We start from the raw sequence: 144,179 nt of genomic DNA on the forward strand, positions 1-144,179 counted from the left end.
TAAGAGTGTATGGTCAACACTCTAGCCAATGGAGCAAGACCCAGCATCCTAGGGCCTGCATTAGGGATGAAATCAGAATTTGCCCTCTGCTCACCTGCTTGCTGGCTGTATTTCTATAGCAGCTGCACGCCCTTCTGCAGAAGTTATTAAAGTTGCCTTGCCAAGGTATTTTGTCTCCATAAGTCTTGAATAATTTTATCTCTAACAGCTCCATTGTCAGATATTAACTGACCACATGGGCGTGAGTTTATTTCTGGGCGCTCTATTCTGTTTGCTAGGCTCTGTTTTTAAATGTGAGCTCACTTAGATACAAAGAACCTTCTTAGTAGTTATCTTAGTTCTTGGGGTTCACAATTTAGCTTAACTTTTAGGTGTATAATTTCTGAGTCATCTTTTTCTCTGGAAAACTCTAACAGTCTGAAACCCTGTGCTTTTGCCAAACAAATGAACAGGATCCAGCAGACGTGGTGGCCGTGGACAGCCAGCATGTGTCAGCCCCACTGGCTGGGCGCACTGTGTGAGCACGGAGGCTGCTGTCCCACGCTGCACAGTGATAATCAGCCCTGTCCCCAGGCTGGACCCCAGAGATGATCAGGGAGGTCAGTTCTCCAGGCCTTCCTGAGAATCTGGGCAAGACACGTGGGGCCAACCATTGTCCCCACACTTGAGAACTTTGGGGGCACTTCTGGAAGCTGCTGGTAACAGGACACACCACACCCCCAATGTCTGCGCTACTCTCCTGCAGGAGCTGGTGACTTCCTATCCCTCGGACTGAGACACTGCAGACACCGGAGACAGCACCGACTGGCCCAGGAACCTGATGGTCACGAGAGAGACACAGAGGAAGAGCAAGGACGGTCAGTGAGCAGGGACAGGCTCAGGGTTGTTTGTCCCTTTCCCGACCAGCTCTGCTCCTGGCCTACGGCCACCTGTGCAGTGAATGGAGTGCCGATCAGAGGCTCCCAGGTCAGGGTGGAGACTCCAACCCAGCTCTGTCCCAGACTCCTCAGCTGGATCTGGGCTCCCCATGTCCCTCTGGTTACTTTCTGCAGCTCACCTTAAAGGAGAGGCCATTCATGCAAACCAGCCCCTGCCTGTGGCTGTCCAAGGTCACCCTAGAGCTTGAATACTCCCCTGCTGCTTGGAAAGCTTATCCTGGGAGGTGGTGGAGCTGGGGCCGGGGACCTGGTCTGTGAGTCTTCAAGGACCTGTGAGAACACAGTTGCGGGATCCCTATGAGCACAGAAAAGAGGGGCCCCAGACTAGGGTCAGGTGTTGGCTTCCAGGTGATATCACAGCACAGACCTCTCGGGTACAGGCCACAGCACTCAGTGACACATGACACGCAGACACACCAGTAGGCTCCGTCTTCTCCACTGTCCACTTACCCTCCCCCAAAGCATCCAGGTGGACAGCGCCCATGTACCAGGCATTTCTCATTTCTTCTCCCAGCTCTACTCCACCATGACTTACCTGCTCTGCACACGGGTGTATAAGACAGTCCTGGGATCTGGGCTCCCTGATGGAGACGTCTGGGGGCAGCAGAGCAGGAACCGCAGTGGGGACTCAGCAGCCACCCTCCCCCTGGGCACCAGGATAAGCTCCCTCCAGCTCCTCCCCCGGACAGACCAGAGTCTCTCCCCAGATCCGGATCCTGCCCTCGAGCCTGGACTCTCTTCATCTGGGTTTCTTCTTTCCTCAGCCCTCCTACCTCTGCCTTCAGTAGATCCTGAGCTCCTGACACTTGGCTGATAATAGTAAAGGGAGCATGGTTTTATTTGTAAACCACATATTACACACCTGATTCAAGAGGAAATTCACAGAGGGCAGCATCAGTGTATAAACCGTGTGGTGGACGCATTTCCTCCGCAGAAACCTTCCCTCCTTGGGTTAAGAATTTTGCAGTTGGCAATTACTAAGAACCCAAGTGACAGACTGTCCAGGAGAAGCTCATGCCCTTTTTGCTCCTGTGTCTACACTTCCTTTTGGGGCCACTGAGTGTACTGCAGTCCCTTAGAGTCCCAGGAGAACACAGGACCTGCGCCCACAGCACACACGTGACCTGACCCTCAGAGTGCTCCTGTCTGTCCTCACACGTGGTCTCTAAAGGAAGCTCACACGGTCCCTGTTCTGGAATCGCTCTCTTGGTGAGAAGAAACCGAGGTGGTAGGAAAGCAGGGCTCTGCTGCTGGCTGTCACCTGGAAGGCCACCCTGACGGCGGGGTTCCCACAGGAATGAGACTGGAGGAGCAGTGACGGAGTGAGTTTCCGGGTAAAGGACTGCACCTGTCTTTCAGCAGCACTTTTGCTCCTTCTGGGTGGTGTGAGCTTATGTGCACAGGATGGGGTGTTTTTACAGGTGTGATTCTGAGTGTAGATATGTGTGTGTTTTCCTCTAGAATTGTGTCCCTTAAATGGCATATCTGCCAGTGTTGATCTCTAAATAATTTTTTTAAAAACCCTTATATTCATGATAACTATGTGTGTATTTTAAAATTTACCACATTTTACACTTCAGTGTGTATGATTTATTTTATGTGACTATAACTCAATACTTTACACAAAAAAAATCCATCACCACCTGGGGACATGCTCACAGGCTCTAAGTAGACAAGCTGTGTTTCAGAATCACCGCTCTATTAGGTGAGTAACAGGGACACTTACTCATGACCGTAGCGCCCTGCAGGCCTCTGTCCTTCCCACACCTCAGTCTGACCAATCACAATAGAGAAAAGCAGCATCACCGTCTCATTTCTCATGTGACAAAGATTGAAAGTTGGGTGAATCAAGCAGGGTTGCTCTTTCTGTGATAGGGAGCCAGACATGTGCAAGTACAAACTCTCATTTTCGAGAATAGCTGAGAAGACATTTTATAGCCAGGGGAACATTCTCTGAGTAATAAGAACAGGTAGGTTGTGCAATGGCGAACCATCCTCAGGGGGCTTGAAATCTCCAAAATATTTGGGGAGGTGGAAACCCTCAGTCAGGTCAGAGGCTCCCTCTGAACTGTGAGCCTGGCCAACGGGAAGGAGGTGGGGACAGGGCGGGTGAGTGGAGGTTTCTGCCTCACTTCTCCTCTGCCGGTGTCACTGTGGTTACACAAAGCTTCTCCCACTGATGTGCCTTGCTCCACAGAAGTAGTCAGCCTCATCCTCTGCCTGGATGTTCTGGATGGTCAGGTACCGATCCAAGCCAGAGCCTGAGCCTGAGAAGCGATCGGGACTCCATCTCCCTTGGATCCGGAGACTCCCCTGGTGCCCTCTCGCATCAGGAACCGGGTGCCCTTCCCTGGGCCCAGCTGGTACCAGTCCACATTGTAGCAGCTGTAGCCACTGCTCAGGGTGCAGGTGAGCTTGGCCGAGGCTTCCGGGGAGGCAGATGCAGACGGCAGCTGGGTCAGCACAGGCTGGGAGAGGGACCCTGAAACACAGACACCCATTATGATCTAGAGGAAGGACAATGGAGAAGGAAATTTCCAGCATGTGGTGGGAGGGGGTCCCAGAGAACTGGGGAGTCAGGACACTGAGGATGTCCTGACCTGTGCAGTGAAGGAGGGTGAGGAGGAGGAGTGGAGACGAGGCCATCACATAGACACCACAGAGCTCTGCTGAGGTGACATCCTGCAGGTCTCCTTTATCCCCTGTGACCCAGGAGAACTGGGCCTTCCATGCAAATTAGTTTATCTCTTCCAGCACAGAAAACATCTCCCTGCATCCTGTGGGTCTTCCCCAGTGATTGAATGTCAATACCTAAAGGGGTGGGCCTTACTGGGCCTGGCCTGTGGTTTCCCAGGGGCCCAGAGAGAACACAGCTGCTGGGCCCAGTGAGCACTGAGCAGAGACCAGGGAACAGCCTGGTGTTTCAGCTGAGAGCATTTCCCCACTCTGCCCTCAGCTCCCCCATCGTAACTGTTTGCATTGCTGTTGCCCAAATGATGAAATCATATAACCTAATATTGATAAACCATTTTGATACATTGTTTTTAACTAAAGTCCAAAATTTACCTAGAGTTGACTGCTTGAGTTGCACAAGACTATGGGTTTTGATCAATGTGTGTGTCATGTCAATGTCACAGTGACATAGACTAGTTTTATTGTTTATTGGCCTTTTGGTGAAGATCAAGTGTGAAGAATAGTGTTTTTTTCTTCTTTCTTTTTTGATAAAGGGAGGTAGTATAGTGGAATAACCCATTGCATGGCCTTGGATGGGAACACAGCCAACAAGAAAAGAATGTTTTGCCAAGAGAATTGTTTTGTGACTTGAAGGCAGGTCACTGAAACAGGTCTATGTGACTGAAGGCAGTTGCTGGGATTTTTTCTCAGTAAAACATTCTCATAAGATTTCTGTTCCTTTCAAGGTTATCCCTTGAGATAAAGAGAGGAATGTTGTGGGAACCATAGAAGCAATAGCAATTAATGCCTTTTGATATTATATTGTTATTAAGCTATCATGCAGGTGTACTCCATGTATCTTTAAGTAAAATTTATGTTTGATATTATGCCAATTTCTCAGTAAACAAGCTTTTTGAAGTCTTGTGAATAAAAATAGAACACAGCGCGAACTCGGAGCCATTTGCCTGAGCGAGCGGTGGTCCTTTGCTAGTCTGTGATGATTTCATCTGCTGATCTCTCTCTCTCTGTGCCCCTGACATACAACAACAAGATAGAGAGACAGGCTCCTGCATACACCTCGACTGGAATGTACCTATCAAACCTCATCTGGGGCCATTGCTCAGACTGACTGAGCTATCCTTAGTGACTGGGTTGACATTCAAACCAAATGAATTACTGGCTATGGGCAGGGAAGAAGGAGAGTACGGTGAGAAGGAGGGCGAGAGAAGCAAATGGTCGCTTCTCATGTGTGCCCTGAAAAAGAATCGAACCTGGGATGTCCATATGCCTGGCTGATGCTCTATTCAATGAGCCAATTGCCAGGGCTGAAAAATAGTTTTATTGCCCTAAATACCCCCATTTTCCATTATTCATAGCTCTTTTCATACATCTGACATCCTGGAAACCACTGATCTTTTTATTATTTGTATCATTTGCCTTTCCTAGAGAGTCATGTTGTTAGAGTTGTACAGCAAGTTTTTTTTTCTTCTTACAAATTGGCTACTATCACTTAGCAACATGATATTAAAGCCCCACCCATGCTATTTGTGGCCTGATAACATATTTTTCTTTATCACTGAATCTTACCATTATCACAGAATCAATTGTAGGATTTACCATAGCTTGTATCTCCATTTGGATATTACAGGGTATTTTCTTTGATTCCAAATATAACAATTATGAATAAAGCTACTAGAAACGTGTGTGCAGGTTCTGGAGTGGACACGTCTTTCCACCTCATTTGGATAAACACCTGCTATGATTGCTGCATCTTATGTTATGAGTGTGCTGAGCTTTTAAAGAGATCTCCAGGCTGTCCTCCAAAGGGGCCGACAGCATTTTGCATTCTTGTCAGCAGCAAATGATGGTCACTCACAGGCTCGTGTATCTCTACTGTTAGTTTATTCAGTGTGTTTAACAGAGGCTCTCTCTCCACTCTGGCAGGTTAGAACTCAGACGTCCTACAAATGCTTTACAGAATTCTTAAGGTCAAGTCTAGATCTAATCAGTCTAACCCACACAGCTCTGCTATTTTCTCAGCCTGGACGGTGGCTGTCTGACGGTGCAAACTTTTTTTAAATTTATTCATTTTTAGAGAGGAGAGAGAGAGGGCGAGAGAGACACACAAGAGAGATACAGAAAGAGAGAAGGGGGAGGAGCTGGAAGCGTAACTTCCATATGTGCCTTGACCAGGCAAGCCCAGGGTTTCCAACCGGCGACCTCAGCATTTTCAGGTCGACGCTTTATCCACTGCGCCACCACAGGTCAGGCGGTGCAAACTTTTTAATCAGGAAATTGCTACAGGCTGTATTTGCAGATATTCATACACTAACCTAAATATGTTCCCTCCAGATTTTTAGTCTAATTCAGATCTTGTGATATTAATGACTTTCTTGTTGTTTATAAAAGATGATCATTTAATTTGTAACTATAATTCTCTAATTGTAATATGTATATAAGATCATGTATGTTATAATTCTCAGCAGATAAATTATCTTATAATTCAAAAGTTAAATGCCTGGCACATTATTAAAAAAAAATTATTGATTGATTTAAAGAGACAGACAGAAACATTGACCTGTTCCTCTATGTGCCCTGATGGGGGATCGAACCCGCAACCTTTATGTATGGTATGACAATCTAACCCACTGTGCTGTCCAGCCAGGGCGCCTGGTGCATCATTTTGAAGACATATCACAGTCTACAATGAAAATCTGGTCTCTATTTCTGAACCTTAGTCTCTGGGGCAAGGAACATAAAGACACCACAAAGTTTATCCCATTCCTTATGATGTCCCTGGCTGATAAAAAGATCAGTGTTGTCTTCTTAACATAAGAAGTCATTCTTATGTTAACTCTACCTGCAGCCTTCAGTCCAGGACAAATGACTGTGTTAAAGGGAAGTTCCACTCCTGATGAGCACACTAACACCACCAGACTACACAGGACAATGTCCCATTATGGTGACTGCCCCTGTGAGGTGTTTGTGCTAAATGCATAAAAGGCCATTCTATGATGGCACCTGAGCCCTGCACCCCCAGCAAGTCCCTGAGCAGTTCAATGCATGATTACACTCTGCTCCTGCTATGAGGACAGCGGCCAGCATGAGAGGATTTTGTCACATCCTTTATAAATTTAGAACCCAAAGGAAGTTCAAAATTGTTAGAAGCTTCTAAGAGATGAAATCTGCACTTTAACCAGGGTTGCCCTGCATAACTAAGAGTCCAGGAATCGGTGATACTGGATTTAGGTGATTAATCACATCACCACGTGATCAGGGACAGTTGCTACCATACAAAGTGTCCCCAATAAAAGGGGTGTCTTCCTGCTACAGAAAGGCTCAGCTGTGGTGTCCCCCCATCTGGCTTTATTGTGGACATTTACAAACTTGTGCTCAGCAGATCCAGGACCCCTCTGCTCTCTCCTGAGAAGCAGACATGGGCGTGGCCAGGGGTCCTGGGATGGATTTGGGGTTTTCTCTTGGAGCTCTGGCCTGAAATGCTCTCACTGTAGTAAATGAAGTGGTGGGAGGTTGTGCAGGGAGACATGATAGAGGAGAGTCAGCAGCAGCTCAGGGGACGTGTGAGGCTGTGACTGACGTCTGTGTTCATGGCTCCTGGAGACTCGAGGGAGTTAGGTCAACAGGAGATGCAGACAGCGTTTCAGGCCAGTTCAGGTCAGACCAGGCTGATTGAGAGATTTGAGACACCTACAGACCATTGTTTCACGTATGTAATATTTGAAGCCAGTGCAATAACCAAACAAAAAAGAGAAACAGCAATGGTGTTCCTGCTGAGCCATCACCAGGAATCTCTCAGCCCCTCACCTGTGCAGAGAGAAGGGTGAAGAGAAGAGAACTCCAGGCCAAGGCTGGAGTGTCGGGAGAGTTGAGTTCCTGACACATTAGTGTGTGACATAACTCTCCCATGTATCCTTTGTCTTCAATCAAATGTATTAAGGATGCATCTTCTTCAACTGAGAGTCCCCACACTCTGAATGTCTACAGCCTCACTGACATCTCGGCATGACCTTAAATCACGTTAGGATGAAGAAGAAAGGTGTCTATTACAAATCCTGCCTTAGAGGTGAGGGAGCCTTTGCTGATATCCTGGTGCACACGGAGAGGTCACACTCAATTGTATGTCAGTGTGGAGAAGACTCTGTTTGCTCAGCATCCATGGAGTCACAGAGACTTGCTTCCTCTGAGTCTCAGGGGGAGAAAACAGTTCCCAGAAAGAGGCCACAATGGGCACGTGCAAAAGGAAAGTAAACTTATACCTGAGCGGTTTCCTGGGAGACGGGCTTGGGCATGTGGGACCCAGGGACCCACCAGGAGCACTGAGACCACCCACACCTCTGATTCAGGCTGAGCCCCTGGGCATCGTGGGTTCAACCACCTCCTTCCTTGTTTATCATCCCCCTGGACGGTTATGTAATCTTAAAACCTGTTTTATCCCTGTGTAGACATGATCAGGCTGTTAAGAATGGATAAAAATTTTAACTAAGGACAATAAGAAAAAGTTTGGACCTCCATGGGTCCTAAGAAAAGATTTACCAACTGAAGAAGTAACAATGTCACTCTGAGCTAGGCTTGGCCCCAGGCAGAGCAGGGGTGACAGCCCCAGGCAGGGAGAGGTTTTAGTCTCACTTCCCTGTGACCCTGGAGCACTGTGTAAGTATTACTGTTGCCGTGCCATGTGTAACAGTAATAGTCCGCCTCGTCCTCAGGCTGGAGCCCAGAGATGAGCAGGAGCCCCGCATTGGCCGAGGCGTCTTTGGATCCAGAGAAGCGGCTGGGGACCCCGGAGCCCTGGTACTTATCTGAGTCTGAGTAGAACCTCAGGAGAAACCGGGGAGGGCTCCCTGGCTTCTGCTGGTGCCAGACTATATGGTAACCCTGAACAACAAAGCCACTGCTCAGGGTGCAGGTGAGTCTGGCTGATGCTCCAGGAGATGCAGAGAGGGAGGGTGGCTGAGTCAGCACAGGCTGGGACAGGGAACCTGCAGAGAAAGGCACTTGTCAGTGATGGGGAGGGACCAGGGGAAGTTTCTCAGGAGAGTGAACATGAAGGGAATGAACTTGGGAAATGAGGCCTGGTTCTCAAGGCCTGTCCCCACCTGCGCAGTGAGAGAGGAGCAGGAGCAGGAGAGGCGTCCAGGCCATGGTGCTCACAGCCCTGCTGCAACCCCGGAGCTACAGTTCTGTTGCCCAGGCTTCTTTTATCTTCTTCAGGCCTCAGAGAGGAGGGGCTGCTCACACAAATTTGTTTTCCTTCCTGGATAGCCTGCACCACACTGACCACGCCCTGCAGTCTGAGCCTGGTTATTTACACAAACTCAATCTGAGGCTGAGTATCAGCTTCCCCCTGGGAGAGTTGGAAGGAAGCAGCTGTGGGACCTTTCACAGACCTGTGAGCCAGAGACACTACCCAGCCCAGGGGCACAGCCCCTTAATCCCCAACAGCAAATTGGCACCAATGCCTAAACAGTGTAGACAGAGTTCAGGGCATTGTAAGCAGGGGGCACCATGACCCTGGGGAAGACCCACTGCGCCCCCTGCTGCACACTGATCGAACTCCAGATATTTATTGAAATGATGGTAGAGATGCAGGCCTGAGAGCCAGGGTCTCAGTATTCCTCCAACATCCATGGGCCACAACCCCTGCTCTGTTAGAAGGTAACCGATATTAATAAACAGCGCTTTCCATTGAGGGAATTTTTTTTTAGAGAGATTTTTTTTAAATTTATTCATTTTAGAGAGGAGAGGGAGAGACAGAGAGAGAGGAGAGACAGAGAGAGAGAAGGGGGGAGGAACTGGAAGCATCAACTCCCATATGTGCCTTGACCAAGCAAGCCCAGGGTTTCGAACTGGCGACCTCAGCATTTCCAGGTCGATGCTTTATCTACTGCGCCACCACAGTTCAGGCATTTTGAGGGAATTCTTAAACTACTCTGAGCGAGAGGGGTGGAGAAGGTGAGCACTGCACTAGACAGGACTAAGGGGTGAGAATGCAGAGGGCTCTGGCATCAAAGGCCTGAGTGGACACAGGGAGGACGTGACTGGCCATCTGGGTCTGAATCGGGGGTGAGGATCCTGCTGGGGGACAAACGAAGCACCTGATATTCTGCGAAGATGTGAGGATTATTATAAGTTTAGCAGAGTTTGCAAATACTCAGGGACATGAAATAGAATCGGTTTCGGGGGTTGATGGTGGATCGTGCAGGTGTCCACTGCACTGGCCTGATGTCATTAAAGCCTCTGGGTGGATCACAGGAATTTTAGACAGACTGGTGACAACTTCTGTCCTCAGGAAAGGATTGAGATATATTTAAGACAACTTAGGTGTAATTTTCATATAATCAACCACCCTTAATTAAATGTGCAATGTAGTAAGTTAATAAATGTATCTGTAGCCGCAAAAGTGTTTATATGTCCCCTTCGAAGTTTTCCCTCCTGCCACCCAGTCCCCAAATTTGGGGCAATCCCTAATCTTCTTTTATCAATTAAAGATAGTTTACATTGCATAGAATTTTAAATACATTGAATCTCATTTTTCTTATTTTTTTCTGATTTTCTTAATTTAGCATATTTTCTGAGGTCTCGCCATGGTTTGCACTTACTGACTCTTCCTCACCAAACAGTGTCCCTCAGACCGCTATCCCACAGCGTGCGTACCACCCATCTGCTGACAGGCATTTGAATTGTGTCCACACTGGGACTACAGTATAAATACACACACTCATGCATATGTGTTGCTATATATCTATTAATAACATAAATGTTTAAAAGTTTATTAGTGAATATAAATCTTAATATATAAGTTCATATATACTATAAATAAGTAATGTTGCTATACATACTTGTGGACAAGTCTTTGCATGGACACGACTTTAAATTTTGTGGTTAAAAATATGGGCTGGCTCCTGGGGGCTGGCACTGATCTCTGATAAATATTACTCTTGTAGGAAAGATGTCAAAAGGCTGCTGTTTGTGGTTGACCTTCTCCTTGGGAGACATAGGAAGAACTTTGGGGCTGTGATTATCATCTGGTTACTCTTAGACAGACAGACAGACACACACACACACACACGCACACACACACGTGCAGGCTGGTACGAGCCTGATCTTCCCTAAAATATATCACGGCACCATGGATTTTCATATGGATGGATTTCACCTCCTGTTCCATTGGCTTTTTACTATTGGAGAGGTGTTCGCTTTTCTGCCTCTGACTGTCCTTGTTGTTACTATATTGGTGTAAGTTTTTGTTTGTTTTACCCTTTTAAGGTAGTGAATATTTTACATGAAAATCAGAAAGCGGTATACTGTGGCACCATTGAATCAGAAGCCCCTGGGCTCAGTTCTATTATTATCATTAAGTTCTTCCAACCTTAATAAATGTGTCAGAAGCTTGGACAAAACAAGGCCTCAGGGTTTTTTTTCAAACTTCCACATCTGTGTGTGTCACTGTGAGGACCATCACTGTACCCGATCTGACAGTAATAGTCCGCTTCGTCCTCAGGCTGCAGCCAGGAGATGAGCAAGTACGCTGTATTGGCTGACTTGTCCTTGGTTCCAGAGACTCGGTTGGGGACTCCGGGTCCCAGCTCCTTATCTGAGTCTGAGTAGTAGTACAATAAGAAATGGGGAGCTCTCCCTTGCTTCTGCTGGTACCAGACACAGGGTCACATACAGAGCACTCGGCCATGCCCAGAGAAGTCATGTCTGCCCAGCCATAAAAAAGAAAGAGCCCAGCCTTGTAGCCTCCAGTCACTGGAGTGCTGCCCAGCTGGAGCTCCTGTTTTGCAGAATCCCTCAGAGAGGGTCTTGAGGCGCCCTCTGCTGGTCCCCGGGCAAACTGCTGCTCTTTCAAGCTGCTTCAACATCTAGCCTTCACCTGTTTTCTTGATTCCTGTATTTTCAACACGTTAAGAATCATCATTACAGGGGACAATGCAAGTGCGGTCTTGGTGTGACCGTGATTGATTCTGGCACACGTAAATCCTGATCTAGGAGAGCCTGAGGACTTCCGTGGAGCTAAGGAACACAGCGAGGGGAGCAGAAAGCAAACAAAAACAATTGAGTCCCCATGGTGGGAGCTCAGAGGGGAGGCCTTTCTCTGGATGCTGAGTGTGAACAGAAGCTTATTAAGGAAAAGGGATTCTCACAGAAGAGGACATAGAAGGTGAGGAATGTTCACCCTTCCGGGGCAGAGAGGAGAGGAGACTGCACACCCATGAGGGTTCTGCAGAGCAGGGGACTGAGCATGGCCTGGACATCCAGAGGGACCACTGCGGCCATCCTGAGACTTTGTCTTGTGTGCAGGGACATTATTAACCTGGCTATGCCTGTCGCCAGTGATTCAAATTAAAGATTTAGGTTTGTAGATCGTTCTAGGATTTTGCAAGGGGACATCCTGGGGTAGCTCGACAAAAATGACAGCAGAGAAAACTGGGAAGGGCTAGCTAGAATGGCTCATGCCACGAGTTAGGACACAGGTAGGTGACTGATTGAACCCCAGGCTGGGAAAGTGGGAGAAATGGTCCAGAGTGTCAGGTAGATGAATAGTATCCCTGAGAGAGGTGGGGATGCCCAACCAACACCGGTGATTTCGGGTGGAAGGACAGGTGAGAGGGTCGTTTATTGGGTTTCTGGTCCATTTGTTACATTGAGTCCAGGCTCTGAAAGTGGAGATGTGTTAGGAAGATTCAGGGACAATCAGTGCTGCAGAGACTGGTGTCCTCCTCTGTTGGAAGACTAACGGTATAAGAAGTCATCAATTACTAGGGGACTTTGGATGTGTCATTCAGGCATTTATTCATTCATAAATTCATCCTTTAAACAGATAAGTAAGGAATGTCTCCCTTGAGTCAGGCTTGCGACATGGGAGGGGTCAGGCCAGAGCCTGGATCACTGGAACATGAGAACCCAGACACAGGCAGGGGTGCAGATGGCTCCGGAGGGTTGACCAGGCTGACATATTCCTGGCATTTCCCAGATAAGTCAACCAGTAAGACAGTGGGTGTCTTACAGAGCCTTCCTTCCAAGTCTGCATCTAGTGCAAGGAGGACAGTGTCTTTATGGATGTAGGGACAAATTAGAGGAGAAGGCAGAGAGGAAGAGACCCCTGCCCTTGTCCTGGGGGTGAAATGCAGCAACACAGGCCATCAAGGCAGCCCGGGAAGTGCACCACTCAGACTGACTTCCAGGAGACTCTGAATGGGGAGCAGAGGTGCCCTGTAGTCTCACAGCCTTGAGGCTGCTCCAAGCATGATTGGCACAGCAAGAGCCTAAAGTCCAGCCTTTCCTGCTATAGGCAGTGTCTTCATGGGCACCCCACACACAGGAGACTTTCAGTCTCCCCTGTCCACCTGAGACTTCCCATGACCTGCGCTATGCTCTGAGGCTCTTCCTACCCATCCTTCTCTCCCCCTTCCTGGGAGCAGCCGTTCTATGAAGGCTCCCTCCCTCTCCAGCTCCTTCCTGTCTGTCCGCGACCTGCATTCCCTCCTCCAAAATATGACCCTTATTTGTCATCTACATCGCATAGAACTTCCAGATTAGAAAGATAGACAATTCCAAAGAAAAACATGTGGCTAATTTTGTTAATTAAGAAGGTAAATCAATTTTAGAAGTATATCATTGATTTACTATGTTAATGTCTATATAATGTGTATCTTTACACATATATCATGGAGAAGTTAAAAGAGTCCCAGGAGGGGTGACTTCAGGAGTATGTACTGCTTTGAATTCTGTGTTTTGTGTCCTCTGAAGTTTATTTATTTATTTATTTATTTATTTATTTATTTATTTATTTTTCTTTTTGTATTTTTCTGAAGCTGGAAACGGGGAGAGACAGTCAGACAGACTCCCGCATGCGCCCGACCGCGATCCACCTGGCACGCCCACCAGGGGCGACGCTCTGCCCACCAGGGGGCGATGTTCTGCCCCTCCAGGGCGTCGGTCTGCCGCGACCAGAGCCACTCTAGCGCCTGGGGCAGAGGCCAAGGAGTCATCCCCAGCTCCCGGGTCATCCCCGCTCCAATGGAGCCCCAGCTGCGGGAGGGGAAGAGAGAGACAGAGAGGAAGGAGAGGGGGAGGGGTGGAGAAGCAAATGGGCGCTTCTCCTGTGTGCCCTGGCCGGGAATTGAACCCCGGGTCCCCCGCACACCAGGCCGACGCTCTACCGCTGAGCCAACCGGCCAGGGCTTATTTATTTATTTTTTACAGAGACAGAGAGTGAGTCAGAGAGAGGGATAGACAGGGACAGACAGGAATGGAGAGAGATCGGAAGCATCAATCATTAGTTTTTCATTGCTTGTTGCAACACCTTAGTTGTTCATTGATTGCTTCTCATATGTGCCTTGACCGTGGGCCTTCAGCAGACCGAGTAACCCTTGCTGGCACCAGCGACCTTGGGTTCAAGCTGGTGGGCTTTTGCTCAAACCAGATGAGCCCGCGCTCAAGCTGGCGACCTCGGGGTCTCGAACCTGGGTCCTCTGCATCCCAGTCCGACGCTCTATCCACTGCGCCACTGCCAGGTCAGGCTCCTTTGAAGTTTTAAGAAGTGCATTTGCCCCAGAGAAACACCATCTGATGAAATCTGTGAAAATGTCTCTCTGGATGTGTCCATCTCGGATGTCATGTTATAGGTGTGGTTTGATTTAAACTTACTAAAGATGCCTGTATCATTAATTAAGCTATGATGTCTCTTCAGAACGTGTAGCCTAGGGAACACTTCCAAAGAGGAGGGATTTGCATTGTCTTTCTTGATGACTAAGCGTATCCATGACATTTACAGAGTGGGAGAGGAGGGTAAATTTAAACAGATGCCTGTTCTTTTTGGACCCATAGAAAAATACAGACACCAAGAGTATAAGAACTATCATGTTTTTATTCATCCTTGTGTGTCATGTTTGAAAAATACTCCTTGATAGGATAGCTTGGGTGCTTAGAGTGTCGTCCCATTACTCCAATTTCATGTGTTTGATCCCTGGTCAGGGCACACACAGGAAAAGATCAATGTTTCTGTCTGTCTGTCTTTTCTTCTTTCTAAAATTGATATATACATTTTAAAAATTCTCTTAAAAGGATAAATACACCAAAAGATAATATATGAAGATAGATATGCTATATTTTCATGTGCATTGTATAAAATTTTAATATATGAACTGCACATGTAGTCTGGCCAAAAATTATACTCTGCTCTCTGGCTGCAGGAGATTCCATGTGACTGGGTCACACTCTCTGACCTCATGTGAGTGTGTGTAACTGTCCTGTCTAACAGACAGGAATGCGGAAGCACAGAGAGATGACACATCTAGTCTCCATCCAGCTGCATTCAGGAATAAATGTTGAAGGTGTCCTAAGGTTGAAAACATGTCTTTTTAACACAGTGATTTTCAGACTGTGGTGACTAGGATCCCTCAAGGGACATTTGGAAATGTCTGAAGGTGTGTTTATGGGTCATTACTTAGCAATGTAGGCATACAGCCCAAAGGATGTTTCTAAATATCCCATGTGTACCCCCTCCACAGGTGATGACCCTGTCTTCAATGTCAGATGCACAGAGACTCAGAAACCCGGTACTGAATAAAATCATCTCCATGAAATGATTGCAATGGAAATAGGCAATTATCATCAAGATATGGGGGAAATCTGGAAAAAGAAAAAACAGAAGGACTCAGAAACCGACAATCTCAACACAAACTTTCCAGCAGGAGACAGAAAGGAACTCCTCTTGCCTGACCTGTGGTGGCGCAGTGGATAAAGCATTGACCTGGAAATGCTGAGATCGCCAGTTCGAAACCCTAGGCTTGCCTGGTCAGGGCGCATATGGGAGTTGATGCTTCCAGCTGCTCCCCCCTGTCTCTCTCTTCTCTCTCTCTCTCTCTCTCTCTGTCTCTCTCCCTCTCTCTCTCCTCTCTAAAATGAATAAATAAAATTTTTTAAAAAAGATACTTTAAAAAAAAAAAAAGAAAGGAACTCCTCTCTGTGGTGTGGATGGTGAGGGCAGACCCAGGACAGGGAGGCTCTGGGGAGTTTTGTTTCACTTCCCCTGAGTCTGGAGCACTGTGTGATTATAGCTGCTATCACTAGACTGACAGTAGTAGTCGGCCTCGTCTTTGGGCTGCAGCTCAGAGATGGTCAGGGATGCGGTGTTGAATGAGCTATTTTTAAAAACCCAAGTTCCTTAGTTGAGAAGTGAAGTAAGTTACCATCTAATGGTGGTCGTTGAGACAAACTGTCATGAGACAGAAGTTTGCTAATGTCTCCATCTGCACAGGAGGATGCCTTGCTCCCTACTTATGACCCTGTGCAAGACCAGAGGATGGATTTTGGTACTTTATTTTTAACATTTGAAAAATTACTAAAGAATCAATTTACCTGATAGAAGCCTAGTCACCTACTTCCCAGGGAGCTCATGGCAAGCATGGATATAGTCAGGGTCTGTCCTTGAAACAGAAGAAAACATCTCACCATTTTTTTTTTTTTCTGAAGCTGGAAACGGGGAGAGACAGTCAGTCAGACTCCCGCATGCGCCCAACCGGGATCCACCCGGCACGCCCACCAGGGGTGAGACTCTGCCCACCAGGGGGTGATGCTCTGCCCCTCTGGGGTGTCGCTCTGCCACGACCAGAGCCACCCTAGTGCCTGGGGCAGAGGCCAAGGAGCCATCCCCAGCGCCCGGGCCATCTTTGCTCCAATGGAGCCTTGGCTGCGGGAGGGGAAGAGAGAGACAGAGAGGAAGGAGGGGGGGGGGTGGAGAAGCAGATGGGCACTTCTGAGACTCCACAGATATACTCAGCCTCGTCCTCAGACTGGAGGCTGGAGATGGTGAGGTAGTGGTGAGCCCCAGAGCTGGAGCCTGAGAAGCGATCGGGGATCCCGTCCCCCTTGCTCTGGCTTCCGTCACTCTTGAGCTGCATCACATACCGAGGGGCCTTCCCTGGTCTCTGCTGATACCATTCAATAGTGTAGGTGCTGTGCTCACTGCTCAGGGTGCAAGTGAGCTTGACCGAGCCTCCCAGGGAGGCAGATGCAGATGGAGGCTGGGTCAGCACAGGCTGGGATAGGGACCCTGAAACACAGACACCCATTATGTCCAGAAGGAAAGACAAGACGGAACGACATTGCTAGCATGTGGTGGGAGGGGGGCTCAGTGAGCTGGGGAGTCAGGACCCGGGGACGTCCTGACCTGTGCAGTGAAGGAGGGTGAGGAGGAGGACTGGAGTCCAGGCCATGACGCAGACGCCGCAGAGCTCTGCTAAGGTGACACACTGCAGGTCTCTCTTATCCCTTGAGACACAGTAGAAAGGGTTCTTTATGCAAATTTACTCCTTCTTCTGCACAACCAAAGCCCTCCTGAGGCCGTGAGTGCCACCTAATGCCCTGTGTCATATCTAGGAAGGGTGGATCTGGACTAGGCCCAGCCTGAGGATCCCCAGGGGCCCAGGCAAGCCTCGTCTGCAGAGCCCAATGAGCACTGAGTAGATGCAAAGGGACAGATGGCCGATTTCCCAGCTGAGGGCTAACACACCCCTCATCGCAGGCCAAGAGCACCTGCCACTAAGTCCTGGTTCATCAGGCTTGTGCCCAGAAGACAGGGGACTGGCAGAGGCTCCTGCCCCCACCACTGCCTTGACCACGCCCACTCCCTGCCCAAGTGCAGAGCGAGGCCCTCCTGGGCTCCTGCCTGCTTCCCCATTTCAGCCCGTGGTATTTCTCTGTTTGAGCCTCTTCAGTAGGAATAAACGAAATAATTCTTCCCGCTTTATAAGAAGTCCTGAGATGAAAGTGCCTTTCGCACAAGCTGTAAAAGACAGAAATGCATATTAAAACTGAGAATCGGGACAATTCATTCATGAATTCCCTGTCCCAGCTTCTCCAGAAGCAGGTTTCTCTGCTCCTGCCTGACTCTTCATAGATCTGCACAGAGAAAACACGCAGTGAGCGCTTGGGGAAGAAAGTGGCCTGTTGGTGATTCCCTGGGAATGAGGGGAACTCCGGGAAGTAGAGGAAAAGTCCTGTGGTTTAAAGAGAGAATTAAAAAAACCTGAGGCTTCTTGGGCATTAATGGGTTAGGGAAGCTGAGAAAAAGGAAGGGATGTGAGTGTCAACCTCCAAGGAAAGCTTTGGGACAAGTGTCCAGGCTTGTCTCTGTGTGCTGTCTGTGGAGCGGTGCTGGCAGAGCCCTGGGGGGAGGGGCGCTGCGGGGCACGCGTGGGGATCGGTTCCCGAGAGTGCGTGCCGGCAGGAGGGCAGCCTCATGCCCATGCCCACTGGGCAGCAGGTGTGCTGGGCCTCTCTGTCACATGAGAGAAGAGGCCTGGGCACCCTGCTGGGTGTGGGGTCCTGCAGGCCACACCTCCTTCAGGCCCCAGCTCTCCTGTGCCCTGGGCCTAAGAGCCTTCTGCCTCTGGACTCTAGTCTGAGGAGGCCCCAAAGAAGTGTTGCACTTCCTTCAAACTCAGGAGAAAAGGTGGGAACACCCACCTGCTTACTATCAAGAAAAAGAGGTCTGGTGGCCCTCAGAAGCAAAACCCTGAAGGAGATGGAGGGGTTAGGGATGCCTGGAGGGAGAGCCAGTTCTCAGCTGGACACTTGGGTTCTGGTCCCGGCTCCACCCCACACAGCAGGGAGCGCTCAGCAGGCCTCTGCCTCTTTCCAGGCCCTGTGCTCACTCATGCCCCAGGGCCTCATGCCACCCCTGGTCCCAGGATGCACCCACGGGGTCTGCCACTGGATGGCCCCTCTGTCCAGGCCCTGGTGTGGATCCCCCGGGGCTGCTCCTAACCATTGCCCTCCACCCTGCCCTCACCTGTGCCCCCTAAGGCCTTGGCACCCCCACACCGCACTACTGCAAATGGCCCCCCTCCAGCAGTGGGCGGAGGAGGAGCTGGTGTTGGAAAGAGCCTCTGGGCCACACAGCTTCCCCAGGGCTTCACCCTGCACCACAGGCTCAGCAAGCTCAGCAGCATCAACAAAGGGATTGTGGACGGGCCAATGTGGAGGTCAACCTCTGCCACCTGAGCTCCCTGCTGGGCCACGACCCCCAGCTGCTCTTCCCACACTGCTCCCAGGCCCACATCTTCCTACTGAGGCGCTTCCTGGAGAACTGCTTGCACACCGACCTGTGAAATTTCTACAGAGTGCTGTTTCCTGTTCACCGGGACACAGCAGAAGCTGCTGCCTTTATCCAGAGGGAGCCCGAGAAGGAGGACCACCAGTCAGCAAACATGTCAGGGCAAGTCATGCACGCACAGTTTTCACAGCGAGCTCATAGGATTAAGTGATTGCTAAAAATACTGGCTGTCATAGGCTTCACATTTACCAGTGGAGAGTGCAACATGCTTTCTCATTATATACTAAAAACTGACTTTTCATCTTAGTTGGTGGTGTTCTGCAGATCTGTGTCATGTGTTTCTTGTTAGGACACTGCTTTGGCATCCTAGAACTTGTTAATATTTTAAACAAAACTTTCTCTACTTACATTCTTTTACGTATGGTCTTATTTTAACAGCAAGAGAAATGTGAGATAGTGATGTGTTTTCAGACATGATGAATGCCTGGGCAGTTGAATGCAGAAATCATCACGTCCACACTGTACCCTGACTCTAATTCTGCATTAACTGTGCACATGGTCCAGTGGTCTCCACACTTCCAGACTCACAGGGCCTGTTAGGAAATGACATATGACCAGGAGCGCTTGATTACCTTGGGCACTCTCTCAGGGCACTCAGAGGGATCTTTGTCATTCAGCTCAGGCAGGGCACTCCCTGCTTAAATACTCAGTGACTCCTCACTGCTGTTTGCACAAAACCCCAACTCCTAGGCTCCCCTCAGGAGGCTTCCTGGTTGGCCCCGCCACCTCTCCCCACCATGCAGCACCTCCCTTTGGTCTAGACCTCCAGCTTTCTCACTCCCCTGTTTCTTTAAAACCCTCAATTCCTTTTCCTTTATGGTGTTCAGGACAACTCCTCGACTGCCTTTTGAGAATAGATGGAATGAAACCTGGAATCATGGTGACAACACACATTCTAGCACCCCTGAGTGGCTCTCAGTACCAGGACATGCACCATCAATGCAGACAGAAATAGGGAATTCAGGATGAAAATGTTGAAGTTATGCAAACTACAGAAAATAGTTCATAGAATCACCTGCACCCATTATAGCACTTCAACCATCATCTATAGTTCTCCTCTTCTTTAATCTTCCATCTTCTATCCCCTCATCCTATACCCTCACTGACTGTGAAACCACATTCACACACCATATCCCCTCATCAGTATGTGCTTTAGAATAAACATGCATTAATGTCCCTAAGCACTTGCCTGTGAAAGTAATGGATTTCCCCTACTGCCCCATAAATGTATGTGTCAGAATCTCCGGAATGGTTAGCTAATTGATTGTTGTGCTAATTGAAAGAGCGAAGGAGGAACAAAATATCCTGTGTTTGGAGTCATGAGGTTCGTGGATGACATGTTTGAGAAGAAAGCCCAGACCAGCACGCACGTCCTCGATCATTTTCGGCTGTCTTCACCGATGTCACAGCGCAGAATCCTGTTTTCTTCAGACAGAGTTCAAACCCGTCGATCTTCCTTCATGAGTTTTCTGACCAAAGTCTTTCATGGGACTTTTGGTTGAGGAGTTGAATATTAAATTTTACTTGTCACATGATGGATTTTCAGCTGTGTATTAGTATCATGTGACCATTGATGATCTTACAGAATCTTAGTAAAGTAAAATGTGAGCGGACAGTCAAGGAACTCCCTGCATTCAGCAGTGTGTTTGCTCATGGAGCTTGTCTTGCCTTCTGTCCCCAGAATTTGCTGCATATTCACCTGTTGTTCTTGTCCATTCTTTCGGACCCATAGAAAAATATGGATTCCAAAAGTACAACACCTTGTCATGTGTTTATTTATTCTTGTGTCTCATGCTTGAAAAATACTCCAGCCCTGGCTGGATAGTTCTGTTGGTTAGAGTGTTGTCCAGGTATGAAAAATCATGGTTTGATCCCTGGTCAAGGCACATTCAGGAAAAGATCAAGGTACCATCTGCCTCTCCTTCTTCCTTTCTCTCTCTAAAATTGATGAATAAATTCAAAAAATAATCTTAAAACTACACCAAAAGGTAATAAATGAAGATAGATATACAATATTTTCATGTGCATTGTATATAATTTCAAAGAAAGAGCGGCACCATAGTCTGGCCAAAAATTGTACTCTGTTCTCTGGCTATCAGGAGATTTCAAATGATTGGTCACAGGCTCTTTGACCTCATGTGAGTGTGTGTAATGGTCCTAACAGATGGGGATGCAGGAAGACAGAGTAATAACACATCTAGTCTCTGTCTAGCTGAATGGCCTAAACGGGACTGAGAGTCAAAGATGTCCTAATGGCTGAGACCATGGCCTTTTAACACAGTGATTCTCAGACTGAGGTGATTAGGCTCCCTCAGGGGATATTTGGAATGTCTGAAGGTGTGTTTATGAGTCGTAACTTAGAAAAGAGGGTGCTGCTAGCATCTTAGGTGTGAAGCACTGAGGATGTTTCTATGTCCCATGTGTACAGAAGACCCCTCTCCATACTTTATGACCTGATCTCCAATGTCAGACGTGCAGAGGCTCAGAAATCCTGTTCTGAACTAAATCATCTCCTTGAAGTGATTGCAATGGAAATCGATAATCATCTTCAAGACGTGGGGGAAATCTGGAAAAAAGAAAAAAACAGAAGGACTCAGAAACTGACAATCTCAACACAAACACTGCAGCAGGGACAGAAAGGAACTTCTCTCTGTGGTGTGGATGGTGAGGGCAGACCCAGGACGGGGAGGCTCTGGGGAGTTTTGTTTCACTTCCCCTTGAGTCTGGAGCACTGTGTGATTATAGCTGCTGCTATCACTAGACTGACAGAAGTAGTCGGCCTCATCCTCAGGCTGCAGCCCAGAGATGGTCAGAAAGGTGAGTTGGAGGACCTGTGGGTGGACTCGGAGAACCGATCTGGAACCCCAGAGGGTCTCTTGTCATCATCGTAAATAAGAGTGTTGGGGACACTGCCCAGGCATTGCTGGTACCAGGACACATAGGTGCTCCCAATGTTGCTGCTGATACGGGTGCAGGAGATGGTGACTTTCTGTCCAGGAGACCCTAACACAGAGCGGGGCTGAGTCAGCACAAACTGGGCCCAAGACCCTGCAAGGAGGGAGCAACACAGAGATCAGGGAGGACAGAACAGACCCCTTTCCCAGGGAGGGGGGAGAGGTCATCCTCCCAGGTGACAAACAGGTGCCCTCCCAGAATTCCCTCAGGCTCCACCTGTACAGTGAGCCAGGAGGGCGAGGAGGAGTGGAGCCCAATCCATGGTGCAGACGCCCCAGACTCTGCTTCCTGACCCACAGCCAGACCTGAGCCTTTACTCTTCTTATATGTCCCCCTGACACAGAGGGGGGAGTCTATGCAAATCTTCCTCTTTCTGGAGGCTGTGCAATCTTCCTTTTCCTTAGGCTCCTTTTACATACAGAGCTAGACTCCTGCTGAACTAGGGGAGGGGGACCACCAAGCCCAAGGATGACACAGGAAACCTGCAAGAGTCAGGGAGAGAACCCACAGCTGAAGACTAAGGGAACGTGTGTGCTCTCCAGTGAATGTAGGAGGCATGGTGACCTTGGGTGACAGCTGGGTCTCAGGGCTCCTGCCCCAATCCTGGCCCTGATTGGGCCCCCTCACGGTTTCAGTCTTCTCAGATTGGCTAATTTCACTTAATAATCTGCATGTTAGGTTCCTGTGTTTTTCTGTGCCCTTAAAAATTATTCTTTATATTTCCAGTCATATTTCATTGCATAAATGAACAAGCGTTTGCTAATTCATTCACCTGTTGAAGGACATAGCAGTTGCTTTTTAATGTATAACAAAAGTGGAAAAAGAAAGCTACAATTTTTGTGCTCATGCTTGTTTGGACATAACTAGTATAGGTAAACACCCAGCAATGTGATGTCTATATTGTATCAGGTAAAAGTGTGTTTAGCTTTGTAAGAAACTGACATAGGGCCTTGAAAAACAGGCATGCTATTTTGCACTCCCAGCAGCATGAGTTAGAGTTCCTGCTGCCCACATCCTTCATAACATTTACTGTGATTCGTGTACTGAGTGTTAGCCATTCTAATGAGACTAGCGGCATCTCTTGTTTAAACTTGTAATGCCCAATGACACTGTGTTGAGCACATTCTCAGGTGCTGACTCCCAGGTGTACATAGTCCTCAGTGATGAGGCTGCTCAGATCTGCTCAGTGGGCAGGCATTCCCTACTATCGGGGACTGGAGTTGTATTATAAAGATTATTTATATTTATTAAAATATAATATACTACCCCTCGATAATTGGTAAAAATACACAGAATCCAAAAGTCACTTCATATCAAATTAATAAATATAATCAAGACTCCTTTAAGTGGTGATAATTTAAAAATGTAATATTCACATTAAATTTTAATATTGTACACACTTGCTTCTATGGATGATATCAAAATGAAGTTTTCAAAACATGTTTTACCATTTAGTATCAATATGTATTTTATTCCATTTTCAGTTTAATTAGGTATTTAATGGAAAATTAAAGTGTTGTGTGATTTTCTATCTACATATTTTGAGCTGAAAATGAGGCCTGGACAATTGAATCCATGAGGCGTGGGGGCTGAGATATGAGGTAAGTGTATGAGCCAGAGCTGACTGCTCATGTGCCTTTCTGGGTACACAGGTGCAGGGAAGGCACACTTCAATACGGATACTGCCTGCCCAAGTGTGCAAGAGCCAGTCAAGAACTTTTCTAGCCTGCCTGGCCCAGAACCCTGAGCCTCCAGCACAGTCCACTAGCGCCCCCTGCTGGTCAAAGAACACATCCCATTTCTCACCACCCAGCTCTCCCGGAAGGGCACTGGTTTGTGAAATTGGGTTATTCTGATGCCACTACCCAGGGCAGTAGAATCAATAGATCCCCTCAGTGTAGTTTTGTGTTGAGACATTCATTTTTAAAGGTCACTAATGATGTCCAGGCATTAAAAAGAAGTGCAAGGTTACCAGATATTACAGGATTGTTTGAGTTTTAAGTTTACTTCTATCTTGCCCAGCGTTCATTTCTGGTAAGTGACTACCTTATAACAAGATCTCAGATTAAGGTTTTGCGAAGAACCTTATTGGTTCCTACCTGGCGATACTCTACTTGGTGAGCCTTGCCAGTGGATTGATTTGGTTGCTGTGGTTGTTGTCAGGGCTCCCGTCTACCTCCCCGTCCTCACTGCACATGTCCTGGGTCTTTATCTGTGTCTTTGCCATGAGAATATAAAGCTGTCAGAGAAGAAAGATCTTTTGTTGTTGATTAATTCAGTGTGTTCTCATTTACGCTTGAACTCAACCTGGAAGTGCATATACACAGGGGTGGGCAAAGGTACGTTTGCAGTTGTACTACAGATAAACAATACAATATTAATAAATAAGAATACAAGTCTAAACTCTATGTTTCATGTACTCACAAATGTTAAGTCACACTTGCCCACACTTGCACACAAACACACATACATATATATATATATTTGATAAATATATTTTTTGTCTAGTTTTGTAATTTTTCTCATCATTACCATAAAAGCACATCTCATCTCTTTTCAGAGCTTACTTCTTTATTTGTGACCTAAAACTGCTCCTTCCCTGCTGTGTCCTAATTCACATTAGCCCTGATGAAGTTCATTTTTTAAGAGTTTGGTGGTTTTCATGGAGGTTGGACTTATAAATTATAGGTCCAAACATAGATGTTTACTCATTATCACACCAAACAAAGAACCACAGAGGGAAAGGTATGAGATGTCATGTGGTTACAGTGGAGGAACTGAGCAGGTGACAGGTCTGAGAGCCATGTCCTCACAGGGAGGGTCCCCCAGAACCTGAACTTCAGGGGTCCTCAGAGGGCAACCTCTGGGAAACAGAGAAAGCAGCTTCCCTGAGTGGTGAGGGGGCAGGAGACGGGCATCAAGACCAGGCCGGGAGCAGGGCCACGCAGGGAGGCAGGAGAGGGCCCCCGAGTCTCCCAGGTCACAGATGCCAGACTTGTGCATTTCTTGTCACCTGCCCAGCAGCTCTGAGGGGTATTTTGTATCTCAGTACAAAGTGATTCTTTTTGAATGAAAGGCCAGTAATAAAAGTAAATCATTTACTGACCACTGAAGACAGACCAAGGCTAGAACATAAGGCCACCTAGTGTAATAGTCCTGGTGACAGCAGAAGCTGTCTCATGACCAGTGGGTGATGGTCACAATCAATGACATGGAAAACGATGGGTCTTTGGGGACCGGAGAACTATTATTACTTCAGTTTCCCTTGACACAGGTGTTCTTTGTGCATGGGGTGGTATTTATCTAAGTGACAGTGATAGCCTCCTCATCAGGCTAGAGGTCAAAGGAGGTCAGTGAGGCCATGTGCACAACCAGGAGCCAGACAAGAGGGCTGGACCCCTGACTGTCAGACACCTTTGTCCTAGGTCACAGGTACAGCCCTGTGCTGGCTGGGTGCTCACTGTGTTTGCTGCTCCATGCTCAGGATAAAGTGACCTCAGATCCTGGCTCATCAGGAGCTTCACAGGGAGAGTTACAGACACTGGGGGGTCCCTGTTCCTGGTGTCCAACAGCCCACCATCACCCCAGATTATTGGAAAGCTCCTGTGGGGTGAGAGAACAGGACACAGTCAAGGTCTCGGGGCTCAAGACAGTCCCTCTCAGGAGACCCCATGAACCTCAGTGCTGTCGGCTGTATGAGTGTCTCTTCTATGGACCGATCTCACCCCTTTCCCTGGAGCAGGCACCACATTTCCCCAGGAACAGTGGAGCATTTTCATCCCACCGAAACCCTAAAAATATTTCTTGGCCTCAGTTCACAAATTTCCCTCTTGGTAGCCCCCTCTCTCCAGATTGAACAGCAGGCTTAGTTGCCCAGCAAACGTTGCCCCAGCTCTGAGTTGGAGTCTTCCCGGGCTGGAGTCGCCACCCGGGACCTCACATCTTGGTGCCTCATCCACGGTACTCAGAGCTCTTCCACCGTCTGTGCACAGACAGGCGCTTGGGAGGAAGGGGCAGGTCACAGTGCCATCTCTTGCAGTGAAGAGTCCTGGTTGTGGAGGACGGCCCACCTGCAGGGATGCTTCCCCAGTTGTAAAATTTTTTTTCAAATGCTGTTTCCTTATTTCAAGAGAATCACAGCAGTCCCTCATGCTCTGGTTTTATTTCACAGCTCTAATAACGGGCAAAAATTCAGTGTCTTAATAAATAATTTGTCATTCATATTGATGCTGTTATACTGAGAATTCAGAAATATGGAAAAAAATTGGGAGTAGAATCCACATAAACCATGAGTTAGTTCTCAGTATAATTTCAATATAGAAATGATTTTGAAATGTTCATTTGTAATAAACTAAGTCTCTGGGGAGGGTGAGCTTTAAATCCCACTTCCCCATCTGTGTGTGTCACTGTGAAGAACACCACTGTATGAGATCTCACAGTAATAGTCCGCCTCGTCCTCAGGCTGGGGCCCAGAGATGAGCAGAAGCCCCACATTGGCCGAAGTGTCTTTAGATCTAGAGAAGCTGCTGGGGACCCCAGAACCCTGGTCCTTATCTGAGTCTGAACTGAACCACAGAAGGTAGCGGGGAGCACGCCCTGGCCACTGCTGGAGCCAGATTATACCATAGTCGCCAACACTGAAGCCACTACTCAGGTGAGTCTGGCTGATGCTGCAGGAGATGCAGAGAGGGAGGGCAGCTGAGTCAGCACAGGCTGGGACAGGGAACCTGCAAACACAGTCACCAGTGCGTGAGAGGTCTAGGGCCCAAGAAAATATACTCAGGATGCCCAGTGTCCCCTATACCTGTCCGTACCTGAGCTGTGAGAGAGGAGCACGAGGAGGAGAGGGGTCCAGGCCATGGTGCTCACAGCCCTGAGCCCACAGTGGGGCTGGGCTGCCCCAGGCCTCCTTTTCTTCTTCCCCCTCTGCCAGAGGAGGGGCTGTCCATGCAAATGTGTGTCCCTCAGTGACCGCAAGCCCTTCCCTGAGCTCTGGTGCTAAGCTGAGCACACATTAAGGAGGATAGCCACTGACTTCACCCCTCAGGAGAGCCCTGAAGGAACCACCTGCTGAGACCCCACAAAAGTCATTGCTCAGCAAACTCTCCCATACAGATTCCCAGCTATTGTGTCCCTTCAGGGAGCACAGAAAGCATCCCACAGACCCAGTGCCTGTGAGCAAATTGTTATCACTGAATCATTGGTGGCAATCTCAGTGCAGTCTCACAGCGCCCCCTGTGGGTGGCAGGTCACACAGCTCCCAATGGCCCAAAGCCCTGAGAGCCCAACTGGTTTCTGTATGGAACTCACCAGGTCCTGTGTCTACTCACACACTCAGGGGCTCTTTCCCAATTACTGTGACTCTGACACAAAGTAGTGATTACTGTAGAATTTGTCTCTTGAGGTTCTTAGTCTGTGGGAGTTAAAAACATGTACATAAATAATAAATTAAATTGGAGTCACTTCCAGCATAAATGTTGCAAAAGTAAATGCACAGGGAGCTTTCTGTTGAACATCACAGACGAGGGAGAGTGGATCAGCTTTGAGGGGCTTAATTCTTCTGCAGCTTTTCATTCTCCTTGATTGTGATACTGACAATTCTTCCTTTCTTCTGACTCTTCAGGTATTTAAGAGAGATTTGTCCAGATATGCAATCTGTCTCAGTACAAGGATTGATGTAAATATTATTATGAATGGAAATCTACAAATTTTAGAGCTGATACCTCAATTATGGGATTTATAAATTCTAATTTCTGTTCTCTAATCTTCATTATCCCTGTTCAAGTTTATTTGTTAAAAGTGTCATGGATTTAATAGAGAGTGAATTATACGGTCTAGGTTCAAATCAACTAATATTTATTCCTTACTTTCCCAACAAGAGAATCCATAAAGAAAGAAAGATGGGTCATGCAGTTAAACTAGAGGAAGTGACAGGAGACAGGACTCAGAGCCACACACTTTCTGGAGCAGAGCTCCTCCAAGTGTCATCTCAGAAGCAAAGTAAATCCTCAGCTTCCCTAAGGTGTCAGGGTTCATAGAATGAGCATCAGATCATAGGCCTGGAGCAAGGGCAGCTATGAGGTTGGTAGATGCTATCTGGTCTCCCAGGTCACATATTCCAGATTTCTGTTGTACTTGTTACCCCATCCAGAAGCTCAGATAAATATATGGTAACTGGTACAAGGTAATTCTCATTAAATTGAAAGCCAATAAGAAATGGAGATGTTGTCATTGACCTTTACATACAGGTCAAGGTAAGATCATGAGATATACTAGTATCAAAGCAAAGCTCCCAAAGGAAGCCAAAACCTGAACAAGGTTGATCACAATCAAGGACAGAGCTGTGATGGGTCACACGAGAAGAAGAGTAGATTTGCCCCTCACTTTACAAGGCAGAAAGTTCTCTGTGTCATCAGGCTGTGCTGAGTTGGTGGCAGTGAAGGTCAGCCTTGTCATCAGCTGGAGTCTGGGGGTCAGGGGGGCCGTGTGCACACATAGGAGCCAGACAAGAGGCGGAACCCCTGAGGGTCAGTCACCCCTGTCTGTGTCACAAGGTAAGAGATCTCTCCGGGAGCCCTTGGAGCCATTGCTGTTTTCCATGAACCCTCCGTGTAAGTGCCACACGCTGTGCAGGAGAGAAGGCTACCTCAGGTGCGGGCTTATCTAGAGCTTCACAGGGTCAGTGACACAGGCTCACATAGGGGTAGTTCCTGCTTCTGATCTCCCACAGCCCAGCACACACCCTGGATTGTTAGAAAGCTCTGCTGAGGTGAGAGGACAGGACATGGTCAGGGCCTGGAGGCTCAGGAAACCCCTTGGGAGGCCCCAAGGCTCTGAGAGCTGTCAGCTGTATGAACGTCTCATCCATGGACCCATCTCACCTCTTTCCCTGGAGCAGGCTCAGTATTTTCTGAGTATCTTTGTAGCACTCTCTGCACACACACACACACACACACACACACACACACACATGTGCATGTGGGTGACACACAGGTCCCCCCAAAATATTCTGATCTGAGGACTGAAATTACCTTTTGACGAACACCCCTCTCCCTAACTTCACAACTGAAGTCTCAGGAACCAGCAGGTCTTTCAGGCCAGCTCTGTGCCCAGAATTCCTGCAGGACCTGCGTCCTCACCCAGCACCTCACACCTCAGTGCCACATCTTTGGGACACAGAGCTCTGGACCTGGAAGGACAGGCAGGTCCCTGCTCTGACTACTTGAAGAGCAGCATCCACGCTGTGAGGACCGTCCACCTACAGAGACGATCCCTGAGCCCTGATAAAGACAGATGCTGGGAAAGCCTCATTTTCCTTATTTCAAGAGAAAAAGAGCAGATGCACAGGTTCTGGTTTATTACATGTGAGTAATCAGGGAACATTAGTGCATCATCGTGGCTCCCTCTGGGTGTGCTTGTCCTTAAGCTTCAGAAATTGTGAAAGGATAATCAGAGTTGGCCCATAATGAATCAGAATATACTTCCAAATATGGCTTATATATATGCTATTTATTTCAATTTGTTTAAATTGTCATGAAAGAAGAATCTGAACAGGTTGATATTTTTGTCCCACTTCCTCATCTGTGTGTGTCACTGTGGGAAGCACTATTGTACCAGATCGCACAGTAATAGTCCGCCTCGTCCTCAGGCTGCAGCCCAGAGATGAGCAGGAGCCCCGCATTGGCTGAAGTGTCTTTGGATCCAGAGAAGCGGTTGGGGACCCCGGAGCCCTGGTGCTTATTTGAGTCTGAGTAGTAGTACAGGAGATACCGAGGAGGGCTCCTTGGCTTCTGCTGGTACCAGTATATACCATAGCTGCCAACACTGATGTCACTCCTCAGGGTGCAGGTGAGTCTGGCTGATGCTCCAGGAGATGCAGAGAGGGAGGGTGGCTGAGTCACCAGAGACTGAGACAGGGAACCTGCAGACACAGGCACTCATGGGTGATGGTTCAAGGATCTACTTTCTCAAGTTTCTGAGTAAGACAGAAGTGATGTTGGGTGTTCCCCAATGTCCTAAATTCTTATACCTACCTGCACAGTGAGAGAGGAGCACGAGGAGGAGAGGGGTCCAGGCCATGGTGCTCACAACCCTGAGCCCACAGTGGGGCTGGGCTGCCCCAGGCCTACTTTTCTTCTCCCCCCTCTGCCAGAGGAGGGGTTGTCCATGCAAATGTGTGTTCCTCAGTGACCTCTCAGCCCCTCCCTGAGCCCTGGGGCTGAGCTCAGCTCACACCTTACAGTGAGGAGGATGGAGGGTGTCTTTGGCTCTAGGAAGCCCAGGGAGGAAACACCTGCTGATACAGCACAAAGGTTTTGCTCAGGGTCCTGCCAGGACAGAGAGGACACATCTAAGGTGTCCCATCAGGAAACTCAGTAACCAGACCACAGATCCAGTTCCTGTGAGCAAATTGTTTTTACTGAGCAGCTGTGTGGAGATCTCAGTGCAGTCTCACAGCGCCCCCTGTGGGTGGCAGGTCACATAGCCCACATGGCCCAGAGCCCTGAGAGCCCAGCTGCTTTCTGCAGCTCACCAGGTCCTCGTTCTACTCACACACCCAGGGGCTATTTCCCATATACTGTGACTGTGATACAATGCAGTGATTACTATACAATTTGTCTCTCAAAATTTCCCATCTATAGGAGGTGCTAACATATAGATAAATAATAAATTAATTTGATGTAACTGCAGTGAAAATGTTGCAAAAATAAATGCACAGTGAACTTCTTATCCAACTTCACCAATGAGAGGATTTTAATCCAGTCGAAGGGCTTGTGCAATGTTAAGGGAAATGACAGATAAAGAAGTTTCCTGGATCTCAATCATTGACAAACTCAAAGTGAGACCATCCAGCAAACATTTCAAGTCCTTTGATGCATTTACAGTTTCCAATAGAGTTCTGATTTCATTCAGGAATTGGTAAAAATACCAGCTTTGGTGAGCTTCACGTTTCCCTCTGGACAATGCTGCATGCGTTTTAAAAAATAAATACTGACTTTACGTCTGTAGTGTCCTCCTTGTCTGTGTTACATATTTTTGTTAGACTTTTGATTTAGGTGTCTTAGAATTTTTTTTTATATTTTAAACAAAGAAAATAAAGATTCCTACCTGTGTTTTTATTTTACTCATTATCTTAGTTTGCTAACAAGCTAAATGTGAGAGTATGATGTTTTTGCCAATGTGTGAATGTCTGGGCATCTGAATGCAGAAACCATCACATCCTCCCTGTGCCCCGTGTCCAACTCTGCTTTAACTGTGCAATGATCCAATGGTGTCCACACTTCTAGGCTCACGGGGCCTGTTAGTAAATGACTGGGACCAGCAAACCAGTTCCCTCAGACACGCTCCCCTCAGGGCACTCAGAGGGACCTTTCTCATTCAGCTCAGGCAGGTCTCTCCCTGCTGAAAACTCACCATGTGTCCTCAAGGATGTGAGCTTAGAGCCCTGGTTTCTTAGCTCCCCTCAGACCTTCCATGGTCTAGCCTCTCCCTTTCCACACCAACCACCCTATCCCTCTGTCCTCAGACCTTCAACTGTTCTCACTTTCCTGTTACTGCAACACCCTGACTCCTGCCCTTCATGGTGTAATTCCTTCTCTTTGTGTATGGAAGACACACGCCTAAGCTTGAGGTCACAGTGATTGTCTGACCTGTGGTGGAGCTGTGCATAAAACGTCGACCTGGAACACTCAGGTTGCCTTTTGAAACCCTGGGCTGCTTGGTCAACACATATATAAGAGTTAACGCTTCCTGCTCCTTCCCCTTCTCTTTCTCTCTCTCTTCTCTATGAAATGAATAAATAAATTCTTAAAAAATATTATTTAAAAACAAAAAGAGAGATGAAAGTGGTAAAATATTTTGGCAAATCTATGTGATTCTTAATAGCAGGACAAGCAAGCATCATCATAGGTAAGACTAGTGCATTAGCCAATACATGTTGTGGGTAATAGTGAAGTTACAAAATTATAGAGAATAGTTTAAGGTCTCACCTCCCCCATTATCTCCCATCAATCACCACCCCTAGGACTCCTCTTCTTCAACCTTCCACCCTCTGTCCCTTCCTTCTACTCCCTGGGCAACTAGGAAAACACATCCACACACCGTGTCCTGCCATTGCTACATGCCTTAATATCAGTGTACATTTATAATGTTCCTGAACCCTTGTTCATACAACCAATAAGTTCCAACTACCCTCACACAAATATATGTGTGTTGTAATCTCTGGAATGATTAATTAATGATTTTTGTAACTGAAGAGCTAAAAAGGACCCAGGAATCCTTTGTCTGGAGCCCTGACGTTGTGGGTGACAGATGAGTGGAAGAAAGTCCGGACTAGCACACACAGCCTCAGACAATCAGGTATCCGATTCCTTCACCCACGTTCCTAGTGTGAAACCCCATCATCTTTTACAGAGATTTCAAACCCATCATGCTTCCTCCATGAGTTTGTCCACCAGGGTCCTTTGTGGGAGATTGGGTTGAAGAGTTGTATAGTAAATTACATTGATCACAAGGTGAACTTTGAGCTGTCTCTTCAGTATCTGGCAATCATTGATGATCTTACGATACTTAGTTCAGTGATGATTGAACAGACGTTTAAACAATGACCTGGAACTCAGCAGTTTTTTTGCTCATGGAGATCATTTTCTGTCTTTAGAATTTGCTGCTTATTTACTGCTCCTGTCTGTTCTCTGGGCTCTATAAGAAAATGGAGATTCCAAGAATATAAAGCCTGGTTCTGTGTTTATTGATCTTTGTCTCTCATGTTTGAAAAAGACTCCCTATAGGAAGAAATGAAAATAGATCTGTTACATATTTGTGTGCATTGTATAAAACTTCAAAATATTAACTGTACTCATAGTCTAGCCAAAGCATCTACTGCAATCTCTGGTTGAGAAGAGATTCCATGTGATTGGGTCACAGGATCTCTGAGTCATGTGAGTCTATGTAACTGTTATTTTGTTTAACAGATCATGAGACAGAGGCACAGAGAGGTGACACATCAAGTCTCCATCAGCTGAGAGGCGTGCACAGGAATCAAAGACAAAGCCTGCACAATAGCTGAGAGCACATCCTTTTAACCCATGGTTCTCAAACTGGGGTGGTTTTGTTAGCACAGCTAACTAGATATTAATAAAGGAAGGGGCAGAGGGAGTCAGACATTGAGCAGATTCAAGTGAGGAGATAAAATGGACAATAAAGGCTTCACTAGGAATTACAGCTTTACACATACCCCAGGGTATCCTTTATCCTAGGGACCTAATTTTTACCCCCTAGAGTAAGCAGGAAAGGTCATTAATGGAAAAGAAATAAAAAGAGCTAAGAAATTCCTCTGTTGGGAGCATGCTCAGTAGAAGTGAAGACGACACATGTAGATGAGCTTCTACTATGAGGCATGTGCAGTAGGAACCAAGATGGCGACCAAAGAGCCCTGTCAGTCCTGCCTTGGAAAAGGGTTGGATTGGATAAAAGACATAGAAATCCAGAAGATCCGGGTAATAGATTGTTTAGAGGAAGGATCCAAAGCGTGCTTGCAAAAACAATTGAAAAGTTTATTGATTAGTTTAAATGGGCATATGGTTGTTCCCAAACTCGAGATAATATAACCCAAGCTTAACACAGAACTCTCTCTTTCTCTCTCTCCCTCTCTCTCTTTTCCTCCATCCCTGTAACATGTGCACACCCCGTTCCCTGGCTCATTTTACCTCCATAGCAGCCTGTGGTCATAGCAGCGGTGTGGGCTCCAAAGGCTGCCTGGACACTGTGCCAGCTGAAGTGCCCCTGAGGAAAGACTGCCCACCAGATGAGGCCAGGCACGGACTAAACTGTACTGACCATGGCACGGAAGGTTTAGACACTGACCTTTCTCCAGGGCCTTAGGAAGACCAGGGTGGACATTTGCAATGGTGGGATGGACAAAGATGAACCGTGGGGAACTGGGGCAGCCTTCTATTTCCACCATGTGAACCTCACCACAAGGCCTCCACCTCCCATACGTGAGTCTCTTACAATGCTTTCCCTGCGACACCATGAAAGGACTCCATTTCTACCAGCATCAGCTTTATTCATGGATATTACTTTCTTTTAAAATCAAATGTTTTTATTCCTCTGTCAAAGTTTCTCTTTAGTTTATGAATGCAATTGTCTTCCCTTCTCATTTCACACCAATCTCATGAGTTTGCTAGTATTGAAACATGTGTAGGTTACTTTGCAGAAGAAAGCTTTTAGCAATGGAGATTGACAGCCCCCCTCCCAACCCACTGAGTCACAATCCACATTCTACAAGGTCCCCAGAAGGTCCCTGTGCAGATTAAAGTTTGAGGATCCCTGGTTTCTCACAGGCAGCAAGTTCCCACTGGGGTTTTGTCGTGAAATGTTTCTCACCCTCCATCTGTTCACTTCCGGACCGCCCTGTCCATCACACTGGTTTCCTCTTTCCTCTTGTGAGCATCACACATCCAGAATGGTGTTCTCCAGGCTTCCCACTGAGAATGGCAGGCACCTCCCCTTTCCACATGGAATATGAATAAGTAACCAGAGCTGTTTTTTGATAATAACAAGACGATCCTCAGACACTGATATCGGTAAACAATTAAAATTGGCTAATATCTATAATTTGCATTAGCCTCCACAATCAAAAGCATATACAGCAATCATGTATATATATATATAAAGGCAGAGGAAAAATTTTAAATTAACCTTAAATATTTTTAATAGTGATAAATGGTACAAATATAAGCAGATATGTGACAATTACTTTGGGAAAATAATTGAGGACCAAGTTGAAGGAAATATGTGGAGATGTCTCTTTATACTTATGCTGATTATTTGATGTTTCAATTTCTCAGGGAGGCCATAGCAACATACAACACTGTGGGTAGATCACAATAATAGAAATGATAGAAGTGCATTGTCTCATTTTCCTGGACGATGCAAGTTTGCTAGTATTGAAACGTCTGTAGATTACTTTGCAGAAGAAAGCTTTTAACAATGAAGATTGACAGCCCCACTCCCCACCTACTGAGTCACAATCTACATTCTACAAGGTCCCCAGAAGGTCCCTGTGCAGATTAAAGTTTGAGGATCCCTGGTTTAATCTAAACGGCAGGGCTGTGATCCATCTGACACCTGCAGGGGAGCCCTTCTGTGTCCCTCCCAAGGTAATCGAGGTTTTCCTGAAATGTCCGGGGTTCCACAGTTTGAACCTGTGTAACTCTAATCTCTGCCCCCCTTCACACGTCAATCTAGGTGTGTTTCCCTGTCTCGACACAGCCATCTTCTCCTGTGCACAACAGTCACGTTAGATTAGGAGGCCACCCTACTGTAATGAGGCCACATCTTAGCTAAGACGATCCTTTCCAATGAAACCACACTCTGAGTCTTACATGTTAGGATCTCAATGTATCTTATCGGGAACACAGTTGAACAGTCAACATTTGAGGAGAATTCTTCTCAAAACTTTGTTTTAAAAAATATTTTATATGCAATACATATCTGTCTTCTGTGGCACTGACAGATAATAAAGTATTTCCTCATACCCTCACACCCTGTGGCCTCTGGTGCTCACGTGGGAGAGGTGGCCTTAGGGAAACAGGTCACAGACACTCGGCTCCTGCTTTCTTTGTCATTCTTACAAGCGTCTCTGAAGAATAATTTTAAAACTGGTTACACAGTGATTCTGTTCACATTAGGGAGGCCAGTAAGAAAGGAAGATATATTGTTGACCCTGTAAAGATTAAACCAAGGTGAGAACTATAGGTCTCTTGGTTTATAACAGAAGCAATAGCAGAAGTACAACCTGAGCTCCTGTTGGCCACAGTCAGGGACGGAGCAGTGATGGGTCACCGGGCAGAGCTCGGTAGGTGTTATCTCACTTCCACATATAATGGGAGTTCTTAGTAGCATTGGGCTGTATTTAAATATGTGACAGTGATAACTTGCCTCCTGATCGGGCAGGAATCCAGAGGTGGTCAAGGAGGCTGGGTGCACAAACCAGGAGCCAGAGAGCAAGGCAAGAGGACCCTTGAGGGGCAGTCCCCTCTGTTGGGGTCACAATGTATCGTTCTGCCTGGGATCTGTTAGCACCAATAGAACTGCTGCTCTCTGTGCAGGAGAAGGGGACCTTTGATTTGGACTAATCAAGAGCTTCACACAGGGCGTGGCCCAGGTACAGACTGGGGAGTTCCTGCTGGTGATGGCCCACAGCACAGCCCACACCTTGGAGAGATGTGAAGATTCTACTGGATATGACAGGAGACGGGGTCACAGTCAGTGCCTGTGGGCTCAGAAAATCTCCTCAATAGACTCCCCATGGTCCTGAGTGGTACCAGCGATAAGAACATCCCATCCATGGACCCAGTTTACCCACTTCCCCTGGAGAACCTCAGCATTTCCCTAGCAACAGTGGAGCATCCTCTGCCCCTTGTAACCGACCCTAAATGAGGTTTCTTGGCCACAGACCCAACATTTCCCATTTTGGTTCCTCCTCTCCCTGACTTCACAACTGAAGATGCAGGGACCAGTGAGGTTGACAGGCCAGCTCTGCTCCTGAGTTTCCTCCTGGGCCCGAGTCTTCACCCTGCATCTCATGTTTTGTGCCTTGGCCCAGGGACACTGCCTCATAGGCAGTCCTGAGCTCTGGAGGCTGGTGAGTGTGGGACAGCTGCCGCTCAGACACCTGGAAGAGTAGAGTTCACACTGTTAAAAATTGTCCACCTGTGGGATAGTCCTGGGTTTGACCAAGAAAATAGCTCGAAAGTCTCTCATTATATGAAAAGGGCTGTTTCACAGGCTCTGGGTCTATTATACATGGAAAATAGGCAAGATTTCTGTCATAACTTTTTTTGGTTTTATACTCTTTTCCTGAGACTTCAGAGACATAGACTAGAAAATAGAAGGTAGACCCACTATGAGTCAGATGGTTCTTGCACGTATCATCTGTATACCAGTACATACAAGTGATTTAAAATGTGCATTTGTCATGAAGCAAGACCAGTCAGTTGAGGTTTTTGCCTCACTTCCCCATCTTGTCTATCACAGTGCAAAGCATCATTGCACCCAATCACACAGTAATAGTCCACCTCGTCCTCAGTCTGGAGCCCAGAGATGAGCAGGAGCCCCGCATTGGCCAAGGTGTCTGTGGATCCAGATAAGCAGCTGGGGACCCCGGAGTCCTGGTGTTTGCCTGAGTTTCAATAGAACCTCAGGAGAAACTGGAGAGGGCTCCCTGGCTTGTGCTGGTGCCAGACTATACCATAACTGCCAACACTGATGTCGCTGCTGAGGGTGCAGGTGAGTCTGGCTGATGCTCCAGGAGATTCAGAGAGGGAGGGCGGCTGAGGCAGCACAGGCTGGGACAGGGAACCTGCAAATACAGAGGCCCACGGGTAATGGGGCTGGAACCTGTTCAAAAATTTTCAGGTCTGACCTAATAGGCTTGGCAAAGCTTGGAATTGATATCTTGTCTCCAAGATATGTCTCCACCTGCGCAGTGAGAGAGGTGCACGAGGAGGAGAGGGTTACAGGCCATGGTGCTTATAGCCCTGAGCCCACAGTGGGGCTGGGCTCCCCAGGCCTCCTTTTCTTCTCCCCCCTCTGCCAGAGGAGGGGCTGTCCATGCAAATGTGTGTCCCTCAGTGACTGCCCAGCCTGCCCAGCACCGTGAGCCTAGGGCACAGTCCACCAGCGCCCTCTGCTGGTCTCAGAACGCATGGCCTGCAACCCGTTTCACACCACCCAACTCTCCTCAAAGGAATCTGGTTTGTGAAATTGGGTCATTCTGGTGCTACTAACTCAGGACAGTAGAATCAATAGATCCCATCAGTGTAGTTTTGTGTTGAGACATTAATTTTTATAGGTCACTAATGATCTCCAGGCACCAAAATGAAGTGCAAGGTTTCCAGATATTACAGGATTGCCTGAGATTTGAGTTTGCTTTTGTCTTGCCCCTGGGTTCACTACTGGTGTGTGACCACCTTGTAACAAGATCCAGGATGAAGGTTCTGCGAAGAACCCTGTTGGTTTCTACCTGGTGAAACTCTACTTGGTCAGCCTTGTCTGTGGATTGATTTGGTTTGAGGGTTGTTGTCAGGGCTCCCGTCAGCTCCCCGTCCTAACTGCACACGTCCTGGCTCTTTATCTGTGTCTTTGCCATGAGAACATGACGTTGTCAGAGAAGAAAGTCTTTTGTTGTTGATTAATTTATTGTGTTCTCATTTACCCTATGACTCATCCTGGAAATGCATATACACAGGGGTGGGCAAAGGTACATTTACAATTGTAATATAGGTAAACAATACAATATTAATAAATAAGAATACAAGTCTAAGCTCCGTATTTCTTGTACTCACAAATGTAAACTTACTTTTGCCCACACTTACACACACACACACACACACACACACACACACATATATATAGATCTGATAAATTTAAGATATTTTTTTGTCTACTTTTGTGATTTTCCTCAACATTACCATAAAAGCACATCTCATCTCTTTTCAGAACTTACTTCAACATTTCTAACCTAAAAAATTCTCATGGCCCATTGTTCCCTAATCCACATTATTCCTGATGAAGTTCATTTGTTATGAGTTTCGTGGTTTTAATGAGGGTAGGATTTATAAATTATAGATCCAAACATAGATATTTATTCATTATCACACCAAACAAAGAACCCCAGAGGGAAAGGTGTGACAGGTCATGTAGTTACAGTGGAGGAAGTGAGCAGGTGACAAGTCTGAGAGCCATGTCCTCACAGGGAGTGTCCCCCAGAACCTGGAGATCAGGGGTCCTCAGAGGGTGACCTTCAGGAAACTGAGAAAGCAGCTTCCCTGAGTGATGATGGTGCAGGGGACGGGAATCAAGCCCAGGCCAGGAGCAGGGCCATGCAGGGAGACGGGAGAGGGCCCCGAGTCTCCCAGGTCACAGATGCCAGACTTGTGCATTTCTTGTCACCTGCCCAGCAGCTCTGAGGGATATTTTGTATCTGGGTACGAAATGACTGTGTTTGAGTTGGAATACCAATAAAACAATATCTTATTGACCATTACAGATGGACCAAGGTAACAACATGAGCTCAAGTGGTTTAACAGCCCAGTAATCTAAGAAGCTCTCTTATGACCAGTGCGTACTGGTCACCATCAATGACACAGAAAACAATGGCTCCTTGGGGAGAGGAGAGTTATGATTATTTCAGTTTCCCTTGACACAGGTGTTCTTTGTGCATGGGGTAGTATTTATCTAAGTGATAGTGATAGTCAGCCTCCTCATCAGGTTAGAGGTCAAAGGAGGTGAGTGAGGCCATGTCCACAACCAGGAGGCAGACAGGAGTTCTGGACCCGTGACTGTCAGGCACCTTTGTCCTAGGTCACAGGTACGGCCTTGCGCTAGCTGGGTGCTCACTGTGTTTGCTGTTCCATGCTCAAGAGAAGGTGACCTCAGACCCTGGCTCATCAAGAGCTTCACAGGAGTGACAGACACTGGGGAGTCTCTGCTCCTGAAGTCCCACACCCCACCATCACCCCGGATTGTTGGGAAGCTCCAGTAGTGTGTGAGGACAGGACTCAGTCAGGGTTTCGGAGCTCAGGAAACCCCCTGTTGGGAGTCCCACGGCCCTGAGTGCTGTCAGCTGTAACAATTTCTCATCCATGGATCCACATCACCCCCTTTCCTAGAGCGGGCTCCACATTGTCCCAGCAACAGTAGAGCATTCTCACACTATTGAGAGCCCCCAAAATATTTCTTGGGCTCAGGACACAAATTTCCCTCTTGATAACAGTCTCTCCTGATTGAACAGCAGGCTCAGGTGCCCAGCAAAGTTTGCACCAGCTCTGTGCTGGAAGTCCTCCGGGCCGGAGTCTCCACCCCGGACCTCACATCTTGGTGCCTCATCCCCGGTACTCAGAGCTCTTCCGTTGCCTGTGCTCAGACAGGAGCTTGGGAGGAAGGAGAAGGTCACTGCTCTGACCTCTTACAGGGAAAAGTCCTGGCTGTGGAGGACAATACACCTGTTGAGTTTGGTCCCTGAGCTGTGAAAAAATTTTTTACACATACTGTTTCCTTATTTCAAGAGAAACACAACAGTTCCGCATGCTCTGGTTTATTACATATAGATAACAGGCAAAATTTCAGTGCCTTAATAAATTGTTTACTGTTGATATTGATCCTGTTATACTAAGAATTCAGAAACATGGAATAAAAAAATTGAGAATAGACCTGACATAAACCATGAATTAGTTTCCAATATAATTTAGAAATTATTTGTAAATGTTCATTTGTAGTGAACTAAGACTCTGGGGGAGGCTGAAGTTTATGTCCCACTTCCCCATCTGTGTGTGTCACTGTGAGGAGCACCACTGTGCCAGGTCTCACAGTAATAGTCCGCCTCGTCCTCAGGCTGGAGCCCAGAGATGAGCAGGAGCCCCGCACTGTCCGAAACATCTTTGGATCCTGAGAAGCGGCTGGGGACCCCGGGGCCCTGGATCCTATCTGACTCTGACTTGAACCACAGAAGGTACCGGGGAGGGCTCCCTGGCCTCTGCTAGAGCCAGTTTATACCATAGTCACCAACACTGAAGCCACTGCTCAGGGTGCAGGTGAGTCTGGCTGATGCTCCAGGAGACGCAGAGAGGGAGGGCGGCTGAGTCAGCACAGGCTGGGACAGGGAACCTGCAAACACAGACACTCATGGGTTCTGGGATGGGCATAAAGTGTAAGCCACTTAGGGATCTAAAGCACATGAGGCTGAGAGAGGATTAGTAGGCAGCCCTGGACACCTCCAGACTCTCCCTACCTGTGCAGTAGGAGAGGAGCATGAGGAGAAGGAGAAGCCCAGCCATGGTGTCACAGCTCCCTGTGGCCTCAGAATAGGTCTGAGGTGGGCTGGGCCTCTTTTATCTTCCCCATTGGAGGAGGAGCTGTTCACACTATTTGTTTCCTCTAATGGTAAGCTTTTTTTCACCCTGAGAACCAGCAAAGACCAAGCTTAGTTCAGTAGACAGAGGATCAGAAGGGTGAAACTGAATTTGTCACCTGGGAGATTCTAGGGAGGAAGCAGCTGCTGGGACCTTACACAGATCAGTGAGCAGGAGACTGCCCCACCCAGAGAGAACACAGCTACAGAATCCTCATCAGCAAACCCAGACAACAAGGCCCTGGGGAGTTTGGGGGATTGGTTACACAATGCAAAGCACCCACCATCTGACACTGGTGGACCCACAGCGCCCCCTGCTGCTCACTGCTCAAACTTCATCTGTGGATAGAAATGATTTTGGGTACACTGTCCTAAAACCTAGTCACTGCCAGCCACAAACATTCATGAGCGCAACACTTGCTAAACCTCATTTTGAATATAAATAAACAATGTTTTCCAATGTTGGGCTTTCTGGAGTACTAGAGGGAAGAGATGGGAAATAGGACCACCAAAAAATGTGGCCAGAGCTGTAGGCACTTGAGAGTGCAGAGGGCTCCCGGAGCAAACCTTGAGCTTCCAGTTCAACAGGGACCACATGGAGGAGACTGGTGATCAGGGCTCACATTGCACAGTGGAGTCTTACTGCATAGCAAACAAAGCAGACATTTTGAGAAAATGAGTCTACTTCTTAGAAGATGTAGCAGAGTGTGTAAATACTCAGACACATTAAGTACTGAGCTTTGTGGAGGCAAAGGTTACGTACTGACCATTGTGGTGTCAGATCAATGGATTGACTAGAAAAGTCAGCAAGGGTCCAGGTGGCAAAAAACCTCTCTGTTCTCATAAGTATTTGTGATATATATATATATAATATATATATGTATATATATTATATATATATATGACTGTTTATGGACGTATATTTGACAGGCAACCAATGGTGAACCATTTGATAAATTTTGGCATTTATATAAACCTGTGAAATCACCAACAATATCAAAATAATAGATACATCTATCAACTTCAAAAGCGTATTTATATTATTTGAAATTTATTTTCTTTTCTACACCCCTCACCATTTTCCAGGCAAGCATCGCTCTGCCTTTCCCCCACATGCATGTAATTGCATCTTTCAGAATTGTATAAAATTAAAACCATATAGTATTCAATGTTTGTCCTTATATTTCATCTGGCATTTTAAAAACTTAATCCACACTGTATCATATACCCATAAGTCATTAGTCCCTAAAAATACCCACTCTGTGGATATAGCTCAGTTTATTTAAGCTATTGCCTACCGAGATACATGAGGGTCATTTACAATAACTGGCTATTATAAATAAGGCTGCTGTGAATATTTGTGGGGGACCCATTGTAAGCATATACAGTATGTATACATTTCTTTGTGATATACAATAGTGGTACATGCTAACAAGTATATGTTTAATGTTTTAGAAAGTACAGAACCATTCTTTAAAGTGTTCTAATCATTTTCACCCCAACCAGAAGAACACAAGGATCTAACTGTGCCACGTCCTTGTCTGCACTTGGCATGGTCGGTCCTGTTAACTTTACCCATTCTCAAGAGATGCAGTGCCTGTTCATTGCAGTTTCAATCTGCATTTCACTGAGATCTTCTGAGGCTGAACATTTTTCCAAGCGCTTACTTGTCATCTGTATATCATCTATGGTGGAGCATCTTTTGAAATAACTTCATGAGTGGTGACTTACCTGAAAGTTTTTTTCAGACATATGATTTGTAAACAGTCTGTGGCTCCATTGCCATTCTGTTAACATTGTCTCTCAAAGAGCGCATGATTTAAACCTTGATAAAATTCAAGCGATTTTCTAGAATTTTTGCTTTTGCTGTTCTAACTCAGAGCTCTGTGCCAGCTTGAGCATTCTGTGCATGTCTCCTGGAATGACGTTCTCATGTCTAACAGCACGCATGCTCTACAGGACACAGAGTATTCTCACTTACAGTGATAATGCACTCCCCTCCTTCACTTCTATATTAGAGTAGTGGTTTCAAACACATTGTTCCTAATTAACATATGAAGAAGTAAAATGACCCAGTTAGAAGAAAGGATTCCTCAGGAGTTTATGTCTTAGAGGAAGCAGCTGCTGGGTGGAACCAAAGGCATCTGGGACACTGCCGGGACCCTGGGTGGGTGGGCACAGCTGATGAGACCTCAGCCCTGAGCTCAAGGACCATGGCTCTCTCCTCACACTTCAAGTCAGCAGGGCCTGCCTGGATGTCATATCACCAAGTAAGAGGAGATTGAATGCTATCAGGGAAGTTCACCAGGTTGTACGCACATGCTGGTCTGAGGACTGGAACCAGGTACTTGGTGAGTCATGGTCACCTCTGGGCCTCTGCAAACCTCAAACAGCATTCTTCTCCCTCCACCGTCTTCTCTTAGATGGTTTCTGTCATGAACGGGTTGATGTTACTTACCTATGAGGCCTTCCTTAAACCCTCAGATCTCATAAGGAGCCTCTCAACTCAGGAAATGGGGACAGAAGTGACAGCAGAGTCACCAGCACAGGCAGAAATGGACAGGCGGAAGTGGGCTAGGAGCACGGGGGTGAGTCTGCCTGGTTCACAGGGAGCAGGAGCAGAAGGCTCCAGACTGGAATCTCAGGGTTGTAAGTGGTCCCTGGTTCTGTATCTCATTAAACTCGCAGGTCCGACACTAGGCAGCAGCCAAGTGCCTGTTCACCCAACGCCTCAAGGACCTCCTGCAGGCAGTTTTCTGATGCAGAACATAAAAGAGAGAAATGATTCTGCAGGTTTCTTTTTCTTTTTGTTTTTAGAGAAATAGCTACCCAGGCGACAGCAGCAGCTGTGAAGAAAACTTGGCAATAACTGAGACATCACTAGAAGAAAAGCTGCCTTCAAAATAGGTCAGGCAAGCAAAGCAAACAAACAGAAAACCCCTAAAATAAATCATTACATATGAAACACCTCTGAGAGAGAATGTAATGCAGCTTTGTTCTGATCCTTTGGACCTGACAAGGTGATATTGGAGGTGTGCACGGAGCCAGACCTTGCGGTGTCTGCGGCCCTTGATGCTGGCAGCTGGGCAGTAACCACGTGCCGGTTTCACAAAGGGTGCCAGCTCTGGAGGAGGTAGTTCCACTGCTTTAGTGACTGCAGGGTCTGCAGAATTAGTGAGCATTTTATACGGACTATCTGGAGCCCAGGCAGATGTCAAGATGGGGCTTTCTGCTTGACAAGGATCAGCTCAGAAGGAACATTCCAACTGCTTCTACAGTGAGCCTTCAGAGTTAAGCCTTCAGAGTGAATCTTCAGCTCTTCACATGACATGGCCTTGTTGCAAGCTGCATCGCAGAGGCAGGACAAGGGAAAGTGAGGGCAGGGGAGACAGTGAATAAAAGAGCACTCTGCTAGGGGCCGGCACACCCGAGTACTGTCTCCCAAAGACTGACTTGTTCTTAGAATCAAGGAAGCCCACCCCACTACCCGGCTCCCCCCTCCTGTTCACACTCTCTGCCCCTTCAACAGAAGATATTTTTAGAGTCCGTTACAAGGCTAGGCAATTTCAGCTAAAGCTGTTTCACTTGCAAAAGTATTCTTGCTGAAGGCCAGTTTCTCGGCTTGTTTGAAAGCTATGTAGGCGGCTGTATAGACGGCAAGATGATAACCAGGGCTGTGAGAAGAAGCCAGAATCAGAGCTGAGGGGGGTGGTATAGCCTGTCAGACACCTTATCGTTTCCTCTTCTTCATCTTCTAAGCAGCCCCAAATTCCAAAGGTAGTAGAGAGCTGTAAGTTTACAGGAAATAAGACACTTGCTATCACCATCTGTGTGTGATGGTGTCCCTGTGACTTCAGTGAGAAGAGGGACATGGGACATGTGCTCGGTGACTTCTCTTAGGAGCCTGGATGATGTGGTGAGGGAAAGCTACTTGCCATCCACGGTCAGTGGACCACTTACCCCACCTGTACAGGTGCACTTTAGGCTCACCTTTCTGATATCTGCATGTTGCCTGAAATCCCTCCATCATCACAAAGCCATCCTTGATTAATGAATGAGAGTTGACTGGTAATGAATTCTCTACTTTCAAATTCCACAATTCTATTTGTACACATTAACTTTATAAAAGCAATTCATTTTTTTTTCCTTACGATGTACTGATTTCTTGGTCAATTTGTGTATTTATGCCCGGTTGGCTCGTAGCTTGCATTTTCTCTGAGTTTCCAGAATTACTGGGCTGTGTCCTGGGTTTCTGTCTGCAGAGGGCACACACCTGGGGAGGGTGGGGCGAGCCCCCTGCACACAGACGAGGTGCAGGGGTGGCGGCATGGCGCATGCTCCATGGCCTCCAGCTACCGGGCCTCTGACAGGTGCACACTCTTCACGCAGGGTCAGCACAGCTTAGGACAGACAGGACTGGAAACACACAAGGGGTCGGGAGAGTCTTGGTCTGAGTTTCAAGACGTTGGGGAAACAAGTGATCTGCTTAATTGCAAGGCTTAACCTACTAATGACACCCACTCTCATTAAATGCAGGGCTGGAGAAGCCTCCACGCAACGCTGGGAAGATGCCAGGCAGGGTGGCCTGAGAACCTTCCCTAAGAGAAAATCGGCAGCCCTGGTTGCTGGAAAAGCCTCGGGTTTCACCATGTATCAAGTCCACATGGGGACTGATCACCTTCCAGTGACCGTTGCAGCCCGGGAGTAATTTGAGGGGGACGGGCTCTCCCCACCTTGCCGCCCCGCGGGTTGTCTGGATCCCTCAGCTCTGAGCATTGAGGCCCACGTGCCTCAGCCGTTAACGGTTCATACAGCGCATGCGCGTTTGGTACCGTTTCCCGCAGCCGGGGCTCTAGAAGCCGCAGACGTGGGAGAAGCCAGACAGCAGGGACGGTTGGACACAGTAGCAGACTCTATGGACCAGGCAGCTCCTCAGGCACAGACCTAAACTACCCAATGCGCATCTGTCCACGGGAAAGTAGAGGAGAACGAACTGCTTTTCAGGTGGGAGACACGGGCGGGGTGTCCTCCACTGGAGGACCTGGGAGCCTGTAAGGCCACACATCCTCATGGTGACACACTGATGCTCATTTGCAGAGGCTGCCTTGGAGCCATGTGGGGTCGTTGGCTCCCTCTGACCAGGAGACTATGGAGGTTTGAGGGCCGGGCTCAGCTCCGCAGGCTGCGGTAACGGTGAGAAGTGCGCAGGCGCGGGCAGCCAGGGGTCTGGGCGGAGCTGGTCGGGGACGGGGAGGCACAGCCCTGAGCGCAGTCTCTCGGGTGGACACTGTATCTATCCCAGTGCGACCCCGAACCCACCCAGGGCCTCACTGCCCTGAGGGTTAGTACAGAGGAAACGTGGCTGCCTTCAGGAAGGGACTGGAGGGACAGTAGCTGTGTCCACACAGGAGAGACATGCGCCCTGGTTCTGAAGAAGCCCCAGGTCCTGCTGTGAGCTCTGTCCCATTTGCAGCTGCTGCCTGAGAGCGATTTGGGGGATGGGGTGGGCTCCTTCTTCCCTGGAGGCCAAACAGGTGGTCTAACCCGGGGCAGAGGCACCTGGCTCTTGATCAGCATGGGTCCTGGCGGGACAGCTCACCCAGTGAGCACACTGATGGCCAAGCTCCCGGGTGGGCTTGAGGGAGCTGCCAGATGATCGGAGCAATCTCAGGATTGTCACACACTGTCCTACTCCGCTCTCAGGTCCCAGCCCCTTCTGTCCTCTCTGAGACACCTGGCCATCCAGTAGAAGAGCACTGGTGTCCTAATCTTCTCTTCTGAAGCTCCTTGTGATGTCACAGAGGGACCCAGATTCACTGGGATTGTAGACAAAGGGGGTGTGCGGCTAAGGGCTCCCCTCTCACTCCTAAGGGGCCTCAGGCCCTTGTGTTTCAGGTCAATCAGCAAAATACACACAGACGTTTATTACATCATCCATTTCACCCCCAATAAGAAGACTATTTGCTCTTCAGTTTTTCAAAGTCCAGATGCCCCAGTTTAAATCACTTCTTTTCCCATCACTCCCACCTCTTGTAACTGAAACCCAAATGAAACTCGAGGCTGATGAGTCTGGTCACATGCAGTCTCTAAGTCTTTGTTCCAGACATGGGTGAGATCAGCTTCCTCTGTCTCCCTGGTGTCTGTCTGGGCACACGCTGTGCCTGTCCAAGGAGCTCTGTCCTGTGTGGACATGCCTGGGCAGAGGAGATGCCATTAGAAACATCTAGATGGTGACAAACAAGGGGATAGTCTTGGAAAAACAGACACAAGGATGGGCTTCTGATCCTTAGGTGCTGGTGACAGAGGTGACAACAATCACACAAGAATGATGTCTGCTCAGGGGTCTCAGAGGGGGTGTCTGTGTTGCTTCCTCCTGAGCACACAGCACTGTGTGCATTGAATGTCATCACCTATGGGAATGTTGTCATAACATCGTCCTCAGGCTGGAGCCCAAGATGCTTGTGAGGCCACACTGCCTACCTTGGAAGCAAAAAATCAATCTGGAATCACTGACAGCCTAGTCCTTCCTAGAGTCAGAGATCAGGGGCAACCTCACTTGAGCTGAAACCCGTATACATTATAGGATTCAATGTTGCTGCTGCTCCCAGAGATGACGTGATCACTGGGTCAGAGTCCCCAACAACCAAGGGTGACCGGGTCAGCAAACAGGATGCCGAGGACCCTGAAATGAAGGACACAGTCACAGAGATAGAGTCAAGGTCCCTGCCCACAACTCAGGCTAAGCACCATGGGGCAAGGCCAGGGGGCCCAAGCAAGGTTTGGGACAGGCCTGGAGTTGTCAGTTTAGTCTATATGTTTTGTTTTGTTTTGTTTTTTTTTTTTTTGATTATTATTTTTTATTTTTATTTTTTATTTATTCATTTTAGAGAGGAGAGAGAGAGAGAGACAGAAAGAGAGACAGAGAGAGAGAGAGAGGAGAGAGAGACAGGGAGGAGGAGCTGGAAGCATCAACTCCCATATGTGCCTTGACCAGGCAAGCCCAGGGTTTCGAACCGGCGACCTCAGCATTTCCAGGTCGACGCTTTATCCACTGTGCCACCACAGGTCAGGCTGTCAGTTTAGTCTAAATAGACAATTCACCTTTCACCCCGGTGAGGATCAGACTAGAGGGCTAACCTCACTGTCATTGCTGAAATCTATGTGACTATGGAGACTAATGGATAACAAAATCTTTATATTGCAATACACAAAGCTATAGTATCTTCATAATTTTACCTCCTTGTCCGCATCTCTGAGGCTGAATTAATGGTGTTAGATTTATATTTTCCACAATGGTGCTGGCCTGGCCAGCCCTGCTGCTGTCAGGGGAGACTGAAGAGAGCTGCCTGACATCTGCTGACACCAACATATCCTGTGTCCCTGACACTGACGTCACTGCTCAGGGTGTAGGGGATGTCCCAGCAGGTCAGGGATGCAGAGAGAGGGGCTGCTGATTCAGCACAGATTGGCAATGGAAACTGCAAACACAGACATGAGTGTATAGTTTTAATATATACATATATATATATAATGTAGATAATTATTTATAGGTAATTAGATAGAAGATAGATAGATGATAGATAGATAGATAGATAGATAGATAGATAGATAGATAGATAGATAGATGTTACCAGGCAAACAAAGATGCTCTCCTCAAAAAGGTTATTTGGAAGCTCAAAAGAAGCTTCCCAAGAACCACAGGAAAGACCAGAGTGTGCCCTCCTATGAACTCCAGACCATCTCGGTGACGGCAGCACCACACGGAGACAGAGCTCCCAGGACAGAGCAATGTGGGGTCAAGGGTAGGAGCCCCTAAACCTATGCTCCTTGTGTCCCGCATTTCAGGCCAGAGCACTTTTTCATTCATTTGCTCAAGGAATGAAAGAATCAATTTGAATTACCAATGACTAATTGGACCCAATATTTTTTTTCTAAAGACCCATGGATCACTCATGGAAAGGTGGAGACAGGGGCAGACTATGTGCCTGAGGTAAGAAGCCTGTGGCCCAGGTTGGGACAAAGGAGATTTTAGCTGAGCTGCCAACAAGGACTGGAGACTCACTTTTGGACCAGAGTGCCACACTCATCCCAGTAGAGGAGGTTCTCAGGCATTTCTTGGCGGTTCTTATAACCGGGCCCCAGCTACACTCCTGTCTCTGGGGTTCCCTCTGAGAGACAGTCTGCCTCCTGACAATTCTGACCCTGAGGATGCTGGGTTAGCACAGAGTGATTCCTGAGTTCTGGGGCGACAGGAGCCTGAGAACTGCAGAGCCCAGGGGGGTGTGCACTCAGAGAGAGGAGGGTGTGTGTGTGAGTATGGGTGCATGAGTGTGTGACTGTGCCCTTAATCTGTGGATATGACACTATCTTCAGGGAAATAGTGCTAAATTGTATCCCAGAGTGGGAGAGAGAGACAGGTGTGTATGTCCAAGGGACCTCATGGAGACATTTCCTCAGAGATCAAGCATGATGACAAGTGGACTACAGTCCTTATTGTTGTCTTTCAGTCCTGTGAGGATGGTTCTTCATGAAAACCCATCCCTGGGACTGGTTCTCTGTAAGACGTCCCAGGTCCTGGGAGGTCCCCTAAGAATACCAGTATGTAAGAAGCCACTTCTCTTGGACCAGGATGAAATTTAGACAAGGAGGAGGAATTTGGTGCAGATTAGGTCTGACAACACTCCCACTTAATCAGCATTCCAGGTCCCGTGGAGTCAGGGAAATCTGTCCATATTCCTTCTGCAGCTGCAGGACCCTCAGCTGTAGGGTCTCAGGTCTCAGGAAGCACAGGGTGGGGTGACCACACAGCCCCCTTCTTCCTGCCCGCAGATCACAAGCCATGTCCAATTGTCAGCCCTTCCTTTGTTTATGACATCAAATCTGACTCTATTCAGATCCTCAATAATTCTGAAGGATGAATAATAAATACATCAACCATTTCTATGTACGAGTATTCAAAGGTTGGATGGACACATCATCTTAAGAAAAAAAGCAAGCTCTGGCCGTTTGTCTCAGTTCATAGAGTGTCTGTCGGCCCTGCATGTGGATATCCCAGGTTTAATCCCCGGTCAGGACACACAGGAGACGCAACCATCAGCTTCTCTTTCCCTCCCTCTTCCGCTTCTCTCTCTTCCTCTCTTACTCAATTGGTCTGAGCATCAGCCTCAGGTGCTGAGGACAGTTCAACAGATTTGAGCATCAGTCCCAGAGGGGAGTTTTGGATGGATTCTGGTCAGGGAACATACGGGAGTCTATCTCCTCTCCTTTTCCTCTAGAGCAGTGTTTTCCAACGTGGGGCCCACACCCCACAGGGGGGCAATTCGATAGTTAAGGGGGGCAATTTGAAAATGGATTCAACACAACTTTAACTCTTTCGCCCCGGGCCATTTAAATGCAATGCTAGATATCGGTGCATTTAACAAAAAATGCAATTCTTAAATAATTGCGGTAAATAATTATTAAGTATAATTTCGTTTGACGAGACCAAAATATCAACTGGGTGATTGGCGTCGTCAAGTAAACTTTGTCCTGGGTTCACCGCGGAGCATGCCGTCTGCCACGGGGAACCCCGGACGTTTTAAAAACTCGCTAAACAACGCAGTTATTCTCACCTAATTGGCCCATCGCAACTTCTGTAGTGTTTCACATCATTCAGTTGGTGTTAATTTGAAATAAGTGTCAGTCGAAACTGTTGTAAAAGCTCGTTGATTTAATAAATATACATATATATTGCATAGATATAATTGGTAAGCATTTGATTTTATTTTTATCAATATTAAACTCTTTATTAAGTACTTCTTGCATCGGGGCTAGAAAGCACTAATATTTTATAAATATTATTGGGGCTATAATAGTGCATGCACGACAATTTTAATTTTAGAAGCATAACTTTCCAGAAAATTTTGTCAAGTGGAAAAAATATCGATACCTTTTGATTTGCGGTGGTAGTGTAGTAAATGTGTTATATACATTTAAATAAATATGAATTTTTAGTATACGATTACTCTACTTCACATTGAATATATTTTAACACATATTTTAATATTAGTTTTTAATTGATTTTATTTTTATTTCTTATAGCCCATAGTAAAATGAGTGGTGCAAGCAAGAAAAAAACTCGTCAATATTCAGAGGAATATTTAAAATTTGGGTTCATACCCGCTGTTCATGATGAGCGGATTCCTTTTTGTCTTTTATGCCAGCAATGCTTGACCAACGAATCAATGAAATGAGGTCATCTTGAGGCGCATTTGAAGGCGAAACATAGTGCTCATATTAATTCAGATTTGAGTTACTTTAAAACTTTAAAGAAAAATTTTGAAAAAAGAACAACATTACAGTCTCTATTTACTGCTCATACTTCAACTAATAATCGTGTTCTTGAGGCTAGTTATCAAATTTCTTTATTCATTGCTAAAACTGGAGAAAATCACAGTATAGGAGAGAATTTAATAAAAACCATCAATATCAGCATTTCTTAAAACGGTTCTTGAAAAAGAAGACAAAGATGTAAAAGCTATGCCACTCAGTAACAACTCTGTTAGAAGAATAGATGAAATGAGTGAGGATATTGAAAAACAACTTATTGAAAAGCTGAAAACAAGAAAATTCTCCTGGCAAATGGATGAATCAACTTTGAGAGACAGTGAGGCAGTATTGATAACTTATGTAAGATATATTGATAGAGGACATTTTGCTGAAGAAATGTTGTTCTGTAAAAGATTAGAAAGCACCACTACCTCCAAAGATATATATAATAAGCTAAAAAACTACTTAGATGTCAATGATATACCAATGAAAAATATAACATCTTGTGTTGCAGATGGTGCTCCCAATATGATGGGCAAGAAAAATGGCTGCTTAAAATTGATGAAAGATGCGAATCCAGAAATGATTCTTGTGTATTGTGTTATTCATAGGGAAAACTTGGTAGCTAAAAACATCTCGTCTGTTCTGAATGAAGTATTACATACAGTAATAAAGTGTGTTAATGCTATTAAAGCTAGTGCCAAATGTGAGCGTCTTTTCATGCTATTTTGTGAAGAACAAAATGAAGACCATGTGAGACTTTTACTTCATACTGAAGTAAGATGGCTATCTAAAGGAAACTGTTTGAAAAGATTTATGGAACTGTTTGATACTTCTAGTGATTTTTTAAGCGACAAACCTGAAATGAAGTATCTGTTAACAATAGATGGTAAAGCATTTGTGAGTTATTTAGCCGATATCTTTGAAAAACTAAATCTATTAATTAAGCAACTTCAAGGAACAAATAAAACTCTTGTCGATGCAAAAGCAAAGATATTTGGTTTCATTACCAATATTGAGTTCTGTCAGAAACATATTAACAACAAAAACTTTAAACAGTTTCATTGGCTCCAAAAATGTGAAGTAACTGATACTGCTTTACTTGTTATTGTCAATCATTTGAATATTCTATCGACTGATTTAAAAGAAAGATTTTCTGATTTAAAACAAATTGATTTCCCAACATGGATGATGCAGCCAATGTTAGTGGATTTGTCTGATATATCAAATATGCAGTATCAAGAAGAACTCGCGGAGATGACGTCAGAGTAATGGCGGGGTAGGAAGCGATACCGATAAATCTCCCCCAAAACTCAACAAGATCTTCAACCAGAAACAGAAAAACCTATCCTTGGAGCCTCCAGATGTTTCACAATACACCCGAAGGTATGGTCGAGCGAAAAATTGGCTAAATATATAACCAAACCCTGAAGGAATTAGGGAGTAAGAAATGCTCCGCCTTCCTCAATAACCTAAACAGGGCGGCTTTCTCTGGGAACTGTGAATATAGAAACTGAGGCAGGCAAAGGGGGTGAATAGATCCAGGCCGCGGCAGAAACAGCTGTACCAGGCTGTGGCACGGAGATCCAAGCCGAGGAAAAACTGTTCCTGTGGCAACCCAGGCAATACAAGTTAACACTCGCGCCAAACCCAGACAAAGAAAGACAAGCGGGGCAGCCATTTTACCCAATCTCCTGGTCGGCACGCGCAGATAGTGGGCAAGAGATTTCTTCCAAAGCCCTGGGAGTGGGTGCTCGTGTTACCCCACAGAGAGGCAGAGTCAGAGGCCTTTGTGTGGGCCGAAAGCGGAATCTCTGGGCAGCCCCAGTGCCTTGGGAAAGCCGCACATGGGAGGGAGCGAGAACTATTTCCAACGGTGGAACTTTTCCGTGCTACTGGGGGTTTCACTCAGAGGGAAATGTAGCCGGTCTGATATCCTGGTCTGCGCGCGCAGATAGCGAGAGATTCCTCCGAGTGCCTTGGGAGTGTGCGCCCGTGTTATCACACACAGGGGCAGAGTCAGGGGCCTTTGTGTGGGCCTAAGCGGAATCTCGGGCTGCCCCAGCACCTTGCAAAAGCTGCGCACAGGGACGGAGCGAGAGCCAATTCCAACGCTGCAACTTTTCCATGCAGCTGGGGGTTTCACTCAGAGCGTTGGACTGCTGGCCGGATATCCTGATCTGCGCGCGCAGATAGTGATCGAGAGTTTCCTCCAAGTGTCCCGGGAGTGGGTGCCTGCCTGTGTTACCAGACAGAGTGGCAGAGCCAGAGGTCTTTGAGTGGGCAGAAAGCCCGCCTGATTATGCTAGCAGCTCTGACTGACTGAGCCTTACCCAGAGCCCTGTGCTGAGTGGAAATAGAGTGGGGAGTTGCCAGCTCTTTGAGCCTCTTACTATCCAGGCAGAGGCAGCAGCAACCCCATAGCTGCATTATCAGGCTACTAATTGAGGAAGGAAAGACTAGGAGAAAGGCTCCAGGAACACGGACCCTCTCACTGTCAGAGCCGATAAATACTAATGAACCTTGACTGCCAACGAGACTAAAGCAGAATACATGATATCGCCATAGAGACTTATCAACTGCAAACCTCTACCTGAGCATGCCAAAGGGGCAGAACCCAGGGTACAGAGTCACCGACCAGGAAGAGGGAGAGAAAAGAAAAAGCAAGAAGATAACCTCTCAAAATCAAGAATAATCTGCAGACTTTATAACCTATCCCATTTTATTATATTTGTTCGTTTGTTTCTCTTATCTTCATTCTACATATTTTTTTTTCCTCCTCCAATTTGGCCGATTAACTCTCTGCCGGTCTTACTCTTTCTTCTCCTTGAACTACACTACCCATAAGTATTACATCTCCCATTATCTTTTATTTCCTCTTCCTTTCTCTCTATGAGGGTTGCACTCAAAAACCCTTAACTCTCTCTCTCTCTCCTCTTTTTTATTTTTTCTTCTTTTAGTGGTTCCCGCTTTTTTTCTCTGTCTCTCTTTATTTTCTACCTCTATATTAGTTTCTTCCTTTCTCCTTTACATCTCCTCTCATTCAAACCTCAATAACAAACAAATTGTCTTATCTGGGACTCAAACTTATGTTTGTGGCATATTGGGGGGTTTTTACTTCACCTTTTTAACTCACTAGCAGTACTCCTATCCCTGGCACTCCATTTTATCTAGTTCTTGTTCCACTAAATACAATAGTAATTTTTTACTTTGTCCCCCCATTTTTATGTTTCCCTCTTATTCCTCTCATCATAACTCTTAGTCAACCAACACCTAAAAGCAAATTATTTTATTCTTGACCCAAAATTTTTCCCTATTTGCTTTTTGTGGGTCCATACCTCCTTCTTTTTTCTTTCTTTTCTTTTCTTTCTTTCTTTTTTTTTTTTTTTTTTTTTTTGCCCCTCTATTACTTTTCCCCAATTCAGGCCCTCCATTACAGGCATTGTTTGTTATAATTCACAGTTCACCACAAGATTTTCTCAAGAAAGAGGGGAGAGGACAGGAGAGGAAAAAAGGAGGGGGGGAATAATTTCCTTTTTTTTAATTTTTATTTTATTTTATTTTTCTTTATTTCATTATTATTTTTTTTAAAAAAACAACTCTTTCTGATTATTTATTTTTTTAACTTTTTATTCTTTATTAAATCTCATTAATACTATCAACAAAACCACCCTCAGATGCCATTAAGGAAGAGAAAATCGAATATCATGGATACAAAAGAAAGAGAGGTAACACAGCTAGATGAGGAAAAATCTATGGAGAAAAAATTTAATATATTGGAAACCTTGGAGCTAAATGACAGAGAATTCAAGATAGAAATCCTAAAAATACTCAGAGATATACAAGAAAACACAGAAAGACAATTTAGGGAGCTCAGAAAACAACTCAATGAACACAAAGAATATATGTCCAAGGAAATTGAAACTATAAAAACAAATCAAACAGAGATGAAAAACTCAATTCACGAGCTGAAAAATGAAGTAACAAGCTTAGCTAATAGAACAGGTCAGATAGAAGAGAGGATTAGTGAAATAGAAGACAAGCAACTTGAGGCACAACAGAGAGAAGAAGAAAGAGACTCAAAAATTTAAAAAAATGAGATAGACCTACAAGAATTATCTGACTCCATCAAAAAGAATAACATAAGAACAATAGGTATACCAGAGGGAGAAGAGAGAGAAAATGGAATGGAGAACATACTCAAACAAATAATAGATGAGAACTTTCCAAGCCTGTAGAAATAAGTAAAGCCTCAAGTTCAAGAAGCAAACAGAACTCCGAGTTTTCTTAACTGCAACAAACCTACTCCAAGGCATATCATAATGAAATTGGCGCAAACCAACAGCAAAGAAAAAATCATCAAGGCAGCCAGGAAAAAGAAGAATACAACATATAAAGGAAGGCCCATTAGATTATCATCAGATTTCTCAGCAGAAACTCTACAAGTTAGAAGAGAGTGGACCCCAATATTTAAAGTCCTGAAAGAGAGGAACTTCCAGCCACGAATACTATACCCATCAAAGCTATCCTTCAAATATGAAGGAGAAATAAAAACATTCACAGATACAGAAAAGATGAGGGAATTTATCATCAAAAAACCCCCACTCCAGGAATTACTAAAGGGGGTTCTCCAATCAGATACAAAGAACAACAACAAAAAAAAAAAACAGCCACAAGTAAAAGCTCCAAGAAAACACACAAAAAAACAAATTTAAACTGTGAGAACAACAAAAAGAAAGGGGAGAGAAGATGGAGATTAACAGTAGCAAAGGACGATGGAGTGCAGAAATACTCACAAAATAGTTCACTTCAATGAACAGGGTAGGAACCTTTTTCATTACTTAAAGGTAACCACTATTGAAAAAACCACCAGAGAAGCACATGAAATAAAAAAGATAGCAACAGAGGAAAGATGTATGGAATACAACCAAATAAAAACAAAAGATAGAAAAACGAAAGAGAAGGATCAAACAAGACACAAAACTAACATAAAGCAAGATAAAATATGGAAATAGGAAACTCACAAGTGTCAATACTTACACTAAATGTAAACGGATTAAACTCACCAATACAAAGGCACAGAGTAGCAGAATGGATTAAAAAACAAAATCAAACTGTATGCTGCCTACAGGAAACTCATCTAAGTAACAGGGATAAAAAAAAAATTCAAAGTGAAAGGCTGGAAAACAATACTTCAAGCAAATAACATCCAAAAAAAGCAGGCGTAGCAATACTCATATCTAATAATGCTGACTACAAGACAGCAAAAGTACTCAGAGACAAAAATGGCCATTTCATAATGGCTAAGGGGACACTGAATCAAGAAGACATAACAATTGTTAATATATATGCACCAAACCAAGGAGCACCAATATATATAAGACAGCTACTTATTGACCTTAAAAGAAAAACTGACAAAAATACAATCATACTTGGAGACCTCAATACACCGCTGACGGCTCTAGATCGGTCATCCAAACAGAGAATCAACAAAGACATAGTGGCCTTAAACAAAACACTAGAGCACCTGGATATGATAGACATCTACAGGACATTTCATCCCAAAGTGACTGAGTATACATTTTTCTCCAGTGTACATGGATCATTCTCAAGAATTGACCATATGTTGGGCCACAAAAACAACATCAGCAAATAAAGAAAACTCGAAGTTGTGCTAAGCATATTTTCTGATCATAAAGCCTTGAAACTAGAACTCAACTGCAAAAAAGAGGAAAAAAATCCCACAAAAATGTGGAAACTAAACAACTAAAATGAATGGGTCAAAGAAGAAATAAGTGCAGAGATCAAAAGATATATACAGACAAATGAAAATGACAATACAACATATCAGAATCTATGGGATGCAGCAAAAGCAGTGATAAGAAGGAAGTTCATATCACTTCAGGCATATATGAACAAACAAGAGAGAGCCCAAGTGAACCACTTAACTTCACACCTTAAGGAACTAGAAAAAGAAGAATAAAAAAAAAACCCCAAAACAAGCCGAAGAAAGGAGATAATAAAAATCAGAGCAGAAATAAATGAATTAGAGAACAGAAAAACTATAGAAAAAATTAATAGAACAAGGAGCTGGTTCTTTGAAAAGATCAACAAAATTGACACACCCTTGGCAAGACTTACCAAGGAGAAAAGAGAAAGAACTCATATAAACAAAATCCAAAATGAAAGAGGAGAAATCACCACGGACACCGTAGATATACAAAGAATTATTGTAGAATACTATGAAAAACTTTATGCCAATAAATTCAACAACCTAGAAGAAATGGATAAATTCCTAGAACAATACAACCTTCCTAGATTGAGTCAAGAAGAAGCAGAAAGCCTAAACAGACCTATTAGTAGAGAAGAAATAGAAAAAACCATTAAAAACCTCCCCAAAAATAAAAGTCCAGGCCCTTGCGGCTATACCAGAGAATTTTATCAAACATTCAAAGAAGACTTGGTTCCTATTCTACTCAAAGTCTTCCAAAAAACTGAAGAAGAAGCAATACTTCCCAACACATTTTATGAGGCCAACATAACCCTCATACCAAAACCAGGCAAGGATGGCACAAAAAAAGAAAACTACAGACCAATATCTCTAATGAATACAGATGCTAAAATACTAAACAAAATACTAGCAAATTGAATACAACAACATTTTAAAAAAATAACACATCATGATCAAGTGGGATTCATCCCAGAATCTCAAGGATGGTTCAACATACGTAAAACGGTTAACGTAATACAACATATCAACAAAACAAAGAACAAAAACCACATGATCTTATCAATAGACGCAGAAAAGGCTTTTGATAAAATACAACACAATTTTATGTTTAAGACTCTCAACAAAATGGGTATAGAAGGAAAATATCTCAACATGATAAAGGCCATATATGATAAACCATCAGCTAACATCATATTAAATGGCACTAAACTGAAGGCTTTCCCCCTTAAATCAGGAACAAGACAGGGTTGTCCACTCTCTCCACTCTTATTTAATGTAGTACTAGAGGTTCTAGCCAGAGCAATCAGACAAGACAAAGAAATAAAAGGCATCCATATCGGAAAAGAAGAAGTAAACGTGTCATTTTTTGCAGATGATATGATCCTATACATCGAAAACCCCAAAGAATCCACAAAAAGATTACTAGAAACAATAAGCCAATACAGTAAGGTCGCAGGATACAAAATTAACATACAGAAGTCAATAGCCTTTCTATATGCCAACAATGAAACAATTGAGAATGACCTCAAAAGAATAATCCCCTTCACAATTGCAACAAAAAAAATAAAATACTTAGGAGTAAACATAACAAAGAATGTAAAGGACTTATATAATGAAAACTATAAACCATTGTTAAGGGAAATCGAAAAAGATATAATGAGATGATAGAATATACCTTGTTCTTGGTTAGGAAGAATAAATATAATCAAGATGGCTATATTACCCAAAGCAATATACAAATTTAATGCAATTCCCATCAAACTTCCAATGACTTTTTTAAAAGAAATAGAGCAAAAAATCATCAGATTTATATGGAACTATAAAAAACCCCAAGTAGCCAAAGCAATCCGAAAGAAAAAGAATGAAACTGGGGGCATTACAATACCTGACTTCAAACTATATTATAGGGCCACGACAATCAAAACAGCATGGTATTGGCAGAAAAATAGACACTCAGACCAATGGAACAGAATAGAAAGTCCAGAAATAAAACCACATATATATAGTCAAATAATTTTTGATCAAGGGGCCAACAACACACAATGGAGAAAAGAAAGCCTCTTCAATAAATGGTGCTGGGAAAACTGGAAAGCCACATGCAAAAGAATGAAACTGGACTACAGTTTGTCCCCCTGTACTAAAATTAGCTCAAAATGGATCAAAGATCTAAATATAAGACCTGAAACAATTAAGTACATAGAAGAAGACATAGGTACTCAACTCATGGACCTGGGTTTTAAAGAGCATTTTATGAATTTGACTCCAATGGCAAGAGAAGTGAAGGCAAAAATTAATGAATGGGACTACATCAGACTAAGAAGTTTTTGCTCAGCAAGAGAAACTGATAACAAAATAAACAGACAGCCAACTAAATGGGAAATGATATTTTCAAACAACAGCTCAGATAAGGGCCTAATATCCAAAATATACAAAGAACTCATAAAACTCAACAACAAACAAACAAACAATCCAATACGTAAAGACACATGCAGCCCCATGTTATTGCAGCATTGTTCACAGTGGCCAGGACATGGAAACAACCAAAAATCCCATCAATAGATGACTGGATAAAGAAGATGTGGCACATATATACTATGGAATACTACTCAGCTATAAGAAATGATGACATCGGAACATTTACAGCAAAATGGTGGGATCTTGATAACATGATACGAAGTGAAATAAGTAAATCAGAAAAAACCAGGAACTGCATTATTCCATACGTAGGTGGGACATAAAAGTGAAACTAAGAGACATTGATAAGAGTGTAGTGGTTATGGGGGGGAGGGGGGAATGGGAGAGGGAAAGGTGAGGGGGAGGGGCACAAAGAAAACAAGATAGAAGGTGACAGAGGACAATCTGACTTTGGGTGATGGGTATGCAACATAATTGAATGACAAGATAACCTGGACTTGTTATCTTTGAATATATGTATCCTGATTTATTGATGTCACCCCATTAAAAAAATAAAATTATTTAAAAAAAAAATGGGAAGAGAATATGAACAGACACTTCTCCCAGGAAGAAATACAAATGGCCAACAGATATATGAAAAGATGCTCATCTTCTTTAGCTATTAGAGAAATGCAAATCAAAACTGCAATGAGATACCAACTCACACCTGTTAGATTAGCTATTATTAGCAAGACAGGTAATAGCAAATGTTGGAGAGGCTGTGGAGAAAAAGGAACCCTCATACACTGTTGGTGGGAATGTAAAGTAGTACAACCATTATGGAAGAAAGTATGGTGATTCCTCAAAAAACTGAAAATAGAACTACCTTATGACCCAGCAATCCCTCTACTGGGTATATACCCCAAAAACTCAGAAACATTGATACGTAAAGACACATGCAGCCCCATGTTTATTGCAGCATTGTTCACAGTGGCCAGGACATGGAAACAACCAAAAAGCCCATCAATAGATGACTGGATAAAGAAGATGTGGCACATATACACTATGGAATACTACTCAGCCATAAGAAATGGTGACATTGGATCATTTACAGCAAAATGGTGGGATCTTGATAACATGATACAAAGCGAAATAAGTAAATCAGAAAAAACCAGGAACTGCATTATTCCATACGTAGGTGGGATATAAAATTGAAACTAAGAGACATTGATAAGAGTGTGGTGGTTATGTGGGGGGGGGAAGGGAGAGGGAAAGGGGGAGGGGGAGGGGCACAAAGAAAACTAGATAGAAGGTGACAGAGGACAATCTGACTTTGAGTGATGGGTATGCAACATAATTGAACGACAAGATAACCTGGTCTTGTTATCTTTGAGTATATGTATACTGATTTATTGATGTCGCCCCATTAAAAAAATAAAATTATAAAAAAAAAAGAATTCGCAGATTTGCAAAATGATGAGTCAGTTAAAGCTTTATTTAATATCAAAGGAGCGATGGCATGGCTTTGTGAGGAAACAGAAATCAAATACCCAAATTCAACCAAATGTGCAAGAAAACTATTGCTACCGTTTCCATCTTCATTTTTAGCTGAATGTGGGTTTAGTGCTGTAAATGATTTACTGGTAAAAAAAAGAAATTGGCTGGATATAACACAACATGGAGACTTGAGATTAAAGCTAACCAAATTGGAACCTAATATAAAATCTCTGTGCAGCAAGCTTGAAGCGCAAGGATCACACTAAATTAAAATAATAAATTAATATAGAAAAATCTGTATTAAAATTATTTGGAATTTAAATTTCTGTTTTTCATTATATGTTTTGAAATTTTACTTACTGTGTTTTGTTAACAATTTCATAGTGATTTCTTCCTAGAACCTATCATTTATGTTTATTAAATGAACAAATCAATTTTTTAATGTTAAAAATTATGTATGTTACATAGGGGGGAACAAAAATTTTAGAAAGGTTAAGGTGGGGCATGGCACAAAAAAAGTTGGGAAACACTGCTCTAGAGAGAGAGAGAGAATGAAAGGAAGACAGAAAGAAGGAAAGTATTATATGGTCACATTAAAGAGACTGGCTGTGGTGATGGAGGGTGAAGCACTACAAAGGGAGCTTCCAGTAGGAAAAATCAGGAATGAATTTACGCTGGTCTGCTGTCTGTCAACCATCCTCCTGTAGACAGAGCCCGGGGAGTAAAGACCACAGCAAGGCCTTGCCTGTTTCTCTGAAACTAACGTGGGGATGGATTGAAGACCTGAGGGCAGAGGGAGAGACCAGGAGGGGAGGGGTGTCACAGCAGAGGAGAGATGAGGAGGGACAGGGAGGGGCTGTCAGTGACAGTCTGGAGAAATGGGTCCACTTAGACATGAAGGCTGATCCAGAGAGAGGAAACGGTCTGTGACCAGGGTGAGTAATATCACATCACTATGGACGTTTCATTAGTAACACAGTATTGACACTCTGAGCATAGGATTTGAGGGTGAATCTGACTGACTTGTTCATCACATGTAGTTGCAGACACAGTGTTAACATGTTTACTTACTGCTACCCCGTGAGCTGGGCAGTTTGGCTCGAGTCCCTCAGCTGGAATGCCCGGCACTACATTGAAGGGAAAGACCCTCCACAAATAGGAACGGTAGTTACTTCAGAGCAGGGGTTACTTGGAGACAAGAGACCTTGGAGTGTGTTACCCATAACAGGAGACTGGCCTGGGGTTACTTGAATGCAAGTACACAGGATTCTCAGAGAAATGCCTTCAAGAACCAGATGTCCTTTATGATTGAAAAGCTCTGAGATGCTGATGCTTCTCGTATCCTTGATCATGAAGGAAACAGACGTGCAGGATTGGGGATGGTATGGTTGGGAAAAAAAGGCTTTTGTAGCTTTCTAGTTTTATCTGCTGAGCTGTGGCTTTAGGAACTCAATAAACATGCAGTGGCCCAGTTTCTCGGGGCTGATTCCACCTTGTGAGTTTCAGCCCTCTGCTTATACTACTTTCATCTGATGTGTTTTATTCCTTGCGAGTCCGAACCATAAAGAAATCGTAACACTGTGTAACTGAGTTACTCATTCACGTCCATGAGAAGGTATAACTGCAGCTTCTCCCCTCAGTGAGGCATCTCCACAGCATCTCAATAAAAGTGGCTTAGAAATAATGTCGGTGTGCCCAAGGGTTTTTGTTTCACTTCCTCATCATCTGAGACACTGTGAGTAATTTGGCTGTTCTCAATTTTATGACTTATAGAACAATAACAGTTTGCCTCATCCTCAGGCTGGAGCCCAGAAATGAGCAGGAGCCCCGCATTGGCCGAGGCATCTTTAGAGCCAGAGAAGTGGCTGGGGACCCCGGAGCCCTGGTGCTTACCTGATTATGTGTAGTAGTAGCAAAGCAGATGGTGGGTTGTGCTCAGGCTCCTTGACTTCTGCTCCTAGCAGTCTATGCAGTTGCTGCCGACATTAAATCCACTTCTCAGAGTGCAAGTGAGTCTCACTGATGTTCCAGGGAATACAGAGAAGGAAGGCAGTAGATTCAGCACTGCCTCGGACAGGAACCTGCAAACACACATAGTACATAGGTAATGGCACAGGGACTCAGTGTTAAATTTCTCAAGGCTCTAGGCCAGTAGAGAAAGATGCAAACTAAGTGGCTTTCCTGGGACTCCAAGTTCTGTCCCCACCTGTGCAGTGAGAGAGGAGCACGAGGAGGAGAGGGGTCCAGGCCATGGTGCTCACAGCCCTGAGCCCTCAGTGGGGCTGGGCTGCCCCAGGCCTCCTTTTCTTCTCCCCCCTCTGCCAGAGGAGGGGCTGTCCATGCAAATGTGTGTCCCTCAGTGACCAATCAGCCTTTCTGAGCTCAGCGCCCACCCCAGACTGACGAGGATGGCGGTTATCTGCTCCCCCTGGGAAGAGCCCTGGGAAGAAGCACCTGCTGAAAACCATACAAAATCCTCACTCAGGGGACCCTTACATGCCATAGAGGCCATAGCTTCTGTGTCCCCATCAGTGAGCACAGAGCCTTGTCATCAAGCCCAGGCTCCTCTGATTAAACTGTCCTTACTGAGCGGCTGTGTAGAGACCTCAGGGCGGATGCACAGCTCCCCCTGCGTCTCCCCCAGGCCCAAAGCCCTGAGAGCCGTGCTTGTTTCTGCAGCTCAGCAGGTCATTGTCTCTAGTCGCACATCTATGGTTTGGCTCGTGGATACTGTGATCCCATAGTGCTGCGCATGCATTCTGTGGCTTCTCTCTCCCACAAGGATTTTTGGTTTATGGAGGGTAGAAAACATACATAAATGACAGCTTAAAGGATTTGCACCCAATAGAAAATACTGAAAATATTGTACACTTTATTGGGATATGGCACAACTTATCCAGAAATTGTTTTTGCACATATGCATTAAATGAGTGGTTCGTACTACTCTCACATGAGAGTTTTTGTGGGTTTTTGTCTTCCATTTTCTAAAGAAGTGAGTTGTTGTGCTAATTGATTCAGCATAGAAGCATCGGTATGTAATGTGTGCACTTGCCATACTCACAGCATGTGACACAGTATGTAGAACAAGAAAGGTTAAGTGGGCCACACATCTTTTTTTTTTAATTTTTTCTTTATTAATTTTTAGAGAGGAGAGAGAGAGGAGAGGGAGAGAAGGGGGAGGGAGGAGCAGGAAGCATCAACTCCCATATGTGCCTTGACCAGGCAAGCCCAGGGTTTTGAACCGGTGACCTCAGCGTTCCAGGTCGACGCTTTATCCACTGCACCACCACAGGTCAGGCCGGGCCACACATCTTGACAATCATTTATGGGCTTTCATTATCCACTTCTCGCAGGTCAGAAGCTTCTCCTCTGTCTACGGAGCTCACAAATCCAAGCATCTTTTTTCTATAGCTTTGCAACAAGATTCTTTCTGAGATTTTTAGTTAAAGCGTCGAATATCAGTATTTCTTGATCATGAGGTGAACAATGAGCTTTACATTTCATATTTTGTGGACAAATGACTATCGTCCAGTTAGTTATTTAAGTGAAATGTTAGCAGATGTTCATACAACTTACTGTACTTTTCAGGTCATTTTTTTTCATGAAACTTGTGTCCTGTGCTCAGAATTTTCTCTGCCATCCACTTGTTCCCTGTGGCTTCTTTACTTGGTACTAGGAGGACTATCATGCCCCTTTCACTGTCACCCTATAATCCCCTGGAATCCAAGTCCAACCCATGGTCACCTTTCCCAGCCTTGTAAGCATTGCCGTATATGTACCCATGTGGACCTGGCAACCAACTAGACCTTGAACTCATGACCTTTGTCTGCTGCCATTTTCAACATGTCCTCTAGAATGACAAACCAAAAAAGACCAACAAAGACAGGCTAGTCTTTTTATGACCTAATATCACAAGCGACATCGAATCACTTCTGCTGTGTCTATCTCTTACAATGACAGAGTCAGAATGCATATACTCGATGATCTTTGCATGTTGGTCCCTATGTTGTTACTTCTTTATAGGAGGCTGGGATTATTAGTGTTAATTTTAGTTTTTTTTAGACACCCAACTGGCATCCATGGAGCCCAGTCGAAATAATTCTAAGCTATGCAGAGCCCGACTACTTTGCATTGCATACCTTATAAAACTGCACTCAACTCCCACTCACCGCTGACAAGAAGCCCTGGGGCCATAACAGACCTCAGATTGCTGCTGCCCTTGGAGCTCTCTGCCCCAGAGTGTCCCCACTTTGCTGCTGAGTGACACCTCCAGGGCAGGTTTGTCCCTCTTTATTTCCTCTTCCCAGGGAGACTCTCCTCACCTGGGAGACTGTCCCTGGGCTCTTGAACTCAGGGCTTTTCTCTGTAACAACCTGTTAGAGTATTTGTTAACATTAGCTATTTGAATTTTATTGTTTATTTTATATTTTTCCAGTCTGCCTCAACATCAGGACATAAGAATTCAAATAGATAGAAATTGCCACCCCAAACCAGTGGGGTCTTGGGACCCTTATGACCAAAGTTTTATTAGAAACAAATTAGAAAAAGATTTGTACCTGCATTTGTGTCCAGTCTCAAAGCTGGTAAGAAAGAAACCCAATAGTAATTAGAAACTAATTTGAAGTTACATTACGCCCACAGGCACCTAAAGGTCCAGGGCAAGTAAAATTGCATGAATCAAATAGTAAAGAAAACGTAACCACCCCTTCCCTAAATACTTGCAGGATTTACAAGTTAGTCAGAAAACTGTTCAAAGGACTGTCTGAGAGGTGCTTCCAACATTACTAGGAGATCCAGTGCATCACCCAAGGACTGGCTCCCACATGGACAGTTCACACACCATGATCCTGACAACTCCCACTGATGCCAAGGTAGAAGGCTTGCCTTATTCCAACCACAAACTGGAAGCTGGTTGGTCTATGTACTGCGAATGTCTGAAGAAACTCACTAAGGACTCCCTTTTTAATAAGACTTTGGGAAAAGGGAAGCTAGGCTAAAAAGAAAGTCAATTTAAATGTCACTAAAGGTTAAAGAGTTTTGACTAAAAGTAAATTGTTATAAAAGCCAGTTAATTTTATGTAAGATGCAAAAAGTATGTGCAGTTTATAGAAAATCAGTCAGTAATATTTGTTTCTTTAGTGAACTGTATTGCTGTTCATGCTGTCTGTTAAGTATCTATTACATGGTATAAGGTAACATTTTCTACCCAACAGCTTCATGCTCTTCAGTAAACTAAGGCAAGGATTTAACTTAGGAAATAAAACCAGTGGGGATTGTTGTAAGGTACCAAAAGCTACAGAATTAATGTTTTAAGAGGCTTAAGGAACATTTTATTAATTTGGGCTAGATGTGCAGAGAGATTTTGTAAATAATCTTTGTACTTGTGTGATTAGCATCAAAGCAGGATGGCCAATAGCATTGTATTGTAAATGCAGAGGAGAAGGAGATTTGGATTCTCCGATCTTCCACCACACCTATAGGGAGGCGAGTGAATAGCTAGCCAGGTGCAGGAAGAGAAAGATTAAAATAAAATAAACCTTTCTTATATTGATGGGCCATTTACAGGCATATTTCCCCATGGAAACTAACCCTCCCCTCCTAAAAGCATGTAGTTAATGCATATATCTCTAAACAAAGGAATAGCAAATGAACACTAGAAAATATAGGAATATCTTTTAATATGTTATGTGACATTTATATTATTGTGTTACCATGTAAATTTTAATGTGTAGAAACATTTTTTATGAATCCTATAGACAAATGTTATAAACTTGCTAATGAATTGTGTCCCACCCCCCTTCATCATTTTTCCAAACCTGTATAGGTGAAAACAAAGGTTATAAGCTTATGCCATAAAGTCATGCTTTCCCCCGCCCATGTATAATTAAGGGTATATAACCAGCCCCTAGAATATTATAGATACACACGATTTGGGACTGCTGCCCTGTGTAAGCCATATGTGGCCAGCAAATTTAATAAATATCCTTCTTTAATAAAACTCTTCAAAAGTCATCTGGACTTGGCGTCTCTACAAAAACCTGCAGAATTGAGGATTGGGTACTTTACAACTGTCGTCCCCAACCTTTTTTGGGCCACAGACCGGTTTAATGTCAGAAAATATTTTCATAGACTGGCCTTTAGGGTGGGAAAAATAAATGCACAAAATAAAATTATGCAACCGGCATAAAAACTGTGGTATTTTTAAATATAATTGTCAAACTTATGATACAAGCATCAAGAGTGAGCCTTAGATGGATGTAACAAAGGGAATCTGGTCATTTTTTAAAAATAAAACATTGTTCAGACTTAAATATAAATAAATAATGTAAGTTATTTATTCTTTCTCTGCAGACCAGTACCAACTGCCTCACAGATCGGTACCAATCTGCAGCCCAGGGGTTGGGGACCACTCCTTTACAACACAGGGAGCTGTTGGTACGAGGCTACACCATATGCTCCCAGTGCAGGAGAGAGTGACCTTCTGTCTCACAGACCCTGACACTCAGGCTTCTTGCCTCAGTCCAGACTGCGCCCAAGACCCTGCAACAGAGTTATAGAGACACAGAGATGTGAGACTGGGGTTATTTCACAGTGTGTCCTCAAATGGAAGGACTAAAGTGTATCCCCAGCTGTCCCCCATCAACCCTTCTACCTTCCCACAGTCCGTCACCTAAGCAGTGAGTGAGGAAGGCAAGTAGGAGAGGGATCCAGGCCATGGCGGAGATGCCCACACTCTCCTTCTGAGCCCCACATGTGAGAGAACTGCACGCAGTCTCTCTTATCTTGTCCCCTCAGGGGAGGGCAGATGTTTACCTCACTTCTCTGTGGCATTGAGTTGTATTGACTAATGTGCCCGTGATGGTCAGCCTCCTCATCAGCTTGGAGCCCAGAGGGGGTCTGGGAGGTGGTCTGCACACACAGGATCCAGGGAAGAGGCTGAATCCTTTAGGGTCAGTCACTATTGTCTTATGTCACAAGGCAAGAGATCTGCCCAGGAGCCCTTAGAACCATTGCCATGGTAACCCTCCATGTATGTGCCATGCCTTGTGCAGAAGAAAGCTACTTAGGTCTGGGCTCATCAAGACATTTACAGTGGGAGTGACACGGGAGCCAGAGAAGAGGCTGAACTCTGGGAGTCATTTATAACCTAGCTCACAAGGTAAGAGATCTGTCTGGGAGCCCTAGACAAGGTCAGATGTGCTGCTCCCTGTGCAAGAGAAAATGGACCTTCCATCTGGGCTTATCGAGACCCTCACAGGGGGAGTGACGCAGGCACACTCTGGGGAGTTCCTGCTCCTGATGTCTGACAGCCCAGCCCACACTGAGTGCTGGAAAGCTCCAGTGGGCTGTGAGAGAAGAGAACACAGTCAGTGCCTGAGCCCCTCTCAGGAGTCCTCACGGTTCTGGGTGCTGTCGGCTATAAGAGCATCTCGTCCACGGACCCACCTCACCCCCTTCCCTGGAGCGGGCTCTGCATTTCCCCAGCAACAGTGTAGCATCTCCCACTCCTTGTGACCCTAAATGGGGTTTCTTGGCCTCAGATTCAACATTTCCCCTTTTGGTTTCTCCTTCTCCCTGTCTTCACAACTGAAGACGCAGGGACCCAGCGAGGTTGACAGGCCAGCTCTGCTCCTGGGGTTCCTCCTGGGCCCGAGTCTTCACCCGCATCTCACGTTTTGTGCTTTGGCCCAGGGACACTGCCCCACAGCCAGTCCTGAGCTCTGGTGGCTGGTGAGTGTGGGACAGCTACCGCTCGGACCCCTGGAAGAGCAGAGTCCACACTGTTAAAAATTGTCCACTTGTAGGAAGGTCCAAGACTTGACCAGAAAAAAGTTCAAAAGTCTCTCATTATTTCAAAAGAGCTGTTCCACAAGTTCAGGGTCTCTTACACATGGAAAACAGGCAAGATTTCTGTCATAACTTCTTTTGGATTTATACTCTTTTCCTGAGACTTCAGAGACATAGACTAGAAAATTGAGAATAGACCCACTATGAGTCAGATGGTTCTTGCACGTATCAACTGTATACCAGTACATACAAGTGATTTAAAATGTGCATTTGTTATGAACCAAGACCAGTAGGTTGGGGTTTTTGCCCCACTTCCTCATCTTTTCTGTCACTGTGCAAAGCATTATCATGGCCAATCATACAATAATAGTCTGCCTCGTCCTCAGGCTGGAGCCCAGAGATGAGCAGGAGCCCCACATGGGCTGAGGCGTCTGTGGATCCAGAGAAGCGGCTGGGGACCCCAGAGCCCTGGTGCTTGTCTGAGTCTGAGTAGAACCTCAGGAGATACCTAGGAGGGCTGCCTGGAATCTGCTGGAACCAGTTTATACCATAGCTGCCAAAACTGATTTTGCTGCTCAGGGTGCAGGTGAGTCTGGCTGATGCTCCAGGAGATGCAGAGAGGGAGGGCGGCTGAGTCAGCACAGGCTGGGACAGGGAACTTGCAAACACAGAAGCCCATGGGTAATGGGGCTGGGAACTGGTTAAAATTCTTCAAGTCTGACCTAAAAGGCTTGGCAAAGCTTGAAATTGGTATCGGGTTCCCTAGTTAAGTCCTACCTGCGCAGTGAGAGAGGAGCATGAGAAGAGGGGTGCAGGCCATGGTGCTCACAGCTTTGAGCCCACAGTGGGGCTGGGATCCCCAGGCCTCCTTTTCTTCTCCCCCCTCTGCCAGAGGAGGGGCTGTCCATGCAAATGTGTGTCCCTCAGTGACTGCCCAGTCCCTCCCTGAGCCCTGGTGCTGAGCTCAGCTCAGGCTCCAGACTGAGGAGGATGGTGGTTTGCTTTACCACTTGGGAGAGCCCTGGGAGGAAGAAACTGATGGAACAAAACAAATGTCCCTGCACAGGAGAGGTCACAGCTGCTGAGTCTCCATCAGTGAGCATAGCGTGTAGCCCTCAGGCTCAGGCTCCTTTGATTGAATGGTCCTCACTGAGCAGCTGTGTAGAGGCCACAGTAATAATCCACCACACCCCGGATGTTAACCAGACACACTTCCCCATGGCCTAAAGCCCTGTGAGCCCAGCTGGTGTCTGCAGCTCAGCATATTTCTCTCTTTTCAAATGTCCATGATATAATTCTGATAAATTGCCCATAACTACTGTAGAGTCCCTCACTCCAGAGTGGCGTCCCCACCTATGTCTCAGTCCTGACTGCTGAGATACACACGCCTCATGGTTCGATCCACAATATGTGCCCATTCTCCACACCTCCCTGTACCACTCAAGGTGGCCAAGTGCAGGCTGTCATCCACACTCCCCGGGACCATGCAGACCCCTCCGTCCAGTGTTGTCTGTTGTTTCTCCTCCCTACACTTCATTCTTCACATAATTATCAGAGTTGTATTTCGAATATGCACATCTGATGATGCCCCTCTCTGAATATAAATCTTCCATGCACCCCCTCTTTACAATGACTAAGTGAAAATCTTGAACACCTCATGCAAGGTCTCCCTGGCCTGTCAGCATTGGACCCAGTCCCCTGCCTCCTCTCTCCTTCTGTGTCTGTGATGAGCACCATTGGACCCCGTGCTGAAACACACCGGGACCACAGGGCTTCCCTCTGGTTCAGTGCTTGTCACTCTCCTACCCCAAGTCTCTAGCACTTGTTTTACAAGGAACCATGAGAAACTTCTTATCCAGTTGCAATCCTGGTTAAAGTACCAGCATATAACTATTAGATAACAACTCTCAGCCAGTGGGCAGGGCTTGGCCAGCTCTGAAAGAAGAATCATGGCAGGGTCTACAGCATCTGCTAAACTCCATCTCTTGCTGTGTTTAGACCCACCAGTTTCTGATAGAGCTCCCGGGAGGAGCTCCTCTAGCAATGTGTGTGGCCTGTGTGCCTGAGGGAGGCCGGACTGCAAGACACCGTCCATGGGAGGAAACACAGGCTCTGCTGCTGGAGCTGCTCTCAGACTGGACACCTGCCAACTGTCCTCTTCTTCCTCCTCCCATAATGGATGCCCCTCCCCTGGGGCAGCACCTGGTCCAGGCGTCGACCTGCTGGGGGTACCAGAAGTCTGTTCCTTATGTCCATATGCTCAGAACCCAAATCCATCTAAAGATGTGGGCTGTTGCTGTGTAGCTGTCCTCTTGTCTCAAAATGGGCAGAGGAGACATGACAGGAGACCCCCAGGAAGTCAACCCCAATTGTTAGAGCAGCTATAAGCCCCCTTGAGCAGGATGGTTTCCTAAAGTTGAACTTCTCATGATGGTGTCTCATGAGCTGGTGGAACTGCACTTGGAATTTATTGTTATTCTTACTGTGTCCTCAGGGGTAAGTGTGCCCAGTCATGGTCTACACCTGCAAACTCACAGAGAATGGCATTGTGGGAAATGGAGACCCAGTCTCCCAACTGGACCCCCACAGTGATGGGAAGAGTGGCTACTCATGCACCATTTTCCCCTGGGATTCAGGCAGTGTCCCCGTTCAGGACAGAGCACAGCACAGCAGTGATGAGTCACATTTATACATTATGGCCATGGTTCCCTGACCTTCAGGTCCTCAAGAGGGGTTGGAACCTCTGTTACACTTGCAACTGTTGTGAACTTGATGCCCTCAGCCCAGTCACTGGGTGTGTGCTGTCCTGTCATCTTGTGTCCCAGGGCTGCTGCAACAAAGTACCACGGGCTGAGTGACTTAGAGAACGGGACATGAATTCTCCCTCAGTTGTGGGGTTGAGTCTGAGATCCAGATGTCTGCAGGCCAGGGCCCATGAAGGCTCTGGGTAAGTGTTTCCTTGGCTCTTCCTAGCTTCTGGGGGCTCCTGGCAACTCCTAACATCCCGCAGCCTGTGCTCAGCCTGTGTCTCTGCCATCACACCTTAGCCCTGCAGGGAACACGCCCTGTTCTCAGAGCCGCTGTAGGGAACGCGCTCTATCACAGAAGGGCCAGGATGATGTGCTTTTGTGATCCAGATACATTTCTCAGGAACACAGGGGGGATTTGCTGAATAACTGGATATAGATGGGGGAGGGGGAACTTTATTCTCCAGAGTAAAAATGATTAACATAAAAATTTACCTTAGCTATTATATTTTATAAGATGTTATTTTTAATTTTTCCCATATTATTATTTTAGACTTTATCCACAGTCATGGAAAGAAGTACTTTTTTCCAGTTTATATTATGTTTCTACTAATTTCATTGCAGCATTTATCTCTACAAATAAAATCATAGCTCTATAATATCATTATTATTAACTTCAAAATTAAAAGCCGAAGTGAGAGGTGACAATATTTATTTGAGATAAAAATCATTGCAATCTTGGGCCATACTCTGAGACAGGAAGCCAAATCATGTCCAAGGATGGGGCGAAGGCCGTGGTTTTACGATGGAGAGGGAAGTAATCACATGAGAAGAAGGGAAGTGTTTCTATTGGTGATAATAAGACAAAGAAGGGTTTTCCGTGGGTTAAAATAAGCTAAGTTATTCTTTAGATGAACAGGGCTACAGACTGTCTAATTTTCAGGCCTGTAGGCAGGATGTGGGCTCTCCTGTTAGCTTTGCAGACAGTTGTTTGGAATATACGCTTTGTCACAGCCCAAGGATTATTTTGTCCTCAAATCCTACAGATGTTTGTGAAGGAGGATGTGCAGGGAAATCCCTCTGGGATGGAAACCCTGACTCTATTTGAAAGTGGCTCTGTTTCTGCTGGATTTTACACTATATTATTAAGTTTTGTCTTGTTACTAAATGTGTCCAAGCAGCATTCCGACATGACGGTGTTGCGTGTGCGTCCATGTGCGTATAACTTTCCTTCTGTCCATTACCTGTGCAAGTGTTAATTATAGTGGACTTGTTTTTAAGACCACTTTGTTTTTATAAAATGATGAGTTAAAACCTTTCACAGCTTAGAAAATTTGATTCAATTGCCTCCTCTGGAGCCATGGAAAACACAGCTCTGAGCTCACATTAGCGAAACGCAACCTCTGAATAAGAGACGGGAAATTAGAGCAGAGGGTGCACTGAGTCAGGGGTTTGTCTCACTTCCCTACCTGCATCTGTCACTGTGGAAATGGCTGCTGTACCACAAAGCACAGTAATACATGGTCTCATCCTCAGACAGGGCCTCCGAGAGTGTCAGGGCAGCTCTGCCTCAATCAATGGAGCCTGAGACCCGGGCGGGGGTCCAGGAGAGCTTATTGCTTGTATCATAAATCAGTGTCTTCTGAGCTTGGCCTGACTCCTGCTGGAACCAGTATGGATAGAGACTGCTAGTGACCTCTCCAGTGCTGGAGCTGCAGGTGAGAGTGACTGTCCCTCCTGGGGACATGGTTACAGAGGGCTTCTGAGTCACCCAGCCTGAGAACTGCACCCTGAAATAAAAACGGACAGAATGAGGAATGAAGAATGAAGGCAGAGGGACCCCTCCAAAGCCAGGTCTCTGAAATGTCCATGAAGCTGGGCAGACAGTGAGGAGTAGAAGGAGGAGGAGAGGAGTCCAGGTCATGGTGGAGACTCCTAGTTCCCCAGGTCTCATGATGATGCAGGTCTCAGGGTTGTCCCTTTATCTCCTCCTCAGTCCTTTGGGAAAGAGTGCCTTCACTTGGGCATTATGCAAATATGAACCCACAACACCACCCAATTCTGGGTCCTTGGTCCAGTTTGTAGCTCCCCTCCCAGGAGGAGGCTGTGGTGCTGTGAGCTCTGAGACTGTCTCTTAAGAGGAAGCACCCACTGTCACCTCAAACTCAGGCCATGTGCATGGGTGCAAGGTTCATTCAGTTAGAAATTGAATGAACAGGCTTTGCAGCTGTGAGAAGATCCACACCACAGCCGGTGACGTCCTCAAAAAAGGATAATGGTGGATGGAGGTGGGCACTGCGCAGAAGAATGGTGGTCCTTTTTCTCTTTTAACAAACAAATAAAAAAAACATAACAAAAATAAATAAATAGCTGGTAAAATTATTAATAGTTGTATATTTTAGGTAAATAAATAAATGACAGGTGAACTGATGAATATCTTCAAATATTTTGCTTTAAAGAATAATAAACTGAAAATACAGCCCATGAATGTGGTTTGAGTGGGTAAGTTTTTTTCTTTTTCTTTTTCTTTTTTTGCATTTTTCCGAAGCTGGAAACGGGGAGGCAGTCAGACAGACTCCCACATGCGCCCGACCGGGATCCACCCGGCATGCCCACCAGGGGGCGATGCTCTGCCCCTCTGGGGCGTTGCTCTGCTGCATCCAGAGCCATCCTAGCACCTGAGGCAGAGTCCACAGAGCCATCCTCAGCACCCAGGCCATCTTTGCTCCAATGGAGCCTTGGCTGCGGGAAGAGAGAGACAGAGAGGAAGGAGAGGAGGAGGGGTGGAGAAGCAGATGGGCTCTTCTCCTGTGTGCCCTGGCCGGGAATCGAACCCGGGACTCCTGCACGCCAGGCCGACACTCTACCACTGAGCAAACTAGCCAGGGCCTGAGTGGGTAAGTTTTTAATCAGCTGATGTGACACCTCTTGAAGTAAAACATCAGGATTTAGGTTTTTTAAATTTTTATTCTTTTAAAGTACTGTTTACATGCAGTATTACTTAATATGAGTTTCAGTCTACAGCATAGTGTTAGAAAATGATATACTTTAAAACTGTTCCTGCAGATAGTTTCATTATTCCCCTGGCACCACACATAGTGTTCAAACAGTAGAGTATTTTCTGGCAACAAAAACCCCAAAAAGAATGAATGATCCCTGTCACAGTATGGATGTGACCTAAAGTACATTATTCAAAAGAATAAACACAAACAAGATAGCTGCAAAAAAACACCTATTTTCTGGTTCCATCTCTATGAAATGTACCTGATAGAAATCTATAAATACGGAGGGTGGGTCCGCAGTCACCCTGGACTGACAGGTGTGATGAGTGCAGACTCTCCCTGCGGGATATGGAAGTGCTCTCAACCTGGCAGAGGGATGGTTATACACTTCTGTAAATATGCTAATGCTGCTTTGGTGTGCGTTTTAAACCAGTGAAATTAGGGCATGCAAATTTTATAAATAAAATTGTAAAACAGCATAAGCAGATCACCTATCATAGACTATTTAAAGAGGGTCTGCACTCAGAAAGACCCACAGAGCCGGACAGCTACAGTCTGCCACAATGACCTCCTTTGTTTGTCACAGGCACTCATGGGAGTGTCACGGGTAAAGGGGCAGGTTTTTGTCTCAGTTCCCCATGAACTGGGAGCACTGTGTCATTGTTGATGCCATAGTCTCATGCTGAACAGTCATAGTGAGCCTCGTCCTCAGGCTGGAGGCCAGTGAAGGTCAGGGAGGCCCTGTGGCCAGATTTCGAGCCAGAGAACTGATCTGGAATCCCCGAAGGTCAAGAGCTTCCAAGCATCACAGTTTTGGGGACAGCACCAGGGAGCTGTTGGTATCAGGCTGCACCATTTCTTCCAACATCATTGCTGTTCCCAGAACAAGATAGAGCATAATACTGATTCCAAAACCAGGCAAAGACAACACAAAGAAAATAAATTATAGGCCAATATCCCTGATGAATATAGATGCTAAAATCCTCAACAAAGTATTAGCAAACCGGATCCAACAATATATGGAAAAAATCATACACCATGATCAAGTTGGATTTACTCTGGGGAGGCAAGGCTGGTACAATATCCACAAATCAATCAATGTGATCCATCACAAAACAAAAGGAAGGAAAAAAACCACATGATAATTTCAATAGATGCAAAAAAAGCATTTAATAAAATCCAGCATCCGTTCATGATCAAAACTCTCAGCAAAGTGGGAATACAGGGAATATACTTCAACATGATAAAAGCCCAGTATGACAAACCCACAGCCAATATCATACTCAATGGGCAAAAATTAAAAGCAATCCCCTTAAGATCAGGAACAAGGCAGGGGTGCCCCCTTTCACCACTCTTATTCAACATAGTCCTGGAAGTCCTAGCCACAGCAATCAGACAAGAAGAAGAAATAAAAGGCATTCAAGTTTGAAAAGAAAGAAGTAAAACTATCATTATTTGCAGATGATATGATACTGTATATAGAAAACCCTAAAGTCTCAGTCATAAAACTACTGGACCTGATAAATGAATTCAGCAAAGTGGCAGGATATAAAATTAATACACAGAAATCAGAGGCATTTTTATATGCCAACAATGAACAGTCAGAAAAAGAAATTAAGGAAACAATCCCCTTCAGTATTACAACCAAAAAAAATAAAGTACCTAGGAGTAAATTTAACCAAGGAGACTAAAGACTTGTACTTGGAAAATTATAAAACATTGATAAAAGAAATCAAGGAAGATAAAAACAAGTGGAAGCACATACCCTGTTCATGGTTAGGAAGAATAAACATTATTAAAATGTCTATACTACCCAAAGCAATCTATAAATTCAATGCAATACCAATTAAAATACCAATGACATACTTCAAAGATATAGACCACATATTCCAAAAATTTATATGGAACCAAAAAAGAACATGAATAGCCTCAGCAATCTTAAAAAAGAAGAATAAAGTGGGAGGTATTATACTTCCTGATATCGTTATACTACAAAGCCATTGTACTCAAAACAGCCTGGTACTGGCATAAGAACAGGCATATAGATGAATGGAACAGAACAGAGAACTCAGAAATAAACCCACAGCTCTATGGACAACTGATATTTGACAAAGGAGGTAAGGAAATACAATGGAATAAAGACAGCCTTTTTAATAAATGGTGTTGGGAAAATTGGACAGCTACCTGCAAAAAAATGAAACTAGACCACCAAATTACACCATTCACAAAAATAAACTCAAAATGGATAAAAGACTTCAATGTAAGCCATAAAACCATAGCATCTTAGAAGAAAACATAGGCAGTAAGCTCTCCGACATCTCTCAGAGCAATATATTTGCCAATTTATCTCCACGGGCAAGTGAAATAAAAGACAGGATAAACAAATGGGACTAGGTCAAACTAAAAAGCTTTTGCACAGCTAAAGACAATAAGAACAGAATAAAATACAAACTATACAATGGGAGAACATATTTGACCATGCATCTGATAAGGGGTTAATAACAAAAATTTATAAAGAACTTGTAATTCTCAACACCAGGAAGACAAAGAATCCAATCAAAAAATGGAAAAAAATGAGTAGACACTTCTCCAAAGAGGACATACAGATGGCCAATAGGCATATGAAAAAATGCTAAACATTATTAATCATTAGAGAAATGCAAATTAAAACCACAATGAGATATCACCTCACACCAGTCATAATGGTGCTCATCATCAAATCAACACAGAATAAGTTCTGGCGAGGCTGTGGCAAAAAGGGAACCCTCCTGCACTGCTGGTGGGAATGCAGACTGGTGCAGCCTCTATGGAAAACAGTATAGAGATTCCTCAAAAAATTGAAAATCGAACTGCCTTTTGACCCAGCTATCCCACTGTTAGAAATATACCCCAAGAATACCATAAACCTACTCCAAATGGAGAAATGCACCCAAGTGTTTCTGTTGAGAAGTCTGATGACATTCTTATGGGGGCTCTTTGTAGTTGATAGCCTTTTTTTCTCTAGGAGCTTTTAATGTTTTCTCTTTATCACTTAGCTTTGGTATTTTAATTATAATATGTCTTGGTGTAGGTTTCTTCGGGTTTCTCCTTAATGGAGTTCTCTGTGCTTCTTAAACTTGTAAGAGTTTCTCCTGCATTAATTTAGGGAAGTTTTCAGCTACGATATGATTGAACAAAGTCTTTATCCCTTGTTCTTTCTCTTCTTCTTCAGGAACCCCTATGATGCGGATGTTACTTCTCTTCATGTTGTCACAGAGCTCTCTAAGAGTTTCCTCAGACTTTTTTCAGTCTCTTTTCTTTTTTTCTTCTCTGCTTTCTTGCCTTCATTCAAGTTATCCTCCAACTCACTGATTCAATCCTCAGCTCTATCCATCCTGTTTTTAATTCCTTTCATTGTGGTCTTCGTTTCTGATATTGTATTTGTCATCTCCAACTGATTCTTTTTTAATATTTCAATATCCTTTTTTATACTTGCTATTTCTTTATTTAGGTATTTGTAATGACCATCCATTGTTGTTCTAAGGTCCCTAAGCATCCTTACAATCATTATTTTGAACTCCACATCCAGAAGTTTGGTTATTTCCATATCACTCAGTTCAACTCCTGAAGGTTTCTTTTGTGGTTTTATTTGGATTGCACTTCTTTGTCTTCTCATTTCTGTGTTTGGGAGTTTTGCTTGTAGAGCTGGTTGAATTTAGGCTTGGTGTTGTCTGCCTCCAATTTTCAATTGTGTTATTTCTAGGTCTTCTTGGGTTGGCATCAGCTATTATTTGTAATCCACTTTTGGTTTTGGACTGCTTTGAAGTCTTGATTTGTTTGTTTTCTTAACAGGTGATAGTTTTTTTTTACTGATCTCTGCAGGTGGCTTCCTTGAAACTTTATCCAAGAATGTGATGGTTGTAACCTGAGACTCTGAAGGCCTCTTCCACCAACTAATCTCTCTCAGGGCAGGGTGTTTTCTCAGCTTCAGTAGGTGGAGGTTTATCTCAGATCTCCAGGGAGACCTGAGTTACTGCCCTTCCTCCCCACTTCTTGTTTTCAGCTGTGTCTTGTTGCGCTGATTGGAGCTGGAGAGATGTCTGGAGATCTGTGATCTGGAAGCAATTCAGTTTTGTTTCATGAAAGGATCAGTCCTTCCCCCACCTATGGCTGCCTCCAGTACCTGATAAGTCAGCTTTTTAAGGTCGTCCCCTGCATTCCTCTGCTCCTCACTGTCTGTCCCTCGCTCTCCCCTTTCCTCTTGGAAGATGAGCCAGTTCTTTCAACACACCTCACTTCCTGGTCACCAGGCAAGTGGCTGTGGGCAGTATTTTCTGCCCAGGAGTGAGAGCCCCTCTGGGCTCTCAGCTTTACTCTCCCCTCAATTCCTGTAAGCAGGGGAGATTCAGGTGCTCCCTACCATGTTTGTTGTGGCTTCTTCTTTGCTCCTTAGTTTTTGAGAGCTGTTCTTGTAGTCCAGAGTTGGTTTTTCATGCTGATTGTTCCTAAGTTTATTTTTATTCCAGTTTGGTGGTGAGAGCTGGGAGTCTGTGCATCTGCCTACTCCACTGCCATCTTCAGGTCTCTCCTCAACATCTTGACAAAGCTTCAGATCACGGTGAGATGGAGAAGAGAGGGGACCCTTACAGAACCTACATGGGTGTGAGGAAGCTGACACTGGTGTTCCTTGTGCAGAAGGAGGTCACACATAGTCACATCTCATTCTTGAAAAGACTATTTTCTCAGCAACCTTTGAGCCACAGACCTACTTTCTTTTAGCCTCAGGAGGAAAATGATAGTCTCCACAGACGGGTCACAATGAGCACATGTAGAAGAGAGGTGACATAACCTTTGGAGCTGGTCCCTGGGAGATGAGTGAGTGAAAGGATCGACATAGTGACTGACCAGAATCACTCAGACCACCCACAGTGGTGAGTCAGACTTTGACCCTGCGTTAAGCATGGGTAACATAAGACACTTCCTTCCTCACCCATCAACCCCAAGGGGAGGAGCACAGCCCTAAGACCTGGTGATGTCTGTGTGCACATGATCAGGGTGAGAAAGTGTTAGCAATAAATGAATAAACATTGCAAAGAGGTTGACTGAAGAGGTAACAATAGATTTCACCCTGAATTACCCTACGTCCCAGGCTGAACAAACTTAACAACCACAAGCAGGGAGAGCATTGCGTGCTTTTAGTCTCACTTCCACATGACTCTGGAGCAGTGTGTAACTCTTACTACCATTGTCTCATATATCACAGTAATAGTCTGCCTCATCCTCAGGCTGGATCCCAGAGATGAGCAGGAGCCCTGGATTGGCCGAGATGTCTTTGGATCCAGAGAAGTGGCTGAGGACCTCGGAGCCCTGGTACTTATCTGAGTCTGACTTGAAACTCAGGAGATACCAAGGAGGGCTGCCAGGTTTCTGCTGCTGCCAGTATATCCTGTACCCACCAACATCAAAGCTACTGCTCAGGGTGCAGGTGAGTCTGGCTGATGCTCCAGGAGATGCAGAGAGGGAGGGTGGGTGAGTCAGCACAGGCTGGGACAGGGAACCTGCAAACTCAAAATGGCACATCAGACAAGAACCAAGGTAATATACCTTAGGGTCTGAAGAAAAGTGGCTGATCCAGGATGGACAGCTGCCCTGTGTCAGTGAGGCCTGTCCCCACCTGTGCAGTCAGAGAGGAGCACGAGGAGGAGAGGGGTCCAGGCCATGGTGCTCACAGCCCTGAGCCCACAGTGGGGCTGGGCTGCCCCAGGCCTCCTTTTCTTCTCCCCCCTCTGCCAGAGGAGGGGCTGTCCATGCAAATGTGTGTCCCTCAGTGACTGCCCAGCCCCGCCCTGAGCCCTGGGGCTGAGCTCAGCTCACACCTCAGACTGAAGAGGATGGAGGTTGACCTCACCCCTTGGGAGATTCCTGGGAGGAAGCACCTGCTGAGACCACACAAACGTCTCTGCTCAGTGGACTCTGCCAGGACAAAGAGGACACAGCTGTTGAGTATCCATCAGTGAGCACAGGGCCTATTCTATGAGCCCCAGATTTTTTCAAGTGAATGGTCCTTGGTGAACAGCTGTGTAGGGGTCACAGGTCTGCCCCACAGTACTCCCACCTGGCAAAATCTAAAAATGTAAAATTTATAAAAATTAAGAGATAACATTTATTAAAAATAGATAAAATCCACACTTTTTTTGGAAGATAGAAATTTTGCTTTGGATGAAATAAAGTAAAAGAAAAAAATTTTAGTAGAAAAATTTTAAATGTAATGAAACTACTCTACTGAACAGCATAAGATACAGACAATTCACTGAGAAATTTGACCAAGCCTTCAGAGATTAGTGTCCAGTTTAATCGTTTCATGTTTGCCATCATATTGAAAAGTAGGTAGGATGTCATAGCTTTTGTTACAATATTGATAGAGTCACTTTACTTATAAATTACACAAAAAGAGAAATTAACAGTCCAATAACATTGAATATTTCTATGAAATATTTTTTTAAAAATATTAACCGATATCTCAGTATCAGATAAATAATGTTATACACTTTTATGAAGCATTATTTATTACAATAATGCAATTTTTGTGTCATATTAAGACATTTTTTATATAACACAACATATTAATTCAGCAATAAATATGATCATACTGTCTCTGTTGATGCAAAAAAAGCCTTTGAGCAAATTAACACCGACTCTAAAAAGCCATATGAAGAGGCAAACATATGCATTTATAAAGTGGTAATAAACACTCTCTCACACACAACCATAACTTCGTGCTAAATGCAGCATCTTAGTTAATCAAATGGGGAAGTGGCACTTCCACAAATATCAGGAGCAGGCTAAGGTGACCTTTATCTCCATTATTATGTAAGTATTAGACAATGAAATTAAACAAGATAAACCTATATTTAGGTCTCAGCTTTAAGAATATCAGCCAGGTATACATTCTTGAAAATCAAATAGAAGGTACGGCCTTAGCCAGTTTGGTGTTGGTGCAAAAGCGGCAGCAGGAACTTCCCTGTGACAAGTATTGGTAAGATTGGGTGACACAGGCATAACGAGTGGAACAAGAGGAGCGAGCGGTGACTTCAGCCCTCTTCCCAGGGAGGAAAAGCATGTTGAGAGACCTGAGGAATTGTCCCAGTCCGAAGCCGTTCACTTAGGCTGCATCACATTTATGGGACTTCTGTCCCCAAACCAGAATCCCTGCTCTGTAGAGGCTCCTTGTGCAAACAGTGGGAAGCTTCTGCCCAAGGGACCAACATGCTGACACAGAAGGATGTGAGTCTGGTGTCACAGGACCTGCTCTGTATGAACCTGGGAGGTCAGATCCTGTCTGAGCCCCGGTGCTCCTTTCCCTAAGTCTGACGAACATGGAGAGACAGTTTGAAGCTCTGTGTCCTGAGTCCCACAGGGGAAATCCGACAAGGAGCTGATTCTTATTTTTTGCACAGACTTTCCTTAGCAGCCACACCTTCCCAGGAAATGCAGTCTGGGTCCTCGTTGTCTTTCAGCTCCAACACATATCAGATTTGGCCAAAGATCCCACAGAGAACAAGTAGATGACAGCAATTTAAAACCATCTGCTGAGAGAGCCACACCCCGGATCTCATAGGGTGATGAGAACTTCACAGGGCCAGGAATGTCACCCATCCCAGAGCTCAGAGTGTATCCAACTGCGCTAGAGCCCCTGAGTGGATCACCCGCAGTCTGACATTGCTCCCCCTGCTGGCCACTGGGCACATCCTCCAGTAACTTGATGTCCCTGAGCACCCCGGCAGAAGGGTATTTTCACAGGAGTGTTGTCTACATCTAAGAGAGTGAGGGAAGAAAGGACCTTTCTAAGTCTCCATGGAAACAGTGATAACACTTGGACTTTTATGTCAGTGGAAAAATATAATTGTGTTTTCAAATTGTCAATCCCTGTCTGTTGTCACACTGCAGCTCCTAACGTGTCTGCTGTGCCAGGCACCTCACATATGTGTGGTAACAGGTAATAGGTGACACATGAACACACATATGCCAACACTGCCTGAGTGCATCTTAGGGGTACAGAGGGAAATGTCCCCAGTAGCCTGAACAGAGCTGAGGTGTGTGAGTTGGGATCAGTGGGAGAGTCAGGTGATTCTCCTGGAAAAGGGTGGAGAGTGCTCACTCATGTCAGGGGTCAGGGCCAGTGCCAAGGCCAGAGGAAGGGGGAGGCTGTTTGCTGCTGATGCTGGTAAATGACCAATTGAGGCCTGAGAGGTAGAGCTTCTGGCCATGTGTGTCTACCATCTCCACACTGTCTATTCCTGCCCTCCACGCCCTGGGTCCTCACAGACCAGACGGAGAAGGAGGAGAAGAGCCCGGGGCAGAGGCACCTGGCTCTTGATCAGCATGGGCCCTGGCGGGACAGCTCACCCACTGAGCACACTGATGGCCCTGAGTGAGCTGCCAGCTGGTCGGAGCAATCTCAGAATTGTCACACACTGTCCCACTCTGCTCTCAGGCCCCAACCCCTCCTGTCCTCTCTGACATACCGGACCCTCCAATAGAATGTAGCACTAGTGTTCTGATCCTGTTTACTGAAGCCCCTTGTGATGTCACAGAGAGACGGAGTCTCACTGGGATTGTAGACAAAGGGGGTGTGGGACCAAGGGTGTCCCTCTCAATGTTAAGGGGCCTCAGAGACCTTGTGTTTTAAGTTAATCAGCAAAACAAACACAGACATTTATCACACATCCATTTCACCTCAAAAATGAAGACTATTTGCTCTTCAGTTTTTCACAGTCCAGATGTCCCAGTTTAAATCACTTCTTTTCCCAACACTCTCACCTCCTGTAACTGGAAACCCAAGTGAGACCCGAGGCTGATGAGTCTGGTCAAGTGCAGTCTCTAAGTCTTTGTTCCTGACATGAGTGAGATCAGCCTCCTCTGTCTACCTGGTGTCTGTCTGGGCACAACCTATGCCCTGTGCAAGGAGCTCTGTCCTGTGTGGTCATGACTGGTTGGAGCTGGTGCCATTAGAAACAGTTAGATGGTGACAGAGAAGGGGACAGTCTTGAAAAACAAACACATGAAAGGACCTCTGATCCTCAGGTACTGGTGACAGAGGTGACAACAATTACACAAGAATGAGTGTCTGCTCAGGGGTCTCAGAGGGGTGTCTGTGTTGCTTCCTCCTGAGCACACAGCACTGTGTGCATTGAGTCTCATCACCTATGGGAATGTTGTCATAACCTCGTCCTCAGGCTGAAGCCCAAGATGCTTGTGAGGCCATGCTGCCTGCCTTGTAAGCAGAAAATCAATCTTGAATCAGTGATGGCCTAGTCCTTCCTAGAGTCAGAGATCAGGGGTAGCCCCACTTCGAGCTGGAACCCGTACACATTATAGGATTCAATGTTGCTGCTGCTCCCAGAGATGACGTGATCACTGGGTCAGAGTCCCCAACAACCAAGGATGACCGGGTCAGCAAACAGGATGCCAAGGACCCTGAAATGAAGGACACAGTCACAGAGATAGAGTCAAGGTCCCTGCCCAGAACTCAGGCTAAGTACCATGAAGAAAGGCTTGGGACAGGCCTGGAGTTGTCATTTTAGTCTTAAAAGACAGTTCACCTTTCATCCCGGTGAGGACCAGACTAGAGGGCTAACCTCACTGTCACAGCTGGAATCTATGTGACTATGGAGACTAATGGATAACAAAATCTTTATATTGCAATACACAAAGCTATAGTATCTTCATAATTTTACCTCCTTGTCCCCACCTCTGAGGCTGAAATTTGGTGTTAGATTTATATTTTCCAGAATGGTGCTGGCCTGGCCTGCCCTGCTGCTGTTAGGGGAGACTGGAGAGAGCTCCCTGACTTCTGCTGACACCAGCATATCCTGTGTCCCTGACAATGACGTCACTGCTCAGGGTTTAGGGGTTTCCCAGCAGGTCAGGGATGCAGAGAGGCCACTGATTCAGCACAGATTGGCAATGGAAACGGCAAACACAGGCATGAGTGTATAGTTTTTAATATATACATATTTTTATATATAATGTAGATAATTATATATAGGTAATTAGATAGAAGATAGGTAGATGGATGGATATATAGATAGATAGGTGTTACCAGGCAAACAAAGATGCTCTCAAATAGGTCCTTTGGAAGCTCAAAAGAAGCTTCCCAAGAACCACAGGAAAGACCAGAGTGCACCCTCCTATGAACTCCAGGCCATCTCGATGATGGCAGCACCACATGGAGACAGAACTCCCAGGGCAGAGCAATGTGGGGTCAAGGGTGGGAGCCCCTAAACCTCTGCTCCTTGTGTCTCACATTTCAGGCCAGAGAACTTGTTCATTCAGTCACTCAAGGAATGGGAGAATCAATTAGATTTACCAATGACCAATTGGACCCAATATTTTTTTTCTAAAGACCCATGGATAACTCATGGAAAGGTGGAGACAAGGGCAGACTATGTGCCTGAGGTAAGAAGCCTGTGGCCCAGGTTGGGACAGAGGAGATTTTAGCTGAGCTGCCGACAAGGACTGGAGACTCACTCTTGGGCCCTGAGTGTCACACCCATCCCGGTAGAGCAGGTGCTCGGGGCATTTCCTGGGGGTTCTTATAACCGGGCCCCAGCTACACTCCTGTCTCCGGGGTTTCTGCTGAGGGATAGTCTGCCTCCTGACAATTCTGACCCTGAGGATGCTGGGTTAGCACAGACTGATTCCTGAGTTCTGGGGGGACAGGAGCCTGAGAACTCAGAGCCCAGGGGGGTGTGCAGTCAACGAGGGGAGTGTGTGTGTGTGTGTGTGTGTGTGTGTGTGTGACTGAGCACTGGATCTGTGGATCTGACACTGTCTTCAGGGAAATAGTACTGAATTGTTTCCCATTGTGAGAGAGAGAGACAGGTGTGTATCTCCAATGCTCGTCATGGAGTCATTTCCTCAGAGGTGAAGCATGAGGACAAGCAGACACCTCTCCCCCATTGTCTTTCAGTCCCCTGGGGGGTCCTTCATGCAAACCCATCCCTGGGGCTGGTTCTCTGTAAGACTTTCCAGGTCCGGAAGGCTGCAGTTAAGAAGGCCAGTGTGTTAGAAGCCACTTCCCTGGGACCCAGATGAAATTTAGGCAAAGAAGAGGAATTTGGTGCAGATTAGCTCTGACAACACTGCCACTTGATCAGCAGTCTGGGTCCTGCAGAATCAGGGAAATCTGTCCATGTTCCTCTTGCATACCTAGGACCCTCAGCTGTGGGGTCTCAGGTTCTCAATCGCAGGAAGCACAGGGCGGGTTGAGGACACAGCCCCCTTCTTTCTGCCTGCACAACACAGACATCCTCACAATGCAGTGTGGTCCCCACTACATACCTGGGTTTGATAAGAAGAAAGCATTTAATTTTATACTGAAAAAAAGCTAATACATTGGAGTTCATCAATATGAGGTAAATGTGTGTGTAGTTAAATGAATCTTGAAGTTCTTAGAATACAAATACTCTTGGGAACAAGAGAACAGCTGCCACGTACTGAAATATGATACCCAGTCCCTCCTTTGTCTGTGATGTCAGACTGACCTTATGAGAAATGTCGGTAATGCTGAGCGAGGTCTGTGCTCAGGACCTTCCCAGACCTCTACCCCGATGTGTCATCATCTGCGTGTCTGCCTGCGTCCTTTACCACGTCCTCTAATAACACAGAAGTGTAAGCACATCTTTCCCTGGGTTCCATGCAATGCTCTAGTGCTGTCATCAAGCCCAAAGACAGGAACATGGGGACCTCCGGATACAGAAAATTCAAACAGAGATTGTGGGCAGTGTGAGACCTCCTATTCCTGGTTGGCACCTGAAGAGGGGACAGTCTTGTGGGACAGAGCCCTAATGCTGTGGGTGTGACCCTGTTTTCATGCAGATAGTGTGAGAATGGAGGGAACTCGTAGGACATACAATGGGTGCATCACAGAATTTCTTGTTGTGGAGAACACTTCCTGCACATTGGGGACAAAAGTGTCAAAACTAAGAGTTTTAACTGAATATTAAAGAAGGAATAACAGGAGGAGAAAACTAAGTTTTTTTTCATTACATAATATTTTTTCTTGTTCATTTATTCCAGACCCTGTGGGTAGCCATAAATTCCATGTTATTCTTTCCTCCTAAAAAAAACTTGTGTTACCATTAAGAAACCTCCTGTACAGATGTCACTACAAGATTGTTTAAAACAAATTCAGAACCAAGACTTACAGTCCCAGGGGTTTTTGTCTCACTTCCTCATCATCTGAGACACTGTGAGTAACGAAAGCTGCTCCCACTGCCATGAGCTATAGCACAGTAATAGTCCGCCTCGTCCTCAGGCTGGAGCCCAGAGATGAGCAGGAGCCCCGCATTGGCTGAGGCATCTTGGATTCAGAGAAGCGGCTGGGGACCCCAGAGCCCTGGTGCTTATTTGAGTCTGAATAGAACCTCAGGAAAAACTGGAGAGGGCTCCTCAGCTTCTGCTGGTACCTGTATATGTAGTAGTCACCAACACTGAATCCACTACTGAAGGTGCAGGTGAGTCTGGCTGATGCTGCAGGAGATGCAGAGAGGGAGGGCGGCTGAGTCAGCACAGGCTGGGACAGGGAACCTGCAGACACAGACACTCATGGGTGAGGAGGCAGAAACCCTAGTAAAATTTTTCAGGTTTTGGAGCAAGACTGAAGTGATATTGGGTCTTCTCCAGTGTCCTAAAGTATTGTCCCTACCTGCACAGTGAGAGAGGAGCACGAGGAGGAGAGGGGTCCAGGCCATGGTGCTCACAGCCCTGAGCCCACAGTGGGGCTGGGCTGCCCCAGGCCTCCTTTTCTTCTCCCCCCTCTGCCAGAGGAGGGACTGTCCATGCAAATGTGTGTCCCTCAGTGACCGCCCAGCTCTGTCTTGAGCCCTGGTGCTGAGCTCAGCTCACACCCCACACTGAGGAGGATGGAGGTGGCTTCACCCCTTGGGAGAGCCTTGGCAGAATGCACCTGCTGAGACCACACAAATGTCACTGCTCAGGGGACTCTGCCGTGACAGAGAGGACATAGCTGTTGTGTCTCCATCAGTGAGCACAGGGCCTATTCTGTGAGCCCAGATTTTTTGAAGTGAATGGGCCTCGGGGAGCAGCTGTGTAGGGGTCACAGGGCTCCCCTACAGTGCCCCCACCTGGTAAACATAAAAATTTAAAATTTATAAAAATTAATAGATAACCTCTATTAAAAGTAAATAAAATGCACATTTTCATTGGAAGACACAAGTTTGGATTTAGATGAAATAAAATTAAAAAATAGAAATTTTAGTAAAGAAATTAAAAATGTAATAAAAACTACTGTTCTGAAGAGCATGAAATACAGACAGTTCACTGAGAAATTTGATCAAGCCTTCAGAGATCATACGGTTCCAAGTTAATCATTTCATATTTTCCATCACATTTAAAAGTAGGTAGGATGTCATAGTTTTTGTCAAAATGTTATTTTGTTTGCTGATTGACAAAATATTTTGTTATTTGATAGTCACTTTACAAATAAATTACACAAAAAGAAAAATTAGAGTCCAATAACAGTAAATATTGCTAAAAATATTTAAAACAAATATTATCTGATAGCCAAGTATCAGATATAATGTTATACACTATTATGAAGCATGATTTATTGCAATGATGCAAGTTTTGAGAAATATTAAGAAATATATTCAGCCCAGGCTGATTGGCTCAGTGGTAGATTGTCAGCCAGGCATGTGTAAGTTCCGGGTTCAATTCCTGGCCAGGGCACACAGGAAAAGCGCCAATCTCCTTCTCCACTCTTCCCCCTCTCCTTTCTCTCTGTCTCTCTCTTCCCCTCCTGGAGCCAAGGCTCCATTAAAGCAAAGTTGACCTGGGCGCTGAGGATGGCTCTGTGGCCTCCACCTAAGGCACTAGAATGGCTCCAGTTGCAACAGAGCAATGCCCTGATGGATAGAGCATCGCCCCCTGGTGGGCTAGCCGGGTAGATCCCAGTCAGGTGCATGCAGGATTCTGTGTCTCTGCCTCCCTGCTTCTCACTTCAGAAAAGAAAAAAAAAAAAAGAAATATTTTTATATAACACAACATATTAATGCAGCAATAAATATGATCATACTGTCTCTATTGATGTGCAAAAAGATTTTGAGCAAATGAACACCGACTCTAAAAAGCTGTATAAAGAGGCAAACATGCGCATTTATAATATAGTAATAAACACTCATACACATGCATAATTTCATACAAATGCAGCATTTTAGCTAATCAAATGGGGAAGGGGCATTTCTACAAATATCAGAACAGGCTAATGTGACCTTTATCTCCATTATTATGCAAGTATTAGACAATGTAATTAAACAAGAGAAATCTATATTTAGGTCTCAGCTTTGAGGGGAACAGACAAGTAGACATTCTTAAAGATACAAATGGAAGATATGGTCTTAGACAGTCTGGTGCTGGTGCAGAAGTGACAGCAGAGACCTCCCTGTGACAGTATTGGTAACAGTGGGTGACAGAGGCGAGATGGGTGGAACAAGAGAAGTGAGAGGTGGCCTTGGCCCTCTTCCAAGGGGGAAGAGCATGTTGAGAGACCTGAGGCATTGTCCCGGTCAGATGTCACAATCTCCTGTTCACTCAGGCTGTCTCACATTCATGGGGTATCGGTCCCTGAGCCAGAATCCCCGCACTGCAGAGGCTCCCGGTGCAGAAGGGGGAGCTTCTGCCCAAGGACCCAACACTGACATAGAAAGATGTGACTGTGGTTTCACAGGAACTACTTTGTGAGATGTCAGACCCTGTCCGAGTCCAGGTGCTTTTTTTCTCTAAGTCTGATGAACATGGGGAGACAGCTCAGAAGCTCTGTGTCCTGAGTTTCACAAGGGAAAACTGACAACAAGCTGATTCTTATTTTCTGCACAGACTTTCTTAGCAGCCCACATGGAAATGCATTCTGGGTCCTCGTTGTCTATCAACTCCAACATGTATCAGATTTGGCCAAAGATCTCACAGAGAACAAGGAGATGACAGCAATTCAAAACCATTTGTTGAGAGAGCCAGACCCAGGACCTCATAGGGTGATGAGAACCTCACAGGGCCAGAAACATCACCCATCACTGAGGACAAGCTTATTCAACTGCCCTAGAGCCCCTGAGTGGATCACCCGCAGTCTGGAATCGCTCCTGCTACTGGCCACCGGGCACATCCTGCAGCCACTTGATGTCCCTGAGCACACCAGGCAGATGGGTATTTTCACAGAAGTCTTTTATACATCTAAGAGTGAGGGGAGAAAGAACCTTTCTCAATCTCCATGGAAATAGTGATGCTTTAACACTTGGACTTTTATCTCAATGAAAAAATATTTTTTTTTTCAAATTCTCAATCTCTGTTCATTGTACCACTGTAGCTCCTAACGTGTCTGCTGTGCCAGGCACCCACTTATGTTTGGTAATGAGTAACAGGTGACACATGAACACAGATATTTTGACACTGTGTGAATGCAAGTTGGGGATACAGAGGGAGCTGACCCCAGTAGCCTGAACAGAGCTGAGGTGGGTGAGTTGGGATCAGTGGGAGAGTCAGGTGATTCTCCCGGCAAAGGGGGGAGAGCACTCACTCATGTCAGGGGTCAGGGCCAGTGCCAAGGCCAGAGGAAGCGGGAGGCTGTTTGCTGGTAAATTTCCAATTGCAACCTGACAGGTAGAGGCTCAGACCATGTGCATCTGCCATCTCCACACTGTCTGTTCCTGCCCTCCATGCTCGGGATCCTCACAGACCAGATGGAGAAGGAGGAGAAGACGAGCCCGGGGCAGAGGCACCTGGCTCTTGATCAGCATGGGTCCTGGTGGGACAGCTCACCCACTGAGCACACTGATGGCCAAGCTCCCTGGTGGCCCTGAGGGAGCTGTCAGCTGGTCGAAGAAATCTTAGGATTGTCACACACTGTCCCACTCTGCTCTCAGATCCCAGACCCTCCAGTCCTCTCTGACACACTGGGCCCTCCAGGAGAAGAGCACTGGTGTCCTGATTCTCCTTTCTGAAGCCACTTGTGACATCACAGAGGGATCCAGGGCCACTGGGATTGTAGACAAAGGGGGTGTGGAGCTAAGGGTGTCCCTCTCACTTATAAGGGGCCTCAGAGCCTTTGTGTTTCAGGTCAATCAGCAAAACACACACAGATGTTTATTACTCATCCATTTTACCTCCAAAAAGAAGACTATTTCCTCTTCAGTTTTTCATAGTCCAGATACCCCAATTTAAAACACTTCTTTTAAGCCCCTATTGGTGGTTAAGAAACTCAGGAGTATTTTTGTTTCTAAGTACCAGCTATTTAGTGTATTGTTCTCAAATAAGACCCTTCTGGGCGAATCTGGGTGAGATGCTGGACTCTGCTCCGTCTGCTCAATGACACTGTGCAGGGAACAACATTTTGAGAAGCTACCTAATGCCTGAGCTTTTTAGTGCTGTAAAATATAGTAGCTAAAATTAAATGCCACATAACTTTCTCAGAGATAAATTAATGGACAACCTGGTCAGATTCAAAGCTCTTTGGTGTATGAAAATTTAACAATGGAACTTTTCCATCAATAGGCAAAGTGTAATGGAAATCGATCTAGATGGATAGTATGTAATTTCTGCACAGGTCTCTGTTTAATAATACATCACTGTACACTGGTCAGGAATCTTGCTCCAATAAAGGAACATAAAGTTTAAAAATAAATAAATAAAACACTTCTTTTCCCAACACTCTTACCTCCTGTAACTGGAAATCCAATGAGACCCGAGGCTGCTGTGTCCAGGCAAGTGCAGTCTCTAATCTTTGTTCCTGACATGGGTGAGATCAGCCATCTCTGTCCCACTGGTGTCTGTCTGTCTGGGCACACACTGTGCCCTGTCCAAGGAGCTCTGTCCTGTGTGAACATGACTGGGCAGAGCCAGTGCCATTAGAAACATCTAGATGGTGACAGAGAAGGGGACAGTTTTGGAAAAAGAGATACATGGAAGGGTTTCTGATCCCCAGGTGATGATGACAGAGGTGACAACAGTCACACAAGAATGAGTGGCTGCTAGGGGTAGAAGGGGGTGTCTGTGGCTTCCTCCTGAGAACACAGCACTGTGTGCATTGAGTCTCATCACCTACGGGAATGTTGTCATAACCTCGTCCTCAGGCTGAAGCCCAAAATAGTTGTGAGGCCATGCTGCCTGCTTTGGAAGCAGAAAATCAATCTGGAATCAATGACGGCCTAGTCCTTCCTAGAGTCAGAGATTAGCGGCAGCCCCACTCAAGCTGGAACCCGTACACATTATAGGATTCAATGTTGCTGCTGCTCCCAGAGATGACGTGATCACTGGGTCAACCAAGGATGACTGGGTCAGCAAACAGGATGCCGAAGACCCTGAAATGAAGGACACAGTCACAGAGATAGAGTCAAGGTCCCTGCCCACAACTCAGGCTAAGCACCATGGAGCAAGGCCAGGGGGCCCAAGCAAGGCCTGGGACAGGCCTGGAGTTGTCAGTTTAGTCTAAATAGACAGTTCACCTTTCACCCCGGTGAGGACCAGCTAGGGGGCTAACCTCACTGTCACTGCTGGAGACCATGTGACTCTGGACACTGATGGATGACAAAATCTTTACATTCCTATATACAAAGCTTTAGTTTCTTCATAATTTTACCTCCCCAACTCCTTCTCTGAGGCTAAATTATGGTGTTAGATTTATATTTTCCAGAATGGTGTTGGCCTGGCCACCCATCTGCTGTTAGGAGAGACTGGAGAGGGCTCCCTGACTTCTGCTGACACCAGCATATCCTGTGTCCCTGACACTGACGCCACCGCTCAGGGTGCAAGGGGTGTCCCAGAGGGTTGGTGATGCAGAGAGGGAGACAGCTAATTCGGCACAGGCTGGGGACGGAAACTGCAAACACAGACATGAGTGCACAGTGTTTAATATATACATATTTATAGTGTAGAAAGTTATATATAGGTCGATATATTGCTCACAAAAATTAGGGGATATATCAAAATAAATATAAAGCCATAAAATATCCCCTAATTTTTCTGAGCAGTGTAGATGATAAATAGATAGATAGATTGATAGGTAGATAGATAGATAAATAGATAGATAGATAGAGGTTACCAGGCAAACAAAAACGCTCTCCTCAAAAAGGTCATCCTTTGAGAGCTTGAAAGAAGCTTCCCAAGAGCCAAAGGAAACCTTAGAGTGTCCCATCTTATAAACTTCAGACCGTCTTGGTGACGGCAGCACCACGTGTAGACAGAGCTCCCAGGACAGAGATAAGTAGGGTCAGGGGTGGGTGCCTCTACAGCTCTGCTCCATGTGTCCAGCATATCAGGACAGAGAACTCATTCATTCAGGGACTCAAAAAAATAACGAAATCGACCCTGGCCGGTTTGCTCAGTGGTAGAACGTCGGCCTGGCGTGCAGAAGTCCCGGGTTCGATTCCCGGCCAGGGCACACAGGAAAAGCACCCATATGCTTCTCCACCCCTCCCCCTCTCCTTCCTCTCTGTCTCTCTCTTCCCCTCCTGCAGCCGAGGCTCCATTGGAGCAAAGATGGCCCGGGCGCTGGGGATGGCTCCTTGGCCTCTGCCCCAGGCACTAGAGTGGCTCTGGTCACAACAGAGCGATGCCCCAGAGGGGCAAAGCATCGTCCCCTGGTGGGCAGAGCGTCGCCCCTGGTGAGCGTGCTGGGTGGATCCCGGTTGGGCGCATGCGGGAGTCTGTCTGACTGTCTCTCCCCGTTTCCAGCTTCAGAAAAATATAAATAAATAAATAAATAAATAAATAAATAAATAAATAAAGGAATCTATTTGAATTACCAAGGGCCAATTAGACCCAATATATTTTGTCAAAGGACCACGTGTCACAAGGAGGAGACAGGGGCAGACTATGTACCTGAGGTAAGAAGCCTGTGGCCCAGGTTGGGACAGAGGAGATTTTAGCTGAGCTGCCAACAAGGACTGGAGACTCACTCTTGGACCCTGAGTGTCACACCCATCCCGGTAGAGCAGGTGCTCAGGACATTTCTTGGAGGCTCTCATAACCGGACCCCAGCTACACTCCTGTCTCCAGGGTTCCTCTGAGGGACAGTCTGCCTCCTGACGATTCTGATACTGAGAATGATGGGTTAGCACAGAGTGATTCCTGAGTTCTGGGAGGACAGGAGTCTGAGAACTGCAGAGCCTGGGAGGGGGGGTGCACTCAGAGAGAGGAGGGTGTGTGCATGTGAGTGTGTTTGTGAGTCTGTGCATGTGTGTGTGTGACACAGCCCTGAGTCTGTGGATCTGACATTATTTTCCGGAAAATAGTGCTCAATTGTGTCCCTGAATGAGAGAGAGAGACAGGAATGTATGTCCAGGAGTGTATGCACCGCATGGAGACATTTCCACAGAGATCAGGCATGAGGACTGTGGTCTCCTGTCCCTCTTACTTTCTATCTGTCCCCTGAGGGAGGTTCTTCATGCAAACCCATCCCTGGGGCTGGTTCTCTGTAACACCTTCCAGGCCCCTGAGCCTGTAGCTAAGAAAACCAGTGTAAAGGAAGACACTTCTTTTGGACCAGGATGAAATTTAGGCAAGGAGGAGGAATTTGGTGCAGATTAGCTCTGACAGCACTTCCACTTAATCAGCATTCCAGGTCCTGCGGAGTCAGGGAAATCTATCCATGTTCCTCCTGCAGGCCCAGGACCCTCAGCTGTGGGGTCTCAGGTCTCAGGAAGCACAGAGTGGGGTGAGCACATAGTCCCCTTCTTCCTGCCCACACACCACAGCCGTGACAGACAGCCAGACCTTCCTTTGTTTATGTCATCAAATCTGACTTTGTTCAGGGCCTCACTAATTCTAAAGGATGAATAACACTGGGGAACAAAATTTTTGTTGCATCCACAAAAACACTAGTTCTTACCTAATTCCAGTGTGCTGATCTCAAATCTGACATTAATTTTTCTCTGTAAGCTACAGTTTTTTTGCCATTCAAGATTTTAGGTTTTCATCTTATTGTAAAATTTTCAACATTTAGTTTAACATAATAAAGTAGAATGTCTTCTTGGGCATCAACTTTGTGAAAACATAATAATTTATATAATGCAGTAAATACACTAAAAGGTATGATTGCATCAGAATTTGTCTACAATTTCAAAATAGAACATATTAAAACACTTACTTTAATCATAAAATCTGCACAAAACTTATTTAAAGTCTATTCAGGCAAAAACTTGCATTTGTAGCTCTTGCGTTTGTGTACTTGTTGAAGACAATCTTGTTTGATGCTCCAGCAGTAGTCTGCTCATCACTAACAGCTCCAAGATTTTCAGAAAACTTATCAAGGTAACTGTTCAGGAAGTTAATCTTAATGCTCATGTTACATCCAATGTTGCGGAAAGCCAACAACATCGTTTGAACCAGAAGTTCATAATTTTCTGCTGTTTTTGTTGCCAAGGAAGTTCTTTGTAACTGCCACAAAAGACTGCCATGCTGCTTTCTCCTTCTTATTCATCTCCCTGGCAAATTCTTCGTCGTGTATGAGGGATCAAATATGAGGTCCATCGAATACACCTGCTTTTATCTTCTCGAAAGACAAGGCAGGAAAAGCAGAAATAATATGTTGAAAGCATTTACTTTCTCTATTCAGAGCCTGAACAAACTGCTTCATTAAGCCAGCTTTGACGTGAAGTGGGGGAAAAATGATCCTGTCTCAATTAACTACAGGTTCATTCACAATATTTTGCATCCCTACTTCCAGAGCTTCACGTTTCGGCCACTCCTTCTGTGTCCAGTGTTTCTCCCGAGCTCAGCTGTCTCACAAACACAGAAAGCAAGTATAGTTCATGAAACCTCTCTGTTGTCCTAGCAGGAAGTTTACCATTTTAAGATCCACACAAATGATTCAGTTATGCTTCTCAACTTCAGAAAGTCGAGGACAATTTTTATGTCATTATAATCTTTTCACAGATGAGTTAAATAACCAACTGGAACCACTACATAAACATTACCGTTGTGTAGAAGAACACATTTCAGACTTTGTTTAGAGCTGTCAAGAAATAGCTGCCATTCTGTTGGACTGTAAGTGGTAAAACACAGCTGGCTGAGAAGACTACTGATATCATGACAGTAAACAAAGTGTTTGTCTTCAGAAAAAAGTCCACAAAAATTTGTTCACACTTGCTGAAATGGGATACTTTAGCTGACCAGTGAAGTACATTCTTTCCTTGAAGCCTTAAGGCTAATAACTCAGCTGCTTTCTTTGATAGGCCCAAATCTCTTACTAAGTCATTCAATTCAGGTTGGCTAAACTACTGAGGGGTTAATGACTGCTTGGCATCAGAAGAAGACCCTTCAGATTCTACAACCATTTCCTCATGCATCTTATCAAAATTCACTTGATCACCATTTTCACTTTCTTCATCCTTAGAAGAAATAAAACCATTGAAAACTGGAACCAAGAGTGTCTCAGAGTGTGGGATAGGTTGTATTGCTGAAGGAACATTAGGATATGCGATCATATGTTGTTTTTTCTTGCCGATGCCCTTTGTATGGATCAGACAGAAATTACAGCCACTGCTGTAATCCTTATGTTCACGCCAAACCATGGGAATACCAAAAGGCATTCCTTTGTGTTTTCCTTTTGTCCAATCACAAAGCATTTCCTCACAATTATGACATACAATATGATAAGCCCAATTATTGTCTTGATCGCCAAGGGGAACTTGAGAATACGCAATTTATACACGTGTCACAACTGATGAAATATTGCGCCTTTGATGTTGAAGTGTGCAACAGCCACATATATAACTGAAGGTGTCAGGACTATTCTTACATTTACATCTACTCGAAGAAGCCATGATTCAATCTAAAAACAAAATAAGAGGGTGTTTTTATCAGATAATAATTTTTTACATTTAAAAACTACTACAATGATGTAAAAGTGATGTTTGTAAAACATTAATTGCCTTGTGGTTATGTTCTATCCAGGAATTGTTGCCCTTTAACTCCATCCAATTTCAAAACCAATGCATGCCATTAACTGTAATAAAAAGAAATTAACAGTGCATAAAAACTAGAGCATGCACTAAAAAACGGATTTCAGATTTGGAATCAGCAATGCAGAAATATATAGAAACTTCTAAAAGTTCATGCAACAGAAAATTAAAAAAATATTATTCCCCAGTGTAATAAATACATTAACAGTTTTTTGTTTGTTTGTTTTTGTATTTTTCTGAAGCTGGAAATGGGGATAGACAGTCAGACAGACTCTCACATGCGCCCGACCGGGATCCACCTGGCATGCCCACCAGGGGGCGATGCTCTGCCCACCAGGGGGTGATGCTCTGCCCCTCCGGGGCATCGCTCTGTCATGACCAGAGCCACTCCAGTGCCTGGGGCAGAGAGGCCAAGGAGCCATCCCCAGTGCCCGGGCCATCTTCACTCCAATGGAGCCTTGGCTGCGGGAGGGGAAGAGAGAGACAGACAGGAAGGAGAGGGGGAGGGGTGGAGAAGCAGATGGGCACTTCTCCTGTGTGCCCTGGCCAGGAATCGAACCCGGGACTTCTGCACGCCAGGCCGATGCTCTACCACTGAGCCAACCGGCCAGGGCCTACATGAAGAGTTTTGATGTATAAATACTCTAAGGTTGGATAGACACATCATTTTAAGATTAAAAGCAGACCCTGCCGTTTCGTTTAGTGGATATAGTATTGGCCCTGCATATGGATATCCCAGGTTTGATCCCCGGTCAGGGCACACAGGAGACGTGACTATCTGCTTCTCTTCCCCTTTGTTTCCTTTTTTCTCTTCCCCTCTCACTCAATTGGTCTGAGCATTGGCCTCAGGCCCTGAGGATAAATCTTTTCATTTGAGCATCAGTAGCAGCGGGGGTTTTGAGTAGATTCTAGTCAGGGTGCACGTGGGAATCTGTCTATCTCCCCTCCTCTTCCTTAAAGAAAGAACAAAAAAAGAAAGAAAGAAAGAAAGAAAGAAAGAAAGAAAGAAAGAAAGAAAGAAAGAAAGAGAGAGAGAGAAAGAAAGAGAGAGAGAGAGGGAAAGAAAGAAAGAAAGGGAGAGAAGGAGGGAGGGAAGGAGGGAGGGAGGGAGAGAGAGAGAGAAAGAGAAAGAAAAAGAAAGAGTGAGAGAGAAAGAAAGAAAAAGTGAGAGAGAGAAAAAGAGAAAGAAAGAAAGGAAGAAAGAAAGAAAGAAAGAAAGAAAGGAAGGAAGGAAGGAAGGAAGGAAGGAAGGAAGGAAGGAAGGAAGGAAGGAAGGAAGGAAGGAAGGAAGGAAGGGAAAGATATTAAGAAAGAAAGAGAGAAAGAAAGAAAGGAAGGAAGAAAGAAAGAAAGAGAGAAAGAAAGAAAGAAAGAAAGAAAGAAAGAAAGAAAGAAAGAAAGAAAGAAAGAAAGAAAGGGAGAAAAGGAGAAAAAGAGAAAGAATATTATATGGTCACAGTAAAGAGACTGGCTGTGGGTGGTGGAGAGTGAACAACTCAATGGGGAGCTGACAGTAGGAAAAAAATGAGGAATGAATTTACGCTGGTCTGCTATCTGTCCATCCTCCCTGTAGCCAGAGCCAGGGGAATGAAGACTCCAGCAAGACCTTGCCAGTTTCTCTGAAACTAACGTGTGGATTGTGTGAAGACCTGAAGAGTAAAAGGGAGAGACCAGAAGGGGGAGGGTCCCCCAACAGAGGAGAGACAGTAGAACAGAGTGAGGGCTGTCAGTGATGGTCTGTGGATCTGGGTCCAGTTAGACTTGAAGGCTGATTCAGAGGAAGAAAACAGTGTCTGTGACCAGCGTGAGTATTAACACAGCACTGTGGACATGTCATTAGCAACACAATATTGACGCTTTGCGGCATAAGTTTTGTGGGTGAACATGACTGACTTGGTCATCATGTATTGTAGACACAAACACAGTATTAATTTGTTTACTTACTACTACCCTGTGGGCAGTTGGGCTCTATTACCTCACCTGCAATGCCCTGCACTACATAACGGAGTTACTCATTCATGTCCATGAACCGGTGTAACTGCAGAGTCGCCCCTCAGTGAGGCGTCTCCACAGAAGATTCTCAATAAAAGAGGCTCAGGGACAAAGTCGGTATACCCAGGGGTTTTTGTCTCACTTCCTCATCATCTGAGACACTGTGAGTAATGGTAGCTGCTCCCACTGCCATGGTATGTAGCACAGTAATAGTCTGCCTCATCCTCAGGCTGGAGCCCAGAGATGAGCAGCAGCCCTGCATTGGCCGAGGCATCTTTGGATCCAGAGAAGCGGCTGGGGACCCCGGAGCCCTGGTGCTTATCTGAGTCTGACTTGAACCTCAGGAGATACCGGGGAGGGCTGCCTGGAATCTGCTGGAACCAGCGTATGTTGTACTCACTAACACTGAAGCCACTGCTCAAGGTGCAGGTGAGTCTGGCTGATGCTCCAGAAGATGCAGAGAGGGAGGGCGGCTGAGTCAGCACAGGCTGGGACAGGGAACCTGCAAATACAAATGGCACATGGGGCAAGGACCAAGGTAATTGTGAGGGGCTGAGTCAAAGTGGTAGACAAGGGTTAAATGATTGTCCTGTGTCTGTGAGGGCTGTTCCTACCTGTGCAGTGAGAGAGGAGCACAAGGAGGAGAGGGGTCCAGGCCATGGTGCTCACAGCCCTGAGCCCACAGTGGGGCTGGGCTGCCCCAGGCCTCCTTTTCTCCTCCCCCCTCTGCCAGAGGAGGGGCTGTCCATGCAAATGTGTGTCCCTCAGTGACTGTCCAGCCCCTCCCTGAGCCCTGGTGCTGAGCTCAGCTCACACTCCACACTGAGGAGGAGGAAGTTTGGCTTCACCCCTTGGCAGAGCTCCGGGAAGAAACATGTACTGCTACCACACCAAGGTGGAGACAGGGGACTCTACAGGGTCAGAGTGAGAATAGCTGCTGAGTCCCCATCAGGGAGCACAGGACCCAGCCCTCAGACCCAGACACTATTGAGTGAAAGGTTCTCACCAGCTATGGTGGGAATTCAGGACTGTCCCACAGCGCCTCCTGCCAGTCACAGAGCACACACCTCCTCTTGGCCCAGAGGCCTAAATGTCTGGTGCTTAGTGCAACTCACCAGGTCACCGTGTCTATTCACACATCCATGGTCTGATTCCTAACACTACACTGCCGTACGGTTCAGCTATTCCATCTCTGGGTATTATCTGCACCAAAGGAAAAAAGTAACTCAAAAATATAATACATGCACTCCCATGATCAAGGCAGCATTACTTACAACAGACAAGATGTGGAACCAACCTAAATATTCATCAACAAGTGAATATATATTATGTATATAAACATATATGAAAATTATTCATTTCAAAAAAATGGATAGACCTTTTGTACAACAAGCTAGGTAAGGTTTTGAGAGGCAGGAGGAAGACTCAGACCGCCTCCCTTCCCCTCACCTGTGAGGAAGAAGGTAAACAGCCAGGAATGCAGGAGTGGGAAGGGAGATTTGAGTAGCCCTTTCCTCTCCCCTTTCTTTCTCCTTAATAAGCAACTTACAAACTCTTATCCTCTGACATCATGTAGAGCCCCTCACATCTTGAATTGTGTGATTGATGTATTTACCTCTAGACAAAGGGATCACGAGCCCCATGTATGTGAAACTGTGTTCTGTGAAGGGCATATAAGATGTAATGAATCCAATTTCGGGGAGCATGTGTCTTGGGAGCCACAGGCCCCACGTGCTCCGCTGGCTTTAATAAATTCTTTTTTCCTCTTATAGTTATCTGAGTGTCAATCCTCCGTTGGGTTGCTTTCCTGCAACAAAATTAAATAGTTAAATTCTGCTTTCTGTGGACCAGTCCTTCCAAAGTTCTTCATCAATTTAAGACTCAGACAGGGATCAAATCAATTCAGACCCTTCCCTTCACCTCTCCTCATGTATGATCAACAATTTGGCTGCCCTGAGAGCTCATGTGTCTGGTTACATGACACCAATGTCTCAGGACCTTAATCATATCCATACTCTGTCAAGGTTAATGTCCTGGTTCCCATTCTGGGTCTCCCACTGTGCCAATCACCACTAGTGTTTAGGCAGCAGTGGTACTCAGCCTCATCCTCGGGCTGAGCTCCCGAGAGGGTCAGGGCAGCTTTGCGCTGAATGATGGAGCCTGAGAACTGGTGGGGTACCAGATTGTTCTTGCTTGTATCATAACTCAATTTCCTGGAAGTTTGGCCAGACTTCTGCTGAAACTAGCATAAATAGTGAACATTGGTGGCTGTTCCTGTGCTGGAGACACAGGTGAGAGTGACTGTTCCTCCTGGGGACATTGTCATAGAGGGCCCTTGAGTCACCACAGCCTGAGAACTGCATCCTGAAATAGAAACAGACACGGTCAGGAATGAAGAATGAAGATAGAGATCTCTCCAAAGGCTGGTCTCTGAAATGTCCATGATCCTGGGCAGAGTGAGGAGTAGATGGAGGAGAGGAGTCCAGGGCATGGTGGAGACTTTCCAAGATCTTTTGCCTCATCTGGCTGATGTTGTCTGGTGTGTCCCTTTATCTCCTCAGCCCCCTGGGTAAAGGGTGGGTTTGGTGGGGCGTTATGCAAGTATAAGATCACAACACCATCCATTTCTGGGTCCTGGGCCCAGTTTGTAGTTTTACTCTGAGGAAGAGACTGGGGTGGTTGTAAGCTTTGCCTTTGTTCCTTGAGAGGAAGCACTTGCTGTCCCCTCAAAATCAGGCCATGTGCATGGGTACAGGGTCCATTCAATTAGAAACATTTGAGTTCATTTCAGCCCTTGCAACTTAGAGAAGATCCACAGCTCCCCCTGGTGATGTCCTAAACAGACTGTTCAGGGTGGTGGGAACTGCAGTAAGAATGGTAGCCATTTTCTTTTCAACAGTCAATGAATAAATCTATAAACATATTACAAACAAAGTTAATAAACATTGCCTATTATTGATGCATCTAGAAAAGTGTCCATCTTTTGCATTTTTTAGTTCTACATTTCTATTTGTCTTTTTTTTTATCACTTCTATTTTCTATATATTTGAGATTCCTTTTTCTTCTAAGAGTGTCAATAGCTGCTTGTTATGTTATAAAGTCCTGTTTCACAGGGATTATGTAGAGACACCAAGTCCAAATGAATTTTTAAGGAGTTTTATTAAAAGAAAGAAATTTAATATGCCAGCTGCATATGGCTAACACGGGGCATAGCTGACCCAAATCATGCGCTTCCCACACAGCCCTCAGGCATGTCATATACCTTTGATCACACACAGGTTGGTGGGAAAAGGGGAGAGGGAGTGATTACACAATTCATTAACAAGCTTATAACTCTCATTTATATAATTTATAAAAAATATTCCTATATATCAAAACTTACAAGGTAACACTATAGCAAAAATGTTGTTTTACATACTAAAGATATTCCCAAATTTTCTAGTGTTCATTTGCCATCCCTTTGTCTAGAGGTACATACATCAATCACATGTTTTTCAGGAGAGGAGGGAAAATCTACATGGCACCAGGGGATTAAGTGCCTGCAATGGCCCATTAAAGAAGAAAGATAGAGAAAAGAAAAGCTTTGCTTAATCTTTTCCTTTCATCCCCCTCACCTGGCTAGGTGTTTACCCTGTTTCTCACGGAGGTGGGGGAAGGGGGAATTTAAGTCTCCCTAGCACAAAATCTCTTTACAATACAATACTGGTTCTATCCTGAGTTGGTGCAAATTACACACAAGTATAAAAATCATATTTGTAAAATCTCTCTGTATGCCTAGCCTAAACTATAAAATGTCCTTTAAGCTTCCTAGTAAAAAGGGGTTTCCTACACAGTATGTCTCTGCAAGCTAGGAAACTTTCACATTTCTTTCTCTTTATTCTCCACAGGAAGGAGAGGACAAGAAACCTAACTATTTTCCCTAAATTCTTAATATTAAGTTTCTATTCTTTGGTACCTTACCACATCTAAATGGATTTCACGATTGTGTCCTAAAAACATCTGTCTTGCAATTTCATCATCTGGGGCATGTCTGTGTTGGTTTCAGAAGATTTTCTTATTCAAATTTTTATTTTTTGATGCTAGTTATGAAATGTCCTATTAGTTATTGGGTCCTGGACATTTGTGAATTACATTAGAAGCCTCTGTGCTTCATTTACTCTTTCTTTAATCAGGCCTTCCTCCTGCTGAGCTGTGGTAGGTTGGTAGGTCAGGGTGAGGGGGTGCTCAGCTCCCACTGGTCCTGCACATGTGGAGCTGTTAGACTCACTGTGCTGTGCTGCTGACAGGGGGAAGTGATTGTCACCAGCAGGTTCCCATCAAGGGAGAATGTAAAGCAAACCTGCTGGGCTGCTGACTTCAGAGAGGGAAGCACAGGGCTGAGGGGAGGTGTGTGCTCAGTGGGGGTGGGCACTCAGCTCCCCACTGGGACCCTTTGGTCTCACTGACAGCAGGGAGGAGTGGGGTCAGGTGCAGGGCCAACTCCCCAGGCTCACTCTGCTTATTCAGAGCTCTTAATCCAAGGTAAGGGTCAGGGCTCAGCTCCTCACTGGCTCCCACTGTTACAAGTAGGGGGCACAAGAGAACAGACCAGCTCTGCCCTGTATCTTTCTTTTATTCTCATGGCTGAGGGGTGAGGTTGAAGTTCAGCTGCCCACTGGAATGCCAGAGTCGTGGATGGGAAAACAAGAGTGCTAACCAGCCTCAGCTGGCCCCAGCTGGCTAAGCTTATTGAGTCTCTGATGTGATGGAGGTTTAACTTCCCATGAACCACTGACACTGTCCCAGGTGGGCAGTGGGGCACTGCCCGCCTTTGCTGGGAGGCGATGCAGGCTGACCCCTTGCTCACCGCGGCTGAAACCTGTGGATCTGGGTGCAGGTCAGGGGTTCTGTTAGTGTGTGAGAGGGGTGGGCCAGTGTTGTCAGAAAGATTTTCTCTGGTTAGGCTCTCAACTCCTGCATTTTCTTTCCTTTTAAAAATTTATTTGTTGATTTTAGAGAAAGGAAGTGAGGGAGAGAGAAAGACAAAAACTTCAGTCTGTTTTGTATGTGCCCTTGCCAGGGATCAAATCGGCGATCAGTCTGTGCTGGGACGATGCTCTAACCAACTGAGCTGATTCCCATATTCTTTGATAGGTTGTTTTTGTTTGTTTGTTTTGAACCTCTTTTTTCTCTTATCTACCTCTCTATCTATTTATCATCTATCTATCTATCTTCTATGTATATGTCATCTGTTTTGTCTGTGCCGTGAGTGTTTCCATCTATTTTGTCTGTACCTACATTTTAAGGTTTCTGCATATTTCTGCTCGGTCAATGGGAGAGGGTAATAACGCAAAGACATGACTGTTGCATTTTCCCTCCAGTTTGAGTATGTACAGTGTCTTCCACCTTCATTTCACCTTTTAGAGTTTAATTATGCTTTTTATTGCATTATGTCCAGTGGTATGTAAAATTTTCCGGGGCCAAGAGACCAGGGAAAGAAGCTGACACTTCCATCACTACATTAGGGTTCATTAAAGGGACTTCCATACAAAGTGCGCCTTGAGCACCTTCATCCCCAAACGATCTGCTGTATTCCTAAGCAGTGAGCTTCCCTGCTGATAAAAGAACATGTGTTTAACCTATGGGAGGGGGGACCTCCATTTGCCCCCAGGCTCTGGCACCAGAGCCGGTAAAGAGACAGATAATTTCTAGGGCAGAGCACAGAGTTTTTGTGTTGTGTATTTGGGTGGGAGAAAGTCGGGGCAGAGGGCAGCAGAAATCAAGATGGTGGATTACCTTCAAGATGGAGTCAGCTTTGTAAACAAATAGGTGTGATTCTGGGAAGAATGGAACATTTCATATAGACCCAAATCGGAAATCCTCATGGAATCCAATATTAATGGTTTCTGCCAGTAATTGGGTTGATGAGAAATTGTGCTATCTGATTCTGCAAAGATTATTTATATACAAATAAATGGCAGCTAAGTATGATTAATATTTCCACATATATGATATTATTTTTTAGAGTAGATGGAAATGAAATACAACCCATGACCATGGTTTCAATGTAAAAAGTTTTTCTAGATGCTCTGTTGCCTTATACTGTGCGTGAGGCTTTGACTTTGATTCTCAGAAGAGGGAACAGAGTGTATTTATATTCTAGTGTGTGTGTTGAAAAACATTTAATTTTGTCATAATTTTAGATTTACATGAAATTTTTAAAGTTAATACAGAAACCTCTTACGTGACTTCTACAACATCCATCTAACATTAAAATGTTGAAAAACTATGGTCATATTTAAAAACTAAGACCCTAACCTTAGTAAAATAATAGTGACTAAACTAAAGTGTTATTCAAATTTCATAACATTTACCAATATATCCTTCTTCTGTTCCTAGAACCAATCCAGGAATCCATTAATGCAATAAACATTACAGAAAACAAAGCTATAGTAAGGTGTATATAATCCTAACATAATACTTATTTTTTTTTAAATTTATTTTGTGCTGCCTCAAAATAAAACGTTTCCAATAATTGTTTTTTCAGTAAATAAGAGAAAAGAAAATAAAACAAAAATTTCACACATTTTCTGCCCCTCACAGCCCAGTGTGGCCGCCTTAGAGGTAACTCAGGCAGTGACACCACCTCCAGCCCAGCACCCCCGTCCCGGCACCAGGGGAGTCAGCTCAGGGGTGGTAGGACTGTTTCTGGAAGACAGATCTAAATAGATAACTTCCTACAGCATGAATATTCATACCAGCCATGACATACATCCTCAGAGAATGTATGTTTGTGGACATTCCTCTCAATTTGTGGTTGAAATCAAGTCAGAGTTTTCAGTGACATCCTGAGATTCTAAGTCCATTTCTGTGTGGTCCTGGGTATTTGAATGATATTTGGGAGAGAGTGTATGTAAGGTATTTTTTTCCAGCTGAGAAGGAAGGAAGGGGCATAGCCAACAAGTGTGGAAATAGTAAAGGCTTTATTTAGTACATAGCGTTTCTCGGACAAGATTCACTGGCCCGGAAAATGGAGGTCAGGAAAATTGCACATGGAGAGATGGCATGGGCAAATTTAAAGGGGTCCTCTAGGGAAGTCGGGCTAATATGACTTAGCAAAATCTCACTGACTGACAGTCAGTTGCTTTTTTCCCAAGGACTCGTGGGAAGTATCTTTTGGCGTGCTTGGTTGTGGGCGGTCCTAGCCAAAGTTCCCGGGTTCCTCGCGTGACCTTCCCCCATTATCCACCGATCTTACAGTGTGTCCTGAATGTTACCTTGATTGAATTTTATAAAGAAATTCTCAGGAATGCTTTGATAATAATAAAAGTAGAGGTACTTCTCAAACTTTAACGTTCAAAAACATCTCATAGAGATCCTGTTAAACACAGGTTCTTGCACACACACACAAGGGTCTAACTCAGTAGGTCTAATTAAAGAATTGCATTTCTGTCAGATTCCGGTGACACTGCCATTTCAATACTAATGAAATATCTGTGTGTCTGCAGGGTCAGATCAATGAGCAAGAGCATGTCTGTAACTGCTCTTTGAATAAGGAGAGTCTTACAGGGAGCAGATGGGTCTCTGAGAATCATGTTGGTTAAAATGTTAGTAGCTCAGCACCCACCCTATTGTCACTGCAGGGAGAGGGGGAGAGAGAAACCCATTCGAAAGGGACACACCCTGGGAGAGACTGTAGGAGGCACTTGGTGCTGAGCCACAGGAGAGGAGAACAGGACCAGGAACCATTTACTATAGATTGTTGACCATTTTAAACCCATTTCTTTACTTTTGCAACCGAGGCTGAGCTGTTCTGTGCACATGAGGAGGTTTTGGTAGCACTTCCCCGTGGGTTTACATCACTGTGTAAACACCACTACCCATGTACAGATTACAGTAATAGTCAGCCTCGTCCTCAGGCTGGGCCCTCGTGATGGTGAGGGCAGCTCTGTTCCCGGAGATGGATCCAGAGAACCGACCAGGGACCCCAGAGGGCCTGTTGTTTGTGCTGTAGATGAGCATGCGGGGAGGCTTCTCTGGGGTCTGCTGGTACCAACCAGGGTAGTTACTACTAGAGACTGACCCAGAGCTGAGACCACAGGTAAGTGTGACTGTCCCTCCTGGAGACACTGACATTGATGGCTCCTGGGTCACCACAGTCTGAGAAAAAGTCCCTAAAACCAAGAGGAGAGAGACAGATGTTATGAGAGACAAAGGTCACCCTGAGACCCTGCGTTTGTTTGTCCCCCAAGGATGCAGAGTCCCTTCCCCTGCCCTGAGCTGTAAGCGAGGAACCCGAGCAGAAGCACCGTCCAGGCCATGGCGGGGACACTCACAGGACACAATCTCTCAGGCTCCTGGACTGCAGAGAGGTTTCCTCAGGCCTTTTCATGCATCCCAGACCCAAAGGGAGGAGAAAGTGCTTCATGCAAATCAGCTTCCTCTCTCCTCCTGCCCCAGGGTCACCCTCATGTCCCCTGGGGGAGATGTTGAAAAGCAGGTGCTGGAACCTCGCACAGACCAATGACTGCACGGTGACTGAGTCACTGAGTGAGGGCGAGGAATGTCTTTCACCAAATCAGCTTCCCTAAGTCCCTGGTGACCTCGGTCCTACATTTCCTTTCTTGAAAGCTAGATGTCTGAATAGTGACCTGTGTGAGGTCTCACCCTCCTGCCCCAACAATCTAGTTTATTTTGAACAAACCCCATCCTCCTGAGCATTTTCTAGATTCTCTGCTTAAATCTCATTTTGTCCACTTTGTGAGTGATGACCTGGCTTCTCCTTCTAACACTGAGCCCATTAGGAAACCACAGAGCTAGTGTTGGGTGTGAAGGGACAGGAGTCTCCCATTGACTGTCTGTTCACTATCTCTAGGGGTAGCAGTCAGGGGACTAAGGTTGGAGATGTATTGCCAGGCTTGGGTGTCAACTCCTCTTTGTTAGAAGAATCCAGAATTATATGAAGAAGTGAACCCAGGGCCCAGGAGCCCATCACAATGCAGGAAGGAGCACAGAGCAGCTCCCCCTGGCGGCTCCTGGGTGATCTGCTGGACTCAGGTAAGGGCTATCTTTGGGCTGTGCTGTTTCCCTCTGAAGATCCATGCTGATGCATTTTATGAACCATGGACTGCAGAATCAGTGAGTTCCATGATGTAGTATCCAGTTACACCATTTTCACCCTCCAAAGGGGTGTCAGGGAACCATCAGTGACAGCTCTGTGGCTCATTTTCTGAGTGGTGAATCTGATATATATTATAGTTCAGTACATCTTACATCACCTCTCCTTATAAAATATGTTCCCGGCCCTGGCCGGTTGGCTCAGCGGTAGAGCGTCGGCCTGGTGTGCGGGGGACCCAGGTTCGATTCCTGGCTAGGGCACATAGGAGAAGCGCCCATTTGCTTCTCCACCCCCACCCCCTCCTTCCTCTCTGTCTCTCTCTTCCTCTCCCGCAGCCAAGGCTCCATTGGAGCAAAGATGGCCCGGATGCTGGGGATGGCTCCTTGGCCTCTGCCCCAGGCACTAGAGTGGCTCTGGTCACAGCAGAGCGACACCCCGGAGGGGCAAAGCATCGCCCCCTGGTGGGCAGAGCGTTGCCCCTGGTGGGCGTGCCGGGTGGATCCTGGTCGGGCGCATGCGGGAGTCTGTCTGACTGTCTCTCCCCGTTTCCAGCTTCAGAAAAAGAAAAAAAAAAGTTAAAAAAAAAAAAAGAAAAAAAAAACGTTCCTATTTCTGAAGAAATTTCTCAAATTCCCTAACTTCAGCCCAGTCCTCCCTGGTGGTCAAAGTAAATCTTTCTTGTTATAATATGGATTCTACTAGTATGTTGAGGAAGTTTTGTACCTATGTTCATAAATAATGTTGTTCTATAATTTTGAAATTTCATATTCTTTCTGTTAGATTGGGTTTTCTGGTTTTTCCATATGAGTAAATTAGATTGGGCCATGTGCCATCTCGTCTAAGTTTTTAGACTATCTCCTTGAATGTTTTGTGGAAACGTGTTATGGTGCCTTCTGACTTGGATTTAGTGTTAGAGAAGATCATTGCTCACTAATTTTTCACACACACACACCTGTGCTTGCACACACAGGCAGCAGCAGGGGAGTGACGGGTCAGACAAGAGAGTGGGATACAGATTTTATCATTTGTCTCAATGGATCGTGAACTCTTTGTTACATTGGGGTTGTGTTCATCTCTGTCCCAATGGCCATCAGCCTTAGACTCAGGCTATAGCTCAGAGGTGACCAAATAGGTTCTGGTGACAGACCTGGATCAGGAGCATCAGGTTCAAACTTCTTGAAGTTCCCTCGATGCTGTCTTAGATAGCAAACTTGGGGGCTCTGCTTCGATGCCCTTGAGATTATTGCCATGGTAACCACAATGGCTCCCTGTCTGTGCAGCAGAAGGCGACCTTGGAACTAGGCTCATTAAGAGTTTTGCAGTGGGAGTGACACAGGTACATATAACGAAACCCAAGCTCTGATGTCCCACGGCTCATCCCACAGCCTGGATCGCTGGAAAGCTCCAGGTGGGGATGAGAAGACAGAGGCAGCATTGTGGACTCAGGAATATCCACTCACAGGAGTCCCCATTGTCCTGAGTGATGTCAGGTATAACAGTGTCACGTCCATGGACTCACCTTCCCCAGTGGAGCAGGCTCGGCATTTTCCCAGGAACTATGGAAGGTCCCCCATCCTCTCATGTCCCATGGAAAGACTTTCTGGCCCCAAACCCCAAGTTTCCTTTTGGTGGGCCCTCCCTTTCCTGACCTCCCAACTGAAAGCCCAGGTACCAATCAGGGGCCCAGGCCAGCTCTGCGCCTGGAATTCCTCCCAGACCTTCATCCTCACCCAGCATCTCAGCTCCCAGGGCCTCGTCTCTAGAACAGAGGATGCACCCAGCAGCATCGATCTCAGGATCCTGAGAAGGATGGAAAGGGCTCTGATCCAACTCCTTGACTTGGTTCCCCTAATGTCAAACTAATATCCAATGCCTCCTCTTCCTCAGATGGAGGCAGGTCACGTGGAAAAGGAGCATTTTCTTTCAGGGCTCTGTCATTTCTGTTTGTATTACAGTTTCCACTCCTTTGCTGAGATTTCCTATCTGGTCATTCATTGCAAATGGATGTCACTTAAATCCTCCCTATGAACGTATAAATAAATGTGGAGAAAACTGATCCTGAGTGTTCTGACCATAAACTAGATATACATGTTCATTTATTTAGAACAGTGGTTCTCAACCTTTCTAATGCCGTGACCCCGCAATACAGTTCTTCATGTTGCGGTGACCCCAAACCAAAAAATAATTTTGGTGGCTACTTCATAACTGTAACTTTGCTACAGTTATGACTCAGAATGTAAATACCTGATATGCATTATGTATATTCCGATGGCTTTAGGCGACCCCACCAGGGTCGTGACCCACAGGTTGAGAACCGCTGATTTAGATCTTCATTTATCTCAGGAATATTTTGTACCTCTCATTTTATAAGACTTTCAGTTTTTTAGATTTATCTTTAAGCACTTCTCATTAATAAGCACTGTCATTAAATGTTTTTGAAGTTTTACTAGTGATTTCTAAGTTGCTAGTGTGCACATTGTGACTCATTTCTGCATCTTACTTTTGTATTTCAAAGCCCAGGTTGAAGCATTTAGCAAGAAGCATCTCTGAGTCCCCCCCTGGACTCTGAGCTGGGCACGGCCAGAACCAGACACTGTCCACACGTCCCACAGCTCCACTGGGAGGTTTGCCTGTGAGAGCATAAGCATGTGAGACACAGTGGTGACAGGGCAGTCTAGATGACAGATGAGGGATAAGTCAGATCTGCTGCTCAATGGAAATTCAGGTCCTGTCTGCAGAAGTGACAACAGATGTCATCCCTGAATTATACTTGGTCCCAGACAGAATAGAGGTGAATTTCCTTGGCAGGAGGAGCACAGGGAGGTTTTAGTCTTAGTGCCCTCTGATTCTGAAGTATGTATAAGGGCTGCCGTGATGTTTACGCAGTAACAGCAGCCTCGTCCTCAGATGGAGCCCAGAGATGAGCAGGAGCCCCGCATTGGCTGAGGCATCCTTGGATCCAGAGAAGCAACTGGAGACCCCGGGTACCTGGTGCTTATCTGAGTCTGTGTAGTAGCAAAGAAGATGTGGGGGTGGGCTCTGGCTCCCTGACTTCTGCTCATACAGGTCTATGGAGTAACTGCTGACATAAAATCCACTTCTCGGGGTGCAAGTGAGTTGCACTGATGTTCCAGGGAATGCAGAGAGGGAGGGCAGTAGATTCAGCACAGGCTGGGACAGGAACCTGCAAACACACATAGCACATAGGTAATGGGGCAGGGACTCGGGTAAAGTTTCTCAAGGCTCTAGGCAGTAAGAAAGATGCAAACTAAGTGGCTTTTCTGGGACCCCAAGTTCTGTCCCTTCTTGTGCAGTAAGAGAGAGGCACATGGGGAGGAGAGGGGTCAACCATGGTGCTCACAGCCCTGAGCCTACAGTGGGGCTCGGCTGCCCCAGGCCTCCTTTTCTTCTCCATGCTGTGCCTGAGGAGGGGCTGTCCATGCAAATGTGTGTTCTCAGTGACAACCCAGCCCCTCCCTGAGCCCTGGGGCTGAGCTCAGCTCACACCCCAGTCTGAGGAGGATGGAGGTTATCCACTCCCCTGGGAAGAGCCCTGGGAAGAAGCTCCTTTTGAAAACATACAAAATCCTCACTCAGGGCACCCTTATGTGCCATAGAGGCCAGAGCTGCTGAGTCTTGTTCAGTGAGCACAGAGCCTTGTCATCAAGCCCAGGCTCCTCTGAATAAACTGTCCTTACTGAGTGGCTGTGTAGGGACCTCAGGGCAGATGCACAGCTCTCCCTGCGTCTCCCCCAGGCCCAAAGCCCTGAGAGCTGCGCTCATTTCTGCAGCTCAGCAGGTCACTGTCTCTAGTCGTACATCTCCGTTTTGGCTCATGGATACTGTGATCCCATAGTGCTGCACGTGCTTTCTGTGGCTTCTCTCTCCCAGAAGGATTCTTGGTTTATGGAGGGTAGAAAACATACATAAATGACAGCTTAAAGGATTTGCACCCAATAGACAATGCTGAAAACATTGTACACTTTATTGGGATGTGGCACAACTTATCCAGAAATTGTTTTTCCACATATTATACATGAAATGTTTCCTACTACTCTCACATGAACTGGGTTTTTGTCTCCCATTTTCTAACAAAGTGAGTTGTTGTTCTAGTTGATCTCATGATAGAAGCATCGTGTATGTAATGTGTGCAGTTTTCGTACTCACAGCATGTGACACTGTAGAACAAAGAAGGTCAAATGGGACCACACATCTTGACAATCATTTACGGGCTTTCATTACCCACTTATTTCAGGTCAGAAGCTTCTCTGTCCACAGAGCTCACAAACCCAAACATCTTTTCCCAGAGATTTGCAACAAGATTCTTTCTGAGATTTTTAGTTAAGGCGTCGAATATTAGTATTTCTTGATCATGGGGTGAACTTTGAGCTCTGCATTTGATGTTTTGTGGACAAACGGCTATCTTCCAGTTAGATATTTAAGTGAAACATTAGCAGATGTTCATTCAACTTACTGTACTTTGCAAGTTTTTTTTTTTTTTTTCATGAAACTTGTGTCGTGTGCTCAGAATTTGCTCTGCCATCCACTTATTCCCCATGGCTTCTTTACTTGGTACCAGGAGGACTATCATGCCCCTTTCACTGTCACCCTATGAACCCTGAAATCCAAGTCCAATCCATGGTCACCGTTCCCAGCCTGTAAGCATTGCAGTATATGTAGCCATGTGGACCTGGCAACCATCTAGACCTCGAACTCGTGACTTTGTCTGCTGCCAGTTTCAGCATGTCCTCTAGAATGACAAACCAAGAAAGACCAACGAAGACAGCCTAGTCTTTTTATGACCTAAAATCACAAGTGACGTCACTTCACTTCTGCTGTGTCTATCTCTTACAATGTTAGAATCAGAATCAGAATGAAGAGAAATATATATATATATATATATATATATATTTGTACACCTCTGCATTTTGGTCCCTATATTGTTATTTCTTTACAGGAGGCTGGGATTATTAGTGTTAAATTCAATTTTCTTAGACACCCAACTGGCGTCCATGGAGCCCTGTTGAGATTATTCTAAGCCATGCAGAGCCCGGCAGCTTTGCATTGCATACCCTATAAAACTGCACTCAACACCCACTCACTGCTGACAACAAGCCCTGGGGCCATAACAGACCTCAGACTGCTGCTGCCCTTGGAACTCTCTGCCACAGGAGTCCCCACTTTGCTGCTGAGTGACACCTCCAGGGCATGTTTGTCCCTCTTCATCTCCCCCTTCCCAGGGAGTCCCTTAGCTCTCCTCATGTGGGAGACTGTCCCTATAACAAACTGTCCAGGTGCAGCCCGAAGAAGCTCTTGCTAGGCTACTGCCATGGTGTGGTCATGCCTTTTTATTGCCGCAGCCAGAAATCCTCAGACTCACCCCCCAGGCAACCCAGCCCACACTCCAGGGAGGGCTCACACAGGGCCTGAGCACCAGGAGGCGGGAGTCTCATTGGTTATTTACACAGTCTGCCCTGTGACCCCCAGAGATTCACATTTCTCTCACACACCGGACACACTTCTGGGCCTTGTGTTCAGCTTTGCACACACAGTAAAGGGCAGAGCTGTGGCTGAGCCTAGGGATTTTGTCTCCGTTTCACACCCGCATCTGTCACTGTGTTAATGGGTGCTGTCACATAGCACAGTAATACTCAGCCTCGTCCTCAGGCTGGGCCCCCATGATGGTGAAGGCGGCTTTGTCTCCAGAGATGGATCCAGAGAGGTGACCAGGAACCCCGTGGGCCAGCTGTTTGTGCTGAGGAGGAGAGTGTGGAAAGCTTGGCCCCAGGTCTGCAGGAACCAGTTAGGGTAGTTCCCAGTAGAGACCGACCCAGAGCTGAGGCCACAGGTGAGTGTGACTGTCCCTCCTGGAGACACTGAGAGTGATGGCTCCTGAGTCACTGCAGTCTGAGCATCCACACCTAAAATCCACAAGGAGACACAGGTGTTATGGGAGCCAAGTTCACCCTGAGACCCTGATTTTATGTGCCCCCCAAAATGCAGAGTCCCTTCCCCTGACCTGAGCTGTAAGCGAGGAGCCCGAGCAGAAGCATTGTCCCGACCATTGTGGGGACTCTCCGGATGCCTCTTCAGGCTATTTGGTTGAAGTATGGGTTTTACGTGGACTGTATATGCCTCCAGATCATTAGGAGGAAAAGGTGCCTCATGCAAATCATCTTTTTATCTCTTTCTGCCTCAGTGTCACCCTGATGTCCCTTGAGCAAGATCTTGAAAGAAGCAAATGCTGGAACCTCACATAGACAGTGACTGCACGGTGACTGAGACACCGAATAAGGTGATTTGACATCTGTCACCAAATTAGTAGCCCCACATTCCTAGTGTCTGAATTCTGAATTTCTTCTCTGGAATGGTTACAGACTGCATAATGAGATGCTTGTGTTTGCCTCCTGGACTGAGAAATCTAGTTCATCCCAATCCAACCCCATCCCTGGGAACATTTCTTCTCTCCTTAGGGAAATCCCTGTTGTCTTCTACGGAGGAGCTGAGCAGTCAGTCCACCCACCAGCAGTGAGTTCTCTGGGAATTCACAGATTTCATGTGTGGGCTATGAAGGGACAGGGGTTTCTCCTTGATGCAGTCCTCAGCCCTGCCCCAGTGGCAGTAGTTGGGGGACCAGGGCTGGGGCTGCTGACACAGAGTGGCACTATCAGGAGGGATGGCAACTCTGCTTTGTTCTAAGAAGACATTAACTGTATGAAATAGCTTCAAATGAAAGGCGGTTGAGAAGAAAATGTTACAGTGTTACCATGAAATTATGAGATATGTATTGACATCTGATATAACAAAATAGGAACAGATATCTTATTAGCAGAAGTGAAACAACACTATGTGAACAAGTTGATGTGAATATCATAGAACTTTTTTTTCTTTTAAATGAGAAGAGAGGAGATAGTAAGACAGATTCCTGTACATGACCTGACTGGGATCCACCCATCAACTTCTATGTAGAGCTGATGCTCGAATCAACCAAGCTATTTTTAGCACTTGAGGCTGATGCGCTGAACAACAAAGTCACTGGTTTGGGAGGGTAAAAGGGAGAAAATGGAGAGAGGGAGGGTAGAAGAAGCAGATGGTCATTTATCTTTTGTGCCCTGACCAGGAATTGAACCCAGGACATCTATATGGTGGATGATGCTCTATCCACTAAACCAACTGGCTAGGGCCTCATAGAACATTTAAAAACTCTTATTCCCTTTACACTCTACCATGGAGCAGAAGGAATGGAAAGAGTGAACAAGGGATCTGAGATGTAAGAGGATGAGCAGGGAGATGGAATGCTTCTAGTAACTGGGGAGATATCACACACAATGGGTGCTCATCAGAGTGTGGAATAAAACTATGAATTACAGTATTTATTTTGGAATCAGTAGCCAGTACTCTGTGTATTGAAACTGTCATGTTTCATTCTCATTCTCTTCATATGTGTTTAAGAGCCACAACTCATGCCCTAGAAAAATTCATAGTAAGTTTTTATTCCTATTATACAAACATAGAGCCGAGATTGTACAGAAATAGAGAAAGTTTAATATCTATCAAATTTTGAGGTAAGGCATATTAACACTCAAGAAAAAAAAGAATTAGAAAGCTAAAAATGCAAGCTATCAGTTTCCATTAATCACTATAAAATGCTGAAATAAATGAGAAATAACAGACAAGTAACAATAACAGCTAATATGATGCAGATAAAGGACCAATGCACTTAGGACATATTCCATCATGAGCACATTGGGAGTCATCGTAGCAACAGGGATTCCTGAGGTCGGTCACCCTTACAGACTGCCTCAGGCATCTCCTGGCTCTGAGGGTCATAGCAATTTTTTCTGTGGGACAGATCTGGATGAGAAAGAGAAAGCAACTAATTCCCATAAAATTAGCAGGTATTGAAAGTCTGGATTTGGGAGACACAGCCCTTGGGAGAAGAGCCCTTCAAATGCAGGAAAGAGACAGAGCAGCACCCTCTGTGGGTCCTGCAGGACACTGACAGGTGCTTTCATCTCTGAGAGAACAGTGGCTGCAGGCTGACCACGCCTCCTCACATCTGCTCCCCCCAGATTCCTGGGCCACCATCACCCAGGAAGAGCGCATATATCCTACCTAGGCTCAGTTCTCCCTGAGGGGTCAAAGAGAATTTTTCTTGATATGTCACAGATTCTTCTTGCTCGTATGAAGAGGTATTTGTGCAACTATCAACTATGATCATCAATGAGATTTTTGGGGTAATTTTCCAACATGGTACTGTTTCTCTTGGGTTTGGTGCCTTTAATCTGCTAGAATGACAACATTAGTTTCAGCTACATGATCTCTTTCCTCAATCTCTCTCTCTTTCTCTCTCTCTCTCTATTGGAAGAGACAGCACCATTGGATCATCAGATCCAGGGCCCAGGGAGCAGGGTTAGAAGGTGGCAGAACAAATGGGTTGACCGACCAGTTGTGCCCAGATGGTAGGAGCAAAAGGCAATGTAAATGCTCCCCTGCCTCATAAGTTTTTACTTTCTACTAAAGGAAACTCCCTGAACAGGTAGTGGAGAGGGGATGGGTAGAACCCAGGCCATGACAGAGAGCCCAGAGCTCTGCCTGTTGAGGCTTGTTGGCTCTGAGATAATCCCTCCCCAATGTTTCCTATCTTCCCAGAATCACTGTAGGTAAAATTTGCTCAAGCAAATGTATTTTATTGTGTGATTGTGCATGTATCTTTTTCTGTAAAACAGGTCTGGGCAGTGACTCCATGATGGGAGAAGAATGAGAGAAGAGACATGTGTGTACGTGTGTCAGAGCTCAGTGCTCATGAGGTTATTGGGGGACCGGATGTAGGAAAGTCACAGTTCATTGAGGACACTGCCTACTCAAGCCCACAAGAGCCAGTAGAGCATTTTGCTCCCTTTTGTGGCCCAGACGCTCTTAGGTGCAGTCCACCAGCGCCCCCTGCTGGTCTCAGAACTCATGTCCTTCAGCCTATTTCACACCACCCAGCTCTCCTGGAAAAGCTTTATTATTTTTACACCTGGATTTTTCTGATGTGGTACCCAGGGCAGTAGAATGAGCAGGTCATTGGGGTCGAGGCTTTATTCTTTCCTGGTCACTAATGACCGCCAGACAGCTCATTAAAATGCTACATTATCAGAAATTCAAGGATTATATGACAGTTGAGTTTACTTCTCTCTGGCCCCTGAGTTAGGTAAATACTGGTACATGATTATTTTGAGTCTCTTTTTTGATGCTTGTAGAGAACCCCATTAGTTCATACCAGATAATAGGTCTACCTGGGTGATTCTTACAGGTGATACTTGATTGTTATTTTTGCTGTTTGCTTTTGTCAATGTGAGGGTTTCTGTCAGGTCCCTGGTCCCAAAAGGACATGTCTTGGCTTTTTATGTCCCCTTTGCCATGAGAACACAGTGCTATCAGAAAAAAAATGTCTTGTGTTCCTGATACTTCTGCAGGTTCTCACTTACCCTTGAAGGTGATACTGACAATACTTCCTTTCTTCTGACTCTTTACGTAGTTAAAACATTTTTATATAGTTTTGTAAATTTTTTTCAATACAGGGATTGATATAAAAGAATATTATTATGAATAAAACTCTATCTTTTCTTTTTTAGAGGTTCTTCCTCCATTATGGGACTTACAAACTCTCATTTCTCGTTCTCCAATCTTCATTAGCCCTGATCACGTTAATTTGTTAAGGACTCCAAGCATAGAATGGGAACGGGGTTTATAAGGTCTAGATCCAAAACAACTAATATTTATTGCATATTTTCCCAACCAAAGACCCACAGAGCAAAAGAGAGGACAGGCCAGTGGGATGAACTGGAGGGTCTTCATGTGGAGGGACAAGTGTTTGGAGATCAGAAGCTCCTCAGCCTGTGATCTCAGGAGAAAAGGACCCCAGCTTCCCTAAGGTGACAGCACTCAGAAAAATGACATCACAGCCAAGGCAAGGAGCAGGGCACAGGCAGGAGATTGTCAGAGGCCACCTGGGGCTCACAGGTCACATATCCTTGATATCTGTTTTTCTTTTATTCAAATTTTATTTTTAATTGCAGTTTATATTCAGTATTAGTGTGTATTAGTTTCAAGTGTACAGATGTGCAATATCATTCTCAAAGATTTTCTCCCATTCAGTGATGGTTTTCTTTGCTGTGAAAAACCCTTTAAATTTGATGTACTTCCTTTTGTTTATTTTTTCTTTTGTTTTTCTTGCCTGTGAAGATATACAGTATCAGACAAAAATATTGGTAAGAGAAATGTCAGAGATTTTACTGCCTATGTTTTCTTCTAGGAGTTTTATGGTTTTAAATCTTACATTTAATTCTTTAATCCATTTTGGGTTTGTTCTTGTATATGGTTTAACAATTTTGTCTGGATTTTTCTTTTTTTTTTTTCTTTGCATGTATCTGTCTAATTTTTCTAACACCATTTATTGAATAGACTGTGCTTAACATATTGTATGTTTTTGGCTCTGAAGGAAATGTTTAACTCAGGTTCTTTTCTTTAACTAATTCCCAACCCCCTTCATTCGGATTCCTCTAACCCGGGAATAGAATGAGAAATAGCTAACTTGTTTACCAATCCCTCAGCCCCTATGTCCAGTCATCCAACCATTCCTCAACCCCCTTACCTAGTTAATGATATCCCCAACTCTCCCTTCCAACTGGATGCAGCCATTTAAACTAGCCAACTGAGAAAAAACAAGACTGTACGGTCAACACTCCAGCCAACGGAGCAAGACCCAGCATCCTAGGGAGCGTTAGGGATAAAATCAGAATTTGCGCACTGCCAACCTGCTTGCTGGCTGTATTTATATAGCAGCTGCACGCCCTTCTGCAGAAGTTATTAAAGTTGCCTTGCCGAAGTATTTTGTCTCCACATGTCTTGCTTAATTTTATCTCTAACAGCTCCATTGTCAGATATTAACTGACCACATGGGGATGAGTTTATTTCTGGGCAATCTATTCTGTTTGCTAGGCTCTGTTTTTAAATATGAGCTCACTTAGATACAAAGAACCTTTTTAGTAGTTATCTTAGTTCTTGGGGTTCACAATTTAGCTTAACTTTTAGGTATATAATTTCTGTGTCATCTTTTTCTCTAGAAAACTCTAACAGTCTGAAACCGTATGCTTTTGCCAAACAAATGAACAGAATCCAGCAGACATGGTGGCCGATGGGTGGAGCTGAACAGCCGGCACATGCGGGTGTCAGCCCCACTGGCTGGGCGCACTGTGTGAGCACGGAGGCTGCTGTCCCATGCTGCACAGTGATAATCAGCCCTGTTCCCAGGCTAGAGCCCAGAGATGCTCAGGGAGGCCAGTTCTCTAGGCCTTCCTGAGAATCTGGGCAAGACCCATGGGGCCAACCATTGTCCCCACACTTGAGAACTTTGGGGGCACTTCTGGGAGCTGCTGGTAACAGGACACACCATACCCCTGATGTCCGTGCTATTCCCCTGCAAGAGCTGGTGACTTCCTGCCCCTCGGACTGAGATCCTGCAGACACCCGAGACAGTGCCGACTGACCCAGGAACCTGATGGTCATGAGAGAGACACAGAGGAAGAGCAAGGATGGTCAGTGAACAAGGACAGGCTCAGGGCTGTTTGTCCTTTTCCCGCCCAGCCCTGCACCTGGCCTACAGCCACCTGTGCAGTGAATGGAGTGCCGATCAGTGGCTCCCAGGTCCAGTACCAAATGGCCCACAGACTGGTACCGGTCCATGGCCCGGGAGTTGGGGACCACTGCCCTAGAGCTTGAATACTCCCCAGCTGCCTGGAAAGCTTATCCTAAGAGGGGGTGGAGCTGGGGCAGGAGGCCTGGTCTGTGACTCTTCAAGGACCTGTGAGAACACAGTCGCGGGGTCCCCATGAGCACAGAAAAGAGGGCCCCAGACTAGGGTCAGGTGTCGTCTCCCAGGTGGGATCACAGCGCAGACCTCTCGGGTACAGGCCACAGCACTCAGTGACACATGACACGCAGACTCAACAGTAGGCTCCGTCTTCTCCACTGTCCACTTACCCTCCCCCAAAGCATCCAGCTGGACAGCGTCCATGCACCAGGCATTTCTCATTTCTTCTCCCAGCTCTACTCCACTGTGACTTACCTGCTCCGCACATGGGGTGTATAAGACTGTCCTGGGATCTGGGCTCCGTGATGGAGATGTCTTGGGGCAGCGAGGAGAAAGCCCAGTGGGGACTCAGCCACCCTTCCTCCAAGGCACCAGAATAAGCTCCATCCAGCCCCTCCCCAGGCAGACCAGAGCCTCTCCCCAGATCCGGGTCCTGCACTCAGAGCCTGGACTTTCTCCATCCGGGTTTCTTCTTTCCTCGTCCCTCCTACCTCTGTCTTCAGTAGATCCTGAGCTCTCGACTCTTGGCATGTAATAATAAAAGGAGCAGGGTTTTATTTGTAAACCACATATTACATGCCTGATTCAAGAGTGAATTCACAGAGGGCAGCATCAGTGTGTAAACCATGTGGTGGATGCATTTCCTCTGCAGAAACCTATCCTCCTTGGGTTAAGAATTTTGCAGCTGGCAACCACTAAGGACCCAAGTGACAGACTGCCCAGGAGAAGCTCATGCCCTTTTTGCTCCTGTGTCTACACTTCCTTTTGGGGCCACTGAGTGTACTGCAGTCCCTTAGAGTCCCAGGAGAACACAGGACCTGCACCCACAGCACACACGTGACCTGACCCTCAGAGTGCTCCTGTCTGTCCTCACACGTGGTCTCTAGAGGAAGCTCACACGGTCCCTGTTCTGGAATCGCTCGCTTGGTGAGAAGAAATCGAGGTGGTAGGAAAGCAGGGCTCTGCTGCTGGCTGTCAGCTGGAAGGCCACCCTGATGGTGGGGTTCCCACAGGAATGAGACTGGAGGAGCAGTGACTGGAGTGAGTTTCCAGGTAAAGGACCACACCTGACTTTCAACAGCACTTTTGTTCCTTCCGGGTGGGGTGGGCTTGTGCGCACAGGATGGGGTGTTTTTATGAGTGTGATTCTGAGTGTGCATTTGTGTGTGTTTTTCTCTAGAATTATGTCCCTTAAATCAGTGGTCCCCAACCCCCAGGCTGCGGATGGTACTGGTCCGTGGGGCATTTGGTACCAGTCCGTAGAGAAGGAATAAATAACTTACATTATTTCCATTTTATTTATATTTAAGTGTGAACGATGTTTTATTATTTTAAAAACGACCAGATTCCCTCTTTTACATTTGTCTAAGACTCATTATTGATGCTTGTTTGGTCACGTGATACATTTAATCCATCCCACCCTAAAGGCCGGTCTGTGAAAATATTTTCTGACATTAAACCGGTCCTTGGCCCAAAAAAGGTTGGGAATCACTGCCTTAAATGGTATATCTGCCAGTGTTGATCTCTAAATAAATCTTTTTAAAAATGCTTATAATCATGATTACTATTATGTGTATTTCAAAATTTACCACATATTATACTTTCAGTGTGTATGATTTATTTTATGTGACTAAAACTCAATACTTTACAAAAAAAATCCATCACCACCTGGGTTACATGCTCACAGGCTCTAAGTAGACAAGCTGTGTTTCAGAATCACCGCTCTATTTGGTGAGTAACAGCGACACTTACTCATGACCATAGTGCCCTGCAGGCCTCTGTCCTTCCAGCACCTCAGTCTGACTGATCACGATGGAGAAAAGCAGCTTCACCATCTCATTTCTCCTGTGACAAAGATTGAAAGTTGGGTGAATCAAGCAGGGTTGCTCTTTCTGTGATAGGGAGCCAGACATGTGCAAGTACAAACTCTCATTTTCAAGAATAGCTGAGAAGACATTTTATAGCCAGGGGAACATTCTCTGAGTAATAAGAACAGGTAGGTTGTGCAATGGCGAACCATCCTCAGGGGGCTTGAAATCTCCAAAATATTTGAGAAGTTGGAATCCCTCAGGCAGGTCAAAAGGCTCCCTCTGAACTGTGAGCCTGGCCAACGGGAGGGTGGTGGGGACAGGGCGGGTGAGTGGAGGTTTCTGCCTCACTTCTCCTCTGCCGGTGTCACTGTGGTTACACAAAGCTTCTCCCACTGACGTGCCTTGCTCCACAGAAGTAGTCATTTCGTCCTCTGCCTGGATGTTCTGGATGGTCAGGTACCGATCCAAGCCAGAGCCTGAGCCTGAGAAGCGATCGGGGACCCCACCTCCCTTGGATCTGGAGACCCCTCTGGCTGTCCACTCGCATCAGGAACCGGGTGCCCTTCCCTGGACCCGGCTGGTACCAGTCCACATTGTAGCGGCTGTAGCCACTGCTCAGGGTACAGGTGAGCTTGGCCGAGGCTCCTGGGGAGGCAGATGCCGACAGCGGCTAGGTCAGCACAGGCTGGGAGAGGGACCCTGAAACACAGACACCCATTATGCCCTAGAGGAAGGACAATGGAGAAGGACATTTCCAGCATGTGGTGGGAGGGTGTCCCAGAGTGCTGGGGAGTCAGGACATCAAGAATATCCAGACCTGTGCAGTGAAGGAGGATGAGGAGGAGGATGGAGTCCAGGCCATCATGTAGACACCACAGAGCTCTGCTGAGGTGACATCCTGCAGGTCTCCTTTATCCCCTGTGACCCAGAAGAACTGGGCCTTCCATGCAAATTACTTTATCTCTTCCAGCACAGAAAACATCTCCCTGCATCCTGTGGGTCTTCCCCAGTGATTGAATGTCAATACCTAAAGGGGTGGGCCTTACTGGGCCTGGCCTGTGGTTCCCCAGGGGCCCAAAGAGAACACAGCTGCTGGGCCCAGTGAGCACTGAGCAGAGACCAGGGGACGGCCTGGTGTTCCAGCTGAGAGCATTTCCCCACTCTGCCCTCAGCTCCCCCATCGTAACTGTTTGCATTGCTGTTGCCCAATTGATGAAATCATAGAACCCAATATTGATAAACTATTTTGATACATTTTTTTTAACTGAAGTCCAAAATTTACCTAGAGTTGACTGCTTGAGATGCAAAAGACTATGGGTTTTGATAAATATGTGTGTCATATCACTGTCACAGTGACATAGACTAGTTTTATTGCTTCTTGGCCTTTTGGTGAAGATCAAGTGTGAAGAATAGTGTTTTTTTCTTCTTTCTTTTTTGAGAAAGTGGAATAACTCTTTGCATGGCCTTGGATGGGAACACAGCCAACAAGAAAAGAATGTTTTGCCAAGAGAATTGTTTTGTTACTTGAAGATGGGTCACTGAAACAGGTCTATGTGACTGAAAAAAGCAGTTGCTGGGCTTTTTTCTCAGTAAAACATTCTCATAAGATTTCTGTTCCATTCAAGGTTATCCCTTGAGATAAAGAAAGGAATGTTGTGGGAACCATAGAAGCAATAGCAATTAATGCCTTTTGATATTATATTGTTATTAAGCTATCATGCAGATGCACTCCATGTATCTTTAAGTAAAAGTTATGCTTGATGTTATGCCAATTTCTCAGTGAATAAACTTTTTGAAGTCTTGTGAATCAAAATAGGACACAGCGCATACTCGGGGCCATTTACCTGAGCGAGCGGTGGTCCTTTGCTAGTCCATGATGATTTCATCTGCTGATCTCTCTCTCTGCACCCTTGACTCACAACAACATTTGGCGCCTACCATGAAACCTTATGAAGAGATTAAGACCAGGCAGAACCCTGGAAGGGTAAGTTGGACGTGCTGTGTACGCGAAACTTTCAGGAAAACTAGCAAAGTCATTGGGAATTCCCATTTGTTATTAGACAATTATGTACAAGTTTTAAAATCCCTTTTTAAAGGTTCTGGAATTCAGATAAAAGACAAGGTTTTGTTAAGTCTTTTAAATACTATTCAGAAACACTGTTATTGGTATACTCCTGAACATCGTAATCAATTGAATTTGAATGTTTGGCAACAAGTAAAAAAATCTTTACGCTGTGCTCATCAGCACGAAGATCCACTTGATGCTGAAATATGGGCTGCTTATAATCATTTTTTAAAATCTTATTTTTATTAATTTTAATGCAGTGACAATGATAAATCAGGGTATATATGTTCCGAGAAAACAACTCCAGATTATTTTGACATTTGATTATGCTGCATAATCTTCACCCAAAGTCAAATTGTCTTTTGTCACCTTCTATCTGGTTTTCTTTGTGCCCCTCCCCTCCACGTACCACCTTCCTCTCCTTCCTCACCTCCTCCCCACCCTTCCACCCCACCCTCTGTTACCATCATATTCTTTTCCATGTCTCTGAGTCTCATTTTTATGTCCCATCTATGTATGGGTTCATGTAGTTCTTAGTTTTTTCTGATTTACTTATTTCACTCCGTATAATGTTATCAAGGTCCATCCATATTATTGTAAATGATCTGATGTCATCATTTCTTATAGCTGAGTAATATTCCATAGTATATATGTACCAAAGCTTTTTAATCCACTCATCCTCTGACGGACACTTGGGCTGTTTTCAGATCTTCACTATTGTGAACAATGCTGCTTCAAACATGGGGATGCATTTCTCCATCTGGAACCGTTCTATGGTGTCCTTGAGGTATATTCCTAAAACTGGGATGGCTGGGTCAAAAGGCAGTTCAATTTTCAATTTTTTGAGGAATCTCCATACTGTTTTCCACAGAGGCTGCACCAGTCTGCATTCCCACCAGCAGGGCAGGAGGGTTCCCTTTTCTCCACATCCTCACCAGCACTTATTCTGTGTTGTTTTGTTGATGAGTGCTATTCTGACTGATGTGAGATGATATCTCATTGTGGTTTTAATTTGCATTTCTCTAATGATTAGTGATGTTGAACATTTTTTCATATGCCTATTGGCCATCTATATGTCCTCTTTGGAGAAGTGTCTATTGATTTCTTTTTCCCATTTTTTGATTGAATCATTTGTCTTCCTGGTGTTGAGATTTACAAGTTTTTTATAAATTTTGGTTATTAACCCCTTATCAGATGTACTGTCAAATATGTTCTCCCATTGTGTAGTTTGTCCTTTTATTCTGTTCTTATTGTCTTTGGCTGTGCAAAAGCTTTTTAGTTTGATATAGTCCCATTTGTTTATCCTGTCTTTTATTTCCTTGCCCGTGGAGATAAATCAGCAAATATATCACTGCGAGAGATGTCGGAGAGCTTACTGCCTATGTTTTCTTCTAAGATACTTATGGTGTCATGCCTTATATTTAAGTCTATTATCCATTTTGAGTTTATTTTTGTGAATAGTGTAAGTTGGTGGTCCAGTTTCATTTTTTTGCTGGTTGCTGTCCAATTTTCCCAACACCATTTGTTGAAGAGGCTGTCTTTACTCCATTGTATGCCCTTACCTCCTTTGTCAAATTTCAGTTGTCCATAGAGCTGTGGATTTATTTCTGGGTTCTTCATTCTGTTCCATTGATTTATGTGCCTGTTCTTATGCCAGTACCACACTGTTTTGAGTACTATGGCCTTTTAGTATAGCTTGATATCAGGAAGTGTAATATCTCCCCCTTTATTCTTCTTTTTTAAGATTTCTGAGGCTATTCGTGTTCTCTTTTGGTTCCATATAAATTTTTGGAATATGTGACCTATATCTTTGAAGTATGTCATTGGTATTTTAATTGGTATTGCATTGAATTTATAAATTGCTTTGGGTAATATAGATATTTTAATGATGTTTATTCTTCCTAACCATGAGCACGGTATATGCTTCCACTTGTTTGTATCTTCCCTGATTTCTTTTATCAATGTTTTATAATTTTCCAAGTACAAGTCTTTAGTCTCCTTGGTTAAATGTATTTCTAGGTACTTTATTTTTTGGTTGTAATAGTGAAAGGGATTGTTTCCTTAATTTCTCTTTCTGACTGTTCATTGTTGGTGTATAAAAATGCCTCCGATTTCTGAGTATTAATTTTATATCCTGCCACTTTGCTGAATTCAGTTATCAGGTCCAGTAGTTTTTTAACTGAGATTTTGGGTTTTCTATATACAATATCATATCATCTGCAAATAATGATGGCTTTACTTCTTCTTTTTCAACTTGAATGCCTTTTATTTCTTCTTCTTGTCTGATTTCTTTGGCTACAACTTCCAGGACTATGTTGAATGAGAGTGGTGAATCAAAATTCCAATGACATTTTTTAAAGAAATAGAGCAAAAAATCATCAGATTTATATGAAACTATAAAAAACCCTAAGTAGCCAAAGCAATCCTAAAGAAAAAGAATGAAGCTGGGGGCATTACAATACCTGACTTCAAACTATATTATAAGGCCACGACAATCAAAACAGCATGATATTGGCAGAAAAATAGACACTCAGACCAATGGAACAGAATAGAAAGTCCAGGCCCTGGCCGGTTGGCTCAGTGGTAGAGCGTCGGCCTAGCGTGCGGAGGACCCGGGTTCGATTCCCGGCCAGGGCACATAGGAGAAGCGCCCATTTGCTTCTCCACCCCTCCACCGCGCTTTCCTCTCTGTCTCTCTCTTCCCCTCCCGCAGCCAAGGCTCCATTGGAGCAAAGATGGCCCGGGCGCTGGGCATGGCTCTGTGGCCTCTGCCTCAGGCGCTAGAGTGGCTCTGGTCGCAATATGGCGACGCCCAGGATGGGCAGAGCATCGCCCCCTGGGGGGCAGAGCACCGCCCCTGGTGGGCGTGCCGGGTGGATCCCGGTCGGGCGCATGCGGGAGTCTGTCTGACTGTCTCTCCCTGTTTCCAGCTTCAGAAAAAAAAAAAAAAAAAGAATAGAAAGTCCAGAAATAAAACCACATATATATAGTCAAATAATTTTTGATAAAGGGGCCAACAACACACAATGGAGAAAAGAAAGCCTCTTCAATAAATGGTGCTGGGAAAACTGCCACATGCAAAAGAATGAAACTGGACTACAGTTTGTCCCCCTATACTAAAATTAACTCAAAATGGATCAAAGTTCTAAACATAAGACCTGAAACAATTAAGTACATAGAAGAAGACATAGGTACTCAACTCATGGACCTGGGTTTTAAAGAGCATTTTATGAATTTGACTCCAATGGCAAGAGAAGTGAAGGCAAAAATTAATGAATGGGACTACACCAAGCTCAAAGATTGCCCATCACTGTAATAGACAGTTCACCCTTTTCCCCAGTGAGGACCAGACTAGAGGGTTAATGTCACTGTCACTGCTGGGGTCTATGTGACTCTGGAGATTAATGCATGACAAAATCTTCACATTCCAATACACAAAGCTGTAGTTTCTTCATAATTTTGCCTCCCCGTCCCCATCTCTGAGGCTGAGTTCTGGTGTCAGATTTATATTTTCCAGAATGGTGTTGGCCCGCTCAGCCCTGCTGTGTCAGGGGAGACTGGAGAGGACTCCCTGACTTCTGCTGACACCAGCATATCCTGTGTCCCTGACATTGACGTCACTGCTCAGGGTGCAAGGGGTGTCCCATTGGGTCAGGGATACAAAGAGGGAGGCAGCTGATTTGGCACTGGCTAGCAATAAAAACTGCAAACACAGGCATGGGTATATAATTAATATATACAGTGGTACCTTGAGATACAAATTTAATTCATTCTGTAACCAAGCTCGTAAGTCAGTCAACTCATATATCAAACTGCCAATAGTGGACCAATGCACCAACGCGCCAACTAGTGGCAGCTTCCAGAATCATGACTCGTATCTGAGAATTTAGCTCGTATCTCGAACAAAAATGCAGACCGAGTCACAGCTCGTATCTTAAAAATTCATATGTTGGTCTGTTCATATTTCAAGGTACCACCATACATATATAATGTAGAAAATTATATATAGTTAGATGTATTGCTCACAAAAATTAGGGGATATTTCAAAATAAATATAAAGCTATAAAATATCCCCTAATTTTTGTGAGCAGTGTAGATAGATAGGTAGGTAGATAGATAGATAGGTAGATAGATAGATAGATAGATAGATAGATAGATAGATAGATAGAGGTTACCAGGCAAACAAAAATGCTCGCCTCAAAAAAGCCATCCTTTGGGAGCTCAAAAGAAGCTTCTCAAGAACCACAGCAAAGGCCAGAGTGTCCCCTCCTATGAACTTCAGACCATCTCGGTGATGGCTGCACCACGCAGAGACAGAGCTCCCAGGACAGAGCGATGTGGGACAGGGGTGGGCGCCCCTACAGCTCTGCTCCTTGTGTCCAGCATTTCAGGACAGAGAACACATTCATTCAGTCACTCAAAAAGTAGAGGAATCTATTTGAATTTTCAACATCCAATTAGACCCAACATATTTTGTCAAAGGACCCACGTGTCACAAGGAGGAGACAGGAGCAGACTATGTGCCTGAGGTAAGAAGCCTGTGGCCCAGGTTGGGACAGAGGAGATTTTAGCTGAGCAGCCGACAAGGACTGGAGACTCACTCTTGGACCCTGAGTGTCACACCTATCCCGGTAGAGCAGGTGCTCAGGGCATTTCCTGGGGGCTCTTATAAAAAGTCCTCAGGCACACTTGTTATAAAGTAACTTACTTTAATCTAAGGTTTACATAGAGACACTGAGGCAGGATACAGAAGAAATTTTAGGAGGAGATTTATTAATAAGCCAGCTACATATGACTTACACAGGGTATAGCTAACCAGAATTGTGCAGCCTTGATTATAGTCCTGAGGTTGGTTATTTAGACATGATCACATACTGGTTGGGGGGAAAAGGAGGGGAGCATGATACAAAAGTCATTTACTGATAAGCTTACATCATTTATCTATAGGATCTATTAAAAGAAAAAACATTTCTACACATTAAGTCTACAAGATAACATAATAGTGATAAATGTTTTTCATACGGGACACACTAGTAGTAAATATTATTTTACATTTAAACATAGTAGTGATAAATGTCATTTTACATATCAAAGACATTCCCATATCTTTCAGGGTTTACACTTATCCTTGTTGCCACTACAGTGGGAAATGAAATGTTTTAGCTTAGGATAAAGAAAGAAGCTAAATGAAGTTACCTTTGCTAAAAGTGTTGGGGCTAGCTTATTAGGAAACCTAGTTTACAACTGTTATACATATAAAGAATTTCAGAAGAGATGATTATTAGAAAGCATGTAAAATGTTACAGAATTCAGGGTTTTCAAGCACGGAGAGTGGGTTCTTGATCCTTTGTCTAGAGCAGTGGTTCTCAAAGTGTGCTCCAGGGTGCACTGGTGCACCCTAGAAGATTTCCAGGTGCACCATATGGTATTCCAGAGAAATATGTGCCTGTAGGGGACCAAAGAATCAACAGAGTTTTTGGAGTTTACATTTTTGAGGGACAGAGATGTGGGGAATTGGCTGTAAGCTGACAGTCTGCCCAGCCCCCCACCTCACTTGCATGATTAGGTTGCAAAAGGCTGTTAAGCTGTGGTGCTGGATTGTTTACACTACCCCCCCCCCATGTTGCCCAGAAAGACTGGAGGCAAGTCTCTTCTATCCTTTGTTTGCTGTAAGCTAAGATGATATGTATGGTGGGGGTTTTGGATTGATGATTTATTTATTTATTTTAACAGAGACAGAGTCAGAGAGAGGGATAGACAGGGACAGACAGACAGGAACAGAGAGAGATGAGAAGCATCAATCATTAGTTTTTCGTTGTGTCACCTTAGTTGTTCATTGATTGCTTTCTCATATGTGCCTTGACCATGGGGCTTCAGCAGACTGAGTAATCCCTTGCTCAAATCAGTGACCTTGGGTTCAAGCTGGTGAGCTTTTGCTCAAACCAGGTCAGCCCGCATTCAAGCCGGCGACCTCGGGGTCTCGAACCTGGGTCCTTCCGCATCCCAGTCCGATGCTCCATCCACTGCGCCACCGCCTGGTCAGGCTGGATTGATGATTAAACATAAGAAATTGTCTCTTGAAGCCTTTTGGATTTCTATAAAAGAAGAATATGTGGAAATATTTTAAAAAGCTTTGAACATTTTATTACAATTTTCAACATACTATTTATGTGAATTAGGATTTTTCTACCCTCAACAAAATTAAGAGTAAAAAGAGAGGAATTCTTCAAATTGAATTGATGAGGAAATGAGAGTTTGCATATCAAATATATGCCCAAACATTGAAGAAATCACTAGAACACATCAGACTCATGTTTCTCATAAACACAAGAATAAAAAATTTAACACATTAGCGCCAGGACCTGCCAAATTTACTAAATCTTACTAAGAATATATCTATATATAAAAAAGACAACTTTTTTTTTATTTTTAATGCCTCTTTTTTACAAATTCTAAAAAGCATAACTCTAAAAATGTAACATAAAAATATTTTTTAATGTTAGAATAAATTTAATTTTGTGGTATTTATTTTATTTACCAGAAAAGAATGCTTGGACTTTATATTTTTCTTTAATATTTGACTTAATTATTATAACATAGTTCTCAGAAATTTATATATAGTGTGTCTATGATTATTTGTAGGATTTTAAATGCGCCTGACTTCAAAAGGTCTGAGAACCACTGGTCTAGAGGTATGCGTCACTCTCATGGCTCCAGGAGGGGAGGAAAAGTCATAGGAATTTTTAATTATGATATGTAAACATTGTCTCCTAAGGCTCTTAGGGAAGGGGAAGGTAAGTTCTACCTTCTTTGCTCTGTCTAGCAAGTAGTGGCCTCAGTCCTTCCAGTTAAATTATGATTAACTACTAACTAACTTTTAGCCCCTTTAATCTCTTTCTCCTGGGTTTCTTTTTTCTCCTTAGAAGGGAGGGGTAAGGGGAGGCTTGGCTCTTCTTTTTGAAATATCAATATCAACAGTTTTGCAGTTCCTTGACACCCTATCAAACGTTTCTCCTGTCTCCAGGGTTCCCGCTGAGGGATAGTCTGCCTCCTGACGATTCTGACTCTGAGGATGTTGGGTTAGCACAGAGTGATTCCTGAGTTCTGGGGGGACAGGAGTCTGTGAACTGCAGAGCCCAGGGGGGGGGGTGCACTCAGAGAGAGGAGTGTGTGTGTGTGTGTGTGTGTGTGTGTGTGTGTGTGACTGAGCACTGGATCTGTGGATCTGACACTATCTTCTGGGAAACAGTCCTGAATTGTGCCCCAGAGTGTGAGAGAGACAGGTGTGTATGTCCAATGCACCTCATGGAGCCATTTCTTCAGAGATCAAGCATGAGGACAAGTGGCCTCTTGTCCCTCATTGCCTTTCAGTCCCATGAGGGTAGTTCTTCATGCACACCCATCCCTGAGGCTCATTATCTGTAAGACCTCCCAGGTCCCGGTGGCTGCAGCTAAGAAGGCCAGTGTGTTAGAAGCCACTTCCCCTGGACCAGGATGAAATTTAGGCAAGGAGGAGAAATTTGGTGCAGAGTAGCTCTGACAATACTCCCACTTAATCAGCAGTCCAGGAACTGCAGAGTCAGGGAAATCTGTCCATGTTCCTCATGCAGGCCTAGGACCCTCAGCTGTGGGGTCTCAGGACTCAGGAAGCACAGGGTGGGGTGAGCACACAGCTCCCTTCTTCCTGCCCACACACCACAGCAGTGCTAGATAGCCAGTCGTTCCTTTGTTTATGACATCAAATTTGTAATTCTGAAGGATGAATAATAAATACATCAACAGTTTCTATGAATAAATACTCAAAGGTTGGATGGACACATCATTTTAAGAAAAAAAGCAGGCCCTGGCCATTTGGCTCAGTGGATAGAGCATCATTCCTGCATATGAATATCACAGATTTGATCCCAGGTCAGGGCACACAGGAGATAGGACTATCTGCTTCTCTTTCCCTCTCTCCCCTGCTTCTCTCTCTTCTCCTCTTGCTCAGTTTTCTAAGCATCAGCCTCAGATTCTGAGTATAGATTCTTAGATTTGAGCATCAGTCCCAGTGAGAGTTTTGAGTGGATTCCAGTCAGGGTGAAAGAAGGAAGGAAGGAAGGAAGGAAGGAAGGAAGGAAGGAAGGAAGGAAGGAAGGAAGGAAGGAAGGAAGGAAGGAAGGAAGAAAGAAAGAAAGAAAGAAAGAAAGAAAGAAAGAAAGAAAGAAAGAAAGAAAGAAAGAAAGAAAGAAAGAAAGAAAGAAAGAAAGAATCATCCACCTGTAGCCAGAGCGGGGGGAATGAAGACTCCAGCAAGACCTTGCCAGTTTCTCTGAAACTAAGTGGGGATAGAGTGAAGACCTGAAGGGTCAGAGAAAGAGACCAGGAGGAGGAGGGTCATGAGCAGAAGAGAGACGAAAAGGGACAGAGAGGCTGTCAGTGATGGTCTGTGGATCTGGGTCCAGTTAGACTTGAAAACTGATCCAGAGAGAGGAAACTGTGACCAGGGTGAGTATTAACACAGCACTATGGATATGTCATTAGCAACACAATATTGACGCTTTGTGGCATAAGTTTTGTGGGTGAACATGACTGATGTGGTTGTCATGTGTAGTAGACACAGACACAGTGTTAACTTGTTTACTTACTACTACCCTGTGTGCAGTTGGGTTCTATTACCTCACCTGCAGTGCCCTGCACTACATTAACGGAGTTATTTATTCATGTCCATGAACCAGTGTAACTGTGGAGTCGCCCCTCAGTGAGGCATCTCCACAGAAGTTTTATAATAAAAGAGGCTCAGAAACAAGGATTGTGTGCCCAGGGGTTTTTGTCTCACTTCCTCATCATCTGAGACACTGTGGGTAACGCTGCTCCCACTATTATGATATGTAACACAGTAATAGTCTGCCTCGTCCTCAGGCTGGACCCCAGATATGAGCAGGAGCCCCGCATTGGCCGAGGTGTCTTTGGATCCAGAGAAACGGCTGGGGACCCCTAAGCCCTGGCCCTTCTCTGAGTCTGACTTGTATCGAAGGAGATACCGGAGAGGGCTCCCTGGTTTCTGTTGGTGCCAGGATATCCAGTATCCATCAACATTGAAGCCACTACTCAGGGTGCAGGTGAGTCTGGCTGATGCTCCCAGTGACGCAGAAAGGGAGGTATGCTGAGTCAGTACAGGCTGGGACTGGGAACCTGCAAACAAAAATGGCACATGGAGCAAAGAGCAAAGTAATTCTAAGGGGCTGAGTCAAAGTGGCTGACACAGGTTAGATGGCTGCCCTGTGTCTGTGAGGTTGTCCCTACCTGTGCATTGAGAGAGGAGCACCAGGAGGAGAGGTGTCCAGGCCATGGTTCTCACAGCCCTGAGCCCACCATGGGGCTGGGCTGCTCTAGGCCTCCTTTTCTTCTCCCCCCTCTGCCAGAGGTGGGGCTGTCCATGCAAATGTGTGTCCCTCAGTGACCGCCCAGCTCCTCCCTGAGCGTAGTGCTGAGCTCAGCTCACACCCCACACTGAGGAGGAGGAAGTTTCGCATCACCTCTTGGAGAGCCTTGGAAGAAACACCTGCTGAGACCACGCAGAGTTGGGCTCAGGGGACACTACAAGTTTGTAGTGAGAACAGCTGCTTAGTCCCCATCAGGGAGCACAGACCCAGCCCTCAGGCCCAGGCTTTATTGAGTGAATAGTTCTTACCAGCTGTGGTGGGAATTCAGGAAAGTCACACAGTACCTCCTGCTGGTCACTCAACAAACATCTTCTCATGGCCAAAGGGCCTGGGTTCCCTGCTGGTTACTGCAGCTCCCCAGGTCACTGTATATATTCACACACCCATGGTTTGATTCCTAAAAAATACACTACCGTATGATTCGGCTATTCCAAATCTGGGTGTTTATCTGCTCCTAAAAAATACTAGCTCAAAAAGATGCATGCACCCCTATGCTCATGGCAACATTACTTACAAAAGCCAAGATATCGAAACAACCTAATGTTCATCAATAAACGAATACATATATGAATATATATGAATATTCTTCATTTCTAAAAATAGAATTATTGGACAATAAACTAATTGAAATATGTCTGACAGAAAAAGACAAAAACCGTATGATCTCACTGATAAGTGGAATAAGCCATCACTCGGGGTTACCTCTTCTGTTCCTTAATTTGTGCAAATTTTTTAACTATTCGTTATTAGAAAATTTTATTTCTAAATTATATAGCTAACAAGTTTCAAAAACTGAAATAACGTGAGTTATCAAAAATCATTTAATAAGTGCTTTCTTGACTTTCACAAATTAAAAATATATTGTAGTAACAATAGCAATAACAATAATAATAATGTATGCACGGTTGAATTAGCGTTCGTTATTGAGGCTGAGTCTTTGCATCTCTTTACTGTCACAGTTTCTAGCCCATGACAGATATGAGTTGTGTATGTGTATGTCTGTATGTAGTATTTGTATATGAATGTGTTTATATATGTATTTAAGTTCGTTTGTGAATCCATTTTATACATAAGTCAACACTGTTACATATTTATGTATAGTGTTTACCTCACAAAACTTAGGTACTGATTATAATTTTGTATTATATATACACACAACTATATATGTATAAACATACATGTATATAAAATTATCTGTGTACATCTAAACACTGAGAATGGCCCCAACAGCCCAGCACCTTCTGGCCCAGGACCCTGGAAGCAGGTTGAGCACCCTCACAGCTAATGGAACAGCCCTGCTGTGTGCAGCTGGTGGGAGGAGAAAGTGATGCCCCTCCCCCATACCAGCTCACTTTCCACCACAGGAAACTCCCTGTTCAGGGAGTGAGGAGGGGAGGAGAGGAATCCGGGCCATGACAGAGAGCCCTGAGCTCTGCTTGCTGAGGACTAATGTTGCCACTGGGAAAATTCCTCCTCGGGTGTCTTCTCCTTTGCCCACGGAGCACTGTGGGTCCTGTTTCTTCAAGAAGACTTAATTTTGTTGTGTCCTTTTTTATCTATCTTTCCTGCAAATCAGATAAAATAAATGACTTCATAAAAGGAGAAGATAAAATATGAGAAAAATATGTGAGTCAGAGTTGAGTGTTTCATGCGACACCTGATGCACCAGATGCAAACAAGTCACACTTCATTGAGGACACTGCCTGCTCAAGTGTGCAAGAGCCAGTAGAGAACTCTCCTCATCCAGAACCCTGAGCCTCAGACACAGTCCACCAGTGCCCCCTGCTGGTCTCAGAATGCACATCCTGCAGCCCATTTCACACCACCCACCTCTCCAGGAAGGGAGCTGGTTTTGCAGTTGAATCTTTCCAATGTCACTACTCAGGGCAGGAGAATGATTAGACCAGCTCTGTGATTTTGGGGTTGAGCCATTAATTTTTTGTTGTCACTGATGACATCCAGACAGCTCCATAAAATGCTATGGTCCCAGATGTTAAAGGATTGCATGATAGTTGAGTTTACTTCTGCATGATCCTTGCACCCATTACTGGAGCATGACCACATTGTTTTCCTAGCTCATGGACTTCATTATTTATTTTAGAGAGAGAAGAATGAAGAAGGAGACAGAGATAGAAACATTGATCTGTTTCTGTTTGTCACCTGACCAAGGCTCAAACCCACACCCTTTGCATATCAGAAAATGCGCCAACTAACCGAGCTATCCAGCCAGGGCCATGACCACATTGAGTCCAGGCTTAGGCTAAAAGTGTCCCATTAATCCCAGTAGTTCATACCTGGTGATAATTCTACTTGCATTACCCTTACACATTGAAAACATGGTTGTTGTTGCTCTTGTTCGTTGTTGCTGTCATGAGGGTTTCCTGTTAGGTCCCCAGCCCCCGTGGATATGCTGTGTCATTTTTTTTTTATGTCTCTTCATCATGAAAACAGCCATGTCAGGGAATAAATGTCTTGTGTTCATTATACTTCTGCAGGTTCTCATTCACCCTTGAATGTCATACTGAAAATGCTTCCTTTCTTCTTACTCTTGAGGTATTTAAGATAGTTTTTTGTCTATTTATGCAATTTTTCTACATACAAATATTGATTTAAAATTTTATGAATGGTGGCCTGACCTGTGGTGGCACAGAGGATAAAGTGTCGACCTGGAATGCTGAGATCGCTGGTTCAAAACCCTGGGCTTGCCTGGTCAAGGCACATATGGAAGTTGATGCTTCCTACTCCTTCCTCCTTCTCTCTCTCCTCTCTCTCTAAAAATGAATAAATAAATAAATAATTTACATTTTATGAATGGAAATCTACCCATCTTAAAGGTTCTGCCTCTATTATGAGATTTATTTATTTATTTATTTATTTATTTTCATTTTTCTGAAGCTGGAAACGGGGAGCCAGTCAGACACATTCCCGCATACGCCCGACTGGGATCCACCCGGCATGCCCACCAGGGGGCGATGTTCTGCCCCTCTGGGGTGTCGCTCTGTTGCATTCAGAGCCATTCTAGCGCCTGATGCAGAGGACACAGAGCCATCCCCAGCGCCTGGGCCATCTTTGCTCCAATGGATCCTCGCTGCGGGAGGGGAAGAGAGAGACAGAGAGGAAGGAGAGGGGGAGGGGTGGAGAAGCAGATGGGTGCTTCTCCTGTGTGCCCTGGCCGGGAATCGAACAACTTTTTTCAATTTTTTATTTTTTTAACTTTTTATTCTTTATTAAATCTCATTAATACTATCAACAAAACCACCCTCAGATGCCATTAAGGAAGAGAAAATTGAATATCATGGATACAAAAGAAAGAGAGGTAACACAGATAGATGAGGAAAAAATCTATGGAGAAAAAATTTAATATATTGGAAACCTTGGAGCTAAATGACAGAGAACTCAAGATAGAAATCCTAAAAATACTCAGAGATACACAAGAAAGCACAGAAAGGCAACTTAGGGAGCTTAGAAAACAACTCAATGAACACAATGAATATATGTCCAAGGAAATTAAAACTATAAAAACAAATCAAACAGAGATGAAAAACTCAATTCACGAGCTGAAAAACGAGGTAACAAGCTTAGCTAATAGAACAGGCCAGATAGAAGAGAGGATTAGTGAAATAGAAGACAAGCAACTTAAGGCACAACAGAGAGAAGAAGAAAGAGATTCAAAAATTAAAAAAAAAATGAGATTGCCCTACAAGAATTATCTGACTCCGTCAGAAAGAATAACATAAGAATAATAGGTATATCAGAGGGAGAAGAGAGAGAAAATGGAATGGAGAACATACTCAAACAAATAATAGATGAGAACTTCCCAAGCCTGTGGAAAGAACTAAAGCCTCAAATTCATGAAGCAAACAGAACTCCGAGTTTTCTTAACCCCAACAAACCTACTCCAAGGCACATCATAATGAAATTGGCACAAACCAATGGCAAAGAAAAAATTCTCAAGGCAGCCAGGGAAAAGAAGAATACAACATATAAAGGAAGGCCCATTAGATTATCATCAGATTTCTCAGCAGAAACTCTACAAGCTAGAAGAGAGTGGACCCCAATATTTAAAGTCTTGAAAGAGAGGAACTTTCAGCCATGAATACTATACCCATCAAAGCTATCCTTCAAATATGAAGAAGAAATAAAAACATTCACAGATACAGAAAAGATGAGAAAATTTATCATCAGAAAATCCCCACTCCAGGAATTACTAAAGGGGGTTCTCCAATCAGATACAAAGACCAAAAATAATAATAATAATAATAAAGCCACAAGTAAAAGCTCCAAGAAGAACAAAATAAAACCAAATTTAAACTGTGACAACAACAAAAAGAAAGAGGTGAGAGGATGGAGATTAACAGTAGCAAAGGACGATGGAGTGCAAAAGTACTCACAAAATAGTTTGCTACAATGAACAGGGTAGGAACCCTTTCCATTACTTAAAGGTAACCACCATTGAAAAAACCACCACAGAAGCACATGAGATAAAAAAGATAGCAACAGAGGAAAGATGTATGGAATACAACCAAATAAAAACAAAAGATAGAAAAACGAAAGAGAAGGATCAAACAAGACACAAAATTAACAGGAAGCAACTATAAAATGGCAAAAGGGAACTCACAAGTGTCAATAATTACACTAAATGTAAACAGATTAAACTCAGCAATAAAAAGACACAGAGTAGCAGAATGGATTAAAAAAGAAAATCCAACTGTATGCTGCCTACAGGAAACTCATCTAAGTAACAAGGATAAAAACAAATTCAAAGTGAAAGGCTGGAAAACAATACTCCAAGCAAATAACATCCAAAAAAAAGCAGGTGTAGCAATACTCATATCTGATAATGCTGACTACAAGACAACAAAAGTACTCAGAGACAAAAATGGCCGTTTCATAATGGCTAAGGGGACACTGAATCAAGAAGACATAACAATTCTTAATATGTATGCACCAAACCAAGGAGCACCAAAATATATAAGACAGCTACTTATTGACCTTAAAACAAAAACTGACAAAAATACAATCATATTTGGAGACCTCAATACACCACTGACGGCTCTAGATCGGTCATCCAAACAGAGAATCAACAAAGATATAGTGGCCTTAAACAAAACACTAGAGCACCTGGATATGATAGACATCTACAGGACATTTCATCCCAAAGTGACTGAGTATACTTTTTTCTCCAGTGTACATGGATCATTCTCAAGAATTGACCATATGTTGGGCCACAAAAACAACATCAGCAAATTCAGAAAAATCGAAGTTGTACCAAGCATATTTTCTGATCATAAAGCCTTTAAACTAGAATTCAACTGCCAAAAGGAGGAAAAAAATCCCAGAAAAATGTGAAAACTAAACAACATACTTTTAAAAAATGAATGGGTCAAAGAAGAAATAAGTGCAGAGATCAAAAGATATATACAGACTAATGAAAATGACAATACGACATATCAGAATCTATGGGATGCAGCAAAAGCAGTGATAAGAAGGAAGTTCATATCACTTCAAGCATATATGAACAAACAAGAGAGAGCCCAAGTGAACCACTGAAGTTCACACCTTAAGGAACTAGAAAAAGAAGAACAAAGACAACCCAAAACCAGCCGAAGAAAGGAGATAATAAAAATCACAGCAGAAATAAATGAAATAGAGAACAGTAAAACTATAGAAAAAATTAATAGAACAAAGAGCTGGTTCTTTAAAAAGATCAACAAAATTGACAAACCCTTGGCAAGACTTACCACGGAAAAAAGAGAAAGAATTCATATAAACAAAATCCAAAATGAAAGAGGAGAAATCACCACGGACACCGTAGATATACAAAGAATTATTGTAGAATACTATGAAAAACTTTATACCACTAAATTCAACAATCTAGAAGAAATGGATAAATTCCTAGAACAATACAACCTTCCTAGACTGAGTCAAGAAGAAGCAGAAAGCCTAAACAGACCTATTAGTAGAGAAGAAATAGAAAAAAACATTAAAAACCTCCCCAAAAATAAAAGTCCAGGCCCTGATGGCTATACCAGCGAATTTTATCAAACATTCAAAGAAGACTTGGTTCCTATTCTACTGAAAATCTTCCAAAAAATTGAAGAAGAAGCAATACTTCCAAACACATTTTATGAGACCAACATAATCCTCATACCAAAACCAGGCAAGGATGGCACAAAAAAAAAAAAACAAAAAAAAAAAACTACAGTCCAATATCTCTAATGAATACAGATGCTAAAATACTAAACAAAATACTAGCAAATCGAATACAACAACATATTAAAAAAATAATACATCATGATCAAGTGGGATTCATCCCAGAATCTCAAGGATGGTTCAACATATGTAAAACGGTTAACATAATACACCATATCAACAAAAGAACAAAAACCACATGATCTTATCAATAGATGCAGAAAAGGCTTTTGATAAAATACAACACAATTTTATGTTTAAGACTCTCAACAAAATGGGTATAGAAGGAATATATCTCAACATGATAAATGCCATATATGATAAACCATCAGCTAACATCATATTAAATGGCACAAAACTGAAGGCTTTCCCCCTTAAATCAGGAACAAGACAGGGATGTCCACTTTCTCCACTCTTATTTAATGTGGTACTAGAGGTTTTAGCCAGAGCAATCAGACAAAACAAAGAAATAAAAGGCATCCATATCGGAAAAGAAGAAGTAAAGGTATCACTTTTTGCAGATGATATGATCCTATACATCGAAAACCCCAAAGAATCCACAAAAAGACTACTAGAAACAATGAGCCAATACAGTAAGTTCGCAGGATAAAAAATTAACATACAGAAGTCAATAGCCTTTCTATATGCCAACAATGAAACAACTGAGAACGAACTCAAAAGAATAATCCCCTTCACAATTGCAACAAAAAAAAGAAAATACTTAGGAATAAACATAACAAAGAATGTAAAGGACTTATATAATGAAAACTATAAACCATTGTTAAGAGAAATCGACAAAGATCTAATGAGATGGAAGAATATTCCTTGTTCTTGGTTAGGAAGAATAAATATAATCAAAATGGCTATATTACCCAAAGCAATATACAAATTTAATGCAATTCCCATCAAAATTCCAATGACACTTTTTAAAGAAATAGAGCAAAAAATAATCAGATTTATATGGAACTATAAAAAACCCTGAATAGCCAAAGCAATCCTAAAGAAAAAGAATGAAGCTGGGGGCATTACAATACTTGACTTCAAACTATATTATAGGGCCACAACAATCAAAACAGCATGGTATTGGCAGAAAAATAGATGCTCAGACCAATGGAACAGAATAGAAAGTCCAGAAATAAAACCACATATATATAGTCAAATAATTTTTGATAAAGGGGCCAGGAACACACAATGGAGAAAAGAAAGCCTCTTCAATAAATGGTGCTGGGAAAACTGGAAAGCCACATGAAAAGAATTAAACTGGACTACAGTTTGTCCCCCTGTACTAAAATTAACTCAAAATGGATCAAAGATCTAAACATAAGACCTGAAACAATAAAATACATAGAAGAAGACATAGGTACTAAATTCATGGACCTGGGTTTTAAAGAGCATTTTATGAATTTGACTCCACAGGCAAGAGAAGTGAAGGCAAAAATTAATGAATGGGACTACATCAGACTAAGAAGTTTTTGCTCAGCAAGAGAAACTGATAACAAAATAAACAGACAGCCAACTAAATGGGAAATGATATTTTCAAACAACAGCTCAGATAAGGGCCTAATATCCAAAATATACGAAGAACTCATAAAACTCAACAACAAACAAACAATCGAATAAAAAATGGGAAGAGGATATGAACAGACACTTCTCCCAGGAGGAAGTACAAATGGCCAACAAATATATATGAAAAGATGCTCATCTTCTTTAGTTATTAGAGAAATGCAAATCAAAACTGCAATGAGATACCACCTCACACCTGTTAGATTAGTTATTATTAACAAGACAGGTAATAGCAAATATTAGAGAGGCTGTGGAGAAAAAGGAACCCTCATACACTGTTGGTGGGAATGTAAAGTAGTACAACCATTATGGAAGAAAGTATGGTGGTTCCTCAAAAAACTGAAAATAGAACTACCTTATTACCCAGCAATCCCTCTACTGGGTATATACCCCCAAAACTCAGAAACATTGATACATTAAGACACATGCAGCCCATGTTCATTGCAGCATTGTTCACAGTGGCCAGGACATGGAAACAACCAAAAATCCCATCAATAGATGACTGGATAAAGAAGATGTGGCAAATATACACTATGGAATATTACTCAGCCATAAGAAATGATGACATCGGATCATTTACAGCAAAATGGTGGGATCTTGATAACATTATATAAGTGAAATAAGTAAATCAGAAAAAAACAGGAACTGCATTATTCCATACGTAGATGGGACATAAAAGTGAAACTAAGAGACATTGATAAGAGTGTGGTGGTTACGGGGGGAGGGGGAAAGGGAGAGGGAAAGGGGGAGGGGGAGGGGCACAAAGAAAACTAGATAGAAGGTGACAGAGGACAATCTGACTTTGGGTGATGGGTATGCAACATAATTGAAAGACAAGGTAACCTAGACTTGTTGATCTTTGAATATATGTATCCTGATTTATTGATGTCACCCCATTAAAAAAATAAAATTATAATTTAAAAAATTGATGAAAGATGCAAATCCAGAAATGATTCTTGTGCATTGTGTTATTCATAGGGAAAACTTGGTAGCTAAAAACATCTCGCCTGTTCTGAATGAAGTGTTACATACAGTAATAAAGTGTGTTAATGCTATTAAAGCTAGTGCCAAATGTGAGCGTCTTTTCAAGCTATTTTGTGATGAACAAAATGAAGACCATGTGAGACTTTTACTTCATACTGAAGTAAGATGGCTATCTAAGGGAAACTGTTTGAAAAGATTTATGGAACTGTTTCATACTCTTAGTGATTTTTTAAGCGACAAACCTGAAATGAAGTATCTGTTAACAATAGATGGTAAAGCATTTGTGAGTTATTTAGCCGATATCTTTGAAAAACTAAATATATTAAATAAGCAACTTCAAGGAACAAATAAAACTCTTGTCGATGCAAAAGCAAAGATATTTGGTTTCATTACCAATATTGAGTTATGTCAGAAACATATTAACAACAAAAACTTTAAACAGTTTCATTGGCTCCAAAAATGTGAAGTAACTGATACCACTTTACTTGTTATTGTCAATTATTTGAATATTCTGTCGGCTGATTTAAAAGAAAGATTTTCTGATTTAAAACAAATTGATTTCCCAACATGGATGATGCAGCCAATGTTAGTGGATTTGTCTGATATATCAAATATGCAGTATCAAGAAGAACTCGCAGAATTGCAAAATGATGAGTCAGTTAAAGCTTTATTTAATATGAAAGGAGCGATGGCATGGCTTTGTGAGGAAACAGAAATCAAATACCAAATTCAACCAAATGTGCAAGAAAACTATTGCTATCGTTTCCATCTTCATTTTTAGCTGAATGTGGATTTAGTGCTGTAAATGATTTACTGGTAAAAAAAGAGAAATCGGCTGGATATAACACAACGTGAAGACTTGAGACTAAAGCTAACCAAATTGGAACCTAATATAAAATCTCTGTGCAGCAATCATCAAGTGCAAGGATCACACTAAATTAAAATAATAAATTAATATAGAAAAATCTGTATTAAAATTATTTGGAATTTAAATTTCTGTTTTTCATTATATGTTTTGAAATTTTACTTACTGTGTTTTGTTAACAATTTCATTGTGATTTCTTCCTAGAACCTATCATTTATGTTTATTAAGTGAACAAATCAATTTTTTAATGTTAAAAAGTATGTATGTTACATAGGGGGGGACATAAAAATTTTAGAAAGGTTAAGGTGGGGCATGGCACAAAAAAGGTTGGGAAACACTGGACTAGACCATTTCCTCTGGAACCATGGAAAACAAACCCCCTGAGTCCACACCAGTTCCACACAGCCTCCGTGAACAGGAGAGAGGGGGACATTAGGAGTGAGGGTGCACTGAGCCAACAGGGGTTTTCGTCTCACTTCCCCACCTGCATCTGTCACTGTGGAAATGGTTGCTGAACCACAGAGCACAGTAGTACTCAGCCTCGTCCTCAGGCTGGGCCCCTGTGATGGTGAGGATGGCCGTGTTTCCAAGCAGGGAGCCAGAGAATCTGGCAGAAACCCCTGGTACCTGGTTCTTGGCATAACCTATTAGACCCCAGGGCACCTGGTAGGGCTTCTGTTGGAACCAGTGGGCATCATTACTAGTGGTGACGGCCCCAGAACTGGATCCACAGGTGAGTGTGACTGTCCCCCCAGGGTTTGTGGACAGTGAAGCTTCCTGAGTCACCACAGGCTGGGAAGTGGCTCCTGCAAACAGGTGAGAGACCAAAGGTCAAAAAGGGGACTGGCCCAAAGGGATGCAGTGTGATGTCTCTGACCTCCTGCCTCACCCCCAGCCCAAAGAGTCCCCCCAACCTGTGCAGTGAGCCAGCAGTGTGAGCAGGAGGGGAGCTCAGGCCATGGTGCAGACTCCTCAGTCCTGTGCTCTCAGCAACCCCACAGGGTCCCCAGCACAGCTCTCTTTATAGCTCCTATCACTGTGGGGGAGGGGCTGCCATGCAAATGAGCTCCCCTCCCAGGGACACTCAACAGTGTGTCTTGGTCACACCTACTCTGCTGTTCCATGCCAGTGACCAAGTGTCAGTGACCCCCAGGCCCTGGAGGACCTCGGCTGCTCCTCCTCTTCTGGGGTCTGCCCAGGGCCCCTGTGTCTGCAATGACAGAGGGACGCACTCCTGAAAACCTTTCCAGTTTCTCCCTCCCTGGTTTCAGGTCTGAATGTGCAGTTACAGTTGGAGGTGACTCTGGGCCTGAGATTCTGCACAGGGAACCTGGTGCTGGACGTAAGGGACATGGAAGCTGAACTGCTAGTGTTGAGATAAATGAGAAATGAGGGACTAGTAAGAAATCACATCTTAGATGATGACAGAAAAGGGGTGAATACATTTATTACAAATTTTGTTACTAACACTCTTGCAAGTACTAATTAGCATCAAGGAAGCCTGGTGTTTGCCACGTGTTCCAAACTGTCTCAGACATTCCCCAACAGCACAGGTTCCATCATCCTTCCCCTGGGGCAGCTCTGGGTGGGGATTAGGAACCAGTGTTGAGTAGAGGATTTGATGGGATGGATATGGGAGAAGCACCCAGGTCCCAAGAACCCCTCACATGCAGGAAAAAGACGGAGCAGCGCCTCCTGTGGGTTCAGAGAGTCAGGGCCTGCTCAGGCAGGAGCTTCCTCTGAGAGACCTTGCTGTGCGGGCTGACCACGCCCCCTCTCCTCTGCTCTCCCCTCGGTTTCCAGGTCAGCCATCACTCAGGGACCGGGCACACATCCCGCCTCAGTCCAATTATTCCTGGGGCAGAGGGGAATTTCTCTTAATATGACATTAATTCTTTTTCCTCTTATGTTGTGCAAATATCAGATCATAAATGAGATTGGTTTTTAATTTTTATTTTTATATTATATATAAAGGAGAGAGAGAGAAACTGGAATATCGATCTGTTCCTGTATGTGTCCAGACTGGAGATCGAACCAGCAACCTCTGCACTTTCGTCCTGTGCTCTAACCAACTGAGCCAGCTGGCCAGGGAGAGATAGGCTTGTAATTTATAAAACTGATCCTGTTTCCAGTGGGTTGGGCTCCATTATTTACTAGAGTAAGACAATGAGCTTAGGCTACATGCTCTCTATATTCATATATCAATTTCCACAGCTTAAAACAGCAACTTAGACACCGTGGATGGCCGAGCCAGCAGCATCTGACTGACGCTGGTAGGAGACTTAGA

The sequence above is a fragment of the Saccopteryx bilineata genome, unplaced genomic scaffold (genome assembly GCF_036850765.1).
Source record: "Saccopteryx bilineata isolate mSacBil1 unplaced genomic scaffold, mSacBil1_pri_phased_curated manual_scaffold_34, whole genome shotgun sequence".
In the NCBI taxonomy this organism is placed as follows: Eukaryota; Metazoa; Chordata; class Mammalia; order Chiroptera; family Emballonuridae; genus Saccopteryx; species Saccopteryx bilineata.